General features: G+C 46.2%; 5 protein-coding genes and 1 long non-coding RNA gene across 8 annotated transcripts; 3 read left to right on the top strand and 3 right to left on the bottom strand.

The window, feature by feature from the left end:
- Window positions 1-24705: 24705 nt before the first annotated feature.
- On the top strand, window positions 24706-27055 carry Comtd1 (catechol-O-methyltransferase domain containing 1). The gene is made up of 7 exons (XM_052733585.1): window positions 24706-24928; window positions 25026-25153; window positions 25376-25481; window positions 25572-25690; window positions 25765-25819; window positions 25955-26088; window positions 26235-27055. The coding sequence occupies exons 1-7, from the start codon at window positions 24835-24837 to the stop codon at window positions 26385-26387; spliced, it is 789 nt and encodes a 262-aa protein (XP_052589545.1). The 5' UTR covers window positions 24706-24834; the 3' UTR covers window positions 26388-27055.
- Window positions 27056-28412: 1357 nt separating this feature from the next.
- Vdac2 (voltage dependent anion channel 2) lies at window positions 28413-42633 on the bottom strand. Of its 2 annotated transcripts, XM_052733584.1 has the most exons (11): window positions 42466-42633; window positions 42235-42328; window positions 41992-42050; window positions 40929-40997; window positions 40098-40147; window positions 35805-35957; window positions 35652-35704; window positions 35079-35306; window positions 32733-32883; window positions 30171-30228; window positions 28413-29140 (listed from the first exon to the last, which is right to left on the bottom strand). In XM_052733584.1, exons 3-11 carry the CDS (start codon window positions 42023-42025, stop codon window positions 29049-29051), a joined length of 888 nt encoding a protein of 295 aa, XP_052589544.1. In that variant the 5' UTR covers window positions 42026-42050; window positions 42235-42328; window positions 42466-42633; the 3' UTR covers window positions 28413-29048. The 2 variants fall into 2 exon arrangements, with proteins under 2 accessions (XP_052589544.1, XP_052589543.1); XM_052733583.1 differs by lacking the exon at window positions 42466-42633 and having other exon boundaries at window positions 42235-42404.
- A 26763-nt stretch (window positions 42634-69396) lies between these two features.
- On the bottom strand, window positions 69397-121643 carry Samd8 (sterile alpha motif domain containing 8). Of its 2 annotated transcripts, none has more exons than XM_052733581.1 (6): window positions 121413-121643; window positions 91934-92526; window positions 87261-87356; window positions 84289-84406; window positions 74241-74391; window positions 69397-73916 (listed from the first exon to the last, which is right to left on the bottom strand). In XM_052733581.1, the coding sequence occupies exons 1-6, from the start codon at window positions 121584-121586 to the stop codon at window positions 73612-73614; spliced, it is 1437 nt and encodes a 478-aa protein (XP_052589541.1). In that variant the 5' UTR covers window positions 121587-121643; the 3' UTR covers window positions 69397-73611. The 2 variants fall into 2 exon arrangements, with proteins under 2 accessions (XP_052589541.1, XP_052589542.1); XM_052733582.1 differs by having other exon boundaries at window positions 121357-121568.
- LOC128107562 (uncharacterized) lies at window positions 79662-84279 on the bottom strand. Its single transcript, XR_008217115.1, has 2 exons — window positions 81914-84279; window positions 79662-81733 (listed from the first exon to the last, which is right to left on the bottom strand). It is a non-coding gene; the product is annotated as an uncharacterized LOC128107562 (long non-coding RNA).
- Window positions 121644-124057: 2414 nt separating the features above from the next.
- On the top strand, window positions 124058-128590 carry LOC128108022 (dual specificity protein phosphatase 13). Its single transcript, XM_052734346.1, has 3 exons — window positions 124058-125038; window positions 125825-126042; window positions 127964-128590. Exons 1-3 carry the CDS (start codon window positions 124890-124892, stop codon window positions 128161-128163), a joined length of 567 nt encoding a protein of 188 aa, XP_052590306.1. The 5' UTR covers window positions 124058-124889; the 3' UTR covers window positions 128164-128590.
- Window positions 128591-132635: 4045 nt separating this feature from the next.
- On the top strand, window positions 132636-139312 carry LOC128108021 (dual specificity protein phosphatase 13). The gene is made up of 4 exons (XM_052734345.1): window positions 132636-133454; window positions 134199-134372; window positions 137969-138189; window positions 139012-139312. The coding sequence occupies exons 1-4, from the start codon at window positions 133099-133101 to the stop codon at window positions 139212-139214; spliced, it is 954 nt and encodes a 317-aa protein (XP_052590305.1). The 5' UTR covers window positions 132636-133098; the 3' UTR covers window positions 139215-139312.
- Window positions 139313-142479: the final 3167 nt, after the last annotated feature.

The raw sequence follows: 142479 nt of genomic DNA, 5'->3' as shown, positions 1-142479 counted from the left end.
TGGGTGTGTGGGTGTGTGGGTGTGGTTGGTTGGTTGTAGATAGGGTTTTGCTATGTAGCACTGACTAGCCTCAAACTCATGATCCTCCTGCCTCAGCTTCTGAAGTGCTGGGATTACAGGAATGTGCCACCATACCCAAGGTACCACCGTGTCTTTATCTGATACAAACACACACTCCGCTGTCTTCACAAGTCTTACACTAAAGGAGCTGGATTTTGGTTCTTTCTCTCCTGGGAGACTCTGCATCTTTGATGCCTTCTTTAAGGAGACAAAACTCATGGACCATTTCCTCATGGATCCCTGCACAGTGGAATAATGGATGACAGTCTTCCAGAACAGCAAAGGCCCCAGGAAATGAAGCTGTGGGTGTGGGATCCGAGGGAAAACTTCCTCACTCAGGAGTGGCTGCAGAGGCAATGGCGATGAAAACTTCCAGCTGGGCCCAGAGTCCAGGCTCCCCACCCCCCACCAGCAGACCTGTGTCCATCCTATGTCTCTTGACCTTCCTGCAGGCCCAGCTCAGCCCAGAGCCTACAGAGCAGTTATCGCCTATGCATATCCATTCCCACTGTTGGCCCCTCGGGACCCCTTTTCCCTGTCTCTCTGCCCAGAGAAGCCAGTTTTTAAAAACTTATCCTCCTGGGAACAGCATGGATGCAAGCCAACAGTAAATGTGTCTGGGTGCAGAGTCCACCTGGAGCTTGTCCTGTCAGAACCCCAATCTACACTGCCTACGATCAGAGCTCTAAGGTCTGCATTTGACTGCAAAGCCAATCTGCTCTGTGGATGGCTTGCGCAGACTCTTGGCTACCCTGTCCTGCCCTCAGCCCACCTGGGAGATTCGTTCTTGCTCTGCTGCAGTTACCCAATGTAATATCTGGAGAAGCGGTGTGATAGAGGAAGGATATTCCAGGGCTGGAATGAGGGGTGATATACTGTGGTGGTTTGAATAAGTTTGGTCCCTATAGGCTGGTAGATTTGAATGCTTGGTCATGAGGGAGTGGCACTATTTGAGAGGGATTAGGAGGTGTGGCCTTGTTGGAGGAAGTGTGTCACTGGGAGAAGGATTTGGGGTTTCAAAAGCCCAAGCCAGGCCCAGTGTCTCTTCTCTCTTCCTGCTGCCTGTGGATGTAGATGTAGAACTCTCATCTACCATGTCTGCCGGAGTGCTGCCATGCTCCCTGCCATGAAGGTAATGGACCAAACCTCTGAAACGGTAAGCCAGCTCCAATTAAATTCTTTCTTTTATAAGAGTCGTCGTGGTCACAGTATCTCCTCACAGCAATAGAATGCTGACTAAGACAACGATCTTCCAAACCAGGCCCAGCATGAGCAAAGGCCCTAGACATGAAGCTGTAAGTGTGAGACCCATAGGAACCCTTGGCCAAGTGACTGGACCTCTCTGAGCCTCAATGTCCAAATCAGTAAAACCAGAGTTCATAAAAGGAAGTGAATTAGAGGAGAAAATGGCCTTCAAAATTATCCTCCTCCTTGTTTATTGGGCTCTGGTCAATCTTGCTTATTCTAGCTTTGTTCCTACCTCGAAGTCTTTGCACTTACTGCCCCATGTGTCTGAAAACTTCCCCCAAACATCTATAGCTCAGATGGTACCTTCACAGAGAGGTTTCCCTTCACCCTCCATCCCTCCCTGACTTTTACCCCACTTTTATTTTTTTCCAAAACCCCAAAACTACCTACCACAGCAGAGGACAATGAGTTTGTTGACTTCCTGTCATTGAACTGATAGAAATGACATTTGGGGGGGCGCTGGAGAGATGGCTGAGCATTTAAGAGCACTGGCTGTTCTTCCAGAGGGCCTGTGTTCAGTTCCCAACAACCACATGGTGGCTCACAGCTGTCTGTAACTCCAGTTCCAGGGGATCCAACACCCTCACACAGACATACCTGCAGGAAAACACCAACGCACATTAAATAAACAAATAATAAATAAATGTTTTAAGAAAGAAAAGAAAAGAAATAGCATTTTGGTGGGGCAGAGACCACACCTGTTGCTGGTCCTATTACAGCACCTGGCATGTAGCATTCCACAAGGGTTTGATCGGAGAAGCAGCAGCTGATGGTGTGACCTAGTCACTTTGCCTTTCCTGGAGCTCAGCAAGAGCAGGTGCTGATATTTCTGCATTGGAGAAGCCAAGGGGCCCAGGAAGGGATGGGGCTAGTGTCCTAGAAAATGTAGGGCTGCAATGGATGGGACTCGGAGGTGCCCATGGCCTCTTCTAAAGCCAAACATCCAGGCTGTGACAGAGATCAAGAGCACACATTGGCCCTTGGAGGACTCCCTGCCTGAAGGCACCCTGAGCCCTGCCCCAACAGCCCTGCTCCCCAAGGTCCTGTAGACCTGGATCAGGATAGGTAGAGGCAGCAACCACACCAGCAGGCATCTCCCTGCCAGGGCTTTGAGAAGAGATTGACTGTCCCCAAGGGATGAGACCCCAGAACAGGGTTTCCTCACCTGCAGACCAAGTAGACAATGAAACAAGACCCTAGCCAGAGAGTACAGGGGACATAGTCACAGGTGTTCACCCCTAAGCCACTGCACCAGGGGCCTGGCACATCACAACTTAGGAAGCCAGAGTCATAGATAAAAGCTAACTCCGATCAACCCTAGGTATATGGCCTCAGAAAGTCACTTAACAGTTCTGTGTCTCAATTTCCCCATCTGTCAGGGGGAAGTACTAAAGTCCACTTCCTGAGCTGGAAGGTTGTTTGTTACCACTTCCCAGCTCTCTGCTGGGTTCATGTTGGGGGTGAGGGTGAGGATGTTACCTTACTTCATTTGATCCCCAAAACCTTTCTAACATGAGAGGAGGAGAACAAGGGGCAGAGAGGGGAGTGGCCAGCCCAAACCCCAGCTAAGAATGAATGACCGAGATAAAAATAGACCCAAGCCTGCCCATTGTAAAACCCAGTTTTTACCCCCGACATAGAGAATACAAACCACAGAGGAGGCAAAAAAAATCTTCAGGGAACCATGACCACACCTAACAGCAACTTTGAAATCTTAAAAAGGATGATGGGACCCCACAAAGATGATTCTCCATGGACTATGATAAAGCCATTAAGCTGATTAACACCATGGAAAAATCGACTTTGGACTACAAACTGGTCAGGACATTTTCGAGATGACTAGCTGAGATGATCCACCCTGACAGACTACTCGAGCAAGGACTTATGACAAGCCCTGAACTTTCCTTTTATGCAGAGACTGGACAAATGATACAGGACTTGACAATTAACCCAAAATTTTCTTTTCAAGATTCCCTAAAGATATCTTCACCCCTAGAAAGCAAAAAGAAAAAGAGAATAAGATATGAGATAGATCATTGAATCTACTCTGAGAAAAAAGATAAAGAAATAATAGAATAAATAGGTAGATCACTGAATCTACACTGAAGAAAAAGGGGAAGATATAAAAATGACAAAAGGTAGACTACTGCATGTATTATGAAAAGAAAAAAGAGAGAATATGGATATGATAAGATAAAAAGGGAGATTATGGAATCAACTTTTAAAAAGGAAATACTTGTTTTAAATAAGATAAGTAATGAAAATTTTTTTGTCTGAATTTGTCAAATGTTACTGGACTGGACATTGTTATATATTAATGGAGTTTTTTATCTGAATCTGTCAAATGTTAATGGACTAGACATCATTAATGTAATCTTGACTGTACATATTATATATACTTATTGGATAGTTTTTCTTGTATTAATTATAAGCCTTTTTTAATTTTAGGCAAAAAGAGAGGAGATGTGGTAGTATTGTGTTCCCCAAAATATTGTGTACCTTAATAAACTTAGAATTAATAAACTTAAAATTAAAGACAGCATGTCTCTGTGTAGCTTTGGTGCCTGTCCTGGAACTCGCTCTGCAGAGCGGGCTGGCCTCGAACTCACAGACATCCGCCTGCTTCTGCCTCCTGAGTGCTGGGATTAAAGGCGTGCGCCACCACCACCCGGCTAAACTTCAGACCTTAGGGCATATGATGACTAGAGTAGATGGAAGGGCCCAAGGCTCCAGATGGAGACTGTAGCAACGGACCCCCAAGCTCCCAGCCAAGCACACCAACAGTGTGGGCTGGCCCTCCTGGCCACACAACTCCTCTCCGACCCAGGCAGACTGGGGTCACCGCACAGCAAAAGTTCAGTCAGGTCAGGCCCAGTTCACACAGCCTCAGTGTGACCCTCTGACACCTCTCCACTCATGTTTGGGTAGAGAGACCCCTGAAGCCCCTGCCCACCCAGGGTCTGCCAGGCGAAGCGGCCACTGGCATGGAACTCTCAAAATAAGACAGCCCTCACTCACATGTGACCCACACCTATAAATCAGGGAGGGTGAGGGGTGGAGACATTCATAAATCCATATCAAACGGCCCCCAAATTATGACAGATGACACAGCAGTCATAAAATTGCCCAAGCAAAACTCACCAAGCCATTAATTTCATAGCCATAGAAAATAAACAGACACATTTTTCCTCGGCCCTAATAAATTTTTTAAAACTCAAAAGAATGGTCCATCTGCTTCGAATAATTTTTAATTTCCTATTCTGTCTCATTCCCATTAGCTATTCCACAGAGATATTTGCTAAATTCTTTCATTTACCTCCGCCCATCTGTATTCAATTACCTGACTCCCAAATAGACCGAGGTTTTGTTTCTCCTATGCACGGGACAAAATGCCCTCACCTGTCCCCTAAAGCAAATGTTATGTGTGTTTTATTATCTGCTAGACTGTATGAGTCATTCTAAACTCGATTGCCCGCTACAGAAAGGCTTGGAGAGCATGTGAGTTTGATGTGTTCTGGCTTGGGTGGTGAACACCTGCCCGGTTCTCAGAGCGAATCTATTACCGTGGTAAAATGCTGTAACAGATGTTTGTGAGTGAGCAAGGGGCCTCGCGGGCCCGTGACCAGGCCCGGTGTCAGGCGTGCTGTGGAAATGCTCAGAGATCAGAGGCCAGCAGCACCGCAAGGGGCCAGACTGTCAGAAATGGTGGTTTCTGGCCCCTTCTTGCTGCCTGGAGGCTCCCACTGCCTCCCTGGGCTCTCGGCAGCCACTAGAGTTCTAAGGACCTTTCAAGGTCACTTTGGATTAACAGAAAAGAAACTAATGACCAGAGAGGACATGAATCTTGGTCAAAGTCACAGCACACTGGAGAAGAAGAGCATCCCGAAAGGCTGCAGGAGGGGACCAGGAACCAGAGCTGACCTGTGGGCACAGCTCAGCACCTCCTATCAAGGAAAACTACATCATTCCCTGTATTTCCAGTCTCCGGCCATTCTTCCCTCTCCTGCAGGTGCTGGACCAGGGCCGTGACACAGTAAGGAACTCAGAGCAGAGCTGAGGGCCAGAGCCTTGCCTTGCGGTGGCCCGCCCTCAGTGCAGCCACCCTGGCCCTTGCAGGGATCCTTTTACAAGGCCCCAGGAACATGGGCTTCCAGAGTGGTAGGGTCCACTCACCTGCGGGGTAGATGCCCCCTCCCCTCAACATATCCAACTCCACCGAGCTACTAACTGCTGGGTGCCTGCCGTACTGCTCAGGCCCTTCCTCCTGACGAAGACCAGGTTTAACGGACTCGAGGGATCGGCCAGGAGTGGAGCACCTTGAACATCTCAAAAGCGACCCTACGACAATGATGGAGAGCACCTCGCCTCTTAGATGGGATGATTCTGAGACATGTCCTGCCATGTCTTGGCCAGGGATGCTTTTGCTCCCATCTGGTAACATCTGGAGACATTTTGGTTAGAAGGTTATGACAGGCATCCTTCAGAGTCCAGGACCACACCCCCCAAAAACAAGAGATGAATTGTCAGCAGTGGGAAGGTTCTGTCATTTCCTCTCCCAGGAGTCTCCAAAGGGTAGGGCGCTAGCTGCTCATCACACACTTCCCACTGTTTCCCCTCCCCGATTCAAGACCCTTTACCTCTACCAGCTACACTCCTGCACTGCCCCCGCACAGCTGCTTTCACTAAAATCCTGGTCTCACATCTGCTTCTTGGGTCACCCAACCTAAGATCACCTATTAGTAAGGTCACATAAGAACCTCAGAAGGGTCTTGCTGGTGTGTCCACCCTTTCAATGTACCAACACAATGGCCTCTACAGAGTCCATGTTTGAGAATCGTGTAACTTAGTTTAAAACAACAAAAACACTCCCATAATGGTTTCTGTTTGTTTGTTTTTGTTTTTTGTTTTTTGTTTTTTGTTTTTCGAGACAGGGTCTCTCTGTGTAGCTTGGAGCCTGTCCTGGAACTCGCTCTGTAGACCAGGCTGCCCTCGAACTCACAGAGATCCTCCTGCCTCTGCCTCCCGAGTGCTAGGATTAAAGGCGTGTGCCACCACCACCCGGCTTTCCCATAATGTTTTATCTAAGCTTACAACTTTGTGTTGAACCTCACATGTAGCTATCCTGGGCTTTATGCATTCTCATACAGCCCATGGAAGACCCAGTAAGCATGCCCAGAACTCTTGGGGTTCATTTCAGCAATTAGACTCTTTTGTTTGTTTGTTTGTTTCTCTGTGTAGTTTTGGTGCCTGTCCTGGATCTCGCTATGTAGACCAGGCTGGCCTTGAACTCAGAGATCCGCCTGCCTCTGCCTCCCGAGTGCTGGGATTAAAGGCGTGCGCCGCCGCCGCCGCCGCCGCCGCCGCCACCACCACCTGGCTAGCAATTAGACTCTTAACATACATTCAGGCTTAGTGACAACCACACCGATGAACTCAAACAGCCACACTGGATCAGCATGAGCAGCCATGGTGGACCACACTGATGAACTGACACAGCCACACTGGATCAGCATGAGCAACCATGGTGGACCACACTGATGAACTCACAGCCACACTGGATCAGCATGAGCCATGGTGGACCACACTGATGAACTCACAGCCACACTGGATCAGCATGAGCAGCCGTGGTGGACCAGCTGGCTGAATGTGTACTCACTCCTCAAAGACTAGAGTGCAAAACCAGAATATGGATTCTTGGCAAAAAGTTGGCTGGTTGTAAACTTGAGGTGCATGTGCCGAGGGCCTGGCTCAGCCAAAATTATATTTAAAAAAATCCAAATGCAAGGACTAACAAGGATTCCCCAACTTGCCCAAAAGTAACAGTAATCCAGAGAGGTAAGTCAGCATTTGACAGAAAGCAATGGATGATGGATGGTAAAGGTTAACTCAAAAAGGATCAAAGAGGCCGGGCGGTGGTGGCGCACGCCTTTAATCCCAGCACTCGGGAGGCAAAGCCAGGCGGATCTCTGTGAGTTCGAGGCCAGCCTGGGCTACCAAGTGAGTCCCAGGAAAGGCGCAAAGCTGCACAGAGAAACCCTGTCTTGAAAAACCAAAAAAAAAAAAAAAAAAAAAAAAAAAAAAAAAAAAAAGGATCAAAGGCTTCCACAAAAAAAACTCAGAGAAAAAAAAATGTAGTCCATGCCTGTAATGCTAACACTTGCAGAGAGGATTTCAAGTTTGAGGCTAGCCTAGGCTATATAGCAAGACTTTGTTCCAAAGGGGACTGAGTGTGTGACTCAGTAGAGTGCTTCTCTAGCAAACACGAGGCCCTGTGTGGTGCATACCTGTAATCTCATCTCTCAGGAGGTAGACACAGGAAGATTGGAAGTTCAAGGTCATCCTCAACTGCATAGTGAGTTTGAGGCCAGCCTGGGTTATATGAGATCCAAGGAAGAAAGAAAGAGACAGACAGAGACAGAAAAGAAGGAAGAAGGAAAGAGAAAGGAAGGAGGCAGGCAGGCAGGAAGGAAGAAAGGTTAATTTTCATAATCTTGGAGTTAGTAGAGGTTCTTAGATATGGCTCCCAAAAGTGAGCAACAAAGAAAATTTAAATTGAATTTTAAGTTCTAAGGACAGTATCAATAAAGTGACCATAGAGAGGCTGGAGAGATGACTCAGCAATTACTAGCGAGTACTGCTCTTGCAGACGACCGGAGCTTAATTCCAGAACTCGTGTAGGGTAGCTCACAACTGCCTGCAACCCCAGCGCCAGGGGATCAGATGCCTCTGACCTCTACAGGCACCTGCATTAACATGCATATACCCACACAGACACATAATTAAAGTAGCAAATAATCAAAATAACAAAATAAAAAAGATTAAGGTGAACATGATAAAATAAAACCTACAGAATAGAAGAAAACATTTGCAAACCATGTATCTGATAAGACGGCCAACCTCGATCACTACCTTCATCAGCCTGGGAAATAAGCAGGTTAATATGGCAAGCCTCTGGGTTCGGCTACAAAGGTTTCCAGACAGGATTAACCCATATAGTGGAGGAGACCTGTAGTTAAAGTTTTCCTGGTTCTGTTCAGCTCCTGCAGCCCTGCGGTCAACTGCTTGGACCCAAGTAAACACACAGAGACTTATATTACTTATAAACTGTATGGCTGTGGCAGGCTTCTTGCTATCTGTTCTTTTATCTTAAATTAACCCATTTCTATTAATCTATAAGTTGCCACGTGGCTTGTGGCTTACCAGTACTTTACATCTCGCTTCCTCTGTATCTGGCTGGCGACCCCTGACTCAGCCTTCCTCTTCCCAGAGCTCTCCTCTCTCCTTATCCCACCTATAGTTCCTGCCTGGCTACTGGCCAATCAGCACTTTATTTATCAATCAATCATCCACAGCAGAGACCCTCTCTGAAGGTCTGTGGTACTCCTCAAAGGTTGGAGGCACAGAGAGAATAAATGGGAAAGGAGAAAGCCATCTAGATCAGCATTCATCCTGTCTACTCCACCATACAATGGCCTAATTAATCTGACGGAGGAAATCTCAACACAGTCCAACGTTCAAGCTGTTGCATGGTTATTTCTGGCTCCTTTTGGCCAGATTTATAATGAGACTCCAGAACAAAAGTCAGAACAGAGATACTTTTAAAACTTAATATTTTCCCCTCAGGTATTTTGCCACAATGTAGGTCCATGTACTTGAATGTTTAGTCATTAGGGAAATGGCAATGTTTGAGAAGGATTAGGAGGTGTGGCCTTGTTGGAGAAAGTATGTCACTGGGGGGTGGGCTTTCAGGTTTCAAAGGCTCATACCAGGCCTAGCCAGTGAACCAAGATATACCTCTCAGCTACTGCTCCAGTTCTGTGTGTGCCCACATGTTCCCGGCCACAGTGATAATGGACTAAACCTCTGAAATTGCAAGCAAGCCCCCAATGAAATGCTTTCTCTGATAAGAGTTGCCATGGTCATGGTGTCTCTTCACAGCAATAGAAGAGTGACTAGGACACACAGTGAACAGAAAACCTACCACACTGATAAGGAAGGTTACCTATTTTGAGACTATAGCATGAGGTGTCCATGAGTGAATAATTTTTCCTGCAGCTAGCAAAACCCTAGAGCTGGAGCTGCCCCCGCCTGGGGAAGTTCATGTCACCCCACTATGTGCTCTGGCTGCCAAGCTTGGCAGACAACCTTGTTAATGTTTGCTCTGCTGAGTCTTGGTCTCTCTGTACTCTCATTCCCCTTCTGTGCCCCAATCTGTCCCTTTCAGAATGGGAATGTCTAGTCTACCATCACACACTGGAAGTCTCCAGTGATTGTGATTGTTGTTTGTTTGTTTGTTTTTCAGGGCTCCTAGCTGGGAGCATGCTGTGAGTCTCCCAGGAGACTTTGAACTTGGACTTTCGAACAGTATCAAAAACATTATGATTGCAGCGACTCTTGGAGACAGGCTGAATGCATTTCTGCATTGTGAGATGAACATGGGCCTTGTGGAGACGTTAAGGAGATGTGTCTGGGTGTCAAGATGATGAGGGATGGACCTGTTAGTCTTGTCAGCTTATATTGAGAAATACCTAAAAGATGAACCCACTTTTGGGTGTATCCATGAGGATGTTTCCAGAGAGGAGCAAGATTGGAATACCCACCCTGAATGCTGACGGTTCCATCTCATTGAAAAAGAGGGGAAAAGACAAAGCTATGTATGCAGGCATTCTCTCAGGTATTTGTCACAACAATAATAATAATAATAAAAATAATAATAATAAATAATTCAGGGCTAGAGAGATGTCTCAGTAATGAAGAGCACTGGATGCTCTGCCAGTCAGTTCCCAGCACCCACATCAGGCAGCTCACAACCATCTGGAACTCCAGCTAAGGGAATCCAATGCCTCTGGCCTCCAAGGCACCGGCACACACATGCACATACCCACATGCAGATGCCGCTGCCTACATGTAATTAAAATAATAATAAATCTAAAAAACAATAAAGGAGTCTATATATTTTGAAGCTGTGTTATTGGTATATATGACTTCACCTCTAATTTTCTCTTGTCAACTTTTAATTTCATTATTTATATTCACACTCTGTCTCCAATGATGCATCTTTGTCTTCAAATCTTTTTTGCCTAACATTAACATATGAAGAGTAGTTTTCTTTCAGTTAGTACATCCCTGATTTTTTTTTTTTTTTTTACTGTTGGACCTCCTTCTCTTCTGTCTTCCACTTGAGATGAGTCTCCTGAGTTGTAGGATAATCTTTAAGATTATTTTGTGGGTATTTATAGATATGGGTGCAGGTACACACAGAGGCCAGAAGAGGGAGACAGATCTCCTGGAGCTGGAGGTACAGGTGGTTGTGAGATACCCAGCGTGGGTGCTGGAAACCGAACTTGGGTCCTCTGTAACAGCAATACTCACTCTTAACTGGCGACCTCCGTAATCTTTTTAAATCCAGTCTGACAGTTTGTTTTTGTTTTTTTTTTTCACTTACTAATTTTTTAGTGAACAAACTGATGGGTTTCCTTGTGTCATTTGCAAACACACATATCACTGTTCTTAAGACTGTCATCGCACCTCCTGACCCCTCCCCCACCCTCTCCTGTCTGCACTGGTTCCCCTTCCTCCCCATAAATAGCCCCATTCTGCTTTCACAGGTGTATATTTAAATCTAGGTAGTCTATGCTTTTATCTGGAGAAGCCAGTCTGGTTTTATTTCTAGAGATCACAAATCTATTTGGCTTTATTTCTGTGATTTGATCTTAGGTGTTTGAGGAGTTGCTGTGTTTGGGGGGGGGGGGCGTTCTATTTTCTAAGGAGTTTTCTTCTTGCATCCTTCTGAATTGATTGAAATCAGGGACTTTTTGGCTTGTTTCTTGCCTTTCATTCTGCTTTTTCCTCACCTCCTAGTTTGGAAGAGGGACTTTGGTTTTCATTGTTGATGGTCAAACCCAGGGTCCCACACAACTGAAGGCCATCTGAGTCCTTTTCAGTCCTTGGCCATTATAAATAAAGTTAACATTCGTGTATGTCTTCATGTGGAGATGTTTTCAATCCTCTTGGACTCTATGCTCATTCTTAAAAGATAGTTTTACTGTGGTTAAAGCCACATTATTACCTATGGGATGCAGTGTGGCAATTCAATACATGTACACAGTACATAATAATCAAACCCGGGTACTAACATTTCCAGGCTCCTTAATTATCATTTCTGTGTGCTGAGAACTCCCTAGCTTTCGGTAGTTTTAAGGTGTGTAACTGTTGTAAAGTACAGAAGCCTCGTTGTGCTATGGTAGCATTAGAAAGCCTCCCTCCATGTTTGGTACCCATCTCCCTTTCCTGGCCTCTGTTCTGCTCTTCTCCTAGTGGGATCAATATTTTTAGCCTCCATAAACTAGGAAGGACAAACACTATTTAAATTTCTGTGCCTGGCTTATTTCACTTAACATAGTGTCTTGTTCTATTTATGTTGCACAAATGACAAAATTTCACTAGCTTTTATGGAGGAAAAAGAAATTCCCAATGTATACACACACCTCATTTTTAATCCACTCCTCCACTGGCATCTTGGTTGACTCTGTTGTCTTAACTGTTGTAAATAGCACTGAAAAAATGCATGTGGATATCTCTTTAATATGATGATTCATTTCCTGTGTATATACACCCAGAAGTGTGGTTGGTAGAGCAAATGGGAATTCTATTTTGAATTTTTGTTTGAGACAGTCTTGCTAGCCTCAAACACCCAAATCCTCCTGCCTCAACTTCTTGAGTACTGGAATTACAGACCTGCACCACCTCGCCCAGCTAGTTTGATGTTTGTTAAGAACCTCCATACTGTTCCCAGAATGGCTTGACTAATTTACACCCACCAACAGTGTGGGAGCGTCTCCCCTCTCAGTGTCCTGCCCGCATCTCTCATTTTTCATCTTTTTTGAGTCACTATGACCGGGGCGAGGTGATCTCTCGTGGATTTAATCCTCATTCCCTTTGTGATTGGCGATGGGGAACATTTTCATGTATTTCTTCACGGTGTGTGAACCACCTGAGGAATGTCTACTCAGATCATCTGTCCCATTCCCCTCCCTTTATTTCCATTCATTTGTTTAGTGGTGCAGGGGTTAACCAATGGCCTCTAGCATGCTAAGCAAGCACTGTGCCATGGGGTCAGATCCCCAGCCCTCACTTACCCAATTTTGAAATCAGATTTTTTTTGTCATAATCAACATTTTTAGCTTCCATAAAGGAGTGGGAATGTTTATCTTTCTGCTCCTGGTTTATTTCATGTAACATAGTGTCTTGTTCCATTCATGGTGCCACACACGACAGAATTTCACATTTTTATGGATGTGTAATATGCCACTGTGCATAGACAACATATTTTCAAAACATTTTTTGTCAGTTGAATTAATTTTACTTTTATGCTGTGGTTTTTGTTTTGAGACAAGGTCTCACTGTGAAGTCCTGGCTGGCCAGGAACTTGATATGTAGACTAGGCTGATCTCAAATCACAGAGAAATTCTCCTGCCTCTGCCTCCCAAGAGTTGGGATTAAAGGCGTGCCACTATGCCTGATTTAACTTCACTTTTTTTTTTAAAGCTTGTTTCAAAGTAAATATTCTGAGGTTGGAGAGATGGCTGGATGGTTAAGAACACTTGCTGGGTGTTTTGTTTTGTTTTCTGAGACAAGGTTTCTCTGTGTAGCAGCCCTGGCAGCCCTGGAAGTCACTCTGTAGACCAGGCTAGCCTCAAACTCACAGAGATCCACCTGCCTCTGCCTCCTAAGTGCTGGGATTAAAGACATGTGCCACCACCACCTTGCTGTTCTTACAGAGGACCTGAGTTCGAGTCCCAGAGCCCACATGGCAGCTTACAACTGTTTTTAACTCCAGTTCCAGAGAATCCAACACCCTCTTCTGGTCTCTGCAGGCACTGTACACATATGGTACATATCCATGCAGACAAACACACTCATACACATAGAATAAATATAAATTTGTCTGTTTCAAAGTTAATATTTCCTTTCATTGCTACAGTAGATACTGTTATTAATCAGCCATTAGTCTAACCTCTTCTAATCATAAAAGTGGTAAACGATTTTCTCATTCTTTCAAGAGCTTCTATTTTCTGGTATTGGTCTATGTGACTATGATGTGTCTATATATGAATTTATTTTCATCCGGCTTGCTTGAAATCACTGCAATTCCTGTAGATGAAAACCTTTTTTTGAGTCAGGGTCTTACGTAGTTTAGATTGACTTTGGGCAAAACACATCACTGAAACTGGCTTGAACTCCCGATCCCGCCACTGCCTCCCAAGTGTTGGGGCTACAGGCATGTACCACCACACAAAGTTAAGACTTTGGGGGTTCTCTTGTTTTGTGTTTTACTGTGTGTCTGTGTGTACATGCATGTTCATATGTGTGAGTGCAGGGGCACACATGCCATGGTGTGTGTGTAGAAATCAGAGAACAAATTCAACAAGTGTCAGCCTTCACGTCTGACCTTGTTTGAAACTGGGTATTTCCTCAGGCAGCTCTGCATCCTGAAGCTTCCAGTGGATTCTCCTGTATCCAGTTCCCATCGTCCCCTGGGGCTGCTGGAGTTACATACATGTGTGCTACCACATCTGGCTTTTACATAGCTTCTAGGGACCCAAACTTGGGATCAGGCTAGTGTGGCAAACATTAACCCAATGAGCCATTTTCCCCAGACCAGACTTACATTTTTTTCAATAATCTTGGAAAACCATGAGCTACTGTCATTTTAAATATTGCCTCTTTCCCATTATTCCTATAATTCCTTTCAAATAATTTGATTAGATACACATTCAAGATTTTAATTCCAACTCTAGTATCTCCTAACTCCTTGTACATTTTCATCTTTCTGTGTTTGCTATACTTTTTCCCAACCTTTCATTTTACAGATTCCATCTCCAGCTGTGTCTGTTTACTGTTCTGAGTTTTTCATACTAATTACGTAATTAATTTAAATCTGTTTCTTTAATTATTTATTTTATTGGTGTTTTGCCTGCATGTCTGTCTGTATGAGGGTGTCAGATCCCCTGGAACTGGAGTTACAGATAGTTATGAGCTGTCATGTGGCTGCTGGGAATTGAACCTGGATCCTCTGGAAGAGCAGTCAGTGCTCTTAACTGCTGAGCCATCTCTCCAGCCCTAATTTCAATCTGTTTATCAGATCTTCCTGGTGATTTTTATAACCTTTGCCTCTTTCTTATGCACAGAGATTTGAGCTGTGGAAGTTCGAGGCCTCGCTGAGAGTCATTTATTCCCTGGTAACAATGATTTTAATTTGTTCATGTCCTCTGGTAATTCTGTCTCTTACAGACTCTCCCATCAACTCAAGGGGATTTCAACATTTTTCCCTCACATTGTTTCATGCTCTGAAGCTAATTGATCTTTAAATCCTTAGTTATTATGTAGTATTTAAAATTCCTTTGTTCTTTTTCCAGTGTTCATCCCTTGAGCTAAGAGCTGTAATGTACCTACTGTGTGCCAAGAACTGTGCTAAGGATTTGATAGGAAATAAGACAGAGTGTGTTCCTGCCCCCAAGACTGTGCCAAGTCTCCAAGGAAGCCAGACACTCAAGGGGGCCACAGCACTTCAAAGTGTGTCTTGTTCCGATGGAGTAAGCGATGCCATCCAGAGACACAAAAAGCCGGAACAATCTAATACTCTAATTTTCTTTAAGTTGTCAACATTTATTTGAAGGAAAGGAATGTCCCCCAAAGGAAAACCCGAGTTGATTTCCTACCTCAGGAAGCATTACAGAAGCAGCCTGTTATTCAAGTTCATTTTGTTACTGGAATATTCATACTCTGGGAGAGGTTCTAGACCCCATCCCAACCCCAAGCTACTTAGTAAATCAGTAATTCCCACGGCATGCAGTAACCCTCCTGGAGGGATGTTCTGGAAAGTATTTTCCATCTCATTACATTTCCACTGGTGTTTTAGTTGCAATCCCAGCCATCCCATAATTGCAGTGCTCTAAACAACCATTGCTACATAGCAAATGCCTCCAAATGATGGATTATGGGTTGAATGTGTTCCACAATGAAATAGCTTGAAGTCCTAACACCCAGTCCTTCAAAATGTGACCAGTATGTCAAAATAGGGTTATTGAACATGTCATTAGTTAAAAGGAGACAGGCTGGCAGAGGACACCCCCTCACCCCCACAATCCAAGATAGTTGGTGTTCAGATGAGAGGAGGGAAATCTGGACACAGTGGAAACCAGTGGAAATGCATGCAACGACACTCGCCCACAAGCTGGGGGGTGCCAAGCATTGCCCACAACATCCAAGCCGAGGGAGAGGCCAGGAGCAGACAACCCCCTCAGGACACCCTGCTGAGACTAGGATTTTGGCCCTGGTCCCAGCAATTCTGAGCCACCAGGTCTCTGTCTCACTCAGCATGAGTTACCTAGGAAACCCATGGACCCAAACACACCATGCTTTGCTCAACCTGGAAGCTGCTGGACTCATCCGGCCCTTCTCCATCTCCTCCATCACGCAGTGCAGGCATTTGATGGACAGTTAACGACACTGCAGAGATGCCCAAGATACGTGTCTAACATCTGGCTCAAGAGACTCAAGCAGCTGGGGCTGTCTGAGCATCTCTTAGTCCGTGTGTCTGTGCCCACAGAGGCTCTGGGGGGAGGGGGGATGGACCTCTTAGAGAGCAAGTTTCCAGAAGAATCCAGGAGAAGCTCTGGCCTTTTCTAGCACAGCCTAGAGCCTCACAGCATCACTGCCCTGTGTTCTAGTCACAATGGCCGTCCTAGATGGTTGACCATAGACAAGTCTGGGGACACAGAATGTTCCATGTTTTAAGACCATTACAATAGCTGAACTGGGACCTCTGGCTTGGGAACCGGAAGATCTAAGACAGCAAAGCCTACCTGCCTGGAACCTGGGACACAGAAGGGTGGGAACCAAGTGAGCAGGACGAGCAGGCTCCGGGAAGTAACGTGGTACCCCTTGCCCAGCCTGAGCCTCCTGGCTACTACAGGGAAACTACTCTGTCCTTCAGCTACCAGCTGAAGTCCTGACGAGTTCCAGCTCCAAGCGGAAGCTGAAGGCATTGGCACCACCCTGGACCTGGGCACAGAAAACTCCCAAGCTGAAGTGAGCCCCGGCCTACCTCTGCCTCTGCCCGAAGGTGGTAACGAACGGGTCAACGCCAGGGTTCTGGACTGGACAAAGCCATCCCTTTCATCCTCAGTCAAAGGCTCTCATGCCCTTGCCTTACCCGGAGCCCCAGTCTCTCAGAGAAGAGTCCCCACACAAGTGCAGCAATATCCTCCAGGTGGCTGGGAGCTCAGGCTCACATGTCACACAGCTACTGTCTCCTTCAAACCCCAGCTGTGGCTCCAGCTGTGGCTCTTGCAGTTCCCTGCCTTGTGGACTCTTCTCCCTCCCTGGTCTACCACTCAGCTGACAAGGAGGGATCAGTGGAACCCCTCTCTGGGGCTCCCAGATGACCAGGGAAACACTTACCTAGGAAGAGTCCTGTGAGCATGTGGGGCAGGGCAGGGCAGGATCGGAGAGAGCCTCCTGCTCTTGGGGACACACCCCAGGGCTTTGGAGCCCCGAAACGACCCTGAGAAGCTCCTCCCCACCACCACACAGATGGGAAACTGAGGCCCATACCGGCAGGACGTCCTGACACACAGCAGAGCCAGGACTGAGGATCGTAGTCTGATGGAGTCCTCGGCTGGCAGGGTTCAGGCCAGGAAGAGTGTCTTTGTGCAATCAGATCCATTCCCATAGACAGCGCCCCAGGCAGGAGGCAGAGAAGAAGGAAGGAGGTTGAAGCTGAGGGGAGGGTGGGCCAGAGGAAGGGCTCACAGCGGCAGAGCTTCACAGTACTCATCCCTCCTCCAAGCTGGGGAGCCTTCCATTCAGCCATTCCAACCCCTCCTCAGTCACTTTCCACCCAGATTGAGAGGAGAGGCTCCCGCCTTCCTGCCCGCCAGGTGGAAGCGATCGTCTCCAGAGAGGGGCACGTGCAAACCGTGGCAGCAGCCTTCCACAGCTGGGGACAGGTGAGCAACAAGTTAGCAGGAAAGGAAGCAGAGCTCTCTCCTCCCCAAGGGTTCAGAGTCACCCCGACATTCCCGGCACAAAACAGTGACTGGGCTACAAAGCCTCAACCTTGGTTGCCTCATAAAGAAGCAGGGCTCACAGCAGGGGGTTGGGTATTCCCACCCATCTCTGCTGTTTTATCTGGCTCTAGTCCCCTGGTAAAGGTCCCACCAGGCCTCCCCTGCCCCCAGCCACTTCCCCCAGAACTAGGAGAACCAGTGAGACCCAAGCGGGCTTTCTACTCCATCAGGCTGAGTTCCCCAGGAAAGGCTGGGGTACCAGCTTCTTGATGTTAGGACAAGCCTGCCTGCCCGCCTGCCTGCCTGCCTGCCTGCCTGCCTAGTGGGCCTGGGGAGTCAGTATTTCTAGACTGTAAGTACTGAGACCACACTGGCTTGTCAGTAAATTCATTATCCCATTACATAGGCTTGAATTATTCAGTGCTCAGGAGGCCGCCTCAGGAATGCAGTGAGCACAGCCGATGTGGGCATCAGTGGGATGGATGGAGTCAGTGCTGGGCATGGCTGGTGCCACCAGGACGGGTCTGGGCCAGAGAGGTGGCTAAGATTGCCAGGGCACTGGAGATCTGAGCCATGGCCCTGGGTGCTCCTAGAGGCTGGGGAGTCTACAGAGAGGGCCTCCCCTCTGAGGACTCCACTGGGCGTGTCTCAGGGGCCCTACCTGTTCCACCCTTTCCCAGCTGTGTGACTGACCTCCAGACGATTGTTGACCTCTCTGGGTCTTCAGTTTTTCATATATAAAGTATGGCAACATGCTAAATGTTCCCAGTAACCACCATCCTTTCTTCCAGCTCTAGAGTTAACAACTGCTTTTTCATAATTACCAAAATAAAAGTTATCTGTTGGCGCAAGTGTGACCATGTGGCTGTTGTCCAAAGAATAAAAGTCGAAGTCAGTGAGGCCCCTCAGGACACTGTTTCGTTTCTTGAAAAGAGGGAAGTGGGTTGTTCCGTCACTTCCTCTCTCCCCATTATCTGAGTCCACAATGGGGAAGGTATTTCCTGCAGGATAGTGTGGTCCTGAAACCAGAGCACACGGGTTCAAATCGTTACCACTTATAAGCAGTGCAATGTGGGGTGAGTTGCTTTCCCCTCCCCCCATACTTCAGCTTTCACATCGCTGAGATGGGGATACAATGGCACCCGCACTCTATGGATGTGAGGATGAAAAGGGCCACAGGAAATCCTAAGGAGTGGTTGGGACACAGCAAGACTGATCGAAGTATTAACTGCTTTTATTCCGTGTACACACACCTGGCAGGATTCCCTGTACGGCTCTGGAATTCCACTCCAGGTGACTGCTCTCAGCAGCAAAGCCAGGGATGTTGCAAGCTCCAGCTAGGGCAGAAGCCGCTTTCTCTGCAAGGGAAAAAGAAAAACAAGGGAGTCTAGCCGGGCGTGGCGACGACTCTTGCAAGCACGGCAGCATGCTTCAGCCAATCAGAAGCACTGTACCAGCAAATGTGGGCAGACCAGCCAGGTGCAGATCCAGGAGAAAGGCCATCTACCTTGGTGGTGCTTATGGTGGAGTCTCACCAAGACATGAGGGCTGTGGTAGACGCTGGGTTTTTATTAGCACAGACTTAAGATGCCACAGGTGACAAGACTTCCCAGCTGAGTCTCTGGGCCTCTCCAGGCGCTGTTTGGAGAGAATTGTTTGTTGTAAAGTCGAACCTGCTGTTAGCCACAAGGTGGCGCCGTGGCTTGTCATCAAGAGACCCTGCCGGGCACACTGGCCTGGCTGAATCTGCTTATTCGAGGGTGGAGGCAGGACAGGGTCTGCCTCCTTATAATCACTCGGGGAAGTCTGGAGATTGTGGCAGGCAGAGTTTTGGCCCCAAGGCTTCTACCATCAATGTTACTCTTTTGGTAACGACCTTGCCTCTTGCTTGGCAAAGAAGGCTTTGTAGATGAAGCTCATCTCCTAGCCAGCTCACCTGAAAACAGGGAGGTCACGAAGTCTCAAAGGAGCCGCTGGAAGCCAAGATGAAAGGCAGATCAAAAGCACCAGGAGATTCCAGGCACCATGACTGGCCTTTGAGATGAGGGACTCTAAAGAAGGAAGCGGGCTGGCGCTGTGCCGACAGCTCCTGAACTCGGAAGAGGCCTCCTCGCCCTGACAACTGCCCGCCTCGGGAGAAGGCAAACATCCAGTCCTGACCTCACAGGGCTTTTTAAGCTAATAGGTCTGTGTACATTCAAGATACAGCAATAGAAAACTAAGACAGAAGCACCATCCCCATGGCAGTCAGTGACACTCCATGAAAAAAAATCAACTTAAAAATAGAAGCCAGCGCTGGGCAGTGGTGGCGCACGCCTTTAATCCCAGCACTCGGGAGGCAGAGGCAGGCAGATCTCTGTGAGTTCGAGGCCAGCCTGGTCTACAGAATGAGTTCCAGGAAAGGTGCCAAAGCTACACAGAGAAACCCTGTCTAGAAAAAAAGAGAGAGAGAGAGAAACCAGCAGCTGGGCAGTGGTGGCACACACCTTTGATCCCAGCACTCAGGAGGCAGAGGCAGGTGGATCTCTGTGAGTTCGAGGCCAGCTTGGACTACAGAGTGAGTTCCAGAACAGCCAGGGCTGTTACACAGAGAAATCCTGTCTTGGAAAACCAAAAAAGAGAGAATCAGCATGGTGTTGGTCCCTGTATTCTGGCACTTGGGAGGCTAAGGTGGGAAGAACAGAAGATCAAGGCTATCCTGGACTGTATAGAGAGAGGCCATCTTGAAAGGGGGTTAGAAAGGGATTATTTGGCTCACAATTTCAGTTTTTGGTTCCTAGTCATCCAGCCAGTTTTTTCTGTGTGTGTGGTGCCCGTACCTCACACTGGCAGAGAGAGTTGCCATAAGTCTCTTTATTTCATGAAGAATGGGAAGCAGTTACAGAGGAAAGGTCCCAATATTCCCTTCACAGTCACACCCACCTCCACACACCCCCACCCCACCCACCCCCCCAATGACCCTGCTTCCTCTAACTAGGCTGCTCCACTCCCAATATCCCCACACACTGGTCCCCAAACCTCTAAGGTCCAAAAAACATGACGATCCCATGTTACCCAACTGAGAGGTCCTGAGCTCGCCCAGGGTGAGGGCAGTGACGGTCCCCCCCACATCCGAATCCCAGTCCCTCTAACCCTAGAGCCCATGTTTTTGCTTCCTTATTTGGCCTCTCAAATGAGGGAACTGAGGCATTTGGGCTGGTGCCAGTGCCAGCTGCCCAGCATCCAAGCACAGAAGCTGCCCAGTCTGTGAGTTCTGCCGCAGCCAGTTTGGGGGACCCAGAACCCCCTGCTTTGTGGTCTCTCGCCTCAGTTCACTCACTTGAATTGTCCTTAGGGTCCTCAGAGTCTCAGTGTAGCCTCCCAAAATCTCAACTTAAGGGGTGCTGCAAGTTTCTCTCTGTGAGAGACCAAGACAGGAGAACCCTGCCACTCCATCCAAAGATGTCTTGACAGCCCAGGAGAAGCTGACCAAATACGGAAAGGGCCCCACAGGGCCCAAAGAGAAGAAGAGGGTTCCTGGGGGCCACTCAGGGATGGGCAGATGGTTGCTGAGGCCCTCTCCGCTCTGAGGGATCCTACTTCATGTCCTGACTTCTCTCTCCTATGCCAGGAATGAGTAGGAGTCCCTGTGAGCCCGGTCAGACACAGTTCAAAGCTGTGCGTGCATTTGCTGACTGGTTTTTGTTTTTGTTTTTGTTTTGTTTTGAGACAGGGTTTCTCTGTGTAGCCCTGGCTGTCCTGGAACTCTCTCTGTAGACCAGGCTGGCCTCAAACTCACAAAGACCCGCCTGTCTCTGCCTCCCGAGTGCTGGGACTAAAGGCATGTGTCACCACCACCCAGCTGACTGTTTACAACACCAAACCCAGGTTTGTAAACTAGCCACACTGGGTTATCTTTCCATCTCACAGTAAATGCTGAGTGGCTACAGTGTCCTCTGATGGAACTTGAGCACTGTACTGACACAGCCCCCATGGAATTCTATCACCTCCCTTGATTTACCTCACCTGCCTGGCTCCTGGAGACACCCAAGTTCCCAGCCCTTAGACTCTTCTTTTGGCTTTTTTGTTTTGTTTTGTTTTGCTTTTGCTTTTGTTTTTTGGGTTGGTTTTTTTTGTTTTGTTTTGTTTTTTTTTGTTTGTTTTGGTTTTGTTTTTTTCAAGACAGGGTTTCTCTGTGTAGCCCTGTCTGTCCTGGAACTCACACTGTAGACCAGGCTGGCCTCAAACTCACAAAGATCCGCCTGGCTCTGCCTTCCGAGTGCTGGGATTCAAGGCGTGTGCCATCGCTGCCCGGCCCTTCGGCTCAATTTAATCTTGTCTTCTGCACTGTGCTCTGATCTGCCTAGTCCCAGGGGTGGGGGTGGGGCTCTGAAGAGAGGACAAGCCAACGTGATGTTAGCAGGGCCCGAAGACCGAGAGGTCGGGCATCAGGCAGAAACTCAAGGGTCTGTCCCATCCCCGTGTCTGCGAACAGCTGTGACCCAATATGGCCAAGAATGTCCCTTTATCTACATGCACCCAGCTCCATACCCAGTGCCAAGTTCACTGCCAAAGAGAAGGACCGAAAACCTTGCCTTGACTTCAGCCCGGGACCTCCTAAAGACAAGGCCCTGCAACAGATCGGGACTCTGCTCCCTCCGTGGTGAGGGGAGGCGCTGGCGCTGCGGTGGGAGAGACAGGAGACAGGAGCAGAAAGGGGAGGGAGGCGGAAAAATTAAATTTTGCGTGATCAGCAAGGTCTCAAACAATCGGCCGCCAACTGAAGTGGGGGCCACGTGGATAAGTCATTCTGTTTTATAGACCATTAGGGTCTCCAGAGAGAATCTGCATAGAGACTGGTGCTTTCTGTTGAAATTAAAATGTCAGAGAAAAAGAAATAGAACAAAACAGGGGATCTGCAATTAATTACCAGGCCATAAAAATTCAATAATCAGGAGGCAGAGCGGCCGCAGGCCCAGAGGTAGCAGAGCCAACGTAACAGGAATGGAAGGCATTAATCTTTTCAAATTAGTTTTTTAATCTGACGGGGATATATGGTGACATGGCTCCCTCCTCGCCCGCTTCCCCCCCCCCCCCACACACACACACACATACACACACACTTCCAACCGCTCCCGCCTGAAGCCAGGTTGGGAGAGGAAGGCTATGGTGTGAACTGGGGACCCCAGAGGCACCCGGATCCCCAGATCTGGGAGAGAGGGCTCCAGCTAAGGCCAGGCACCTTGTGCTGCATGCTGCCGGCTGAGGTCCTGTGGGGACAGGACCACCCGTTCCCACTATGTGCGTCCCGAAGAAGCACTGATAAAGACGGTAGAATTTAGGAGAGAAAGCAGCTGGACCGTGAGCTTGGAGAGGTGACCGGTTCAGGGCTTCCCTTTCCTTCTCCGGAAAATGGGAAACAATAATACCCTGCCGCAAGGGACGCTGGGTGTGCTCAGTAAGGGCTTCCCCCGCCCCTGTTTTTACCGCTGGCCGCTGAGTGGGACCACCAGGACATCACTCAGAAGGCATGCAATTCGTGCCCGTTGTGTGCTCAGCCCTAAGGAACTGCCTCTTCCTCGATCCTCACCTGGAGAGCATGGCTCAAACTTAGAAACATTTTTCCAGGGCCAAACCGGATGTCGAGAGTCAGTGGAGACAAAGAGCTTGTCCTGGAGGCGGGTTCCAGGAGCAGCTGGGAGAGCTCACCACACACCTAGAGAAAGCAGGTTTCTCCTCTGTCCAGCTGCGCCCGCCCGGGGCAGACGCCCATAGGTCAAGAAGCCAATCTACCCTGATTGTGAATGGAGGCGGCGCTCTCTAGCCCCGGAGCCCTGCCTGCCCTTACCTCCTGCGGCCAGTACTCCAGCCTCTCACTCAGCTCTAGTCCTGGCTGGGGACTCCTCCTGCCCAGCTTGCCTGCCTTCTGAGGGTCTCAGGACCTGGCCAGTGTTGTTAAGAACCAGGCTTCCGGCCGGGCGGTGGTGGCGCACGCCTTTAATCCCAGCACTTGGGAGGCAGAGCCAGGCGGATCTCTGTGAGTTCGATGGAGGCCAGCCTGGGCTACGGAGCGAGATCCAGGAAAGGTGCAAAACTACACAGCGAAACCCTGTCTCGAAAAACAGAAAGAAAGAGAGAGAGAGAGAGAGAGAGAGAGAGAGACAGAGAGAGAGAGAGAGAGAGAGAGAGACAGAGAGAGAGACAGAGAGAGAGACAGAGAGAGAGAGAGAGAGAGAGAGAGAGAGAGAGAGAGAGAGAGAGAGAGAGAGAGAGAGAGAGAGAGAGAGAGAGGGAGAGAGAAAAGAAAAAGAAAGAGGCTTCCAAGGCAACCACCTCGGGCCCTGCGGATTGCAACTCTTAAAAATAGATAGCTCAGATAAACCGGGCGGTGGTGGCGCACGCCTTTAATCCCAGCACTCTGGAGGCAGAGCCAGGCGGATCTCTGAGTTCGAGGCCAGCCTGGGCTACAGAGTGAGATCCAGGACAGGCTCCAAAGCTACACAGAGAAACCCTGTCTCAGGAAAAAACAGAAATTAGCTCGGATAGCCCGTAAGGCCTGTGCCTGTCTTTTCGTTCGGAACTCTGTCAGGTGCTGTGCGCAGTGAGGACTAGTAAGGACTTCACCCTATAGAAAGGGGGATAGGAAGAGTGGGGTTGCCTACCAGTTGTGCCTGATCGGTTGTCTCCGAGCCACAAACCATGGCCGCCTTTCCCTTCCACCAGAGTTCAGCATACAGTAGGTATTCAATTACCGCCTAGGGAATACCAGCCTAGTAGAATAGCCCTGCAAGGGGAACTCAGCTGCCGCCTGCTAAGATGCCCTCTCTAGCCAATGACCATAACAGCAGCTGCCACTATTGAACACCTACTGTGTGCGAGAAATCTGGTGCCTTTCGTGGTAAGACTGTGACCCTTCTTTACAAAAAGGAAACTCGGAAAGACGGACAGGCACAAAATGCTACACCCAGCATCCCAGCTGCTAAGGATACTGTCTCGGAACCCACTAACTAGGTGCCCCAGGGCTCCTGAAGCCCTGTCTGTCTCCTGTCTTCGGTTCCTTCAACTTGGGCACCTCTCCAGGAAGCGCCCCTTGTGTCTCTCTGAACACTTCCATTGGCCACACACTCATTTTACCTCCCCACCCCCAACCCCCCGACCCCGCTCCCCATGCTCACAGATGCCTTGGGGGCCTCAACGAGAGCAGCCAGGAGGAGCAGGTCACACTGCAGACACAGCAAGAGCCCCGGTTACAAGGGCTTGCTCCCCGGCCCGAAGCAGTTCCACATGCGGCCACCGGGTGGCGCGCGGTTCTCTCGGCCTGACATTTGCAATACGGCGATGTGTCACCAGATGGTGCCCGAGGCCGCGGCTATGCCGGCCAGGGCCTGGACAAGGTGGAGCCCAGTCGCTAGTCCCAGTCCCATCCCCTCTACTCCAGCACACGTGACCATCGCCACCGCCTGCTACCAGCACCATGGCTCAGCCACTGCCTCGGCTGTCTGTCCCCGCCGCGCTGGCCCTGGGCTCGGCCGCGCTGGGCGCCGCCTTCGCCACTGGTCTCTTGCTGGGTGAGCTGCGACGGCCCCGGGAAAGGGAGGGCGCGGAGCAGAGCCCGAGAACCCTGTTAGAACCCCAGGCCCTGATCCGGCACCCTCTCCCCGGCAGGGAGACGGTGGCCTCCGTGGGGGTCCAGGCGACAACAGAGCCTGCTGCCCCCTGCGGACAGTCCCCTGTGGCAGTATCTGCTGAGCCGCTCCATGCGGGAGCACCCGGCGCTGCGAAGCCTGCGACTGGTCAGTAGGACTGGGGGCGAGAACAGGTTCCTCACTTCCCAGCGTGGTGGATCTCACGTGGCTCTGCGACCTTGGGCTGGGCCGAGGCCCTCTGGGTTTCCGGGTTCCCTGCAACCTGTCCCCCTCTAGGCCACGCCTGCCACCGCGCCCCTGCAGGATTCAAAACCTGTGCTGGGGGGCCGGTGATTGGCAGGAACCGTACCACCCTCTCCCCATACACAGCTGACCCTGGAGCAGCCGCAGGGGGATTCCATGATGACATGTGAGCAGGCCCAGCTTCTGGCCAACCTGGCCCGGCTCATCAAGGCCAAGAAAGCGCTGGACCTGGGTAGGGGCGCACAGCCACAGTCGCTGGGGTCCCCGAGTGTCGGGGCCACCCCGCACCCGGGACTGAGCCAGTGGGTGTCCCGTTCCACAGGTACTTTCACTGGCTACTCCGCCCTGGCGCTAGCCCTGGCGCTTCCCGAGGCTGGCCGCGTGGTGACCTGCGAGGTGGACACGGAACCCCCGGAGCTGGGGCGGCCCCTGTGGAAGCAGGTGAGAGTCCCGCGCCTGCGGCTGCGCGCGCTCGGCCTCGGGGGCGTGCCGGTCTGACCGGCCTCCTTCCGCAGGCCGAAGTGGAGCAGAAGATCGACCTTCGGCTGCAGCCGGCCCTGCAGACTTTGGGTGAGCACCGGCGTGGGAGGGGCCCTGCCTGCACTGTCCAACCTGGGGGACCAAGCTGGCGACCCTGAACCTTGGGCAGGGCCTTCCTGCCCCCGGGACCGCCGCTCAGCGGCACCTGCCCTCTGTCCCCGCAAGATGAGCTCCTAGCGGCGGGCGAGGCCGGAACCTTCGACGTAGCGGTGGTGGACGCTGACAAGGAGAACTGTGCCGCCTACTACGAGCGCTGTCTGCAGCTGCTTCGCCCCGGAGGCGTGCTCGCCGTGCTCAGAGTAAGGACTAGCGAAGGCTAGACGGCTCCCTCGCCCGGTTCTGTCCCGCGGTGGTCTCGGCTCCTCCCACCCCCAAACCCCGCCCAGAGCACCGTAGGCCCCGCCCCTCCTGCCCCCCTCCCGATGGCCCGCCCCTCCCTCCACAGGTCCTATGGCGCGGAGAGGTGCTGCAGCCCAAGCCCAGGGACAAGGCTGTGGAGTGCGTTAGGAACCTGAACGAGCGCATCCTCCGGGACGCCAGGGTCTACATCAGCCTCCTGCCCCTGGGGGACGGGCTCTCCTTGGCCTTCAAGATCTAAGGAGAACCCCGGCCAGTGACCCTTGTTTTAAACCTGACAATAAAAGGACTGGGACACACGACCTTCTGAGCATCCATATTTGGTTCATTAGGTGGTTCCCTACAGGAACACAGACAGCTTTTCCAGTAAAGTATCTCCCTGGCACCAAGGCTTGTGGCCCTATCTGACAGGGTAGTTTTAATAAGCTGTTGCAGCTGTATGCATTGAGTAGACTCCCAACCGGCTATGGGGGCTAGATGGAAGGGAGGGCCTTATCTATCTCCTGGGGTCTGACAAGACAGAGGTCCTGCAAGAGAGCAACCTAGTCATAGGCTGCTGGTGGTCTACCCACATTTCCCCAGGGCTGTTGCCTCCCCACCATTACCTGGGCAATGAAAGCCCTCTGTAGTGGGTAGCTGGTCCAGCTTTGACCTGGAAGTACTACCCCTAGTGAGGCTTCCGGGACTGTCATGCCTACCTATGACCTGCCCCTGAGGTGTGGCTGAGACAGGAGCCCTTAAGACCCAGAGGGCTCTCTTGGTTCCTGGTGATCCTGGATGCTGCTGGATGGTAGACCAAGCAGAGTTCTCCAGAGATCACCGCTGGACTGCACTTCACCTCTCCTGCATCCTGTAACATATCCCTTTACTTGTTGTAAGTTACCCCAAAATAAACCTCCCTTTTAACTACGTGGAATTGCCTTAATAACTCCATTAGCACTCACCAGGGACCATCAACTGAGAACCAACCATCTTGGCCTAGACCTGAAGACCTAAGGGTGGGTCGAATTTCTGTCTGCTGTCTCCACCCAAGTCCTGTGGGAGGGAACTGATGTCCAAGGTGTAAAGCAGACTTGACAGTAGGCAGCATTCAAGGCACCTCAAGATCTTGAGTCTTTTCTAGCATTGTCCTTTGGGGGGCAGTGGAAGAAGCCAGCCTCTGACTGGGTCTCTGCTCCTCACAATCCTCCAGCTGCTCTAGAATGAGGGCACTTTCTGGGACGGCACAGGTTTGCCGCCTGTGGGTTAAGGCCCCCGGGTGACACACATCTAGAGCCCACTCCAAGTGCAGCTTCATGAGCTGAGTCTCCAAGCCCCACAGCCCTGCACCTCGTGTTCTCCACAACCCTCAAGAACTAGCTGCGCCCCCCCCCCCCCAAGTCACAAGTGCATACTCCAGTGCCCACGGGAGACCTGGTCCAGTCTGCTCTAAGAAGTACCCACATGTGTACACACACTCATCCACAGCACTGTCAGATGAACTCCAAACTGCAGCATGGAATGTAGCTGAGGGGCACCGGCCACCGAGGGGGCTGAGGACAGCTTAGGTCGGCAAGCACTACTTTCACATTAGTCTGGATACCTTTCATAGTTCCTTCTCACCAATCAACGGATCCAGACTCAAATTTCAACCTGTTACCTTCCACGGTGATAGTGCCTAGAGACAGAACCTTTCAGGGAATCGGTCTTCTGATTCATATGGTGCCCCCCTTGCCAATCCCTTAGGGCAAACAGTGGGGCCAGAAGACACCTTTGTGTCCCTCAGCTCCTCCACACGTCAAGGTGAAGTTCTATCATCTAACTCTTAACCTAGAGGTTCTTTCTTCTTCACGTGCCGCATTTCTGTGTATGAGGAAGTCCCACGCACTCCATTCTCTTAGCTCTCCTCCAAAGCTTCCGACTCAACTTGGGTCCCTTAATCCAGAAGTGTGCCCCTTGTCTCCCTTCTCTCATCCATGACTTCCCCTCCCACCTTCGATATCCTCTCCCGGGGAAGCTTGTGCTGTTCTACTCTTCCACCTGGAATCACTGGGTATGCAGATAATCCCCAGGTGCTGGCTAAGGGGTACCCACTCACTCCTCTCTGCACCCCATCACCGCCGCTCCTCTGCCCAGCCATACCTATCTAGGACCTCCTCCACTTCCTGTAGCTGTGGCTCCGAAGGGTACGGCATGCCTGTTTAACCATTCAGCACCGCCGCTGCATCATCCGTGGGGTTAACAGTGACTCACTGTAAATTTACACAAACTTAGAAAATGAAGAGTATTAAAGTATGTATCCTCTGATTTTATTGTAGTCTCAAAGGTCTCGAGGAATTATGCTAAGGACACAGGAATTTAGCTGCACAGATTAAGGTAAAGAGCAAACTGCTCACCAGAAAGTATTAACCAAGGTTTAGCCCCTGGCTGGCCAATCTGTAACTGCACATACGTGGAGTCATTAGTTATGTACACTTGTTTTATTCATAATTTGTCATGTTTGGGATTACCAAAGTAATTCTAATGATGGTTGACTATAACACAAAAAAATCTCTTCCCTCATCTTAAAACATCCACTGATCCATTCAGTACAATGGTCAATGTTAAAGGAACAGAAAACAAACATGCAGACCATAGCCCGGTTTTCATAAACGTCTATTTCATCATTGGTGGGCAGCACATTAACATTAAATACATTTAAATAATGTGGAGGCGCCGCACAACGGCAGCCCTGACAACTAGGGAACCATCCAACTAGAACCCAGCCAACAGGAAACTGTCTAAATATTCAAAATACAGCTCTTGTTTAATCATCCTTTGATTTCATCACCTTCTGGGGGAAGGGGGAGCCTGCTGGTCACATGGAAATATATTAAGGCCAAATCTTCTGATAATCCGTTCCCAGAGGTTTCTTTCAACTGGATTAAGCCTCCAGTTCCAAGGCAAGCCCGAGTTTGTGGCCTCCAGCATTAAAGCTCTTCCCGTCTACCAGAGCAGACAGCGTAAGCTTCACACCTGTGAACAGAGCAAACCCCATGAGGGCCTGACAACCATGATGGGCCCACTGGTACTTCTCAGTCTGCAATAACCATACTAATCCCGGCCAGCAGAGGGCACTGGATGAACCGTGACACTAGGAACTAGGGAAATGTACATCTTAGACAGAAAAAGGTTAGTAGTAAGTTCAAAGCGTTCGAAGCCATAATCATGGTCACTATACTACCCAGACTAGACACCCCTGGAAAGACCAGATTGTAAGTGAACCCTAAAGGGAAGCCTCTGAGGACAAGTAGGAAGCACACATCAGGCAGGTAAATGATGCTAACGTAAGAAGGGTGCTGAGTATGTGAGCAGTAACTGGCCCTTTCGTGTTGTTCACTTTCACTTTTCTTTAAGTTTTAGGTGTGGGAAGTGGGGTCCCCGCTAGGAAAGTTGGGCTGCCAGTACTTCAGGACCTTGTTGGTCAACTGCTCTAAGTGCTCCAGAGCTCATTAGAAATACAGAGCTCTCCACCTCAGATCTACTGACTGGCAGTGTGCATATGACTCAGAGGGGCTCTGGAATCCCCAACCTGAAGGGACCGCAGAGACAGACCAGCCAACGCACCAGGTGAACTCTGGTCCAAGACACCATTTAGACAGCAGTGGGGAGTGAGGGCTGTGCGTACTCAGGACAGCCCTCCTCACTCGACAGAGCAAGGGTCGTGAGCTGCAACTTCCCAGAAAAGGACTGTCAACCCCACGACAGGCTTGAAAGGGTCACAAAATAATACACTAAAAAAGTTTTTTAAATACTGTAAAAATGGGGCTGGAAAGATGACTCTGCAGTCAAGAACACCGAGTGCTCTTCTCAGGTCCTGGGTTCAATTCCCAGCTCCCATGTGGTGGCTCCAAGCCGTCTGTATCTACAGCCCCATGGGATCCACTGCCCTCCCTCTCTAGTGTGCAGACACAGAAGTAGACAAAACACCCACACACTTAAATGACCCTTTTTTAAAAGGGGAAGAGGGCTGTAAAAACAATCCTACTTTATCAACAATACTCACCAGGCCTCAGAGTCTGAGTATAGCCCACTCCAATTAAACTAGAGTTGTTGACCTTTGCCTAGAAAGAGAGAAACATTTCTGAAGGGAGATAAAGCTCTTGGGTATTCCCCATCATGGAACTATAGAGCCCAGGAATTTAACTCAATGGGATACTACAATTTAATAAATATCATGTATTGAGCAAACACCAAGTGCCACTTAAAAATAATCAGACATTAGCTCAAAATCAAATTGTCATAGGGCCCAATAACACTCTTTTACACCCCTTTGGACATGTACAAAGACCCCATAATTATCCACACAGCATAAAAACCACTCAAAAGTTACTTTTGTTGAGTCTAAGCTAAGCCCAAAAGCGAATTAATATGTGGCTGATGCTGCCTCCCAGACCCTCTAGAGGGAGAGCCATCTTTGTGATGTGAGTGAGGAGGGATTTATAAACTCAAGGCTTAGACCACACATCACTACCTCCGGGGTTCCTCCTCAAATCTCCACAGCTTCACTCCTTCCTCCCACTCTTACTTACCTCTAAGCTGCTGGGTTTGGGCTGTAACCAGTCGGGGCCTAACAAGGCTCCACTGGGGCATGGTTTATCATCCTCATATGCCCTGACAATTTGGGATTTAGGTCACGGACCTTCAAGGGCTGACAGGAAGGCTGGAAAGCAGCAGCTTCTTCTTCTAGCACCAGTCTCCACTACCCCAGCTAACATCCTCACTAAGCCACCTAGATGCTAGCAGCTGTCCAAACTTCTTACACTGCATTCTAATGTTGTTACCCACAAATGTGTTGGTGGGCCACATTTATAGCAATACAGGACACACGCACGCAGCCTGCAGGCCACAGGACAAATATGCCTGCAATTTACCCTCTACTCCAGAGCCTAGACAGACAACTGGGCTCTTCAGTGTCCTGGGGGCCACAGCATAAAGCTAACATCTGGCTGTGAGCACACCGATTTGTAATGATTCAGTGACTCTATTCTTACAATACATAGACATCAATACACAATCTATCTTGACTATGCTTCTGGCAGCTGCTCCACGGTGCAGCTCTACTTGGATGGGAACTGCTGTCTGTTTCCTCAATGACACCTAGGTCCCAGGTCACCTTTTCCCATGGAGACTAGCAGCTGAAAGGTCTGCCTACCACTGGCATACAATCTGTTCGAGTGCCACAAGCACATCTCAAGAGAACAACAGTGTACTCAACTGAGTGCTTCACTAGCACATCAGAGAAGCAGCGAGCCATAAATCTATCACTGACTTCGAAAAGGGAGAAGCATTCGGGTATTTTTCTTCACTTTACACTATTTTTGACATTGTGTTATCATAAAGCAAAGACGGGCTGAACACACCTGCTTATGGTATCGAAACAGTCCTTGAGGATCAGGGGTACTTTATGTAACAAAAGTAACTCTCCTGGACTGTTTGAACTTCCTGTCATCCCCAGTACATACAGTACAGACAGTCCCTGACACACAGTAACAGCTGCTGCTCTGCCAGGAATGGAAGCCAATCCCCTGCCCCTCACAGCACACATTCTTCTACCCCTAGAGACATAAACTCCAAGACCAAAGACATACACAGGAGAACGAGCCGAAAATCAGACAAGAGTGTCCAACCATCTCGCTCTGCCCTTAAAAGAGGGGTGAGCAGGTCCCTGAGGTGCAGGCTTCAGGAACAGTCCCAGTAAGATGTTCTGCTCACTTAGACAGGATTCAAATGAAGACACTGGGTCCAGTCCTGGCTTCACTCCCCATACCACTCCCCCAACAGTAATATGAAATCCTTCTCTTGCCAACCCCGTCTCTTCACCTGTAAAAATGCTTAGACCAGTGACCTCCCAGACCAAATCTGAAGATACTTCATAAACCATAAAAAGATGACATCAAAGAGAGTACTATTATTATTCCCCAACCCAAGTACAAACCACCCAAGACTCCAGACACGGGTCACTTGGAGCTTCGGCAGGCTTGGGGGCTCAGGGGTCTTAGCGATACTAATTCAGCAGCTCTCAAGTGAAGTGAACCTCTATGATTGTCATAGTTACTTTTCTACTGATGTGATGAGACACCAAGACCAAGGTGACTTCTAAAAGAGAGCCTTTAATTCAGGACTCCTGGTCTCAGAGGGCGAGGCCATGGCCGTCCCCGTGGGAAGCAGGGCAGCAGGCAGGAAGGCATGATGCTGAGCTCACACCTGCCCCACAAGCACGAGGCAAAGAGCTCCCTGGGAATGAATGACTGGGCTCCGAAGCCTCAAAACCTGCCCCAAGTGACACACCTTCTCCCACAAGGCCACACCTCCTCATCTGTCCCACCAACTGGGGACCAAGCACTCAAACAGATTAGCACATGGGGGCCATTCTCATCCAATCACCAGTGATCTAGCTTGAATGGCAACCCTCTAGCAGCACAACTTCCACAGGAAAAGCAGCATTCATTCTAATGTCAGTCCATGTGTGAATGTGGACTGTGAGTCTCAGGCAAGCTTCCACACTACCCAGTAGTCCGAGAGTCACTCCCACCAGAACCCCCCTCTAGGCTGCACAAGTACTCACAGAAATGGAGGCAGTGGAGTCCAACTGGTATTTAGCTGCAATCCCAAATCGAGTGCAGTTGGTGCCTGATGTCCACGCAAGGTTTACTGAAGTGTCAAAATCCTCACATACTTTCTGATAAATTGATCCTCCAAATTCTGTCCCATTATTGCTATAAGATATTTTGAATTAGAATCTAGAATAGACAATGTAACCACTTCTAAGCCACAGGGTAGTACTGTAGCATTACTGTTAGTATAAGCCACTACTAGAACTGAGCGGGCAGCAGAGTGGTAGAATCCTTGCCTAGTACGCAAGAGCTGGTCCTTAAAGTTCTAACCAAAACTTCAAAGTCCTTTCTGGTTTGGTTGAGACAATGCGAGTCTACTCTGTAACACAGGCTACACTCAAATTCATGGCAATCCTTCTGCCTCAGCCTCGTGTTTTTAATGATTTATTTCTATTTTATATACATTGATGTTCTGCCTGCATATATGTCTGTGTAAGGGTGTCAGATACCCTGGAACTGGAGTTACAGGCAGTTGTGAGCTGTCATGTAGGTTCTTAGAATCGAACCTGGAAGAGCAGCCAGTGCTCTTAACTGCTGAGTCATCTCTCCAGGACAGCCTCAGTTTTTAAATACAGAGTCTCTCTATGTATTCCTAGCTGTCCTGAAACTTACAATGTAGACCAGGCTGGCTTCAAACTTAGAGATCCTTCTGCCTCCGTCTCCTGAGCACTGGGATTAAGGTGTGTAAAACACACACTCGCACACACAATGAGCAGAGGGGTTAGGATCAATGACAGAATGTTGCCTATCCTAGACGCATCCCTGGATTCCACTTCCAGCAGCACCACATACAAACACATGCACACACACAAGAGGACACCACAACATAAACAAAGATTATAAAATAGGTAGTGAGTTTCAGGTCAGGCAGGCTGTTGCAAGGTATGTCACTGTGATTGGTTTAATAAAAAGCTAAACAGCTAAGCAGGAGGCATATCAGAACTTCTGGACAGACAGAGCTCTGGGAAGAAGAAAGGGGGAATCACCAGACACAGAGGAAGCAGGACATGCAGGAGAAGAGGTAAGAGCCATGAGTGATGTGGCAGCCTAGTCTGCATGAATAGAAATGGGTTAATTTAAGTTATAAGAGCTAGTCAGAAACAAGCCTAAACTAAGGCCAAGCTTTCATATTAGTAAGAAGTCTTTGTGTCATTATTGGAAAGCTGGCTAGCGAGACAGAGAAAGATTCTTTACAGGGGGCTGCAAAAGAGAGAGTTTTTAAAAAAAATTGTACTTAGGACCAAAGAGAGAGATTGCTTATTGGGTCTTAAGGTCCTTGCTACCAAGCCTGAGTACCTGAGTTTGATCCCTGAGACAATCAGTTTTCCAGTTAACATTCACATGTGCCATAACATAACAAATAAAAAAAAAAAAAAACCTAAAAAACTTTAAGATTATGTGTCTCGTTGGTAGGATTATGAGAAATGTTTTTCTTTTGTGCTTCTGTTATTTCCCAATATACTGATTTGTCATGGAAAAAGTTAAATCCCTTTCTATGTAATCTAACTTGAGCTGGGTATGAAACACCTTTTTTTTTTTTTTGGTTTTTCCGAGACAGAGTTTCTCTAGGTAGTTTTGGTGCCTGTCCTGGACTTGCTCTGTAGACCAGGTTGGCCTTGAACTCAGAGATCCACCTGGCTCTGCCTCCCGGGTGCTGGGATTAAAGGCATGCGCCATCACTGCCATTTTTTTTTTAATTTTTGAGAAAGGAGCTCACTATGTAGTTCTGGCCAGCCTAGAACTCACCATTGCCCCAATCTCAGAAAGATACAGCTGCCTCTGCCTCCCAATGCTAGGATTAAAGGTGTGAGGCATTGGCTGGAGTGATGGCTCAGAGGTTAAGAGCACCAACTTCTCTTCCAGAGGTCCTGAGTTCAATTCCCAGCACCCACATGGTGGCTCACAACCATCTGTAATGAGATCTGGCACCCTCCTCTGTATACATAATAAATAAATCTTTTTAAAAAAAAAAGTGTGAGGCACCACACAACCTGCCAAGCACCATGATCTAACATGCTAAGATAATCCTATCAAACCAGGACCCCACAACCCCTAGGTCATCATGTCAGAGAAAGCACTGGTAGCAGTCTGACAAATTCTAACACCCCACCCATCACCAAAGACACAGAGCAGCATCTCAAGTCTCAAAGATGATGTGAGCATGCACTCTCAGTGTCTATACTATATGCTTCTGAGGAGCATCCAGAACTACCTCATGTCAGATATTCTTTAAATGAAGAACAGATCCAAAGAAACGACATTACACAGCACCCTGAGAGCTCTAAAGAAATACTTACACATTAGTATGTAGCTGGAAGTCCCCAGTCCTGTAGCCCACTGCAAAGTTACTCCTTGTCAGCTTTGACTTGGCACTGTCAAAGGTCATCTGGTACCCAGCAAGCCAGCCCTCGTAACCAAAGACAGCTGAGCCATGGATGGCAGGTCCAGCAAAATCAAAGTCAACATCACAGCCAAGGTTTATACACTCCCTCTTGTAAGCAGACTTGATTTTACCACTTTTCTTTCTGAAAGGAAGGAGAGACTGATTTGAAACTAAGGCCAGTGACAAAGATTTATACATGGTGGACATCAAAGATTTAAACAAACTTCAGTGTGACAATTTTAGGGCTTAAAAACACCCAAATAAACTAAACAAAGCCACATGGGGTGACGGACTGCCCCATCATAGACAAGTGCTTTGTCAAACTGACAGTCACAAAACTAAGAAATGAGTAGCACCACCACAGTGAAGAGGAGGTGTTTCTGAAGCAAGCCAACAGTGGCAAGCAGTGGTCAACAGCAGGCCGTCACCGCTGCAGTGAGCAGCCAAGAATGCTTCGAGTTCAGTGCATGCGGAAATCAGCACTTACCCTGTGTTCGGTGAAAAGGTAGTATCAAATGTCAGCTTCAAACCTTGACAGATCTGTATTTTAGGAGAAAAAGAATTTATGAGGATTTAGGTCCAGCTTTCTTTCCTTTGTGAAATTCAAAAATGACAGAAAAGCAAGTTTGTGAAACACTACCTGGTCTTCAATTGCAATCTCTGTCCCCAGAGTGTTATCGGTGTTCCATTTCTCTGTGAAAGTCAGACCATACTCACACCACTTGTATTTGGTCTCCAAGGTCCCACTGACTTTACCAGTGTCCGTATTAGATGAACCAGATGTTGAAAATTCCTAACAAGACAACAAACAACTCATGAGCCTTCTCCTAAGCCTGGAATAATGCACTGCCTAACTTACTCAACACACTTAACTTTATACCGTACTACTTCCTAAGCAAACACAACAGTGACAATTAGCCTGGCCAACTGATGCCACTAGAATGTCACCTTACATTTCTAACTAATCAATAAAGATGGCTCACTGGGTATAAAGGCTTACTGCCAAACCTGATGACCTAACTTCCATGTCTAAAGCTCACGCAGTAGGAAAAGTCAGTCCCATAAATTGTCCCCTAACCTCCACACTCACCCCGTGACACGTGTGCCTGCACGCACACATAATCCACACACAAAACGTGAAAATTTCTAAACATGGAAATTTCAAACTCAATAATCCCAATACTCAAGTTTTCTTTTTCCCTTTTTAAAGAATTGTTTTTAATTTGCATATATGTATGTGAACATTAAGTGCAGATGCCATGAAGGTCAGGAGTCTGATTTCCCTGAAACTGAAGTTACAGGTGGTTGGGAGCCATCACGTGGGTACTTGGATAGGAACTAGGGCCCTCTTCAAGAGCAGCACTCACTCTTAAATGCTGAGCCATCTCTCCAGTCCCTGTTTTCTGAAATGAGCCTTTGCTAGGTTTCAGGCCTTTCCAAACAACTTACATATCTTCTTTTTGCTGTTTCTTGTTGTTGTTGATCTGGCTGTCCTGGAACTGGCTTTGTAGACCAGGCTATCCTAATCTGCCAGCCTCTGTCTCCCTAGTGCTGGGATTAAAGGTGTACACCACCACACCCAACTCACCCTATTTTCATGGGGCTGGGAAGATGGCTAAGTAGTAAAGAACACGTGTTGTTCTAGCAGAGGACCCAAGTTTGATTCCTAGCACCCAAGGCAGCTAACAGTCTGTAAACTCCAGACCAGCATATCCACCACCCTCTTCTGGCCTCTGTGGGTACTGCACACACATGGTGCAGATACACATGCAGGCAAAAACACACACACACACACACACACAAAATAAAAATAAGCCTTTTAAAAGTGGATTGGGGAGCTTCTTGATTTTTATCATACATCATATAAACTGTGTATGTTGGCAGCAAAAAATACAGGGATTATTAATTTGAAGTACTATAAAAAGCTTGGCCTTAGAACTAGAAAAATAGCCAGTGAGTAAACACACTCTGTGAGAACCCAAATTCGGTTCCCAGCATCCACACGGCAACTCACAACCAGGCACCAGGACACAAAGACATACAGGCAAACACTCATACATGTAAAATAAAAACATTTTTAATTAAAAATAAATCTTTTAAAAAGTTTTAATCATGGGTTTGTATAGAACACAATCCCTTGTGGCATACCAAGTGAAAGAAAGGGGAACTCTGAGGAAGGAAGCTGTATCTTAGAATTTTCTAGATGCCCCAGGTGTCTGTTTTTTACCAAGGACGGCATGTGAAATATGCCAAGATAAAATGTAAGCTTTAAGCAGCCTGTCAGAGTTCTGACTCACAGTTTCTGTATCAGTGTCTACACTACAGTCACTGGAAAGCTATGCCTAAAGTTGAATGATCTCAAGTTTATCAGAAATTGCGATACCTGTGGAGTTAAGAAACAGACACTGCCAGGAGGTGGTGGCGCATGTCTTTAATTCCAGTACTCAGGAGGAAGACACAGGCAGATCTCTGAGCTCCAGGCCAGCCTGGGCTACACACGCGCACATACACACACAAACTCGAAAAACAAACATTAATAAAATAAAAAGATCAAAATCACCAGGCGGTGGTGGCACACGCCTTTAATCCCAGCACTCGGGAAGCAGAGGCAGGTGGATCTCTATGAGTTCCAGGCCAGCCTGGTCTACAAAGAGAGTTCCAGGAAAGGCGCAAAGCTACACAGAGAAATCCTGTCTCCAAAAACAAAACAAAAAAAAAAGATCAAAATCCTTAGGTCTCTATGCATGTCCTAAAACTAGACACTTTCATTAACAGAAATTATCTCAATGCTTAACATTCAGTCTCCTAAAATGCACTAGGTTAGGTTATATTAAGAAATAACATTTGATATGAAGTCATGAGTCCTGGTTATCTGGGTTGAGGTGTCATTTGCTCACTAAGTAACCCTGAGGAACACAGTTAACTTGTGGAGACCTGTATTCTCAACTGTAACAGCACAGCTTCCTGTGAGGTAATTCAGAGCTGCCGGAGAAAGCTCTGTAGCTCTGCATGCACAAACAATAGGATGACATTAAATACACAGGAAGCATTTTCTTCCAACAAATAGTTTAAATGGGAACTGTATATGGGCAGCAGTTTTTAATCCTGCAAGACAATGATTAACGACCCAAGCTCCACCACCATGCATCAGTCCCTGAGATCAAGGGCCAGCCTAATGTATGCCAACGAATGCTCAGGAAACAAGGTCAGCATCAGCCTGTGGGCCGAATCGGGCAGATTCAACCAACACTAAAGCAATTCATTCCCCTACCATGAACTTATCTTCCACATTTTGGGTAGCCTGAGCATCTCTGAAGTTCAAGAAAGAAAGGAGCCTTAGTAGAATTTAACTCAGTAGGTTTGTATACTACAGCACCAATACTATTCAATTTTACTCAGAAAGTATAAACAAAACATACCCTCTTTGATCCAATGCCTATAGATTCTTCAAAATCTTTTTTTTTTTAAAGATTTATTTATTTATTATGTACACAGTGTTCTGCCTGCATGTATCCCTGCAGGTCAGAAGAAGGCGCCAGATCTCATTACAGATGGTTGTGAGCCTCCATGTGGTTGCTGAGAGTTGAACTCAGGACCTTTGGAAGAGCAAGCAGTGCTCTTAACCTCTGAGCCATCTCTCCAGCCCCGATTCTTCAAAATCTTAAACTTACTTCCATATAACTTTCCCTAACCCTGTTACAATAAACTTTTCCTTTCCAACAAGAATTTTAGCTTATAAATCTAGTGCTTGATACAATTCTCCAATTATCCTCAGCTTGTCTTTACAACTAGAAAGGAGTTTTGTTTGTTTTGAGGCACTGGCCCTCATACACAGCCAGTAATCCCCCTACACACACACCCCATCCTCATTTTGAACGTAAGCTTTCTAAGGACAAGGACGGTGTGTTTATTTTAGGGTAACATGCATGCACAAACATACGTAAAACCCGGTAGGCTGAAAACACAGATGAGTAGTAGAGATGCAAGGTTCAATATCCAGCAGCAGTGGGAAATAGTAACAATCAGCTAACTAACTATAACCTCTCAGCCCAGCCAAGTCAGTCACTCAACCGTTACCAAATAGTTAAACTTCTCTGTAAACCAAGGAAACCACAGGACAGGACAAATATAAGACCTCCTAAGTGCAACAGGTCTAAGCATTAAGAAATCCCACCAGGAACAACTTTAATAAATTCCAGTTATATGCAGAACAGCATGCATTTATCACAGTGCCCAATAATGATAGTTTAGAACGTACACAATACACCCACCTCCAAATCGCAAAACAAAAACTTTTAGAGAAAGAAAAAAAGCATACAATATTTTACTTTATCCCTTTTTTAACAGCTGGGAAGGATCAACACACAAGTGATACTCAAGACAAGATAGACATATGTAGACATCTCTATGGATGACTGTTAGAATATAGCCATTATATTAAATGATCAGTGTGGTCAACCAAACAAGTTCCTATTAAGGCCAGAACTCTGACAGGTATTAAGATTCTGGGTTATCATGTCTTCAGTCTCAGCACTCAGGAGGCAGAAACAGGCGGATCTCTGTGAGTTCAAGGCCAGCCTGGTCTACAGAGCAAGTTCCAGGACAGGCTCCAAAGCTACACAGAGAAACCCTGTCTTGAAAAAAACCAAAGAGTCTGGGTTACAAGCCTCTGGCCTTCAAGCTTGTAATCTACCCGAACAGTCCCAAATAACCAAAGTTTTTCCCAACTTCTTTGTGCAATCATAGTAACACATATATACACAGGAAAATAATAAAACTACATGAAAATCAAAAATCATACCCAAAGCCAATAAATCAGATTACACATAAACCACTCAAAACAAATTAACCTCTGCCTTTTAAAGGCAAAACAGCTGTAGACATTTACAGGGTAAGAAATGAAAAGATTGATGAGAATTTATTAGTCACTTACCACACCACTGCATGACTTCGTTTTCACATCCAGCTTTACCAACCCAAAACCTTCAGAAAAACAGAGCGCAAACATGAGTGTTCTGCCATGTATACCCATTATTCACGTTACATTTAAAATAATTCCATCTCCAAAATTTATCCTGCTGCACTTATGAGGTCTTATATGTGTCCTCATTTGAACTCGGGGCCTTGCATCTCTACTACTAATCTTTATTTTCAACCTACTGGGTTTTACATGTTTGTGCAGGGGAACAAAAATGTACTGTCCTACAGTACCTGAAGAACACTTCAAAAGCAGTCAGTTCTACTGAGGCTAATGACTGCAGATGCCCAGAGTGCTGGCAGGGAACTGGCTCCACCTTGTGACACACCCTTTTCAAGCCATTTTTAAATGTTAGATTAGAAAATCACTCCCCACCCGGTGGCGGCGGTGGTGGTGGTGGTGGTGGCGCAAGCCTTTAGTCCCGGCACTCAGGAGGCAGAGTCTGCAGATCTCTGTGACTTCGAGGCCAGCCTGGTCTACAGAGTGAGTTCCAGGACAGCCAGGGCTACACGAGAACTCTGTCTAAAAAAAAAACAAACCAACAAACAAACAATAACAAAAGAACAAAAAAAGTACAAGCTTTTCCCTTAAAAGGTTAGAATTCATAAATTGCGACCTGAAGAAAAGCTGAGAAACTGGGGTGCAGTATAGCAGTCTAACATAAAATGCATCTGGCAGAAGAATTAATCCAGCAGGATATTCAGTCTGGAAAAGCAAGTCAATTTCCTGAAAGGATCCAAGCACACATTTTCTCTTTTAAGCTAAAATGAAAAGAAAAGTCCTTACCAAATCCTTTGTTGAAAATATCTCTGGCAGCTTTGCCAAGGTCAGCATAGCATGGAGGGATACACATTGCTAGTGAAAAGAAACATTCTACAGTTAATATGACTGGACTCTGACCTACTACTAATATTTACATTCAAGACCAATGGCTTTTGATGGCACTACAACTACTCTAAATAGCCATCCGTAACAGTTTACTTCTAAGTGGCTATGTGGTAATATAAACTTGGGACGGTTCTACCAGTTTGTTTTTATAGAGTTGGGGGGAAGCCTATCTTTCCTAAACTTATTATCTACAGCCTCACAACACTACTACAAGTGTACCCACACTAGCCAGAATTCATGGGAACTGACTGATTTAACTGAGATTAAAAATCAAAATTTAAGATTAGGCATTTTCCCCTAGCAAATCCTTTGGTATGTCTTCCAAGAACAAAATCAACACACGGGCAAGGAAACAGAAACTTAACTCTGGGAACTGACATCTAGAGACAGGGGGGGTAAAATACAACCATTTATGTTTCAGTCAAGTGTCTACAGCAACTAAATATCAAATGGCACTTTAAACACATTAATAGGCTCCCAAGTACTCCGCCAATGCAGTGAGGCGTAAGGGCAAGGAATCTGAGCTCCCACTACACCTCATTCATTCTAAAGAGCACCTCCACACCCTTAGGAACACGTGTAATGACCTTGTAGTGCACTCCCATCTCTGCAGACTGAGGGAGACCTACTTCCTCTTTGCAAAGTGACGGATCGAATTCTCCAGGGCGGAATTCAACAACTAGTACTTTTTGTTTTGCTTCCGGATGTGTCAATGACACATTCAAAAGCAGAGGGTGGGTCCGGCCAAGGACCAACGCCCCGGGCGCGAGCCCCCTATCTGCAACCCAACAGCCCAGCACCGCGTTGGTCAGCAGCGTGGGCAGTAAGCTTTAGTGGCCCACGCCAAGGGGCAAGACTTTCCAAGTCCTTGCAGGCATGTAGATCGCGATGGGACGAGCTATGGTTTTCCAAAGAGGGACACAGCAGCCCCACCAGCAGACATGTCTATGGGTCTACTTACGCCTTGGGCATGTCGGTACACAACAGTCCGCCATAGCGAAGCCGCGGGGAAAAGGTGATCTGCAGGAGGGACAAGAAGTGCGGTCAGGGGGACGGTCAAAGGGCCCACCGGGGATCTCGGACAGAAGAGCAGAGAGCCGGGGGCCCGTGCGGCCATCTTAGGGGAGCAGGGCTGCCCCGAGTCCGCTCAGGCTGCCGGCCCGGCCTAGACCCCGGGTTCAGCAAGGGGCGGAGAACGTAGTACCTGCGGGTGTCCCGAGGGGCGTTGCCGCCGCCGCCGCCGCTCCGCTACGCCGAGGCCGCTCCGCTATCTGGAGATTGCGCTGCAGCCACCGCGGCTGGAGGGCGAAGTGAAGGAGACACCGTTGCGCCCCGCCGCAAGCCTGGCCTCCCCCAGCCAGGACCCCGCCGCTGGCCGCCCGGGCTGTCCGGCTGCGCCTGTCCTTGGCCGCGCCGCCCCCCCGCCCACTCCCACCTGCTCCGGAGGGGCCACGCGGGTCCGAGGGCACGGTGATCGCCCCGGGCTGAGCTGTCTCGGACCGTCCGACGGGGAAGGGGCGCGGAAGAGCTGGCGGGCCACGGGTCAGGCAATGGACCGGGCAGCCCGAGAGGCGAGGGCCGGGGAACGGCGGAGGCGGCGCAACGGCACCCTCGCGGCCGGGGTGGGAGAGGCCTCGCGCGTCACGGCGGGGCGGGGCGGGGCGACATCGCCCCGCAGGGTCACGTGCACCCCCCTCCGCCTCCGGGTGTCCCAGGCAGGAAGAGTGCACGGCAGTCGCTTCCCTTACAGGGACTTAAGGCCCCGGGAGGAGGAAGTGGGGCGCGCTGCGCCATCCATCCGCAGCCTGCGTGCCCATCTTCACATCCGTTCACCGCCCACTGCAGTGTCATCCTCTGGGGAGGCTGGGCTCCAGCGGGACAAACTTGAGCCGGTCTCAGTGGGCTCTGCAACTGAAGAGCCTCAGGGTTGCGCTCCTGCGGCCTCCTTCCCACGCATGCATGGGATGGCTTCCCGAAGCACGTGCAGAGAAGCCCTGCTCTAGCAGGGAGATAAGCTTCCCCTGGTTGCCAGGCCCGCAGAGATGATAGGGGAGGAACTGTAGGGTCCGTGTCGACCAGTCATTAGAATGCTGCTCTCAACTTCTCTACATGTGCAAGAAGTGTGAGGGAGCAGCCCGTCCTGGTTCTTGGGGAGCAGGGAGATTGCCGTCACTTTGAGGCTAAGCTGCAATATGAGGCAAATGGGGAAAAAAAGAAATGTACAAGCTAAGAAAGATAGAAACAGGGCCTTGGGAGCGGGCTCAGTGGGTAAGAACTCTTGCTGTGCAAGCAAGAGGACCTGCACTCGGATCCCTAGCCCCCACATTAAAAGCCAGTAGTAGCCCCAGAAGAAGCAACAAGAGCGTCACTGGGGCTCTCTGCCAACCTGGCCAGCAAACAGCATGCTTTTTAAGTTCAGTGACAGATTCTGGCTCCAGGGAGTAAAGGGAAGGGCAAGAGACTACCCGAAGTCCTCTCGTCTCCTCAGGCATAACTGTGCATACCTGTACGTATACACACCACCCATACAGATTAGAAATGAAGACAGTTTACTTCAACTCAATAAAACTCAAGTAATTCAGCCTGTGAATTACGGTTTCCTCATCCCTAAGGTGATGTTAAATAATCTGCCATACAGTTGGATTGAGAGCAGAGACTTCAAACATAACACGTGCACAAACTGATTATCTCTGAACTCTTTTTCTACTCAAGTATTGTGAAGTTTTCACTCTCCTCCTAAACTGGGAAAAGATGGCTAGACGGGATTCCCCAATCTAAATCCAAGTTTAAAGTTACACACTGGTTATGTTTCTCTCCCGAGAGCAAGCCTAGCCAGCAATCTTGCCTGATTATGGCTGAGATTGTGTTGTAATCAGGGGTCCAGCCCCTGGTTCATTCCTTCGTTGGAGCTTAGGCAGGTTGGTCTGCAATGGACCTGGCCCATGGGAGATAATCTGCGCTAGCTGTGATACCTTTGCAAGGCTCATGGTAGAGTTTGACCTCTCCATCCCAAACGTCTCACAACAGCACCTGCCAAAAAACTCGGTCTGCTAAATTAGTTACCACAATTACCTAAAGCAGGACTCATTCATAATATGAATCAACCTGTAGCCATTTTTGATCTCCAAAGATATAATTTCTTTTAATTAATTAATTTATTTATTTATTTGTTTATTATGTATACACTTGCCAGAAGAGGGCACCAGATCTCGTTATAGATGTTGTGAGCCACCATGTGGTTGCTGGGAATTGAACTCAGATCCTCAGGAAGGGCAGCCAGTGCTCTTAACCTCAGAGCCATCTCTCCAGCCCCCCAGAGACATAATTTTTTACCGACACAAGTCAGGGGCTTTACTCTGTAAACGTGGTGAAGTATGTGGGCAGTGCTTAATGGTCACTGGAGACAGACACATGCCTAAGCAAAAAATTGAAAGGGTGGAAAGATGGTAATTCCTTCCCAATATTAAAGAGCACAGCTGACACTCCTATATAAAAGACAGGTTAGCAAGAGGAATATATAACTCATTTAACTGATCGTGATACACAATCCAAACTTAAGAGCCCAAACACCCAAGATGAATTATTGATTTTTTTTAAAATTATTTTCATGCTTAGGTTGAATGAAGCGAGGACAGGCACACAGGAATATACATGAGGCGAGCAGTGGTATCTCAAGAGTGTTCATTAGGCACAGCGTAGGGGCCGGGGCTAGCCAGTCTTGGTAGGAGGTGTCTGTAGGCAGAGGTCTCAAGCTATAGACATCTGGGCAGAGGAAGGTGCAGCTGCTAGTTTTTACACTGATCAACCTTCCACAAACCTTCCTACCTCCAAGGGAAGCTTTGCTGTTCATTCCTCTTGAGCTGGATCCACACGCGTAACAGCTTTGCCAATTGCCCCACGGGTTGGAGGCCTTGGCATTCCGTGACATGGCCATACCCATGTTAAAATACACATTCACTCGGGGCTTTGTCTGCTCCCTACATATACCACAAATGCATAGACTCAAAAAATAAGTAAATGGATAAATAAAATAGGGGTCTTATGATGATCTACTATTAGTCAAGGTAGGTCAGAGACTGTCTTTATGGCAGGGGAAGATGAGTATTTTTAAGCTTTGAGGCTTTAGGGGTAGCAGGAGGGCATTCTACATTTCTATGACTTGCTCCAGATAAAAAATTCTAATTTCTTGGCTTGTCTTAGGTGGAGGACAGAGATAGGACAGGATAAGTTTAAAGAGAAACTGTTTCAAGGCCTTCATTTTGAGCAGGACTCAGTAAATAATCCTGTATTATTGGAGTATTCACATCCAAACTCCTTTAGAAGACCGAGCCTGGTGTGGCTGCACATGCCTGGAATCCCAGCACCTGGGACGCGGAGGCAGGAGGATCAGGAGTTCGGGGTCACTCTCCACTAACACAGTTAGCTTGATGCCAGCTTGGGCTACATAAGAAACTTTTTTCAACAAGTAAAACAAACAAAAAAAATCCATGATATTGAAAATGAAAACAAAACAAAATCCAGCAAGACAGAACGAAGCTGCATTGTCTTAGAGATTCAATCTTAGAAACGATGCTGTGGTTTCTGCCTTACTGTTTGCTAGACATGGACTGCTAAACTGGGCAAGGCAGCACACACCCAGAACCCCAGCATCTGGGAGGCCAGGGTAGAAGGACCAAAGTGTTTAGAATGACCTCGGTTACTTAGACTGTCTTTAAAAAGCAAATTAGTTACTCACACCAATTTTATACCAAGGGGAGAAAGATTAGGCTGCATCCTTTGAAAAGTTGTGAGTGAATATGTGGATGTATTTTACACTCCATAGACCATGCTTTGCTCATATAGTCATTTCCAGTCTTATATGCAAGTCCATTTACTTCCTTCCCTGCCCCAACACCTCCAACCTTCATATCGGAATGGGGGGGGGGGGCTCCTTAGACTGAGTTAGTCCCTGACTCCAGTTCCTATGAATCAGAGACTAGCTGCCTGCCCTTCAGCACACAATGGTGAAATAAACACGCCATTACTTTGGAGACCCTCTTGCTCAAAAAGGTGAGAAACGAAAGTCATTGCTCCACAGCAGTTCTGAAATTCTGAAATCCAGTCAGGCAAACTCAGTCTTACTCCTGTGTGGGCTCAAAGAGGTCCTGTCAGAAGAACTGGCCCTACACACACATTCTTTCTTTTCCTGCCACTGGCTCTGACACACACTGGGAGAGGGCCACCCTAGGCCACACAGCCAAGTTCCACCCTCTTACATTTACACACTCCTTGACCATGGCAGGGCCTTAGATGTATGCCACTGGCAAATCAGTCCATCCTTAGGACAAACCAGCTCTAGAATCAGGCTCAGGAAGGCTCAACAAGATTACTGAAAGCTCTTCTGTGTAGAACTAGGCCTACATATGAAGAGTGTGGACATGTTCCCTTGGCCTGAAAACACCATCCCTCCTAGGAATGGGCACAATCCTAGAGGGATTGGAGTGGGATCTATACTATGAAAAGTGGGATGGGATGGGGGTGGGGAGGGGGGTGGGGGGGCTGGAGAGATGGCTCAGAGGTTAAGAACACTGGCTGTTCTTCCAGAGGTCCTGAGTTCAATTCTCAGCAACCATATGGTGGCTCATAGCCATCTGTAATGAGATACGGTGCCCTCTTCTGGTCTGCAGGGGTACATGCAGACAGAACACATATACATAATAAATAAATAAAATCTTAAAAAGAGAAAAGTGGGATGGGAACCCCTTTTGCTTAGGCCTGGGGAAAATATAGGAGTTGAGGACTTAGAGGAAGGAAGAAAGGGAAAGGAGAGGGACAGGGAGAAGCAGAGGGCCATGAGGTTCACTGTGAGTTCACCATGACGTCCACTGGTCGAGTGAGGCTAGGACATTGGTGTGGGCGCGCTACCACATCCCACAGGATAGTGGGGCTGGCACATGTTGATGGCCCAGATGCTGGACTCACCTGGGTGTTAGAGGATAGATGATGGAGAGGGCAACTCTGAGCCAGGTGCCAAAGTCCTCCGTGACTAAAAAGGAGTGGTCGGCAAATGGGCCATAAAGGATAACAGGACTTGGGGTATGGCACAGTGGAAAGGTATTGCCCGGTGTGTGCAAGACCTGGGGTTCAGCCCCCAGCACCACAGACAAAAACAAAAACAAACTGACTAGCTGAAGATGGTCTAGCCAATGGCATAAACCACAACTTGTATAACTGTGTGTGAGGGAAGTAACGGCCCTCTATCCACAGGCCAGGCCCGGTGTGGGTGTGGGTGGGATGAGAGACTGGGCAGCCTTTCCGGGAAAGGGGAGAGGAAAGTATTCAGTGGAGCCACAGAAGACTCGGTAGTTTCTTTACAGCCACCCTGAGGTTTTAGAGACAGAGCATAGAGGGGATGGTGTTGCAGGGAGGCCAAAATAGTTCAAACGAGGAAGGAGGGAGCACAGACAGGGTGGGAAGCTGGGAGGTCGAAATGCACACAGGAATTTGTATTTGGGTATACTTGGGGAGGTTAGCGCTCACAGCCAGCTGTGAAGGATAGACTGGAACTAACGGTCTCCAAAGTTAAGCCAGCCCATGTGATAACCTCTCCTGTTGTACATGAAGAGCAGTGTGTATGGGCTTGGGGTCCACAACTTGGGGGTGTCATTTTTAGGCACACTATAGCATGAAAAACACTGATCTAGACAGTCATGTCCCAGCAGCAAATTAGGGAAAGACAAGCGTTCTTCAGCTTTCCAGATCACAACAGAGTTGGGCCCTCTCCAGCTTAATCTACTTTGTGATAATTAGGGCAGACAGTGGACTTACAGATTAACAGGACACACAGTGCGAGCTCCACACAGCTGCTCCCAGCCCATACCCAGGGTTGGTATGGAGACTGATGTGAAAAGACTTTGTTATTCACATCTAGGCAGCAACCTGGAACACTGGCAAAACATTATTATTGTTTTAATTTGATATTTGTTGTTTTGTTTTTTTGAGACAGAGTTTCTCTATGTAGCCCTGACTATCCTGGAACTCACTCTGTAGACCAGACTGGCCTGGAACTCAGAGGTCCTCCTGCCTCTGCAGAGTGCTGAGATTAAAGGGGTGTGCCACAATTGCCCAGCTTAATTTGCTATTTTTAACAAAAAAATTTTTTTTTGTATTTTTGGTATGTATGAGTGTTTTTGCGGGAATGTGTACCATGTGACTGTCTGATGCCCACAGAGGCCAGAAGAGGTCATCAGATGCCCTGGAACTGGAGTTACACATGTAAGTCACCATGTGGTGTTGGGAACTGAACCCCAGACTTCTTCAAAAACAGCAAGTGTTCTTACTGAGCAAGCTCAGCTGGGTACTGGTGGCACATACCTTTAACCCCAGGACATGGGAGGCAGAAGCAGCTGGATCTCTGTGAGTTCGAGGCCAGCCTGGTCTACAGAGTGAGTTCCAGGACAGGTACATAGTGGTACCCTGTCTCTGAAACAAAAAGAAACCACTGAGGAATCTCTCTGGCACCCTAAGCTGCTCAACCTTTAGTGCATTACACCCCCAGTGAACATTTTAACACTTTAAAATCTTCAACTCACAAAACAGTATCAAACTTTTAATAACATGTAAGGTTTTTCAATTAAAATTTACCTATCTCTCTCCCTCTCTCTCTCTCTCTCTCTCTCTCTCTCTCTCTCTCTCTCTCTCTCTCTCTCTCTCTCTCTCGACGGGGTTTCTCTGTGTAGCCCTGGCTGTCCTGGATCTCGCTCTGTAGAACAGGATGGCCTTGAACTCACAGAGATCCGCCTGCCTCTGCCTCCCCAGGACTAGGATTAAAGGCGTGCGCCACCACCACCTGGCTGCCTTTCTCACTTTTAGAGGATTCTGCTCTTTAACTGTGAGAACTGTTTCTCACTCACACATACCCACCCGCCCACCCGACATGTAATTGTGCTCACATAGACGTGGTCATGAACATGATCAAAATAATCATAACACACACCAGGCACCTCCTATGCTCTGGAAGCTTCATATGCTTCCTTTAATTCTTAAGCAACCCTAAGAGAACAGAAGGAACTCCCTGGCTCTGAGTGCACACAGCTGGTTCTTTAAGGGGTGGGGGTGGGGCAGAGTTTGAGCCCAGCTCTGTTAGAGTCAGAGGCAGACGCTCTTAACCACCGGGCACACTGCTACGCCCTCCAAGCCTTCCCCACTGAGGGAGACTGACACAAAACAAACGCGAAGTCAACTGCTTTAGGCCTGCCGTGGCTTCTGTCCAGTGATAGCTGCAGTCCCAACTTAGAAGTTTTGAGTCTCCACAGACACTGAACAGGGGAGCAGCGGAGCTGAGGCTGTCTTATGACTTGTACTCCACGCCTTTCTCTATCTACTGTGTGGCTGCCCTGTGTCTCTGGAGTTCGTGTGGGAGGCAGTGGAAGGAAGACGAGGGAGAATTCTGGGCCCTGGGAAGTCACAAGGGCAGTTTGGCAGGCTGCCTGGACACTCCATAGAGAGTAAAACAGAGGAGGAAGCCGAGGGACAATGGGCCATTATCTCTAGCTGTGGGAGGCTGGTCAGTTTGGTACAGGGTGACCTGCCATCCCTCCCACTAGCCTGCACTGAGCTTTGGTTGAGAGCAACTAGATTTCCAGTGGTTCACCCCTGTGTCTGGAGCAGAGGGTGGAGGGCTGGAAGGATGCACAGGAGAGCAACTCAGAGGACCTCCCTCCTCTCCAGTCTGCAAGACACACTGCTGTTGGACACACACTCTGGGCACAGGACGCTGCCTCAGCACTCCACCGGGAAGCAATCCACACACCAGCTGAGTACATACAGGCTATGGACCTCCACGACATGGCCCACACCTGACACCCTAAACCAGCACAGCCTTGTTGAATACTAATCCCACGAGGACTTAATAGAATTTACACACAGAAAAGGACCGAGATCAGACGGATTTGGAAATCGATGAGCTAAACCAACATTAATCCACTTCTTTAAGTGGAACTTCTCAGAGCCCTGCTACTCTCTCTGTAATGATAAGTCAAAGAGAATGCAACACAACCCCAGATTTCTCAAGAAGGAGCTGGAGAGCCAGAGTGCCACAGAAAGTATGCCAATCTGAAAGAGCACCCCCAACATAGCTACCCTCAAATTGAACCAGCTCTGGGTCTATTGCGGTAACCACGAAGATACGCTGGTTAGATCTATTGTGGTGAGGTGCAGGACCAGAGCTCTAGCTACTGCCCATCAGGACCCATGAAAGTCACACAACTGCTCCGAGCTGAGGACGGGCTCTTACAATGGTCCATCCTTGCAAGGTCTGAGACTGGTCAAACAAGGCACCTTGGCTTGAAGATGCTTTCTCCTAGCCGGCTCCTGTTAGGACTGTATCATCCTGGACCACAACCTGGAGCCCTCCCCTTTCCCCTTCCTCCTCAAGCACATTCCTTCAACAGATCTCTTTTTAATTTTATCTCATTATAACCTGGTGGAGGCACGTGCCGTGGAGCATGTGTGGAGGTCAGAGGGGGCCACTCTGTGGAGTCTGTTCTCCTCCTCTCCCTTCATGCGGGTTCCAGGGATCAAACTCAGGTCGCTGGGCTTACATAGCAAGCCCCTTTACCCGCCGAGCCATCTCATCCCACTGACCTTCACCTTATCTCTCACACATCTGTCTCCTCCCACGGTTGGCACCTGCTGCTCAAAGGACCTGCCCTAGTCTACCTGTCTCAGAGGTACTCATAAAGTCTCACCAGCTCCAGCTCCTCCTGGAGGCTCCAGTCACTTTCAAGGCCCCTTGTTCCTTCTGATCTGCACTCTGAGGCCTCCAGTGCAGAGAAGCCCACAGACCCTGGGAGACAGTCGGGCAGGTTTGAATCCTGACACTTAACAAAGCTCCTTGGTTAGTTGTATAGTGAAGGGTTATTATGATACTCTTGTGAGGCCCGCAAGGATTAAATGAAATGTAAGAGTGCTGGGTATACTGCAGATTCTCGAAGAACAGAATCGCCAGGCTTATTTACAGTTTCAGGTGGGTTTTTTCCACTTTCCTTATCAGACTATAAACTCCTCAGAGTGGTGAGTGTAAGCTTCATCTTTAACTCCCATGAAGGGCCTGAGATAAAGGCTGAACTCATAGTGGGTCAACGAATAGATGAATTATGAGGGTGGGACTGTCTCAGAGAAGAGAGACAGAGGATCCAATCAGAACCATGCTGAGTCTTCCAGTAGTTCAGGGAAATCTAAGCATGATTGGCCCTTCGTGGCCATCGGTTCCACATCCATGGGTTCAAACCATATATTGAAAATTAAAATATTTAAAAGATTGTTAAAAACTAGAGACCAACAGGTGAAGATGCCCGGCAGGTGAAGACACTTGTTGTCAAGGCCGACAATCGAAGTTCGATCCCTGGGCCCCACATGGTGTGAGGAGAGAATCAACTCCTACAAGACAGTCTCTGGCCTCCACATGTAAGCCACAGTATGAACACACATATCAATAAATGGAGTTTAAATCAGTGTTTAAAAGGAAAACCACAGATATGCTCTGTGCTCCTTCACTGACGTGGGTTTCTTTAAACCCTATACAGCCTGCAAGGACTATTTTAGCAGTGAAAGCCTTAGCTCAGAGCAACTAGGCAAGAAAAAAAAAAGTCACATGTAAGACATTGAAAATATGGGCTTTCTTGCCCAGGTCAGAGCCTGCCTTCGGGATGCCAGGCCACCTTGGTTTAGGGGTTTTCTTCTGTCTTGGTAGCCCAAACCATGATGGCTTCCAAAGTGACCCGTAGTGGGTCTTGGTAGGAGGACGGTACCAGGGTTCCTGTGTTACCAGCTGTGCCTCAGCCTCTAGAGAGGCTCAACGTATTCTCCAAGTGATTCCTGAAGCCGCATCTCCAAGGAAATGCTATCAAAGTGCAGGAAAGGGAGGCTGGGGTAGGTGCAGCTCAGAGGCCTGGGTTCAATTCCTGGCTTTCTCCAACCACCCCCACCCCCCATTGCATGAATCCTAATTGGTCTTATAATAAAAACCCAGAGCCAGATATCAGGGTAAATGCTGAAAGACCAGAGGAAACAAACCACAGCCACTTCTCACCTCACCAATTCCTCAGCCAAAAGGGGAAGATCCTGTCTCCACAAATCCTCAAACTGAACGCCCGAGTCCTCAGGCGAAAGGGGGGTCAAACTCCTGTCTCCTCCTGCCTTATATTCCTTTCTTCACCCAATCATATCACTTCCTGTCTCAACCTTCCTAGTGCTGGGATTAAGGGTGTGTGCCAGGGGTTGGGGATTTAGCTCAGTGGTAGAGTGCTTGCCTAGCAAGTGCAAGGCCCTGGGTTTGGTCCTCAGCTCTGGGGGGGAAAAAAAAAAAAGGTGTGTGCCACCACTGCCTGGCTCTGTTTCTCTTTTAGACTGGATTAATTAGTCCAGGGTGGCTTTGAACTCACAGAGATCCATAGGGATCTCTGCCTTCCAGGGCTGGGATTAAAGGTGTGTGCCACCACTGTCCGGCCTCTATGCTTCATCTAGTAGCTGGCTCTGTCCTCTGATCCTCAGGGAAATTTATTTGTTAGAGTAGAAACAAAGTATCATCACCACACCTTCCCCCCACCCCCCAAAAAAGCAGAGAGGAAAAAAAACCCTCCTGACTGGGAACCCAGCCCTCTTTGCTTAGTAGACAAGTATGTTGTTTGTAGCGAGGTCTCTTACCCCAGAGCCTCCTTCCATCCTGTCAGATGACCCTCTGTGGCCTCCATTTCAGGAGTCTATGTGCTTGTACGGTCGGGGGCTTTTGTTTTGGTGGCAGGGTTTTTTGTTTGTTGTACAGAAGGCTGGGAAGAGTACCTGTGGAGTCAGGGGAGGCACTCGTGAGGTCCCAGTTCATCAAAGTGTACTGGAGACGCCCTCCCCGACACCCTCCCCTGCCAAGTGGCATCCACTTTCTCTGAGACAAGCAGCAGAGACATACTTTCAAAAGGAACCAGTGCTGCTCTTTGGTGAGCAGAACTGCAAGTTCAGTTAATTCAGAATAACGAGGGCCAGCTAACGAGGCTCATTTGTCTGAATCATAGGACACATTAAAAAGACATTCACGCCAGGCAGTCGTGGCGCACGCCCTTTAATCCCAGCATTCGGGAGGCAGAGCTAAGGTGGATCTCCGTGAGTTCGAGGCCAGCCTGGTCTACAGCGTGAGATCCAGGACAGCCAAGGCTACACAGAGAAACCCTGTCTTGAAAAACAAAAACAAAAAAGACATTCACTTTATTACCTTCCAGAATGTCGTGGAGCTATGCTAATAAGCTGCTCCTTTGTGTAGGTCTTGAGAATCTGTTTTAATAGATGAGAATGTTACTCGTTAAGATTGAGATGGCCGTGCTTGTCTATATTACAGTATTTTAGCCAACCTTGTGTTTGTAAATGGTATAAAGTATCCAACTGTAATTATCTGTAAATTAGTGAACTCTCCCTCCCCAACAATACTTCAGTGGTCTCTTAGCAGGACATCATGGATCATGTGGGTCTGGGGGCACGGTACAATGGTAGAGTGCTTTCCCCAGCACTCACTCCTCCACACACCAAAAGTAGTTCTAGTCTCTCTAGAAGGCTCTACACAGGCTCTTTTGATCATAAGGGCATCACTCGTCTTTCATATTCTGTGGTACATATTCTCTCCACCAGCACTTGTCAAGCAACCAGTATGTATCAGACACCAAGACTAATTGTTAACAACCTTGAAAGGGACAGAAATAGGAGTAAGTATTGTCAAAACCCTTAAGAAAGAAGAGTGGGGCCGGGGGTGGTGCACACCTTTAATCCCAGCACTCAGGAGGCAGAGGCAGGTGGAGCTCTGTGAGTTCGAAGCCAGCCTGGTCTATGGAGCTAGTCCCAGGACAGCTAGGGCTACACAGAGAAACCTTTTCTTAGAAGAAGGGCGAGGAGGAAGAATTATTTAACAAGAGAATGGGACTACAAGGGAGTCAGCTCATCCTGGGAGCATGATGAAAGCCTCAGGGTTAAATGGACTCTTAAAATGGAGGCGATATTTGTCTGGCAGAGGGGCCGGAGCAGGGTAGCACATGCAGGACAGTGGTGCTGGGCCCCTCCCTCTGCTCTGTGCTGATGAACACATCTATCCCATTGCTTCTGCTACTGCTGGCCCTTGCTGACACCAAACTCCAGCTTCTTTGGGTCCCAGCAGGGACTGAAGACCAGCAGCTCTCCAGGAATCTTCTGGAAGCAGGTCAGGACTGCTGAGACATGCAGCTTCCACGTCCTCAGCCTCTCCAGCATGGATACTGCTGATGCTGGACTACACAGCCACTATGATGTAATAAGCCAATCCAAAGACTCCCCTTGCCTTTTTGTTGAGAAAGGGTCTTACTGTGTAGACCTGGCTGGCCTTAAACTCAGATCTATCTGCCTCTGCCTCCGAAGTAGTGAAGTTAAAGGCATATGACATCACAAACCAGGCTAGCCCCCCACCTTTGCGTGTGTTATGTTCATGTGTGTGCATGTGTGTGTGAGTGTGTGTGTGTGTGTGTGTGTGTGTGTGTGTGTTCATGAGTGTCTGTGCATATGGAGGCCAGAAGTTGAAGTTAAGTGGCTTCACTATCACTCTCCACCACTTTTAAAATTACATTTATTTATTTGAGGGTGTGAGAATGAGAATCAGTCCAGGGGATTGAACTCAGCTTGTCGGGTTGGCAGCAAGTACGTTACTGAGCGATGTCATTGGCCCTTACTGAATCTCTCTCACTGAACCTCCAGCTCATTGTTTCAGCTAGGCTGGGGGCCAGCAAGCCCCTGGGATCTTGTCTCCCCACTCTTAGCACTAGGCGAGAACAAAAACATACCACCTCACCTGGCTTCGCTATGGGCTTTGGGAAGCCAGACTCAGATCTTCATACCTGCAGAGCAAGCTCCTCTACCTACTGAACCATCTCTAGAGGTGGTGTGTGTGTGTGTGTGTGTGTGTGTGTGTGTGTGTGTGTGTGTGTGTGTGTGTGTGTGTGTTTTCCAGACAGGGTTTCTCTGTGTAGCCCTAGATGTCCTGGAATTCACTTTGTAGACCAGGCTGTCCTCGAACTCACAGAAATCCACCTGCCTCTGCCTCCCCAGTGCTGAGATTAAAGGCTGGGCCACCACCGCCTGGTGCCTGCTGATCTTTTAATGGAGCTGAGGCTGGCACTTGAAGGTGCAAGAAGCCAAAAGTGAAAAGGTAGATCCATTGCCACTAACCGACCACTCCAAACAGAGAGCTGTAAACAACACTGAACACTGCCTACCTGTGATGTTCAACATGAATGGGATGGCTGCTGGGCCCTACTGCGTTCATTCCTGTGGCTGTAAGGCCCAGGTTCCCCTAGCCCTTCTCTCCTGATCAGTGGGTTCATCTGGGCTCCCTGAAAGTGAAAGCCTGCAGGGCCTCTTGATGCTAGAAGCTACGTGGGTTCATTTTAAACAAATGTCTCCAGAGCAAACCTTGAGGACAGGACCATCATGGATAGGAGAGATGGTCTTTATCTGCTCAAAGTCACATCGGAGACCATGAGACCACCAAATACAATGTGGCGCCCTCTGCAAAAACACCTGTGTGATGTAAGGTGCACACAGAAGCCTGAAAAGAAAAATGTCTTTCCCAGGCTCCTGACCATGTTCAGTACAGAACACTGGGCCGAGTGAAGGGCGGGTAACCATGGACACGTCTGTGGGCCCAACCTAAGTCCTTCTCAGAAGGCATTCTGCTGAGGCTGGGGATGTGGCTTGGTTGGTAGAGTGCTTGTCATTTGTGAGCTCTGGCTTCAATGCTCAGCAATGCAAACTGGGTGTGGAAGCACAAGCCTGTAATTCCAGCAGTCAGGATGTGGAGGCAGAAGGATAGAAACTCAAGGTTGGCTGGGCATGGTGGCTCACACCTTTAATCCCAGCACTTGGGAGGCAGAAGGCAGGCAGATCTCTGTGAGTTCTGTTTCAAAAAACAAACAAACAAACAAACAAAAATCAAGGTCGTCCTCAACTATGTAATGAGTTTGAGGTCAGCCTAGGCTAGAAACCCTGTTTTAAGAAATTTTACTTGGCTGGGCGGTGGTGGCGCACACCTTTAATCCCAGCACTCAGGAGGCAGAGCCAGGCCAATCTCTGTGAGTTCGAGGCCAGCCTGGGCTACAGAGTGAGTTCCAGGAAAGGCTCAAAGCTACACAGAGAAACCCTGTCTCGAAAAGCCAAGAAAAAAAAAAAAAGAAATAGAAATTTTACTTGTTTCTTTGTTTTTTCAAGACAAGGTTTCTCTGTGTAGCCCTAGCTGCCCTGGAACTCTAGACCAGGCTGCCCTTGAACTCAGAGATCTACATGCCTCTGCCTCCCGAGTGCTGCGTACACCACCACCGCCCAGCTTTTAAATTTTTTTTTTTTTTTTTTTTTGCCGGGCGGTAGTGGCGCATGCCTTTAATCCCAGCACTCGGGAGGCAGAGGCAGGTGGATCTTTGTGAGTTCAAGGCCAGCCTGGGCTACAGAGTGAGTTCCAAGAAAGGCTCCAAAGCTACACAGAGAAACCCTGTCTCGAAAAACCAAAAAAAAAAAAAATTTTTTTTTTTTTAAGGTAATCTACTAGGGAAAGCTAGCTAGGCAAAGAGAAGGGCCAGTAAGAGAGCCCTACATCAGAAGAGGAAGAAATTCTCCTGTAGAAGCCACTCTGAGGAATTCAGACACAGTAACTCACCAAGTGCTGGCAAAGCCCCACACCCCACTGACACTTTCTGCTATCTGGGCTCTGAACAGGACAAGGACTGGTGCTCTTTCTTTAGAGATAAGGAAATAGGAGCCTGCAGAACCTTTCCCCATTTGCTTGGAAGTCTGACGCAAGAGCCGGGCTTTTCAAAATGCCCTCCTAGGTCTCTCTCTGTCCCATGCCAGGAACTGTCCTCATCTCTGCCTATTGAGACTTTCTTCTCAGTCCTTTTGGCAGAGAGGTGGGCGGCCACATCACTTTCTGACAAGGTGGTATCTGCAACTTTAGTCAGCAGCCTCGCCAGCTCTGGGTAAACATGCGTGTGAGGAGCACTTTGGAGACAAAGGCATGGCCCAGGCAAGGGTTTGGGAAGGTGACATCAAACAACAACAGAAATGCACCCTCACCTGTGGCTAAGTGTAACAAGCTACATCTTTAAACACCCTGGGGAGTGAGGAGCCAGATGTTCGGTTCAAACCTGCAGCTCACCCCTGCGTGATCTGGAAAGCACCATTCCTGTCTCTCTCTCCAACCCCCATTCACTCAGAGAGTCTGCAAACAAACAACTCACAGAGATCAGCCTGCCTCTGCTGGGATTAAAGGTGTGTGCCACCACTACCACCCAATTCCAGTCCCTCCTCCACCACCACCACCACCCAATTCCAGTCCCTCCTCCACCACCACCCAGCTCCAGTTCCTTATTCTTTTTTTTTTTTTTTTTTTTGAGACCAGTTTTCTCTGTGTTGTGTTGTTTTGGTGCCTGGATCTCGCTGGCCTCGAACTCACAGAGATCCATCTGGCTCTGCCTCCCAAGGGCTGGGATTAAAGGTGTGCGCCACCACCGCCTGGCCCCATGTTCAGTTTTAACATCCCTAGAGTGAACACTTCAGTTCTTGACTGAGAGCTTGGGATTTTGGAGTATCTGCGATGTAGGACTCTGCTGGCAAAGTCGAAGCAAATACTCTTAAATATGAAAATCTCTGAAATCTGAAACCTCTCTTTCTGTCCCCAAGCACTTTAGAAAAGAGTTGCTATTAATCCATTATATATTTTAGCTTATTAATACTCATAATAGTTATGAGAGATGGCTCAGCAGTTAAGAGCACATACTGCTCTTGCAGAGGACCTGAGTTCAAGTCCCAGCATGTCAGATGTACACAAGGCGGTGTGTGGTCAAGAAACTGCGGACGTGACTGCTCCCTGGTATGGTTAAGGGAAAGTTCTTATTTGTAGATATGAGAGAGAAAAGAGCCAGAGGCATCTCAAAGACTCCAGAGCAGAGAGAGAAAAAGTAAACTCAATATGGCCAGCAAACTGGACATGGCCAGGGATATCTGTGAGAGAAGGGAGAATAACTACATAGAAAACAGAGAGAGCATCCTGAGACTAGCAGGGGGGGTGGGTGGGGGGTGGGGGTGGGGGAGACACACCTTGCATTATAAAGAGAACAAATGGGGATCTAGAGAAGAGAGGCCTGGGGAGAAGCCAGCATGCTAGGGTGGTGGCTTTGAGAAAAATAACAGCACCTGTAGTACTGAGGGAGCCTGGAGGCCAGCATGCACTTTGATAATGCTGAGAGGTGCCACAGGCAGCCATATACCCTGTCTGCCAGAGGTAAAGGAAATGACTCCTTTAGCAGATGGGAACCGGTTTCACAAGTTCCTGAGGAATGCTGGTTTTTATCTAATCACTAGAAATCCTCCTATAGTCCAGGTTGAGCCCATTTCTGGATATATGGACTGTCTTTTGGGGTTTGGGGAGTTGGAGTTTCCTTTGGACCTGACACTCATAACTGCCGGTCACATCAGTTCCAAGGAGAACGAAAGTCTCTGGTCTTAGCAAGAACATGCACAAACCCACATACATGCATATATACACATATTACAATTTAAAATAGTAAGTAAATCCTTTTAGAAGCTTGGCTATGTTTTTGTGTTTAAAAAGGAAGGTAAGCCAGGTGATGGTGGTGCACACAGAGGCAGGTGGATCTCTGTGAGTTGAGTTCAAGGCAAGCCTGGACTATAGAGCAAATTTCAGGACAGCCAGGGCTACACAGAGAAACCCTGTCTCAAAAAAAAAAAAAAAAAAAAAACCAACAACAACAAAAAACCCAAACAAACAAACTCTCACCAGCATCCCCAAATGAAGTGAATTTATATACTAAGATCATACAGGAAAAAGCTAAATACGGGACTGGAACTTTGAAGTGAGAAATCTGCAGCAATTGTCTGTGCGGAGCTTTGCAATTTACAAAGTGTCTTCACCATCAGGTACCAGGAAGCAGGAAATGAGAGGCCTTGGCAACACCCAAGCCTTGCTGAAATACCCTTAGGTGCCTCAAGATAGGAGTACATAGAGAGGCCAGTGAGATGCTTAGCTGATAAACGCGCGAGACATCAAGCCTGATGACATTAGTTCAATCTCCAGGACACTTGTGGTGGAGAGAACCAACCCCCACAAGTGTCCTCTGACCTCCACATGGACACCATGGCACACACACAAAATAAAATGAAAAAAAAATTTTTTTTTTTTAAAGCTATGCCTGTGCTAGGGTGTGTGTCTACTGACTAATGCCTCCCAACAGAGAGACGACTTCCTGGAGGCTTCGCATCACCCAGGAACCTGGTAGAAATGGAAACTCCTCCCACCTGCTGAGTCAAGGGGCAGGTGACACTGGTGTGCAAACCATACCACTGCAAAAGTCGGCCTCGGCTGAGGGACACACAATGGCCGGAAGTCTGGGGCACCCTCTGCTGGCTGTCATCTGCAAAAGCTTAGTCTGTCAAGTTGACAGAAAACTGTCATAATTGACCCCTTGTCAACTTGGCACACAAGCACTGTTCAGCCACAACCTTTCCTTTCTTGTTCATCCTCAAGATGGCACACTAATGTCAGTATCAGAATCACAGATTTTTTTGTTTTTTGGTTGTTTTTTTTGTTTGTTTTGTTTTGTTTTTCGAGACAGGGTTTCTCTCTGGTTGTCCTGGAACTTGCTTTGTAGACTAGGCTGACCTCAAACTCACAAGAGATCTGCCTTGCCTCTGCCTCCCAAGCGCTGGGATTAAAGGCGTGCACTCCTATCAATATAAAACATTTTACAAACTTAAAAAGTTCCAGCCTTGGATGGAGAGATGGCTCAGCAGGTAAGAGCAGTAAGCTGTTCTTCCAGAGGTCCTGAGTTCAATTCCCAGAACCCACATGGCAGCTCACAGCTGTCTCCAGGTGATCTGATACCTTCATATCAACGCACATAAAATAAAGCTAAATAAATTATTTTAAAAACAAAAATGGGGGTTGGGGATTTAGCTCAGTGGTAGAGCGCTTGTCTAGCAAGCACAAGGTCCTCAGCTGGGGGGGCGGGGGACGCGGGGGCGGGGGACGCGGACGCGGGTTCCAGTCTTTGCAAACTCAAAACACTTTAAAATTCAGTCTTTTTTTTTAAATTCAGTCTCTTTTAAAACCTAAAATCTCTTTAAGAATTCAGTCTCTCGACTGTGGGACCTTACAAGATAAAAAATGGAAATTAAATACTTCCTTACTTCAAGAAGGAAAAACTAGGGCACACTCACAATCTAAACGAAGCAAAACCACACTCCAACAATGTAAATAATTCAATGTCCAGTATCTGGGACTCACTCACGATCTTCTGGGCTCCTCCAAGGGGCTCGGGTCACTTCTCCATCTCTGTTCTCTGCAGCACACATAGCCTGTCTTCTAAGCTCAGGCCAGTTCCCCTCCACGGCTGCTGTTCTTAGTGGTCTTCCCAAGGCACTGGCATCTCTAAAATGCCAGGTCTGCTGCTGCAGCTGGGCTGCACTTTAACCAGTAGCCTCTCCTGGGCCCTCTTCATGGTGCCAAACCTCACCTTCTCTGCATGACCCCTTCTAGTCCTGGGCTTTCAACTGCCACTGAGGCTGTACCTTCACCAATGGCCTCTCCTGGCCTCTCCCAGTGCCAAGCCTCAGCTGCTCTCCATGACCCCTTCATACCTTCAAAACCAGTAGCACCTGGGTGACTCTTACACTACCAAGTTCAGCTGCCAGAATGAGGTACAACCTTGGCTGCCTCTGGAACATAGCTTCTGTACACTGACTCTCAGGAAACACTTCCCAGAAGATTTTACCTCAGTGATGCCGTCTCTTCTAAATCACTGCTGATTTCTTAGCTCCTACCCATCAGCATCAATTGTGGCAGTAACACAAGGTTTCACTTCAGTGGTGCTGGTCTCTTGCTAATCACGTCCTGACTCTTCAGCCCCAGCTGACCAGAACGACAGATTCTTCACAGAAAAATCCCGGTGAGTCTTCACTTCCTTTGAAACTTCACAAGCCAGGCCTCCATCCTCTGCACTGCTCTCAACATTATCTCCCAAGCTTCCACAGAACACCCCACTGAGCTCTCAACACTCAATGGCTTTTCTAGCCTAAAGGTCCCAAGTCCTTCCACAATCCTCCTAAAAACATGGTCAGGTCCATCACAGCAAGACCCCACTACACTGGTACTAACTTGTCTTAGTCAGGGTTACCAATGCTGTGATGAAACACCATGACCAAAAAAGAGTTTATTCAGCTTATGCTTCCAAGTCTGTCACAGTTCAACGTCAAAGGAAGTCAGGATAGGAAGTCAAGCAGGGCAGGAACCAAGAGCCACCATGATGCTGAGGCCATGGAGGAGTGCCGCTTACCGGCTTGCTCAGCCTGCTTTCTTACAGAACCCAGGCCCATCAGCCCAGGGATGGCACCACCCACAGTGGGCTGTGCCCTCCTCCATCAATCACCAATTAAGAAAATGCCCTACAGGCTTGCCTACAGCCTGATCTTATGGAGGCATTTTCTCCATTGAGATTCCCTTCTTCCAAATGACTAGTTTGGGTCACACTGACAGGAAACCGTTACCCAGCATAGCTGGTTCACAGCGGAGAGCAGGGCACCTGCGGCCATTTCAAGCCCTTTAAATGTCACTTCCTTTTCTGCGACATCAAGTAACAGGAGCTTCTTCCAACTTTCTACCCATTTTGCCTGTTTTCTACTTAAAATTGTGTGTGATGTGAACATATTCATGTGGATGAGCTTGTATCCATGCTGGTACAAGTGTGTGTGGAAGCCAGAGGCTACTGGGTGTCTTCTTCAACTGTTCTTTGTTTTTGTTTTGTTGTTGTTTTTGGGTTTTTTCTTTAACAGCCCTAGCTGTTCTGGAACTCACTCTGTAGACCAGGCTGACCTCAAACTCACAGAGATCCACCTGCCTCTGCTTCCCGAGTGCTGGGATTAAAGGCCTGTGCCGTGTGGGATGTCTTTCTGTATGCTGTGAACACGTGTGGCTCCCATCGGATGATAAATAAGGCTGCACTGGTCTATGGCAGGCAAGGATAGGGTTAGGTGGTACATTCAAACTGAAGAGGAGACAAGAAGGGTGGAGTCGGGAGAGATGAGATCCCACCGCCGAAGGAGCAACAAGATGTCAGCAGACTGGTAACACCACGGCCACGTGGCAACATACAGATTTATAGAAATGAGTTAATTTAAGATGAAAGAGCTAGCGAGCAAGAAGCCTGAGCCATAGGCCATAGTTTGTAGTTAACATTAAGCCTCTACGTGATTATTTTCTAAGTGGCTGCGGACCGCAGGTGGGAGAGATTCCTCCGGACTGCTGGGCAAGGCAGGACAGGAAAAATTCCTGTCTACAGGCCTGTGCCACCACACTGGGCTGTGCCTTTTTTTAAGATGGGGTCTCTCCCTGAATGTGGAGATCATTTAAATCAACTAGGCGGGCAGGTCAATAAGCTGCAGGGATCTGCCTGTCTGTCTGTCCAGGGCTGGGAATACAGAAGTGCACTGCGGAGCCAACTCTGCAGTCTCTATTGGACGCTGCTTTCCCGAATTTTTTTTTTCTTTTTTTTGTTTTTTTCGAGACAGGGTTTCCCTGTGTAGCTTTGCGCCTTTCCTGGAACTCACTTGGTAGCCCAGGCTGGCCTCGAACTCACAGAGATCCGCCTGGCTCTGCCTCCCAAGTGCTGGGATTAAAGGCGTGCGCCACCACCGCCCAGCTCCCGAATTTTTGAAACAGGGTTTATTATGTAGCCCAGGCTGACCTCAAACTTGTGACCTCTCTGCCTCTGCCTCCCAGGTGTTGGGATGACAGGTGTGTACCACCACGCCTGGCTTCTACTTACTTGTTTTTAGTTTCTAGCACTCTGGCCACCTAAAATGTCAATACTTGCTAAGCCAAGATCACCAGGGCACACCTTGGCCAAACAGGTTAGGTTTTTATAAACTTCCTGCAGTGAGAGACTAAATACTGAGGAGCAGAGGGCAAAAACAGAGAGGGCCCATTGGACAGGACTTAGGTGTGTGATGTGATCTTCAGGAGAAGTCTGGAAAGCAAGGAAGCAGTATACTATTCTAGATTGGACGCTTCCAGAAAGGTGACTGATTTTATGTAATGGCAAAGTGAAGGATGTACGGCCATGTTTGCCATTACTTAATGCCTTTGCTGGCTCTGAGGCAAGTAAAGATGAGGCTGCTGTTGCTATTCTATTAACTCACTTGTGTCTAGGAGAGACCCACGGGACCGAGGGCAGTTACTGGTTGGCAGCTTCAGTGATGCTTTTGTCTTTCCCACAGTTATCTCTAGAAGGAAGCTTCCTGAGGACCAGGATGTAGTTTTTCTGACTGATGCACCAGCTTCAAGGGACCTGACATTGAAATGTCTTCCATCTCTGATCCTACAGAGCTACAATGGAGTCAGTCAGTCCTCCATCCAGGACAGATAAACTTGAGTCCTTGGAATATCTAACAGAAGATGGTAAGGCCAGTAAACAAAGCTGTCACATAGATGGATACCAATATTAGCCTCACAGAACTTGAAAACAGACCAAACAAGTGTATCTTTTCAACTCTCCCTGGGACTACATAAGGCTTATCCTTTCCCAGGTGGTCAGGGAAAACAATTGGAAAAAATATTTCAAGGCAATGGATGGCTATGTTAAAGATTATACTATAAATTACTAGTCAATGGTGGTGCATGCCTTTAATCTCAGCACTCGGGAGGCAAAGGCAGGTCAATCTCTGTGAGTTGAGGCCAACCTGGTCTACAAAGTGAGTTCCTGGATAGCCTTACACAGAGAAATTCTGTCTCAGGGGAAAAAAATACATACATACATACATATATATATATATATATATACACACACACACACACACATATATATATATATATACACTCTCTAAGTACAATGGGAGAAACATTCTATGTCTATGTTCGATTAAATAGTCCTTGATTAAACAGTCTTTCTTTCTCATTTATAACATCTTAATGCTATTCTACCTAGGGTGAAATCTGAGGTGGTCCTCCAGAGAAATTATAGGCCTTTCCAGAAAGAGGAATAGCTCTGGGTTGTCATAAAATAGAGCCAGCCAACGCAGAAAGAGGCTTTTCTTTCCTTTTCTTCTATTGTTTATGGGCATTTTCTCTACACGCTTATCTGTGCATTATGTACATGCCTGGTGCCCATGGGAACCGGAAGAAGGCATCACATTGATCCCCTAGAACTGGAGTTACAGGCAGACAGGTGTGAACTGCCACGTGGGTGCTGAGAATTGAAGTCAGTTATTCCTGGGCTGGTAGTATGATTTATTGGTTAAGTACATCCCAGGACTTCAAAACAAAGAAAAACTTCAAATCAAACAAACATCCTGTGGCCCATCAGATGGACAAAATGGAGAAAGTTTGCTGACATTACTTTGGTAATAGTGTGGATTAATAGGCAAGCTCATAAATTGCTAGTGAACGGACAGGTTGTGGGTTTTTTTTGTTTGTTTGTTTTCTAGAGACAGGGTTTCTCTGTGTAACAGCTCTGGCTGTCCTAGAACTCAGAGATCCATCTGCCTCTGCATCCTGAGTGCTGGGATTAAAGGCATCACCACCCCTGCCTATTAAAAGAACAGACTGTTGGCCGGGCGGTGGTGGCGTACGCCTTAATTCCAGCACTCAGGAGGCAGAGCCAGGCAGATCTCTGTGAGTTTGAGACCAGCCTGGGCTACCAAGTGAGTTCCAGGAAAGGCGCAAAGCTACACAGAGAAACCTTGTCTTGAAACCCGCCCCCCCCCCAAAAAAAAGAAAAAAAGAACAGATTGTTACAACCTGTTTTATTTTATTCTAAGTTATACTTTTTTTGAGACAGGATTTCATGTAGTCCAGGCTGTCATGGAACTCCTTATGTAGCCAAGGATAACCCTGCACAGCACACTGATCTTGTCTCCACCTCCCAAATACTGGGATTTTAGGTTTGAGCCAGCATGCTAGATAGTAAACCACTTTTAAAGATGGCTTGAAATTTAAAATTCACAAAGCCAAGCTGGGCATCGCTATAGAATATTATTTTAAGATGTGCTACATTTGTTTATGCTGTGAACATTTCCTTAATGATGCAAAGATCTGTTGTATTTTTTTTATGTTGCATTTGTTTAACTCTGTGAAGCTGTGTCACTGTGCCTGTCTAAAACACCTGATAGTCTAATAAAGAGCTGAATGGCCAATATTGTAGCAGGAGGAAGGATAGGCAGGGCTGGCAGGTAGAGAGAATAAAAGAAGGAGAAATCTGGGAGAAGGAGCAAGAGAACAAGGAGAGGAGGATGCCAGGGGCCAGCCACAGAGTAAAGTGAAAATAAGATATACAGAAGTAAAAGAAAGGTAAAGGCTCAGAGGCAAAAGGTACACGGGATAATTTGAAGTTAAGGAAAGCTGGCTAGCAATAAGCCAAGCTAAGGCCAGGCATTTATAAGGAAGAATATGCCTCCATGTGTGACTTATTTGGGAGGTGGGTGGTGGGCCCCCTAAAGAGCAAAAACAACCAACAACAGGGTATGCTAGCCACACCTCTTAATCCCAGCATTTAGTAGAGAAAAACAAGCAAATCTCTGAGTCCAAGGCAAGTCTACATAGTTCCAGGACAGCCAACATTACACAGTGAGACCCTGTCTCAAAAACAAAACAAAACACAGAAAGCCACTGGCCCAACAACTTCCCTTTAGCAGCTTAGGCTATAGATAAAGCTTACATATGCAGAGGAACACACCACTCTATACTAGCTGAGTTCCTGGTAGTTTTTAAATGTTTTTAATACTAACGCTAACTGAATATTAATTACAGCTTTGTTTTCAACTCATTCCTCTAAGAATTATAAAGACAGAACCAGGCCATTCAGGAGGCAGAAGCAGGAGGATCTCTGAGTTCAAGGCCAGCCTGGTCTACAGAGTGAATTCTAGGACAGCCATGGCAACACAGAGAAACCTTATCTTAAAAAACCAAAACAAGGGGGCTGGAGAGATGGCTCAGAGGTTAAGAGCACTGACTGCTCTTCCAGAGGTCCTGAATTCGATTCCCAGCAACCACATGGTGGCTCACAACCATCCGTAATGAGATCTGGTGCCCTCTTCTGGCCTACAGGGATTCATGCTGTATACATAATAAATAAATAAATCTTTAAAAAAAAAAAAAAAACAAAATAAAGAATTATAAAGATAATCAGAAAAGCCTGCATATCCTGAAGGCATCTAAATTCATGTATCCTTAAAACTCTTGCTAAAAGCATCTGTATTAATTGCTGGTCTTGTTGCTACAAGTTGCTCACCCAGGTACCTGCAGGGAGGGCTTATTCATGGTTTCAGTCCCAGTGGATACTGTCCATGACAGGGATGGTCAGGCAGTAGTATAAGGCTGTGGGCCATACTGTGCCCAGTCAAGCAGCAGCAATAAGCACTGGGCTCAGCTGGTGTTCACAATCATGATTTATTTACTTAAAATGAACAACTTCCAAAAAACGATAGTAAGAATCACTGGTATCATTGTGGAATCAACAGTAAATAACTCTTGCCTAGACAGCTGCACTTACCAAATTTCTACATCAGACATTTGTGCTGAAATGCTCCAAACTGCATTACTGCTACCAAAATACTCTCTAGCTGGGTCTCTGCCAGTCAAGCTCCATGAAGAACAGGTTCAAAGTTCATGCACTTTGTCCGCTTCTTAACGAAACCTGCTCAATCTGCATCTCACGACCATTAAGTTTAGATATTGTTTACAAAGTGTGATCCAGGACTCTTAAGGCTAGAATATGAACAGATTAAAGTGGTTCCTTATTCTGGTTCACATAGGGAGCCCCTGAGCTGGAAACATGGCATTTAAATATCATGCTATTGTACGAGGGGTCTTAAAGCTGCGTTTGGTCCTGTCCAAAAAGCTGAAAGACCCAACTAGGTGTCCTCCAAGTCACTTCCTTGTCTCTGAGGGCCAGCTACCATTCCACTTCATGCCTGGGAGCCTAGCACTCCTGGGAGTGACTGGGAGCCAGGATATCCTAGATTCATGTTACATGAGCCAGTAGCAGCTGGCAGCTAATTTCTGGTGCCTTGCTCCTCCTTACTGGGTCAAAGGCTTCCTATGAGCTGTGCACAGTCCCAGTTCCTTGAACTACCAAATAGCAGGGCTTCTAGAGCCTTCCTCTCCTCTCATGTAAGCTCCTGTATATTTTTACCATCTTATGCTGTGGGATGTTCTGTATGGCAAATGTGTTGCTAATTAGTCAATAAATAAAACACTGATTGGCCATTGGCTAGGCAGGAAGTGTAGGCGGGACAAGGAGGAGAATAAAGCCGGGAAGTGGAAGGCTGAGTCAGAGAGACACTGCCAGCCACCACGATGACAAACAGCATGTGCAGATGCCGGTAAGCCACGAGCCATGTGGCAAGGTATACATTAATGGAAATAGATTAATTTAAGCTGTAAGAACAGTTAGCAAGAAGCCTGCCACAGCCATACAGTTTGTAAGCAATATAAGTCTCTGTGTTTACTTGGTCGGGTCTGAGCGGCTGTGGGACTGGCAGGTGAGAGAGATTTGTCCTGACTGTGGGCCAGGCAGGAAAATTTGAGCTACAATCTTATTCCTCTTTTGGTGGTTCCAGGGGTTAAACTAAGGGCTTTGCAGACACCAGGCAAGCACTCTTACCACTGAGGTCCATCCCCGGCCTTACCTAAGGCTGTTTATGGAACCACTTAGAGCTGGACCTACAGTTTTGAATTAGCAGTGGGTCCTCCCGGTGCTTCCACTGGCAAAAACAAACTCTGCTAACAGCTCGCTGCTCTATACAAGTAAATCTGACTTTGAGAACCTTTTTAAAGATCACAGTTGTGTCAGGGGAGGAGCATACACACCAAGGTATCCGTGTGGAGGGCAGAGGACAACTTGCAGTCTTGGTTCTCTCCTTTCACCTGTGGATCCTCCGGGTGGAACTCGGGTCATCGGGCCTTGTGGCAAGCGCCTTTACCCATCCAGCCACCTCGTTAGCCTTGATTCTTTCTTCGTTCACCCTGTGGAACAGCAGTTCTCACCCTTCCTAATGCTGCGACCCTTTAATACAGTTCCTCATGTTGTGGTGACCCCCCTAACCATAAAGTTATTTTCGTTGCTACTTAACTGTAATTTTGCTAGTTATGAATCATAATACAAATGTCTAATATGCAGGATATCTGGTATGTGGCCTTATAAAAGGGTCCTTCGACCCCCGAAGGGGTCTCGACCCACAGGTTTAGAGCCCTTGCTCTAAATCTCTGAAGTCTTTGACTTGTCTTTCAAGTTCTGCATACTTATTGAGCTTCTCCTGAACCTCCCTCAGTGAGTGCACACTCTCCCGAACCACCAATAGACAGGGACAGTGTCTGTCTGTCTGTCGACTCAGTGATTCCCAAACACTGTGTTCCCCTCTATCAAGCTTTTTCAATGAGAAGTCTTGTTAGGAAAGACAGCCCCAGCCAGGATATCTAAGGCAGGACTAAAGCTGGTGACGTAGTCCTCTGAAGAATGTGATCCGGGAACCTACACAATGGCCTCAGTGGGTAGAAGCACTAGTCACAAAGCCTGAGGACCCGAATTTCATCCCTGAACCCATGGAAAAGGAGGAGAGGACTGACTCCACCAGTCATCCTGCAGCCTCCACACATCACAGGGCAGTGGGGGATGAACACTTTCACACTAATAATAATAGAGAGCTGTTTTTCCCTGGGGCCCCTTTCTTCTCTGGAGAGTTCCTTCTCGCTTCCCCTGTCTACTCCAAACAAGACACTTGCTGCTCTTCGGTCATCTTTCAGCTGGATTACTAATCATCTGGAACACAGGCCTATTCTGCCCACCTAAGTTCTGCCAGTGGGCTATGTCTCTAGCCCTCAGCTCCCTATCTTGTAATGGGCAGAGTGTTCCCTGAGAGTTAGGAAATGCTGCACACGACACCTACAGCTGTGAAGCTGCTATGTGGCCAGTGAGAAGACTCAGCAGGTAAATGCACAGGCCACCAAACCTGACAGCCCGAGGTCAATGAGTTCAGTCCCTGAGACACCGCAGTGACCAACCCCTCCATGTCTTCTGACCTCCACGTGTTCTGTGAAATGTAACTTAAATTCTCTTCTTTGTAAGCTGCAGTGCTTAAAAGTGGGGGTGGGAGAGGATGACGACTAAAATTCCCCTGAACCCTCCAGGGCTAGCCCTTAGGAGGCTGATGCAGGAGGACCCAGAAGTGGAGACCTGACCACACTACCTAGCAAGATTCTGTCTGAAACGGTAAAGACACACTAGATTAATAGTGCAAGGATATTTAAATAAGAAGCCACGAGTCAACTTTCAAATGTTTTATTTTTAGTGTTTTAAAACATTTTAATACAACAAAGATATAAAATAATATATATTAGTTAAATCTGGATTTAATTTAGAATCAGGTATTTACTTATATACAATACTGTGCTTCAAGGTATGGCTACCACAGGAACTTTCACATCTTCAAGTACCACCAGTTTCTCTGTGGACAGGGAGACCTGCAGGTAGAATTCCCTAAACTAAACACGCCTGCCTTAGTCCACACAAACTGCTTCTCCAATGAGTACAGTTTCGCCTCTTTGCTCCACAGCAGAAACAGTTCATTATCCTAACAATCCCGAATCCTTCAAATGAAAAATCATTCAAATTAAACATCTGAAACATGTTAATAACAGGCTGTTTAGTTCTTCAGAAAATCCAGTAGCTCAGATTAAAAGATGTGAAATAACAATGAAAAACAAAAACAACTTCCTAACATTCCTTCCCTCATCAAAGCACAAAGCTTCCTTATGCCAAGACAAGAAATACACAGAATGAAGAGTCCTTGTTTAACATACAGTAGAATGTATCCTCAAAAACAACTTAGTGTAGCTGGAGAAATAGCTTAGTTCATAGACATTTGTACTGAACTCGATACAATAATTTTTCACATTAGTAATGTGGAATTAGTGCCACTGAATTGACAGGCAAATCCACAGCTCCCTCTACAATAATTTCAGTCGTTGGAAGCTATGCACAAAGAGAAGAAACGAACACCCCCCTTTCTCTTCCCACCAGTGGGGCAGCTGAAGCTCTCTGAGCTTTCCTGGGATCTAGCAGTCCCCAGCTGCAGAGGTATGGGGCAACTGGACCAAGCTCACTCCCGAATAGACAGCGGGGCGGCCGTCTAAACCGTCGTGCCGGGTTGTCGTTATAACTCAAGTGCTCTGGTGGCTTTCACACTGTGAAGGAAAGCAAGCAAACTATCTGAGGAACGTTCTTGTCTCCAGGGTCTGAGAACCCAAGGGCTGACAGACAGGTGCGTATACTGTCACTGCTTTCACTATGGGATCTCTGTCTACAAAGGACTATCAAATAATTAAGTGTATTAAGTCAGGGAGTTCAAGTCAAGAATACCGTAAACATTCTTAAGCACTTTGCATCTAGAATCTTTAAATAATAAAATCACTTTTTGCTAAATATAATCAAAACAGGTTTTTGTCATGAATTTGAATTTAATCCCAGCATGGGAGGCAAAGACAGGTGGATCCCTGAGTTTGAGGCTACCCTGATCTACAGACTGAGTTCCAGGACAGCCCAGGCTACACAGAGAAACCCTGCCTTTAAAACAAAAGAAAAGAAAGGAAAGGAAGAAAGGAGAAGTTTTGCACAAATGTTCCTAAAACAGACTGCTTCTTCTCTGCTGGAAAAGGATGCTGCTCCTCCGCTCTGCTCACAAAGGACAGATTGGTGTGACTTCCCAGTCACAACACAGGCAGGTAGAGCAGGGCTCTCACCACTCACAGTGCCAATGCTATGCTCCTGGCAGTGTGTTTTCCTGGTCGCAGCCCACCTTTATTAAACTGACTGATTCTAAGACCATCAACATGTAGAACCAGCATAGAAAGTAGTACTTTTGCTACAGCAATTCTGGTCAGAGAGAACTGGAGGAGAGCCTCACTGGGAACTGCAACACACACACAAAAGGTTTCTGCCAAAGTATGTGGAGATGAGAGCAAGCTTATCTTCCTTAAAACCTCGATCCTTTCCTCTGCCTTCAACCACCTTTCAAGATACTCTGCCTTGCCCCATAAAAGACACAGAGCTAAGGATGTAGTTCAGTAGTAGAGGATGTGCCTGGCACACACAGCCATAGGTTAGCACCACAGGGAGGGCAATAATACTGTTTCTAGACCAGAGGCAATCCATCAAGGACCTCCCACGGAACCTCTACTTTGCATCCCCAAACTCAAAGCCTTTCCTTCCTTCTGTATAAAGCTGTCAAGGATGAAAGCCTTCTACAACTGCAGAATCAAATACAAGATCCAAAAGCATGGAGATTCTCCACCCAGCCACACCATGCCCAAAATGTAAACAGAAATTCTATCTTCACTACAGTTAAGGTTTCAGCAAGAGAAAAGATGTGAAGACAAAAACTGAAAAACAATTTTGTCTCAGTTGTGAGACCTGAAGATGATTAACTCATGTAAACACTGTCTTAGAATAGCTAATAGGTCATAGTCTAGCTTACCTTTTCTTCAAAACCAATGGGAGTAACTGTAGGACCACTCACAATTCGCACTGCAGGCTGCTGCCAGGCACTCTCACCACCCATAGCGCTGCAAAGCCAGCTGCATTCCCTTCCTATTTTGTTCTACAGTAGAATCCATACGGAGGAGAGAAGCCTGATGTTAAAACAGTCACCGTTAATACAGTGAACATCTTAAATGAATGTGGACACAGATGGCTTTGGAAGAGTCTCCCAAAGCCAACACTGGCTTCCTCCTAGCTAAGTTGGGTCCTGCTACGTTAGGGGTGGGCATGTGAAAGGGGGGGGCAGTAGTAGCCTTTGACCTCAAGTCAAACCACTCAAACAAGCATGGAAAACCTTCACTCCATGATTATGCAATTTCTTTACAAGAGATATTGGTGTTTTTGATCCTGGCTTGTAACAGAATCAACAATTTAAAATACTGTAAGAATTTGAAGTATAAGATTTAAAAACATAATCAAACTTGAGTTGCTTCACATCATTTCTCAAGTGATAAATGAGTGATGTTTCTAGCAGACTCAAAGTGTGTTGTTCAGCATGGGCTGAAACCTGCTTGCCTAATATCATCCCCTCCCTGCCTAATTCACCCAGGTAGCTTCGGGGAGGGTGGGACTATGACTCCAACTGCAATACTGGAGATTTCACTCAAACAGAGAAGGAACACAAGCATCTGCTGTGGTCTACTGTGACCTCAGGATGCCTGCAGCACTCTTCTCAAAGTCCTTGTATTAAAATGGAATGTACAAACTACACAATTAGTATTCCACTTGTTTAAACTGAAGGTCAATTTCCAACTCTACAAGCAGGCTAAAGTCAAAAATAAAGTGACAAATGGTAGAGAGGGGAAATTAATTACTGAAGGTAATTTTCTAATGTAAACAGCAGCTCATTTATTTTAGTTCTTGACAGCCAAATTAAGACTATAGAAAGAATGTATGTACACAATTATTTTTTAAAATAAAAAGCAACAAGCTTTTTGTGTCCAAGTATGCCTCAGACTATTTACTTTCAATGGTCAAGAATGAGAAATTTCAGGAAAACAAAACAAGAAACCCCAAAGAGTTAACACTATGCCTACAACCTGTAGATTTTTTTTTCACTAGAAGAAAAGAGTTCTTTGCATGCACATTTACTTATTTACTGACATAAGAACTTTAACTCTTACTTGTCTCACTAAATCACATCTTTAAAAAAGCATTAGACTGGGCTGTCACTGCCTAACTAACTGGTACAACATAAACGTCTTCCAGATACTCACAGCACTAAACCGACACCACTTTACTAGTATGAACCTGCGCAGCTGTCCCCTACGAGTCCTTACTCTTGTTCACACTGAAGCTTCCCGACAAAACAGGAACTGCACGTGTGGTGAAAATGCGTGCCCCATCTTTGCACTCGTGGGAAGGCCAGTGACACCTGCCACTTGGCCCTTCCATTCTCTTCTTGTTCCATGCAAGCTGCTGTGTTCAATATGCTTTTCTTAACAATGGTTCAAAGGGTAATACACATTTACTAGTAAGACAATCACTTTCCAGACAGACACAGATTAGTTCAGTGAACAAGTGAGAGACTGCTCACTTGGTAGGGGAAACAGCTTCAGAAAACCTTTCTTGACTTGAGTCCTGCTGGAAATCAGTACAAATCCACCAACTAGTCCAAGCTGAAGCGCTTGAGTTCGGGAGGCTGTTAAACACTCAATATGCACAGGTTATGGCCTGACAGCACCCACAGACCGGGTCTTCCCACAGTGAAGGAGAGGCAGCAAGTCTGTCCTCGAACTCTCCGCTCAAACAGCTAGCTAAGGAGTCTTGGTTGCTCTTTCTCGAGTTTTATAGTCACAGTCTCGCTCAGAACAGGAAACCTGTCAACATAGAAGCCAAAATGCAACACATCCAGGGACAACCTGGGGACAAAGTAAAGTTATTCGTTTTCATTCCGTAACTACTGTATATTTAACAACAAACTCATTACAGAGATACAGTCTTCATCCAATTAGTCTTTTCATTATTGCTGGTTTAGAAAATGGCCAACAATATTCATTAGGTACTGTGCCATTAACATTGCATTCAAAGAAAGAAAACATAGGAAACCAAATTCTTGCTCTCCTACTCTGATGATACGCTCTGGTATTGGCTAGAGTATGGTAGTACAAAAAGAGTCTTGTTGTGATATAAAAGGCAATAAACACATCAATAGAATAATGTTCATGGGCAGCCAAGATGAAGAAGATTCCAAAGAGGTTGAGAACCCAGGATAGAGTATGCAAGAAATTCCAGCTTCTTGGCGTATCTAGGAAAAGGACAGAAGGGTCATTTAAAAACACAGTTCTTCCGATGCTTCTTAGTCACATGCTTCTCAGGGCAGGCTGTACGCTATTGCTCCCCAACCTACCTCCCCACCTTTTTGTGCAACTCTATCTCACGTAGTCAGGCTGCCTTGAACTGGATATGTAGCTGAGGATGAACCTGGGGCTGCATGCATGGCAGGCAAGCACTCCAAGTGAGTTGCAACCCTAGCCCAGTTGCCTATTCTTCCTAGGACTTAACACCCTCCCCACTTCCTCCTCTGCGACCTGCTGTCTGATATGCACAGAAGCATTAAAGACATACTTACACTCTGTGACAAAGAAATTCAGCATGGTTAGAACAACTGTGTGGCCACTGAACATGTAATCTCCACAAGTGTGGACGCCAGTCAGGGTCATACCAAAGCCGCTCCAAATGGCAAACGCCCGGCGTAGTTTCTCCCACACACTTCCATATATCTATAAAGAAAGCTGTGAATTAGTTCTTCAAATGCTTAGAGAGGTGCAGAGCTTCCCCAAATCCATTTTGGGGAACTCTTGAGGAATAATGATTCGGAAATAAGAGCATCCAGGCAAAGGTAAACAAAGTCTAACCCAATTAATTCCAAGTGGGACCAGAGAGTGACCAAAGCTTGACTGTACTCAGAAAATGCTGCTAATTAAATGAAATCATAGTAATTCAAACTCCTTTATAGTAGAGTTACTTTAAGTGAAAACGTCAAGCTGGGCCGGGCAGTGGTGGCCCACATCTTTAATCCCAGCACTCGGGAGGCACTCTGTGAGTTTGAGGCCAGCCTGGTCTACAGATCGAGTTCCAGGATGTGCTCCAAAGCTATACAGAGAAACCCTGTCTCCAAAAACAAAATCAAAAACAAAAACAAAGAAAAATTGTCAAGCTAGGCATATAACATATGCTGAAGAGGCAGAGGCAGATATATCTCTGTGAGTTTGAGGTTAGTCTGGTCTACAGATTGAGTTCCAAGGCAGCCAGGGATACACAGAGAAACCTCATGTCAAGACAACAACAAAAGCAAAACGTAAAAAGGTCAAGCCAAGAATGATGTAACATGCCCACTATCCCAACATGCCATAGTCAGAGGCAGGAGGCTCAAGAGTCCAAGGCTATATTCTCAGTGACATAGGCCAGCCAAGGTTACATGAGATTTTGTCTTAAAACAAACAGCCACTGTAAAACAAGAACATCCCTAAGTTTTATTTTTATTTATTTACTAATTTTTATCCCATAATGCCCATGTTTAAATCTGTATTAAGATCTTTTTTTCTTCTTCTTCAAGACAGGGTTTCTCTATATAACAGCTTTGGCTGTTCTAGAACTCGATTTGTAGACCAGTCTGGCCTCTAACACACAGAGATCCACCTGCCTCTGCCTCCCATGTGCTGGGTGGGTGCGACACCACTGCCCAGCCTCATATTAAAATCTTTTAATAAGCTCCAACTTTCAGGCTGGGCCGTGGGGGCACATGCCTTTAGTCCCAGTCCTTGGGAGGAGGAAGGAGGATCACTGTGAGTTGGAGGCCAGCCTGGTCTACAAAGTGAGTTCCAGGATAGCCAGGGCCATTACACAGAGAAACCTTGTCTCTAAAATCCAAAAACAAACAAACAAACAAACAAACCCCAACTTTCTTCAAAAAGAAAAACTTGTCGGGTGGTGGTGGCACACGCCTTTAATCCCAGCACTTGGGAGGCAGAGGCAGGTGTATCTCTGTGAATTCAAGGCCAGCCTGGTCTACAGAGCGAGATCCAGGAAAGGCGCAAAGCTACACAGAGAAACCCTGTCTCGAAAAACCAAAAAAAAAAAAAAAAAACAAACAAAAAAAAAAAAAAAAAAAAAAAGAAAGAAAAACTTAGTAAGGAAATAAGCTATGCCGTGACCTCCAGACTACCATTTGACATCTACTCTCCTGTCTTCTACATCATCTACATCATCCCTGTCTTCACTGGTTACAGGAACACATACATTGATGAGGCCACGAACTCAGCCAAATCTCATCCCTCCTGGCCTTCCCCGAAGCTAGGCAGAGCCATGTTCTATACACAAAGTGTGAAAAGCAAAAGTGTGAAAGATTTCTAGGAAGCTACAGAGACACAAGGGGAGGTCTCTTCTACCATTCCACTTGCCTTCTACCTACAGTTCAGACATGGGAACTGAACCTTCAGCAGCCACAACGTGGCCCTGAGAAGCAAGCCTCAGGTAGAAGAAGAGAAAAGACAGATCATAGTGTTTGATGAGTCAATCATACTAGATTTTTTTTTCCCCTTTTCTTTTGTTTTTTTGAGACAGGGTTTCTGTGTGTAGCCCTGGCTGTTCTGGAACTCACTCTGTAGACCAGGCTGGCCTCGAACTCCGAGATCCTCCTGAGTGCTGGGATCAAAGGCGTGTGTTACCATTGCCCAGCTGGGTATTATCTTAATTCAGGGCAGGGAACAAGTAATGCCAGTCTCAAATAACCAAGTAACCACAGTCTTTTCATCTTTTCCCATTCTACGTCTCTCACACATCCTTCTAGAAACAAACTGAAACAGGTAAGAACGAACAGGAAGCTGTCTAGACAAGACATGCAAATTAGCTTTGTGTTGCTAAATTTCAAAAGTAGGCCTGTTCTCAGTTCTGTCTTGGTTCCACGATTTTAAGCCATTAATTTATCACAACGAAATGCCTATGGATCTCACTGTAAGGGATTTGGCGGCTGGTTGTTATCCCCACGACGCTCTACTTTTAAGATTGCTATAAATAATGTAGGTCAATAGGCAGGCTACATTATACTTCAAAGCAATTAGCAGCATTTAGGGCAGATTTGGATGGAAATATCCATACATAACTAATTAATAAAGAAAAGTCATCTGAGACATAAAGAGGTCTGTCCACACTGGAGAGTGACATCTAATTTGTTCTTTAGTGCAAGATGCAGCCTTCTCTTCAGTGGCTGTCCCCTGATAAACCCCTTCAAGGGCAGGACATTCTCTTATCTACATAACAAACTTCACAGGAAAGCAAATTGTTCCATGTCCACTACATTCCTTTGATATCTTTGGATCTGGAACTGCACTCAGTAGTTGCTTTAAAAAAAATCCCTCCTTGTATAAAAGAAGTATCTATCTACATTAGTCAATCAAGCAAAAGACACAAATGCCAAGTCTTCTTTGAGATCTCCATATCTCCATAGGAAAGCCCTTGGCAGGAAGCAGAGACTAGGGGTCTGACACCTCCAGCCCAGACAGAGATGACACAGGTATGTACCCCCGTGCTGCCACCTAGGAACCTCTTCTGGATAAAATGACTGCCCCAATGACCAAATAGCTCCTTCTCTCCTGAACATGCCATGTCTGTATCACCACCCCCACACCTCCAGAAGCCCCACGTACAACGAAAGACATAACATCAACACTCTGGCAGAGTCAGAGTTTGTACACGGCTCTGGAGGTATTATTGAATTTGTATACCTTTTCTTCTGTCAATCTACTGAGACTAAACTTGTCAAACTTTCAGAGGGAAAACACACGACTTCATGACAGTTTGTTCCTAGTCAATTAGCATACTTTTTGGGGAAAATGTTTTTGCCCTCACGTCAAACCACGTACGGAAATAATTTCAGGAGATTAGATTCATATATAAAGAAGACCATAAAACATTAGTTATTGTCTCTCATTAACGAGATGGCAATAACTCATGATTGATAACAAGCAGTGTGGGCGAAAAGTGAACGAAGTGGCATGTTGGCAGGAATGAAAGGCTAGCCCCTCCATCTTCATAGTCATTTCAACCTTCAGTCAAATGCAGTACTGTCATTACTGCCAAGGAATGCTCCCAACTGCTGTGACAGTTAGATCACACAACACTGGACTAGAGCAGGGTAAAGCTGGCACCTCTGTCTTCACTGAGCATCCATCTCACTTCCTGTGGATGAGTCACGTGCTGAACTCTGCTCACAGACATGCTAACATGGCTTCTATTCAACTTCATCTCCCCTTAAGGCTAAAATGCAGGTACAAAGAAAGCTAAGGATGAAAGCTGAGATGCCTTATTGTCAGCTGTCCCTGTATCCCTTCCAGACCTATGTCCTAAATCTGCGGTCACACTGGAGCCTCACTGACAGGTCACCCCATCATGAGAGCACCCTCAAGCAAGAGCAGTCACCTCATGGAACTGGCTTATTTCTTCAAGCAATAACAAGAACTGAGACCAACCAGACCACACTTTAGACCAAGGAAGTCTTATTATGTGTACTTCTTACTCTTACCCCAGTTTTTCCCTTATTTAAACCTAAAGTTCATATCAGAACCCTAAGACTGATTTAGGGGATCACTGGACTCCTCTACCTGTTCCTCTTCCCAGAGTGGCCACAATGACTGAACCTCTGTCTTCCACCACCACTAATCCCTTTAACTGGTACACTGGGATGGGTGACTCAGTTTACTCTGCTGAGACTTGGGGAGTGGGCTCCGCAGTTGAGAACATGGACTGTTCTTTCGCCGGGTGGAGGCGGCGCATGCCTTTAATCGCAGCATTTAATCACAGCACTCGGGGAGGCAGAGGCAGGTGGATCTCTGAGTTTGAGGCCAGCCTGGTCTACAAAGCGAGATCCAGGACAGGCACCAAAACTACACAGAGAAACCCTGTCTCGAAAAACCAAAAAAAACCAAACAAAACAAAAGAATATGTACTATTCTTTCAAAGGACCCTAATCAGTTCCCAGCACCTGTAAAGGAAGGCTCCCAACAGCAGCTCCAAGCAATCCAACACCTGGTCTTCGTGGGCACCCACACACATGTATATACCCAGACACATACACATACACATAATTAAAAAAATAAATCTTAAAGATTAACTTCAACCAGGCATAGCAGTGCAAGCGCATCCCTCTAATCCCACCACTCAAGAGGTTGAGGCAGGCAGCTTTCTCAAGGCCAGTCTGGTCTACAAAGCAAGTTTCAGAACATCCAGGTGTACACAGAGAAGCCTCGTCTTGAAAAAGCAAAAGACAAATCAACCAACCTCTCGTAACAATTTAAGCTACAAATCAATGAAATAATTGTTTGAAGACAAAGACATAGCTATGCACAAAGCCAAAGATGGGGTCAATATTATGGTGACATTGACTTCATGGTGGTACCCTACAGTCGACTTTAAAGGAATGTATACTTGTTTTACACAAGTTATTAAGCCAACTAAATTAGATTCTAGTCATTTCTTTTTTTGCTAATCTAATTTCTAAAGCAAAGTCAATTTTACCAATTGCTTAAAAGGAAATTACAGAGAGCAGCAACCAGGAACGTTTGAGAGAAGCTTATAGATCTGTCGCTCTAGGAAACAAAGTAAAATGGGGAAGGAACACCACTCCGGTCACCTTGTCTTCAGACAGGGTCTTGTATCTCAGGCTGCCTTGGGACTCACTATGGCAGTGGTTCTCAGCCTTCCTAATGAGGCTATCCTTTAACACAGTTCCTCAGGTTGTGCTGACCCCTACCATAAAGTTCTTTTCTTTTCTTTTCTTTTCTTTTAAAGAGATCTGGGGGCTGGAGAGATGGCTCAGCGGTTAAGAGCACTGACTGCTCTTCCAGAGGACACAGGTTCAGTTCCCAGCACCCACATGGCAGCTCACAATTGTCTGTAACTCCAAGATCTGACACCTTCACATAGACATACACGCAGGCAAAAGCACCAATTCAAATAAAATTAAAAATAAATTAAAAAAAAGAGAGATCTGACACTTTTTTTTTTTTTTAAAGATTGATTTATTTATTATGTATACAGTGTTCTGCCTGCATGTATGCCTGCAGGTGGTCAGAAGAGGGCACCGGATCTCATTACAAATGGTTGTGAGCCACCATGTGGTTGCTGGGATTTGAACTCTGGAACAGCCAGTGCTCTTAACTGCTGAGCCATCTCTCCAGCCCCCATAAAGTTATTTTCATTGCTACTTCATAACTGTAGTTTTGCTACTGTTACGAATTGTAATGTAAATAACTGATATGCAGGATATCTGATATATGACCCCAAAGGAGTTATGACCTATAGGTTGAAAATTGCTGCACAATGTGGTCCAGCTGTCCTCAAATTTGCCAATCTGTTGCCAAAGCCTCCTGAGTGCTGGGATTATAGGCATGAATTGCCATGCCCGGCTCCTGCTGATTTTTTCTTTTTTTTTTTTTTTTTGCTTTGTTAACTAAAGGCCTGAGTGAGTCTGGCAAGATGGTTCAGTGGGTAGAGGCACTCCTGGGCAGGCTCAATAACTGAAGTTCAATTCCTAGGTCTCACAAAGTGGCAAGAGAGAACTGGTTCTCTGTCCTCTGAACCATACATTCATGCTGTGGTATATGTATACCTGCACTTGCATGTGCATACGCATACATACACATACACATACACATACATACACACACACACACACACACACACACACACACACTAAATTTAAAATGTTTTTGATAGATATTTTTTGAGTGATGTCTGGAGACCAAAAGCAAACGTGGATAACGTTCATTGCTACTCTTCAGAAAGAAAGGTTACTTAAAAAGAACAAAGTTACAAAGTGTACCTCTGTCTAAAATACCATCCTGGATTTTTTTCAAGCCAGCATTTTAGGAATATGTATCACAATTTAATGCACCTGTCCTTAATACTATAATTCTATTTCCAAAAATTCAGAGGTTAAGTACAACTGAAGACAGCTCAGAGGTAAACAGTGCTTGCCTATCATGTGCAAGGCCTTGGGTTTAAGGTTCCTCCACAAAACAAGAAGAAAAGCTCTAATGTTTAGGAATATTTACTATGAGCCAGGTGGTGGTGGAACATACCTTTAATCCTTGCACTCAGGAGGCAAAGGCAGGTCAATCTCTGAGTTCTGAGTTCAAGGCTAGGCTGGTCTACAGATCGAGCTCCAGAATGGCCAGTGCCATACAGAGATACCCTGTCTCAAAAAAACCAAAATAAATAAATAAATAAACTATTTACTGTTTAAAATATCTTGGAAACAAGTAAAATTTACATCATTTAGGCCGGGCGGTGGTGGCACACGCCTTTAATCCCAGCACTCGGGAGGCAGAGGCAGGCGGATCTCTGTGAGTTCGAGGCCAGCCTGGGCTACCAAGTGAGTTCCAGGAAAAGGCGCAAAGCTACACAGAGAAACCCTGTTTCGAAAAACCAAAAGAAAAAAAAAAAATTTACATCATTTATAATCTGGGGGATAGGGAATCTTATAATGGAATATCACGCAGCAATTAAAAGGATGAACTTTTTAAACAGGTGACTATAACTATGATTTGTTTGTTTGTTTTGTTTTTGTTTTTTTGTTTTCCGAGACAGGGTTTCTCTGGGTAACAGCTCTGGCTGTCCTGGAACTCACTCTGTAGACCAGGCTGGCCTACAACTCAGAGATCCACCTGCCTCTGCCTCCCAAGTGCTGGGATTAAAGGTGTGAGCCACCACTACCTGGCTATGTACTCTTTACAAAAAAATTCATTAATGAGACTGGGGAGATGGATAAAGTGCTTCTATGCAAACGTGCCTTAAGTTCAGATCCCTAGAACCCATGCCAAGAAAAAAATGCCAAAGGCTAGTTGGATATAACAGCCCACTTGTAATCCCAGCATGAAAACTGGAGAGAGGAAATCCCCAGAGCAGCTGGCATGCTAGCTGAACTGGTGGCTCCAGGTTCATCCGAGACCCTGCCTCAATAAATAAGGTGGAGACTGATCAAGAAGAGAACCTGACACCAATCTCAGGCCTCACACAGATATACAAGAGAAAGAAGTAAATAATGTACCAATCAATACCTTAAACCTGCCAGGTGGTGGTGGCGCACGCCTTTAATCCCAGCACTCGGGAGGCAGAGGCAGGCGGATCTCTGTGAGTTCGAGGCCAGCCTGGGCTACCAAGTGAGTCCCAGGAAAGGCGCAAAGCTACTCAGAGAAACCCTGTCTCGAAGAACCAAAAAAAAAAAAAAAAAAAAAAACCTTAAACCTAGTTACAGACCCGCCTCCGCAATATGTCCTTCAGTTGAAGGATGTCCATCAATGTCTTATCAGAGTAAATCAAAACTCTACTTAAAAATGATTTCTGCTGCTGGAGGTACCTAACAACTTTAATCCTAGCAGCTCTGAGGCAGGGACAGGAGGATGTCTGTGAGTTCCAGGCCAGTCTGATTTACATAGTGAGTTCTTGGCCATCCAGAGCTGCATCGTGAGACTCTGCCACCGAGGGAGGGAGGACTGGAGGAGAGAAAGAAGAAACTCCAAACCAGATCTGTTCAAGGAGACACAACTGTTAACAGTTTTACTTGCAGGCTGGGATAAAAAGGGTTCTTTCTATGTGAGCTTCTGCTCTTTATATACATTTACATATAATTTCAGTTCTTACAAGAAACATGTACAATTTTGTAATAAAAAGATGTTTTTCTGCCAGGTGATGGTGGCACACGCTTTTAATCCCAGCACTCGGGAAGCAGAGGCAGGCAGATCTCTCTGAGTTTGAGGCTAGCCTGGTCTACAGAGTGAGTTCCAGGACAGCCAGGGTTACACAGAGAAACCCTGTCTCAAAAAAAGGAAAAAGAAAAAGAAATGCTTTTCTATATTGAAAACACAAAACTCCCCAACAGTTTTTAACCTTAAAAAATGTTTGCTTTTGAGAAGTCTGAAATTGCACTGGGTCCTTCTCAGTGCTCAGTCTCCCACGCCTCATGCCTGGAGACTTTTGGGGCCCTTCCCCTCAAGGGCAGCAGTTTCAGCTCTTCATCTGCTTAATCTTCCTTCCACAACTAGTGTGTCAGCTGTTTCCACCACTGCCAGAGAAGCAACGGCACCTACTTTTGTTTTACAAACAACATTAAAGTAACAACAAAGGGCCGGGTGGTGGTGGCACACGCCTTTAATCCTAGCACTCAGGAGGCAGAGGCAGGCAGAGCTCTGTGAGTTCGAGGCCAGCCTGGTCTACAGAGCGAGATCCAGGACAGGCTCCAAAACTAAACAGAGAAACCTTGTCTCGAAAAACCAAAAATCAAACAAACAAACAATAAAAAAAAAAAAAAAAAAAAAAAAAAAAACAAAGGTGTTAATGTAGCCACCAAGTCTCCTGTCTGAAAAGTAGGTTAATAATTTTTTTGCCCAAATTTAACCATTCACAATTTTGTGTATCAAGGGCACATGACACCTTCAACTTTTGTTTTTGTTTCTTTCTTTTTTTTTTTTTTTAGATTTATTTATTATGTATACAGTGTTCTACCTACATGCCAGAAGAGGGCACGAGATCTCATTACAGATGGTTGTGAGCCACCATGTGGTTGCTGGGAATTGAACTCAGGACCTCTGGAAGAGCAGCCAGTGCTCTTAACCTCTGAACCATCTCTCCAGCCCTTGTTTTTGTTTCTTTTAGAGGAGATCTTTCTACATAGCCTTGGCTGTCCTGGAACTCAGTTTGTAGATCAGGCTGGCTTCAAACTCACAGAGATTTACCTGCCTCTGCCTCCCAAGTGCTGGGATTAAAGGCCTGTGTAACTACACCCAGTTGAGATCCTCAACTTTTAAAATTATTTTATTGATTTTTTAAAAAATTAATTAGTGTGTGTGTGGTGGGGGGGTGAGTATTGGGGACTAAACCCCAGGACCCTGTATACATTAGGGAGTCATTCTATCACTGAGCTCAAATTTAAAAAAGAGATCTTACCCTAGATCTTAGAATAAAAATGACAACAATTTATAACCCACTTTTTTGTTCCTTATCAGCATAATTTGTCCTCTCTATTTAACCAGAAAAGGATATATCAACAATACAACAAAACAGGAAGTTATAAGGCACACACCAAAACCGAAGGAAAAAAAATCCATCAATATTTCATATATCCTAGAAAGTTTACAGAGTGCTGGGTTAGTTTTAATTGGAAAATGCTTCAACTGTATAAAGAAAAGGACTGATGAAAGCAATAAGGGACCAGAGCATACCACATGAAGACCTAAGTGAATCAAGGGTGATGTGATCCAAATGCATTGTGAACATGCATGAGGGTGGAATAATGAAACCCTTTACGGCACACAATTAATATACACTAATAAAAACACTATAAAAAAGATGCAGAGTGCAGTGAAAAAGGGAAACGGAGCAGAAAAAGATAGTCAAAATAATCTTTCCCATAGTCTCCTAACACAGAACTAATACCCATGATGGAATCACAGGGAGATAGGTCTAGCTTAAGGTTACTTAACCCGGTTATTTCTGTTAGGTTGACTGCTGATACTGCACATACGAGAAATCACATTTAACCCGGAAGCCCGATCTCTGCCTTCCTGCGCATACTGTGTATTTTGCAGAGGCCCAATCAAGAACACAGGGACGGTGGCGGCTACCTTTCCAGTACACTGCAGGTGCTGTCCCGGCACCGAGAGGGAGGTCACAAACATGGTGAAGCAGCGAAGCAAGAAGACGGTGCCCATCAGACTACAGAGCCTGCGCAGAAGGATCGACCTGTGAACAGTGATCAAAGCAGAAATCAGACACTGCCCAAACTCTCCTGGAGAGAAAGCAGGGGAAAACCACTAGTCTTTACGGAACAGAAACCTTCCTCCCACTTAGAAGTTCTGTATTAAAAGGAAAACCATAGAGACAAATGGGTCAGTGTTTGCCTGGGGCCGGGGCTGGGACTGGAATTAATAATGAAAAGACAAGAGGGAATGTTCAGATGGTGTTCTAAAATATAGACTGTGGCAGTGTTTGCTCATGAGTTGTTTACTAAATGTAGACCTGTAAACTTAAAGGTAGAAAAACTTATTATATTTAAATTACACTTCTATAAAGCACTTGGGATGTGTATATGTATATGTGGTTTTATTATACCTGCACACAAAACAATGGGTTTCATTATGTATGTGTATTTACATTTTAATTTGGAGGAGAAGAATCTTAGGAGACCATCTAACATGACTAACATAACCCACTAGAGTTCTGCAGTGATGGGGATGTTCTATATGCCACATAGCCAGCTAAATACAATTGGCTCTTGAGCACCTAAAATGAGGCTCAGGTAAGTAAGATCTGAATCTAATATTAATTAATTGAAATTACAATAGCCGTATGCAACTAGTGTGGATCTGAAAGAGCATTCTTTTGATGGTAAAATGTGACCCTACAAAAGTGGAGGGGTTTCTTTTTGTTTGTTTTTCAAGTCAGGGTTTCTCTGTGTAGCCTTGGCTGTCCTGGAACTTGCTTTGTAGACCAGGCTGGCCTGAGATCCGCCTGCCTCTGCCTCCTAAGTGCTGGGATTAAAGGCTTGTGCCACCACCACCCATTTAAAAGTGGAGTTTTCAAGACAGAAGTAATACTGGGAAGCTTAATATTAGTACTATTATTTATAATTTATTCAAAAAACTTTAAGGTTTATTTTGACTGTTTTTAATTACGTGTAGGTATGCATGTTTGCCTGTGGGTGTGTGCATGGGAGTGCAGGTATCTTTGGAGGCCAAGGGTGTAGGATGGCCTGGACTGGAGTTACAGGCAGTGGAGAGCCCGCCATTCAGCATGGGCACTGAGAACTGAACTCCAGAGCCATGGAGAGAGGGCAGCAAGTGCTTCTGTTACGAGTCACCTTGCCAGCCCTGAAGATGTTTATAGGAGTGACTCCATCACTTGCGATGCCACTGTTGCTCATTAACAGCACGAAAACAGCTCACAAGAGTGGCTATCTGAAGTTATTCTAAGTTGTCCCTAACTTAAACTTAAGCTATGAAAATAACACTAAGTTTTATATTCAAGGATATCTAAAACAGAAACTCTGAATAAGCATAACTTGAGTAATTATAAACTGTCGTATCACTTGTTCCTTTATTATTTTAAATGCCCCAAATCTAAACAGACTAAGAGTTTGGGGACTTTCTCTCAAGAGCAGTACCGAACACAAGGCAAGGTATGTTTTCATCTTTAGTGTGCACATCTGGATGGAGCTTAGGAACCTGCACTTCAACAACCTTTCAGAGGATTGCAATCAGTGATACAAAGATGACATTTGAGAAATAGCTTCTTGGACTAAGTAAACATCGCCTCCTGAGTTTTTCTACTTTAAACCCCATTACTTGGATTTACCTGGTCACTACTACACTTCACGGAGTCTACCAAGGTTTCTTCTAAGGTTAAATTTGTTCTTATTTTCAAGAGTGGATAGATTCAAGTTCACAGGGTCTTGTGAGCCAAAGTTAACCAGAGAGCAGTGATACACACACTTTTAAACCATTTCCTCTTCAAATAGGAGTACACACAGGACACAATGAGAAATGTGGCAAAAATAGCAGTCATCAACCTTTCTTTTCACCTTCAAAGTACTAAAATAACTGCAGCTCAGGATGCATGTGGCGACCACAGACTTCCTTGTGAGGAAAGAGGTTCCCAATTGCAAGACACTCAGTCATTCCTCTTCAGGGTTCTAAAAACAATGGGCAGCAGCTAACCACAGACAGTTTTTAATGTTTTCTTCATCACTAAGCCTTATTCTCTTTCCCTTTTTTTTGGACACCTAGCAAGACTCACTCATGTAGAAAAGGGGTCTTCCCATACTTATGCCTTCTTTGCTCTAATTATTTATTCTATTTATTTATCTATTTTGGTTTTTCAAGACAGGATTTCTCTGTGTAACAGTCCCGGCTGTCCCGGAACCCGCTCTGTAGGCCAGACTGACCTCACAGAGATCCACCTCCTCTCCCTCCCGAGAGCTGGGACTAAAGGTGTGTGCCACCACCACTGAGCTGCTCTTTCCAGTTATCATTTTTCAAAAGTTTTCCCTTGGTATTTCTCGGTGCAAGGGTCAAGGAGCACTCTCCCATTTAGCAGCTTCACTATCTCAGATGTGCAGAGCATGCAGGACAACCTTGTTTAATGGGCTTTTTCCCTCTACTCAAATGCTTAACCAACACTATCTTTGGAAGCATTTCAATGTTTCTATAGAAATGGCATTTCTAGCTTGTTTCTGCAGAAGAAGAAAGGAGAAATATGAGAGGGAGAGGAAGAAAAGAAAGAGAAGGAAGAGGAGGTAAAAAGAGGGAGAGGGAGGAGGGGAAGGAGGAGGGAGGAGGAGGAGGGGGAGGGGGAGGAGAGGGCTAAACTAGCAAGGACTGGCCCAAGGCTGACTACCCTTTTCCCTATAAAATACATTCACAATATTACTAAATATATTGGTCTTACGACCTTCCTTAACTAAGCCCCCAATTTTCTTTTGTAGAAAGCTATGTCACACTGAGCAGAGGAAATCTTCCAGGGCAACACAGAGGAAGGACCAGGCTTGACAACCCGACATGAGAGTCAGATATTTTCAGTCTTTAGGAATCGGGACTACCTGTGCTTGTGAAGAAGAAGAACGAGGATCCAAATGTAGCACAGGATCACGCCACACACTTCAGTCATGGAGAAGGCCCACGGGATCCTGGGAACACTGCAACAGAAAAACAGTTCTTTTTGGAACTGGAGACGAGCAGATACATCCCTTTTCAATACAATGCTTGACTCAGAACTGCTCTGTAGAACTTTATCTCCCTCAGGAGATGATATCTGGAAAGCCTGGGGGGTTAAAAATCAGCTTCATAAACTATCCCTCTCATCAGAATCTATTAGCTGTCCTGAATTCCAGTAATGATTCTCTGTAAAGAAATAACAACCTGGTGCCTGTCCTGGATCTTGCTCTGTAGACCAGGCTGGCCTCGAACTCACAGAGATCCTCCTGCCGTAGCCTCCCGAGTGCTGGGATTAAAGGTGTGCCCACCACCGCCCAGCTCTCAATATCTTTTTCTTAAATTAGATTTTATTTGTGTGTGTGCCCTTGGAGTTTACAGCAACTGTGCGGTGCCTGGTGTGGGCATAGGTCTTCTGCAAGAGTAGTACACACTCTGAAACCTCTGAGCCACCTCTCCAGCCCAGCATCCAATCTCTTAAACTGTGAGTTATAGGACTTGAATAAAGAAGAGAGTCTGCACAAAATTAAGTAAATAACTGAGAAAAAAAAATGACTACAGTAGTAAAAAGTTTGTGAACTTGGAAGAAACAAAACCCAGTTCATCATGCAACATGTAATGAGTCCGAAGTGTTTCTGCAGTCCCACCTCACCCGCACCGCACCGCACAGCTTTACTGCAGTCTCGGTTCTCGTGGTTCTGAACACAACACACACTTCACACTGCATGCCATCACTCCTTACAACGCCAGTGAATGCTGCCTGGAACACCTCAGCTCAGATTCAAAGACTGCTCTATGTTAGGAAGCGCAGTGTCTTTACTATACAAAGTCTGCTCTGAGGGGAAAAAAATGCTTTAATTATAAAAAAACAGATGTAATCATCAATTTTCCTATTTGCTACTCTCCTCAGCATGTAAGCAACAAATTATCATACCCTTGGGTTGTCTTCTGTGACGATGGCTGACTTAAAAAATTGCTGTGGCTGGGCCGGTGGTGGCACAGGCCTTTAATCACAGCACTCAGGAAGCAGAGGCAGGTAGATCTCTGAATTCAAGGCCAGCCTGGTCTACAGAGGGAGTTCCAGGAAAGCTAGAGCTACACAGAGAAGTCCTGTCTCAAAAAAAACAAAAAAATTGTTACATGAATTTTGGCTCAGGATTAGAATAACATTTCCAACAATTTCTAAATGGCCCTGAACAGCTGCCATTTTGTATTATGAATTTATGTGAAGTGGTATTCTCAGAATTGAGGACTATAAAAAAAATAAAAAATATTGATTAACTCTGAAAAATACAGAAGATGCTGTATTCTCAAGTATCAAATATTTTGGCAAGATTTAATTTTTTATGTAAAAATAAACAAGAACGTTTTATTATTATGTACATTTGCCTTCTCAACTTTAGTAATAGTAAAATTATACGCATGTCAAAAGAATTATCTAAAAATAAATTTATGATATATTATCAGCAAATGTATGATTTGCTAGGACCAAAGGCATGTGCCACGACACTCTTAAAAAACCTTTAGAAATAACATACATATAAGCAGGAGATCCACCTGCCTTTGCCTCCTGAGTACTGGGAACAAAGGTGTTTGCTACCATGCCTGGCTTATATGTAGTTCAAGGACAACCAGGGATATATAGTGAGGCCCTACCCCCAATAAGAAATACATACGTACACACAAAAGTTTAAATAATTTTACAATACTTAGGATAAAAGTAAATCTTCTACTTCTTCTCCAAACTAAACCGAACTACTGCTCCCCAGTTTTACTCTATTTTATCCCACATTAAATCATTTAGTAACACACCCACACACATCTAACACACACACACACACACACACACACACACACACACACACACACACACACACACACACATACACACACACACATGCCCTTCTACCTTTGTAAGAGTCTCTCACCCACTATTTAATAATTTTGCTTAAGAACAGTTGTTTTAGCTTTTACCCAATATAAGCTTATATTCATACAAAAATTATGATGAAACTCCTTTCTGTAAAACTTCTTATAATTTCTAGATCTAATAAAAACCTCTTTTTAAAAGTTTTCCAGGTACTTACTGATGGTCTCTCCCTACTCCCTCCCTCTCTCCCTGTTACTCCTTGTTATAATGGTATATAATGGCATTCTTGCTCCCTTATTTTTATTTCTCTTCCTGTGATCTTGCCCTTTGCCCTACCACAGCAACCAACACTCACTGTTATAACCTGAACCTTGTCATTATTAATATTTCTCCTCAGACCTTCAATTTCAAGAATCCTATGCTTTAGGCATAATATATAAAATATACACATAAAACCCCAAACCAAAACAAACTCCAGGTCACCCTACAATCAGTAGGGCATCCTACAGTACAGCCTCATCCAAACAAAGTAAAGCCCAGTGATCAAGTTCTACGTCCACTTCTTTGTAATCCTTAACTAACCTTACAGATCCGACTGTCTCCAATTCCCATTTCCTCCCATCACCACCAATTTCTTTGAAAAAACCCTGATCCTTCTGAAAAAAGTACAAACACAAGTACTTACTACTCTCCACTTAAATCGTCCAATTATTTATATTTAATGTTTTGCCATCTTTGCTTCATTTCACACATTTGAGAGTCCTCCAAAGTTACTCCATGTATCTCGGGGACTAAGGACAGACCTCAGACGGCTGCGCCCTGACAACTGCAGCACCGGTTCTTGGCATCATGTTTAATATGCAGCCCACATTCACACTTTAAGGATTCTCAACACGTCCTTAACAACTCAATTTGCTTGATTAGGATCCAATGACCAGGTATTGAGCTGGGTGTGTCCCTTCCATTTCCCTCACAACCCCCGGGTTTTACTATGACACCGACATCTCTGGAGACTCTAGATGAGCTATCACGTAGAATGCTCGTTTTTTGTGTCTATTTCCTCGTCATCAGATTTAGGTTAAAATTTTCTGAGGGGCAAGATTATCAGATTATCTCAAGGCGATGCTTTGAATATTACATCTAGTGCATGCTGTCAGCTTGTTCCACTGTGATGGCGGATCTGACCATGTGGTTAGGATGATCTTTGTCAGGTCCCAGCACTGTGAAAGTACCTGTTTCCTCTGCAATTAAATAATATGAAAGATGAAACTTCAATCATGCAAAAATGCTGTTGCTCAGCGGCTTTCCATCAAATGGATTTCAGCATCCACTGATAACTTGCCTGAATCAATTGTACATTGAAGGATACAGGCAGCTTCACTTTGCATCCACTATTTCTTGTCTGTTTACTAGTCACAGATAATTGTCCTTAATGCTTTAAATCCATGACTATCATTCCTTTTTATAAACAGGAAGAACAGTTTATTGAGTATACTGTAGGAGGTGAGCAGGCTGAGTAGTAACCAGAATACTATTCCCTATAACAGCTGGTGTCCCCACAAGCTTGCTTACAGATAGAGCTTGGTGGCAGAGCACTTACCCTACATGCACTTGGCCCTGGGCTCAATCACCAGCAACGGAAAACAAGGTTGCACTGCTCATTTTTAAAAACCACTGAAGTAAAAACAGTTGTTACTTACTGTTCTTTTCTTGTTTTTCATAACCAGACTATTTATTTTTAGTTTTTCAAGATAGGGCTTCGCTTTGTAGCCCTGGCTGTCCTGGAACTTGCTTGGTAGACCAGGCTAGCCTAAACTCACAGAGATCTGCCTGCCTCTGGCTCCCGAATGCTGGGATTAAACACACAACACTGCCTGGCTCTTTTTCTTTCTTTCTTTCTTTTTTTTTTTTATTAATGTTTATTTTTCAAACTTTAAAAAAATTTAAATTGATGTTTTACCTGCATGTATGTCTGTGTGAAGGTGTTGGGTCCCCTAGAACTGGGCTTATAGACAGCTATGAGATGCCATGTGGGTGCTGGGAATCAAACCCAGGTCCTCTGAAAGAACAGCCCCCCCCCCCCCCCACGCCAAGACAGGGTTTCTCTGTGTAGTTTTGCACCTTTCCTGGATCTCGCTCTGTAGACCAGGCTGGACTTGAACTCACAAAGATCCCCCTCTGCCTCCTGAGTGCTGGGATTAAAGGCGTGCACCACCACCACCGCCCAGCCAGCCAGTACTCTTAACTGCTGAGCCATCTCTCCAGCTCCCGACCATTTCTTTTTTATTTAATATATAATAGTTTTATTCAGTACATAATAAAAACAAAATCAATCCCTGAATTAATTTGTACTACTGGAAATAAATTTGATTCATCTGGTGGTATTTTTAGGAAAGTAGAACCCTTTTCACCATTTAAAATAAATTTTTAAAAAAAGAAAGGCAGCTAAGTCTACTACAAACATTCTCCTAACACTTATAAACGTCCCAGAGTCGGAACCTGCGGTCCACCCACCTCAGTTTCCAGAGTAAGGCATGTGCCACCAGGCTCGGCAAAGCCCGTCATCTGATGGCACCAGACAAGGCAAATGGAGTATACATGTCAGCTATAACCACAACGCTATTATCCACATTACCACTGCCGAGGCTCTAGAAACCTTCTACAAACTTGGCATCTAGAAACAAAACCTACCTGTCTAAGAATATATCCGGGAGTGGTGGGTAGGTCTGCATGTCAGGCACTCGCTCGTGAACAATAACCATAATGAAAGATGTAAACCCAAATACTATAAAAACATATACACAACTCAGTATGGTCTTCCAGTACTCTGGGTCCAATCTTCGAACAGAATGTTTGCTCTTGCCATTCATGTACTGGTACTGCTCAGAACTCAAGTCAGTGATGGGTCCATCGCAGTTGTGTGTGGGCTCTCCGTTACAGAGCCAGTCTGCACTCTGAAGAGCACTGATGAATGGAGTCATGGGACTCATGGGGCTGTCACTGTTGTAGCCCATCTCCTCCAAAACATCAATATGGATTTTCTGCAATTTCCTGACCGAGAGCATTAACCTTTTAATGTCTCCTAGGACTTTGATTTCCAGAGGAGGAGATCGAAGATCATATTCAGTCAGTGTGAGTAATGTGACTCCATCCAGTCGGTGCTTGTTGCATAAAATGTCCACATATTCCAAGAAACCTTCATCCTTCAGCCACACTGCTACATGCTTAGTAGTCCAGCGGCGAATGCAGAGTTGACTAGGGCCTGCCATCTCTTCCTCCACTGACTGTCAAAGGAAAACAAAACAAAACTAGAATGTAGTCCAACATCTTCATTAAAGACCAAATGCAAGTGCGAATACCAGAAACAATAAAGTACCACCACTATTGCCCCCACTGGCTTCCGTAGTCAAAGAAACAACAGTTATTCAGTAATGAGTATTTTCAATAGATTAACATTCTAATAATTTTAAGAGGCTGATAGCAGGTGTTTCAGTTTTATGGAGGACAGTTGTTGAACCCAGGACTCACACAGGATAAGTGATCTACCCAGCTTTAACACTTTAGAAAAAGGAGTTTTACAAATGGTGTTTCCACAGCATGTCAACAATGATTACTTCCAAAGATTACTATTGAGAACACTGGAGGGGTAAAAATCCCATTTTAATGCTTTTTATAAAATGAAATCTATAAAAGACATATGGGAAAAGCTAAATTTCTGAAATTGTCATGTTCATGGTTAAAAAAATTTTCCCACTTGAGGTAGAAAAGAACAAAATTACAGATAGTAAAATTCCAGGAAACTTCAGATTTGTACATCTCTATCTACTATATATGAAATGATTTAGCCAACAGATAAAAAGATTTTAAAATAGCTATGAACTTCAGCTAAGTTCCGACTAGCCTTTGAAAGTCCCACTGCAGAAGTGAAAAGGCACTTCTGGGAGTTAGTGGTCAGAGTTTTAAAAGAAAACTGCCATTTCACTATACTCATAAATAAGAAGCAAAATTCAGATTACAGTTATAAAAGGCTATTTAAGTGCACTAGTTTTAAAAGTACTGATAATTTTTGCTACTTTGATCCTACTCAGGCTATATATGTTTTTTTCTCTTGTAAAACTTGGGTCTATTTCAAGTTTTTAAAGTGTATCAGATACATAGAAAACAAAGGCTGATACAGAAAAAAGGGATAACAAAAACTACTTCTCATGTGTCTACTTCTTGGACTATTAAAACCTGAGGGTTTTCTGGATTTCTAATAATTCACTATATTTCCTTCTGAATAATGTTTAAAAACTGGACAAGTATTTTTTAATCCACAATGATACAATAAATACCCAGTTTTTAAAGAAAAAAAAAACAGCTGCAGTAAAATGTTCTGGGTAGATTGAGTTATATGTTTCTTTTGGGAAAATTCTAAGCTATACTATACAGTCTGAAAAAGAACTTGCTTTAAAAAGTAAAACAAAAGTTGGTGGTGGTGGCCCACACCTTTAATCCCAGTACACCTTTAATCTAGAGGCAGAGCCAGGCGGATATCTGTGAGTTCAAGGCCAGCCTGGTTTACAGAGTGAGAACCAGGACAGGCACCAAAACTACAAAGAGAAACCCTGTGTCAAGAAAAAAATAAATAAATAAAACAATCCAGGCGGTGGTGGCGCACGCCTTTAGTCCCAGCACTCACAAGGCAGAGGCAGGTGGATTTCTGTGTGTTGGGGCCAGCCTGGTCTACAGAGTGAGTTCCAAGACAGCCAGGGCTGTTACACAGAGAAACCCTGTCTTTAAATTCCCTCCCCCGCTGCCCCCCCCCCCCAAAAACAGAAAAGAAAAGTTAATATAACTGAATACCCTCCAGGACAAAGGTTTTCCACAATGTCTGAGACAGCATCGTCTCTCTCCTCCCACCCAGATGATGCTCTGATCTCCTGACTTAAGCATTTCTCATGGCTTTAGAGCACACATTCTGGAGTCAGGAAAAACATCTCAGCTTCCTTAGGCTGAGGAAAGGAAAAGGCAGGTAATGTTACAGTCTCCCCTTCCCACACAAAACACTTGTCACAAAGACTTAGTATCACTGAACAAAAGCAGATCTATGAACTAATAAGCTCACTCATATCAGCAAAAGTATTCAGGAAATAAGAGACAGACTTGATGAGATTCACCCAAAGATGAAAATGTCCATCGTTAAGTATTTTGTCTTGATACTAAAAAAGCAATCCTCGTTTTTTGGAAAGATTAAAGTATATTTCATTATCAACCCACATTTTTTCCCAATCTTAGAAAATTAACATCTTATCCATCAACAAGGAGTTTGTATTTTAAGTCTGCTGCAAAGTTACAATATAGCATATGTAAAACTCCAGTAAACTATGGTTTTGCAACGTTTAAGTTTACACTCCTTGCCAAATGGTTTCACCCTTTCTGCTACATCTGCATATTCCTTTCCCAGTCCGCTCCGACTAAATCACCAAACTTGGATACACAACAACACACTATAAACGCAGCAGCAGTTACCAAGTAGCAAACCTCATCTACAACAAGTAAAATTCCCCTTTATCTCCACTCTCCTACTTTCCCTTCTCCAGTGACTTACCACCAGCGGGTTCCAAGTCACTCCCATCCTTGGAGCATTATTCTTTAGTACAGTTTTATCTCACACTCTGAGCAAAATGATTCTTCTCTTCTTTCACATTTCTCCCCATATTAACTCACCAGTTCTTTCAACTTCAATCAAGCTTTGATGCCCATGCTTTAACCACTAGATAATATGAGTACCAACATAGAAGCCTCCTAGGAGCCTTTGAGCTTGCTGTGGGAATGCCTTAAAAGCATGACACATTTCACCACTCTGCCTCATCCAGGTTAGTGCATGTCCTTTAATTGTGTGCTACTACATAATAGTTACAGGGCCACAGTAACCAGTACTTACTCCAACTGTGAGAACTTGTACTAAAAAGAATATTAAGAATGACAGTAAGCTTCAGGGTCCATTTAATAGTCATGTTGTACCACAGGAATTCCAGGGAACAGAAAATTTTGAACAAAGAATACGACAGACACTGGTTTTATACAAATCAATAAAATGAATTTTGGTCAGTAAATGTTTAAGGATGCTTTCTGTTTTAACTAATAATTGATTCACATCAATTATCTGTAGGACTGCTGCTTCTGGCCAAGATATAAAAACAGAACAAATTTTACTCTCTCATTTGAAGTAATCAAATGATGAATAAAATACATGAAAAAGATTCAAAATGATGGACATCTCAGCCAAATCCCTGAGAGATAGTAAACAAATGAGGTGGACTCACAGTATTCAGGAGAGGCCTAAGACAAGAAACGCGGGTGAGCTGAGCTCACCAAGGTGGCTGTATTTGTGGGGCACTCCGATGGAGAACTGAGAGATCCACAGGGGTTCTCCCTTGAATACTCACCAGAACATGCACTTGTTAAGATGGAGAAGAGACCATTCAGGATCCCCAACCTCACACATGGACAAAAAGCCAATCCCAATCAGACTGACCAACAGTTCACAATTCACGGGATTTTAGAACACACAATAGCAATGGGGCAAAATCAAATCTAAACCCACAGTTCTCAGCCAAGGCTAATTCCCCCACTTTCCAGGACAGTCAACAGTATGTGGATGTATTCTTCATTGTCTCCACTTGGTGAGGGGTTACCAGCATGTAGGAAGTAGACACAAGGGTGCTGGTAAAAATCCTAGAATGCAGGGGTTGGGGATTTAGCTCAGTGGTAGAGCGCTTGCCTAGCAAGCGCAAGGCTGTGGGTTCAGTCCTCAGCTCCGGGAAAAAAAAAAAACAACAAAACAAAAATCCTAGAATGCTGCATACCTACAACTCAGCACCCTGGAGGCCAAGCCAAGGTGATGGTGAGTTCAAGGCCAGAGTGGACTACACAGAGAAAATTTATCAGAGACTATATAGTGAGACCCTCTGTGCTGTCTATTTTTATCTAACTTGACACAGGCTAGAGTCATCTGAGAGGAAAGAATCCCAACTGAGAAAATGCCTTTACAAGATTGAGCTGCAGGCATGACTGTACAGCATTTTCTTAATTAGTGATTAATGAGGGAGGGCCCATCCCATTGTGGGTGGGGTCATCCCTGGGCTGATGGTCCTGGGTTTATAAAAAAGCAGACTGAGCTAGACATGAGGAGCAAGACAGAAAGCAGCACCCCTCTATGGCCTCTGCATCAGCTCCTGCCTCCAGGTTCCTGCCCTGTTTGAATCCTGTCCTGACTTCCTTCAGTGATGTGGAAATGTAAGCCAGTCCCCCCCTCCCAGCCCCCACCACCAAGTTGCTTTGGTTATGATGTTTCATCACATCAGTGATAACTGTAAGACACCCTCCCTCAAAAAAAAAAAAAAAAAATCTGCCAGGAATGGTGGTGGCAGATGCTTTAATCCTAGCACTCAGAAGATAAAGGCAAGTGGATCTCTGTGAGTTCAAGGCCAACTCGGTCTATTATAGCAAGTTCCTGTTGCAGGAATTTAGCAGTCCTGTATCTGGGGTAGATATTAGAATGAACAGTTCTCACTGTATCCAGGGTAAACATTAGAGTAAATAGTTGTTTTCTAGAAGTTACTCTGACCTTGAAGAATCTTTGTGGAAAACAGTGATTGATTTCCATGATTTGTGGAATTGTTTTTCTGAAGGGGCGTTGCAGTCTTCGAATGACTTTGGTCACAAGATGCCTCTGGCACACCATTATGTATTGCAAATGACACACAGTAAAGACTAAAGTCATGAGAGCATGTGATGCTTTCCTTTAGAGAGACGTATAGATTAGATAGCACCTTGGTATGAGGAAGTACTTTACCCAAAAAACAACTTTGTGTAACAATCAATAAATAGGCCTTTGTATGGCTGTTTGGTGTACAGTTCATCAGAGGCTGGACCTTCCTGTTTCCACACAGGCCTTAAAATTTCATGTTGGAGTGACTTCTTTCTTCAACTGACCCATGCAACATAGACTATCCCAACAAATTCCAGACCAGTCAAAGTTACACAGAGAGACCTTGTCTCAAAACAAAAATCAGCAGAAAACTATGGTGTACTGGAATCCTAGCTCTACAAACAAAAGAACTGTTTGTCTCCCAAATGTCATTTTGCTGTTAATGAGAAAAATTACCCTAGGCTACATATACCTTTCTCTGGTCTAGCCTCACAAATCTTAAATGTACCTTGCAAGTTCAGGAATCTTTATAGGATATATAAGAATATAAAGGTATCTAGAATCCAAAAGCAAGATATTATAATCCATGGGGAAAAAAAATCAATAGAAATTGACCAGCACTGACAGAGATAACAGAATTAGAAGGTAAGAAGGAAATTTACATAATTATGACAGCCTGTATACATCTCAACATGTTAAACAGAAACCGGAGTGCTGGAACATGCCTATCACTCGGCACTGAGGAGGATGAGTCAGGAATATTTAGAATTTGGAGCCAGTCCGGGATTCATGGTGAGTTCAGGGAGAACCCCCGCTGTATCATGAGGCTGTGTCTCAGGAACTAGAAAAAGAGAAAATTAGGCAACTCCCTGAGAGAAGCTGGAACCCAGGTCTCAGGTGTGTCCTACTTTCTTCCCAAGCCCATCCTCCCCCTTTCTCTTAACCACCTTGTTTAAAATCTATGTGGAAAATCTTTTAATAAACCCCCAGCTCTGAGGCTGGAGAGATAGCCGCACAGTTAAGAACACTTGCACCTCCTCCAAAGGACACAAGGCGAGTATCAGCACTCAGAGAGCAGCTCATGAGCATCTGTAAATTCAGTCCCAGGAGACTCTAACATCCTTTTCTGGCTTCCAAGGGCACCAGGCACACACATGGTACACAGACATGCTTGCAGCTACAACACCCATACACATAAAATACAAGTTTTAAAAATTTAATTCCCAAATGTGGAGGCCAGAGAGAGGGCTGAGGCTAAGGGTACATAATGCTCTTATAAAGGACCTGAGATTCCATGTCAGGTGGCTTACAACTGCCTGTAGCTCCAGCTCCAGGGGATCTGATGCTCTCCACCAGCACCTGAACTCATGTGTGCACACCCCAGACAGATGCATTCGTGTGCACACATAAAATGTAGCAAAACAAACCTTACAAGTCCCAGCTCTGCTTTGAAGGGGCTCACCCTGAGGGCCTTTTCTGCATAGACACCACTAATCCCAGTTTGGCCTGAGTTGAAGGCCCTCAAAGATTTGGGGAACTCCTTGGCCTGCTGTAAGTGACAGACTGAAACCAAGCCTCCTTTTTCTCTGACCTTTTTTTTTTGGAGTGGGGGTGTTTCAAGACAGGCTCTCTCTGTGTTAATAGTCTTGGCTGTCCTGGAACTCAATCTGTAGACCAGACTGGCCTCGAACTCACAGAGAGGATTGAAGGTGTGTGCCACCACCGCCCAGTCTTCTCTGCCCCCCTTGACATTACTTTCTCATTCATAATCTCCCTCAAGCACTGATGATTCCCTTCAAATGACAACTGCTTTCAATCTATAAGCATGGAAGAAATTACAGAAAACAAAACGTCAAAAGGATCAGCAGGGCATGGCTTTAATCCCAATGCCCAGGAGACAGGTGCAGGTGGATCTCTGTGACATCAGGCCAGCCAGACATAGTGAGTTCCAAGCCAGCTATAGCTACACAGTGAGAGCCTGTCTAAAAAAAGGGGAGGGGGAAGATGAGGCAGACTAGAAAGACAGGGAAAATTATATGGGGAAGAAAAAAGTCCCTCACTTTGAAGTCTGATTGAAGCCTCCTGTTCACTGAGAAGCAAGAATCTAGTACAATTACCATTGGCTGTAAAACTACCAACACAGAGATAATATTCCTTTCCCATACAGATAGTTCATCTTAAAGTCACAAATGACCAGGTATAAAACCTGAATGTGTCTGACCCCTGGGAGAGCCTCATTCCTTTCCCTAGACATTTGTGACAATCTCTAACAAGACTGTTAACTGTTTACAGTAAAGGCATCCATCCTATGATCTAGACTTTCCCCTCATCAATCAGCATCCTGTCTGCTGTCCTTCAGGAACCACCCTGTGACCTCCTTTAGTTTTCTGCAACCCTCTTCGCTAACTGCTTCACCTTCCCTAAAATCCATCCATGAGTGTTGTAAGGACAATGCAGTGGCTCTCAGAAGCTACGCCTACATCCTTCTTTCTTCCTGAGCACCTCCTGCTTAATTAACACCTTCCAGCCCTCCTGCTTAATTAACATCTAGAAACCTCATTCAAATATCTAACAAAAACCCTAGGTTGGGGATTAGCTCAGTGGTAGAACGCTTGTGCTAGCAAGCGCGAGGCCCTGGGCTCCATTCTCAGCTCAAAAACAACAACAACAACAAAAAACCTCTCCTTTAAGGAGGGAGGAGGGGGACAAGAGGGAGGGAAGGAATAGAAAGCCCAAAGTCAAAGGAAATAATAGAGATGAGAACAGTCATCATTAACCAAAAGGCAGCAAGATGGCTCTGGGGGACACCTGCTGCCAAGCCAGACAACACACATGTGGAATGAGAACAGACTGCTGTCTGCTGACCTCCATCCACCTGAGTGCCATGACGATCCCTACTCCCTGCCATAAGTAAATGCCAAAAACAAACCAAAACCTTTAAAGAAATTGAGTATGTAATACATTCTTACGGAGACTTCAGGCCCAGAGGCTTCACTGGTCAATTGTAGCATTAAGAAATAGTATCAGCCAGGCAGTAGTGGACTCAAGAGGCAGAGGCAGGCAAATCAAGGCTGGCCTTGATTTACAGAGCAAGCTCCAGGATGGCCAGGGCTATACAGAGAAACCTTGCTTTAAAAACAACAAACAACAACAAAAACAAAAACAAAAACCAAATACCAATTCTCTACACACCCTTCAAGGAAAGGATATTTCTGAATTCATTCCTGACAACAAAATCAAGGAGGTAACAAGAAAAGAAAACCATGAACTGCTATATGTGATGTGCAAAGATACAAAGATTCTAAGAATTTAAAGACATAAAATAACCAAGAGGAGCCAGGCCTGGTGGCACACGCCTTCAGTCCCAGCACTCGGGAGACAGAGGCAGGTGGATCTCTGTGAATTCAAGGCCAACTTGATCTACAAAGTGAGTTCCAGGACAGCCAGGACTGTTACATAGAGAAACCCTGTCTGGGGAGGCAGAGGCAGGCGGATCTCTGTGAGTTCGAGGCCAGCCTGGGCTACCAAGTGAGTTCCAGGAGAGGCGCAAAGCTACACAGAGAAACCCTGTCTCGAAAAACCAAAAAAAAAAAAAAAAAAAAAGAAAACCAAAAACCAAAACCAAAAAAAGCAAAGCAAACAAAAACCCCTCATCATTCATTCCTGATTATAAAAACTCACCAAACTAAAATAGAAAGAAACCTCACAACTTGATAAAAGGCATCTTTGAAGAACCTACTAGTATCTGATTCCATGAGTAAAGCCTTCCTCTAATTGTGCATGCTTAGTATACAGGAGGCCCTGAAAACTCACCCCCAGCACATACACATGTACGTACACACATACATACATACATATAAAAAAATTAAAAACAATGTAAACCATCAATCAGAGAGTTTCTAGAATTGGCTAGGCATGGTGGTGTATGCCTCGTAATCCCAGCACCGGGATTGAGTTCCAGGCTAGCCTGACCTACATAGCAAATTCTGGGCTAGCCAAGACTACACAGTGAGACCTTGTCTCAAAAAACAAAACAAAAACAAAAAAAACAAAACAAAAAACCCAAAACAAATAAACAACGCCCTCGCCCCCAGTTTCTAGTATTAATGTCAGGTTAGCAAGACTGTTACATATGAGGACAACATACACAATCACCTACAGAGCTGGCTCAGCTGGTAAAGTGCTTGCTAGGCAACCATGAGCTCTTGAACTGGATCGCCAGCATCCATGTAAGAACCACTTGAAAAGGCTAGGGTAGGAGGGTGGGAAAAGGAGTATAGTAATTTGTCTGGAATCCCAGTGGATCCCTAGAGCTCACTGGCCAGCCAGTCTACCCAAATTGGTAAGCTCCAAGTTCCCATGTGCAGTGAGAGATCTCATCTCAAAAACGGGTATGTATATATGCATGCATATATGTATGTATATATTTGTATATACCTAAGTGATACATACTCAAAGAGCATTTTAAAACTATAAAAATTATAACCTATGAAACTATTGGTTATATTTTTCACATATAAATTTTCTTTAAGGCCAGGTGGTGGTGGTGCATGCCTTTAATCCCAGCACTCAGGAGGCAGAGCCAGGTGGATCTCTTGTGAGTTCAAGACCAGCCCAGTCTAGTCTACAGAGCGAGATCCAGGACAGGCACCAAAACTACACAGAGAAACCCTGTCTTGAAAAACAAAACAATTTTTTTTCTTTAAAGAAAATCTTTGTATAACATGAGAGTGCTGTTCAGTGTTGAGACATGGTGATGCCACACTGCATTACTCAGTAGACACTGTTATGTCCAATTCCTCATTGTTAACAGCTGTTCACAATGCTATTACTATTACTACATCACCATAGGTCAGATTTCTATTAATAAAATAATCATAACAAAGAATTCAAGATGTTAGCTAAACACTTAACTCAGTTACCTCATTAAATCTTGATTCACTTTTTTGTTTTTCCGCTACTGGGCCTCACTATGTGACCCCGGCTGACCTGGCTTTTGCTAGGCAAACTCACTGTGATCCCACAGTGCTGGGATCACAGACAAAACCACCATGCCCACCTTGATGCACACTTAAAAGCACTGCACGTAAAGCTTGGTGCTTGTTCCTTTCCCAAAAGTGTGTGTTAGCTAAGGACTACACCCAAGATCCGTTCCCACCTGGAATGTTAATTGGTCCATGTACATGAAGCACTTCATTTTGAGATGAAAACTCAAAGTACATGCTGAAGTCACAAGCAATTAAGAAAGCCCTGGAACATCAAAGGTTAACACTGTCTTATCAAGACAGTCACACAGTCCACTTCTGCACTCGGCCTTTGACTATCAGTGGGTCTGAGTCCAACTTCATTCCCAGTTATAGATAACAAATGAAAGCAGCTGACTCTTCTGCATAGCATGAAACAAACAACTTTATCTTTCCTATGGACACTGCTTATGCAATTGAAAACATTCTGAGCACAGCAGCTCTTTTAAGTTTTTTTTTTTTTTTTGACCAGATTAGTTTAGTTTCTGCTAATAGAGATTTCAGTGGTCTAACAACAGTTCAATCCCTACCACCCTGAGTTGTTAGACAAAGCCACCTCACTAGGTAGCCCAGGATGATCTCTAACTTGAGGACCACGAGTGAGGACCACCATGAACTTCAGCTTGAGTTCAATATATTTATTTATTGTGTGTGTGGTACGTGCGCCTGTGGGTGCAGAGGCCAGAAATGGCACTGGGTGTCGTCCTGCTCTATAATTTCCCATCTTACTCCTGAGACAGGGTTTCTCACTGAGCCTGCTGCTAAGCTGGTGGCCGGCAAGCCCCAGTAAGCCATCCCATCCCCACTGCCAACAGTGTGATGCTGGGGCTACAGGTGCCCTCTGCCACGCGCGGCTTTTTACACAGGTGATGAGGATCTGAACTCAGGTCCTCCACACTTGTGTGGTGAGCACCCTTACCTGCAGAGCCATTTCCCCACCTTCTAGGATATCATCTTTATTTATGAAAAGAAAAAAAGGGAGGGGTTAGAATAAACCTAACTTGAAGTCTGTTTATTTTTTTTTAAACGTAATTTATTTAATTCTAAACTGAGGGTAGGGTTTTATGAACATCTGTAAACATCACTGTTATCTCCACAGAACTCAAAACAGATATAATCTGTTTTTGAGATAGGATCTCTTTTAACCCAATATGTAGCCAAGGATGATGGCCTTGAACACCTGATCTTCCTGCCACTCAAATGCTAGAATCATAGGTATTCACTATTTTATACAACTAAACAGATACACTTTTTTTGTTTTGGTTTTTGTTTGTTTGTTTGTTTAGAGACAAGGTTTCTCTGTATAACAACCCTGGTTGTCTTAGAACTCACTCTGTAGACCAGGCTGGCCTCAAACTCACAGAGATCAATTAGCCTGCTTTTGATCAATCAGGAAATTTAAGAGTGTGGTATGTGCTGGGAAGTGGTAGCTCACACCTTCAATCCCAGCACAGTAGGGAGAGGCAGGCAGATCTCTCTCTGAGTCTGAGGCCAGCCTGGTCCCCATCTTGGAAAAAGAGAGAGAAAAGCAAACAAATAAAAAACACACCCCCCCCCAAAAAAAACCCTTTGATTGAATGAGAATGGCCCCCACAGGCTCATATGTTCAAATACTTGGCTCCCCGGTTGGGAAGGATTAGGAGGTGCGGCTTTGTTGGAGGAGGCATGTCACCTGGGGTGGGCTTTGAGGTTGCTTTGAGGTTCTAAAAGTCCCCACCACTCCCAGTCAACTCTCTCTCTCTCTCTCTCTCTCTCTCTCTCTCTCTCTCTCTCTCTCTCTCTCTCCTTCCTACTTGAGGATAGGATGTAACTCCCAGCACCATGCCTGCCCGCCTGCTGCCATGCTTCTAGCAATGATGATTGTGGACTCCCCCTCTTAAACTGTAAACCCCAATAAACTCTTTCTTCTACAAGTTGCCTTGGTCATGGGTCTTATCACAGCAATAGAAAAGTAACTAAGCCTTTTCCTGTTCTCTAATTGAACGGTTTTTCCACTGTTAGGATGGTGTTTGTTTGTTTGTTTGTGGTGTTGTTGTTTTTCAACAAAACAATTCCATGCTGTTCTAATACCAACTTTCTGTGACAAAGGTAGCACTCCTTCAGGCCAGCCCAAATCACGTTCTAGAAGTCATTCCTAGCAGCCTAGCTCAAAATTTAAAGTCATTTCCATCCCGTGCAACAGTACTGTGACTGAATATAAATGGCCTTTGCCGTTTGTATTAATGTAGTCATGTATATGAGAGAGAAAGCAGGAGAGAGAGAGAGAAGACAGCAGGCACCCCTCCCTACCCCTGCACACAAGTGCCACAGTATTCATGGAGAGGCCAGAGGACAAGCTGCAGAACCCTGGGGATGGAACACAGATCATCAGGCTCAGAGGCAAGCACCTTTACCCACACTTGCCATCTCATCAATTCCACACAAGCCCTTTGGACTCTGAATTCTTAGACCAGGTCCATGTATGATGCTGGTTAAAAACTAAGTAAAAGCAAGGTTTATGTTGTTTCCCTTCAGTACCTGGGAGAAACTAAGGGATGTCTGCTTCCCTCATCAAATGTATGCACTTCTGCATTCTTTGAATGCATGGCATGTTTTGTTTCAACAACCTGCTTAAGCAACTTTTCCAACCCAGCACTTAGCATCAGTGTAAAGCAGTGGCTCTCAACCTTCCTAATGCTGCAACCCTCTAATACAGTTTTTATTTTGCGGTGACCCCAACCATAAAATTATCCCATTGCTACTTCATAACTGCAGTTTTGCTACTGCTATGAATTGTAATATAAATATGCAACCCAATGGGGTCATGACCCACAGGTTGAGAATCACTGATATAATAGCTCTCTGAAAAATCTGTAAATTCTTGCTAATATTGAGTAGCTTTCTTTTCAGTCTGTCCTTTACAGCAGGGAAAATAGCCTGATGTAGGACAAGGAGCACCGGAGTCATTGCATTGGTTCTTGGGAGTTTAACTTCAGTGTACCAGTGACAAACCACCTCTCTGGGGACCTCAACACCCTCACGCGTTAAATGGGGAGGGAAGGGAAGGAACAGGAGTAACCTTGCACAAACGACAGGGTGCACCCGGGCCTCATTTCACAGGAACACTGATCCACTTCATCTTTGCCCACTTGCTCAGAGGACTCTCTGCAGGGACCTCTGTTTTACAATGGTACTCTGTCATCTCCCAAGTAACAGGCTACAAAATAAATATAAAAACAGTGATAATAGCAGCAGCAGCTACATTTATTAATTTGCAGACAGTATTCTGAGGCTATATGAGTTTTTCTAACACTCAACAGTTTTACGAGGCAGATTAACTTCAATTTATAGATGAGGCAACAACATCAGAAAAATATATTTCAAGTAACTGAGGTCCCTACTTGAAATTGGCAGGGCAAGAATTCAAATTCAAGAATCAAACATTTTTTTCCACATGAGTTTTACGCAGTGAGTAAGGTGGGATGGGGCAAACCATTTAATATGAAGATATTATGACATTAAATATAAATATTTCAGCATGCTTATTACAATAATGACAACTTCCTCTGGGCATGGTGGCTGGCATATGGCTGTAAGCCAGTACTTGGGAGGTAGAAGCTGGAGACTGAGTTTGAGACAAGCCCGTACTACATAGCAAGACTCCAAATGGGGCTAAGAGAAGACAACCTCTTACAGCTGTATAATAGCCATCATTGCACCTAAGAAAACTATTTTATGTCCAATTGTCTTTCCTATCTATTCTCCTCTCAGGGTAGAGGTTAAAGCTATGAATTACATTGGGTTATCACGTATCTTTAATACAGAATAACTCACCTATTTTTTTGGAGGGGCAGGGGACAGACAGCATTCAGTTTGGCACAATTCTATAGAATGACCTACATTCTGGATCTACCTAGTTTTCAACTGTGCTGTGGTGGTCAGTGGTAGGTCACTCACACACACACACACACACACACACACACACACACACACACACACACACACCTTGGACAATAAGGTAAAGATTCATGTAACTACTCAGATGGAGTGTTGATAACATTTGGTTTTGGGATTGCAGAGACAGCTCAGTAGTTAAGAGCACTTTCTGTTCTTCCAAAGGACCCAAGTTCAGTTCCCAGTACCCATACTGGGCAGCTGACAAGTTCCTGTAACTCCAGCTCTAGGTGATCTAAGGCCTTTGGCTCCAGAGTCACTGCACACATGTGTATTGCATGCATGTACACCCATACAATTAAAAATAATAAAATACTTCTTTAAAAACATGTCTTTTTCTTTCTTTCTTTTTGAGGCAGGGTCTCACATAGCTCAGGATAACACTGAACTCCTGATCCTCCTGCATCTATCACCTGAGAGGTAAGGTTACAGACATTAACTGCTCTCTTTTAACATTTACTTACTTACAGCAAGTGTATAAATGAACCATTTTCAACTATCTGTAAGACCATAAAACATTCTCTACATAGAGGGATAACAAATTCAAACCAGAAGATTCAAATCAGACCAATCATTTTAACTTTAAAGAAGTCCAAAAGGTAAAATTAGTATCTTCAGAACTGTAAGAGAAGTGTACTCAAAATAAGATGCAGGTAGATTTTTAGGTAATTTGTAATACAGAAAGGAAATGTTGTGGACACGTGCTTGGGTAGTAAATTGATAAAGAAAAGGAAACATTACAAAGATGAGTCTGTGGTTGTTACAGGGGAAAAACAGTAACGGGAAGAACAGCAAAGCTGATTAGGAGTGGTGCACAGGGATCCTGGCCTACTGACCTGGTGGGGATTACAAAGTGGGGATTACAAATGAAATAGTTGCATGCCCCAAGCGCTGTTTGTACTACATTATCAATGCATGCATAACCTGGTTTCGGAAACCTAATAGCAAAGATTTCAGAGAGAGGTGGAGGAGAATACTATTGCTTATTTGCAAAAGTCACAATGAAAGCTGAAACTTTCATAATACAGAAGCCGAACTTTCCTCCATGTCTCCTAGAGTAACCACAAACCCATCCTTTGTCAAACCCTTTCTTTTACCGCTTTACAAGCACATAAATACATGCCAATAAACAATACAGCTTAGCTTGCTCATTTTATACGAATGGAACTGAAGAGTTCAGGAGGTGCTGTCCCAAAACACACCCAATTGGTGTGTTAGTTACTATTCCAGTAGAAATCCCTTGAATTTCAACAGCAGAAAGGGCCGTTTAACCAGCCCTGACCTTTTCACTTTCCTTGCCGACTTGTCTTTTTCTACATGCAACCAGCCACAAAGAGTCTTGTGAGAGGACTAGTCTTCATGTACTAAAGCTGAAAGATAGCCTTGATGACCAAAAATGGTAAAGACTGTAAAGAATTCAAACACACAAAGTCATCCTTATCCCCCACTAGCCTGGATACCACACTCACTCTCTCTAGTGAAACCAAAATTACTACTACCCAGTACAGGTATCCACTATCCTGTCATTCCTATCACTATTTACCTAAAATGTATAAAACATGCTGTTTTCAGGCTTCCCCTTCTTTGTCAAGAACTCATGTTTACTATTATTAATCACTCCTTGTAACAGTTGGAATCTAGATCCAGCCAAGGAGTCAACACAACAGCGAACGGAGGAAGAGGAAATGGCATTCTTTTCATGTTGATGAAAGTGACAAAAGTCCATATGGAGCCTTGGTGCTACCACATAACCTTTTCTGAGTTAAAAAGTTTTAAGAGTCTTATTTATTCAATCTTTTAAAAACTCAATGATAGGATGAGAACTGTGACCTTTCTCATCAAAGCCATTAGAAGAGGGCAGGGAACCAAGCGTGGATTACAGAGCATCTGAACATGCATGGCACGTTGTGTCAGAGATGGTTCTAAGTTACTCTCATGTTCAGATAATCCTCACAGCAGTCATATAAAGCAGATGTTACTAATGTCTCATTTGATAGATGAGAGAACTGATAGAAATGGGTCAGCAACTTACCCAAGACCATTTTAAACCAGTAAACAATACAAATAAAGGTTTCAGGCCCAACAATATCAGTTCAAAATGCATGTTCTTACCACTACACTGCTCAGCTTTGTGAACTGAGGGCTTCAGTCCTACTGTCAAAGACAGCTCCAAACAGTTTCCAGTTATCAGTAGAATAAAGACTGTAGGGTCACAGGGCTTGTACAATTCTGCACTTACCAAGGGCTTGCTTCACACACGTGCTAGAAACTAAGGAACCAGAGATGTAAATACCCTCACATGCCAAATGTATTCATCTATAAAATATTACTCTGCATACAGTATGTACAAAGTATTGTACTTGTGAGTCTTATGAATCAAAACGACCCTGCCCTCTATTTTACAGTCCAGAAAGGGTTGAAGAGCAATAAATAAATAAATGTGAAAGGAATTCTTACAAAATTACCTCAATTTTCAAAGCAATACCAAGAAAGTGGTGACTTAGGTAACTTGTTAAAAACTGGAAACATTAGGGAGTTGGGGAAACCCTAGGTTCTTTCCAGCTGGTGAGCTAAAAGAGGTCACTAGTGTCTTCTGAGCAGAGCCTGTGGAGAAGGAGCAGTAAAGAACACCGAGGAGACTTGGTGAGCAGCACAGAGAGGAAGGCAGGAGCCAGTGCGAGCCAGTGACAACCAACAAGCAGGAACGAGTACTGGGATCAAACAGAGAAACACACAAGGCCTGGTGGCGCACTCAGGGAGCAGAGGCAGGGGGATTTCTGGGAGTTTGAGGTCAGCCAAGTCTACACAGTGAGTTCCAGGCTATCCAAGGCTACATATAGTGTCTCAAAACATTAGGCATACAAACTACAAACCGGGACTGATCATAGAAAATGCTATCAAATTAAGAACCATGAGAATCACAGGACATTCTGAGTAAAAAGATGACATAATAAGTGTGCTTTAGAAACAATAATTTTTGCCAAGCATAGTGCTGCATACCTTTAATCCTTCAATTTAGAAAGCAGAGGCTTGAGGATCTCTGAATTCAGTGCCAGCCTGGTCTACAGAGTGATTTCCAGAATATCCAGGGCAACACAGAGAAACGCTGTCTTGAAAAAAAAAAAAAAAACACCAGCCAGAGAACTTAGGTTTAATTCCCAGATCTATATGGCACCTCAGAAACCATCTGTAACTTGTTCCAGGAGATTCAACTCCCCTCTTCTGGCCTCTCTGGGTACTGCACATGTGGTACAGATACACACGCAGGCAAAGCATATGCTTCAAATGAAAATCACTATTTCTTAAAAAGAAAATAACTGTTAGAAGAGTGTAGAACACATTAGAAAGTTTGAGCCACAGTAAAGCATAGCTACACCTATACCTACCATATAACCCAACAAGAGACTCCTGAGATCTCCTCCAAAGAAATGAAAACTTGTGCTACACTAACACCTACAGACAATAGCACTATTTGTAATAGTTGACATGTCCAAGAAACCAAAAGACCCTACAATATGTCAACAGTTAAAACTGTGGTACCCTGATAGCATGAACTACAACCCAGCAATAACAATAATACATTTCTGTATTTTCAATACCTTGAGGGAATCTCAAGGGCATTAGACTTGAGGGAAAGTCAGTCTCAAAAGGTCATACACTGTGGTTCGACCTGTACAACAGCTTCAACCTGACAAGGTTACATAAATGGATCCATCAGTGGGTGCCAAGGGTTAGAGATAAGAGCACAGAGAAGGATCTTTGTAATGAAGGAACAGCTCTTTATTTGGATTAGACCAACAGTTATAAGAATCTATTCAAGATGACATGACAGTTCCCTGTTTTGACACTGTCTTATAGTTATGTAAGATCTAACTACAGCAGGAAAGTGGATAAAAGTGCATGGGTTCTCTGGCCCCTTCGGTGCTACTTCCTGTAAATCTACATTTCAAAACAAAATGTTTAAAAGTTCTTTTTTAAAAAGGAAACCATCCTAAATAATGAAAATGGCATGCCTTTTTAGTTTAAAAAAAGAAAGAGAGCCAGGCGGTGGTGGCGCACGCCTTTAATCCCAGCACTCGGGAGGCAGAGCCAGGCGGATCTCTGTGAGTTTGAGGCCAGCCTGGGCTACCAAGTGAGTTCCAGGAGAGGCGCAAAGCTACACAGAGAAACCTTGTCTCGAAAAACCAAAAAAAAAAAAAAAAAAAAGAAAAGAAAGAGGAATGCCGGGCATAGTGGCGCACGCCTTTGATCTGTATACACTGCCTCTGTGTGTGTGTCAAATTTTGGAGTTGTCAAATCTTGGAGTTACAGATAGTTGTGAACTGCCATGTGGGTGCTGGGAATTGAACCCAGGTCCTCTGGAAGAGCAGTTAGTGCTCTTAACTGCTGAGCCATCTCTCCAGCCTGTTTTTTTTGTTTGTTTGTTTGCTTTTTGTTTTGTTTTGTGGGGTTGTTTTTTCTTTTTCTCTTTTTTGTTTTTTCAAGACGGAATTTCTCTGTGTAGCCCTGACAGTCCTGAAACTTACTCTGTGGACCAGGCTGTCCTTGAACTCACTTACCTCTGCTGGAATTAAAGGCCTGCGCCACCACCACCCATCTCAGAGGCAGCACGCTTAACCATTCTTCTTTTGAGTTTTATATCAGACTCTATTGGCGACAAACTCTCTCAAATTTAACTCCCTACCCTTAGTTTATTCAGGTGTATATTGGACAATTATATGGATCACTGACAGTGTTAACACTGTAAGGATTTTGTCCTACTGATTAACAAAGTGATGGACTCAAAGCCTCAGATAACTATCTGTTTAAAAATCTCTTAGTTCCTCTTGGTATAAAGGTGAAACCATTCTTAAGTTATAGTTACAGTTAGTGGGGGATGAAGTTGGATCTGTAGTCATGTCTTGTTTTTGGATATTGTGATTTTTTTTTTTTTTTTTTGGTTTTTTGAGACAGGGTTTCTCTGTGTAGCTTTGCGCCTTTTCCTGGAACTTACTTGGTAGCCCAGGCTGGCCTCGAACTCACAGAGATCCGCCTGGCTCTGCCTCCCGAGTGCTGGGATTAAAGGTGTGTGCCACCACCGCCCGGCTGGATATTGTGATTTTGCTGGTTAACTCAGTATTGCTTATCTTTTATTAGTATGTAAATACACACAAATTATTAGTTCAATTCATTTTTTGCTTATATCTATTTGAGTGTATTGTACTTCACTGAAAAATGTTTTAAATTTTTTTTTTTTTTTTTTTTTTTTTTTTGGTTTTTCGAGACAGGGTTTCTCTGTGTAGCTTTGCGCCTCTCCTGGAACTCACTTGGTAGCCCAGGCTGGCCTCGAACTCACAGAGATCCGCCTGGCTCTTTAAAATTCCTTTTCTTACATGTTCAATGTATAAAACAAACTGGAAATCTAGAGTGAAGAACCTATCCTAGGATAGCAATTAATAGTTTTTGGTGTCGTGTAGTAGTGGTGTGTCCCGTCACGTGTGTCCATTCCCACCCCCCCGCCCCCCCAGGGTTTCTCTGTGCAACAGCCCTGGCTGTCCTGGAACTGGATTTGCCCTGGCTGTCCTGGAACTGGATTTGTCCTCAAACTCACAGAGATCTACCTACTTTTGCCTCCTGAGTGCTGAGATTAAAGGCGTGCACCACCATCACCCCTGGCTGTTTTGTTTTTTAAAAATAACCATTCTACTAGTTCAGTTTGTGCTACCCATGTACTCCTGGGTGTGGGGCCGTCCTCTAGAGCTTTGGCCTATGGTATCACACACTTAAAAGAGATCTATCTCTCCCTCCCCTAGAAGCAACCATCAGTAACTCCTCAGTTAGGGAGGGGGGCTCAAGCCTCTCCCCGCTTCCTGCTGGAGTGTCGACTGGCTTGATGTTGTGCAGGTTTGTGAAGAGAACCAAGCTTTGTGAGTCCTTAAGTATAGCAGGTCTGTCATATCCAGAAGGCAGTTTTGCTCTGGTCCTCCTAGACCTCTGGTCCTCCTGGACCTCTGGCTCTTGATCTTTCCACCTCCTCTTTCAAGATGGTCCCTGAGCCTTGTGGAGTCGCTATGGTAGCTAAGTGCTCCAGAGATAGTTAGTTGCTGTCACTGCACAAAGAAACTTCTCTGAGGAAGTCTGAGAGCTAGGGGCTTTTGTTGTTGTTTTGTTTTTGTGTTTTGGGGTTTTTGTTCGTTTGTTTGTTTTGGTTTTTTGTTTTTAGAGACGAGGTTTCTCTGTGAAACAGTCCAGGCTGGCCTCGAACTAACAGAGATCCATCCGCCTCTGCCTCCTGAGAGCTGGGATTAAAGGTTTGCACCACCACCTCCAGAAAGCTAGGTATTTTATCAGTAAATCCCTCTTATGTTTTCTGGACTGCCAGAGATTCCTGAGCTCAAGCAGTCTTCTAACCTCTGCTTCATAACATTCTTTTTGTTTGGTTTTTGTCTGAATTATATTCCTTTGTGATTCTCTTCACCTATTCATCTGTTTGATGGTCATCTAGGTTGATTTTGTGTCTTAGCTATTGTAATGAACAGGAGTGTGAAGTCTGTCTTTGATGTGCTAACACCATGCCCACTGGCTGGAGTGTTAGTCAGGTTTCTGATACTTTAACGGAGTATCGTAGGCGGCACCTACAGAGATGGTTTATTTGACTTGCGGTTCAGAAGTTCTGGTCCACGGACAGTGGGCCCTGTTGCTTTTTAATGTGTACAGAAGAAGCCTACCGTGACAATAACATGGCAAAGCAAAGCTTGTTTACCTTCCGACTAGAAAGAGTGAGCAGGGCAAGGAAGAGACGGCTCCACAGTCCCTTCAAAGGACATTCTCTCACGGGCTTAAAGTCTCCCTGGGGGCTTTTAGGGGGTTACAGATAAAAACTGTAGCAGCTAGCTACTTCAAAGTGGGGTTTCTGAGGTTTTTTGTTTGTTTGTTTGTTTGTTTGGTACCTTTATTTTTTTTGTTTTGTTTTTTGAGACAAGGTTTCAGATAACCTGAGCTGGCTTGAACTCATTCTGTAGATGATGAGGAACTCCTGGTCCTTCTGCCTCCCCCTCTAGAGTGCTGGGATAATATCACCACACGTGGCTTACTTTTAGAATTTTGAGGTACCTTCATATAGTTCTTTGGGTTTTAATTATTTATTTACTTTTATTTTATGTGCATTGGTGTTTTGCCTGCACAGAGAAACCCTATCTCGAAAAACCAAAAAAAAAAAAAAAAGAAAAAAGGAAAAAGTCAACCATTTTCACTAAAATGGGTGGACTAGAGGATATTATGTTAAGCACAGCAAGTCAGGCATAAAGTCGATATGCGCTCGCTCGCGCTCTCTCTCTCTCTCTCTTTCTCTCTCTCTCCTCTCTCTCAATCAAAAAGAAGCCAAACTGACCCAGCAGAGTGATTGCTGGAGGGGAGGGAGGAGGATAAAGGGAGGCTGGGGAGGCTGGGGAGGCTGGGGAGGCTGGGGAGGCTGGCTAATATGTTCAACAAAACAGATAATAGAAGCAGTGATCGGGGCTGGGAATGTAGCTCAGAGGGAGAGTGCTTGTTTGAGAACCTGAATTCAATCTCTAGCTAGCACAGCAATAAAAGGGAGGAGCAGGTTATATTTAGAAATATGTACAGACACACACACACACACACACACATGCACACAATATCAATTAATGAAAAAATATGCTATGAATTTCAGAGAGCAAGGAGGTATCTATGGGAAGGTTTGGAGGGAGGAAAGAGAAGGTAGAAATGTAATTATAATCTCAAAAAAGAGAGATGGCTCTGAGGTTAAAAGCACTGGCTGCTCTTCCAGAGGTCCTGCATTAAAGTCCCAGCGATCACGTGGTGGCTCACAACCTCTATAATGGGATTCGATGCCCTCTTCTGTCATGCAGGCATACATGCAAGCAGAGCATTCATATACATACATTAAAATAAATAAATAAAAAGTAAGAAGAATAAGGAAGGGAATATTTGGTAGCAGAATGGGATTATACAGTGCTACGATATATTTTATTAACAATTGGAAGAAAGGAATTCCAAGCTTCCAAAAATACCTGTGCGGAGAAGGAGACGGAACTGTTAATCACCCTGATCTGATTAAGACACATTGTATAAGGATATTTTTAAAACAAATCACACTGGGAGCTGGGGAAATGGCTCAGTGGGTAAAAGTATTTGCTGTGCAAGCATCAGGACCTGAATTCCAACACTCACATAAAATGCCCAGCACTGTAGAGTGTCACAAAACTCATCCTCTGGCTTCATGATTGTGCACGTACCATGTACACACACACACACACACACACACACACACACACACACACACACACCCCACAAAAAGTTTAAAAAAAAAGATTTTTCTTTTAAAAGTACACTGTATCTCCTAATCATGAACAATTTTGATATAATTTGATACATTTTTAATGTTTAAGGACATGAGGAACTGGAAAGATAACTCAGCTGGTAAAATGCCTACCTACCACGTGAGCATGAGGGAAGTTCAGATCCAGATCACCCACATAAAAAAGCCAGGCATAGCAGTGTTTGCCTGTAATCCCAGTGTGGGCTGGGAGGCAAAGACAGTGGAATTCTTCAGGCTCACTGGCCAGCCTGCCTACACGTTCAGTGAGTTATCCAGTCTCAAAATATGACTTGAAGAAGTGACTAAGGAAAATCACCTCTGGCCCTCACACACATGCACCCTCTCTCCACACAAGTGCTAACCACCCACCCATCTGAGCATTATAAACTGTAACCATATCGGATTACCGCTCTGCACCTCACACACATGCACCCTCTCTCCACACAAGTGCTAACCACCCGCCAGTCTGAGCATTATAAACTGTAACCATGTCGGATTACTGCTCTGCACCTCACAAGCACACACTACTCAAGTATTTTTTAAAGAAAACTAAAATACAAATTTATACAATTGGTTATTATTGATATCTAAAAGTACAGCTTGGGAAGCAACTGAGAAACTTCTGAAAAATGACCGTCACCCCTAACCAAAAGCACACAAACTACTCTACCAGGCTTAATTATCTCCACACACAAGACCACACTGGGTTCTAATTTATCACTATACAAGCTTTAAAACACAGAAGACATATCAACAAAATCAACGCGATCTGTTCAATTTTACAAAATCAGTTTTTATGTTCAGATGGTAACTACAGTGACCTAAATATGCTTGATCTCTTATTGTTTTGTAGTACTGAAGGTTGAGCCCAGGGCTCCAAGCACCCTAGACAAGAGCTGTGCCTTTGCTGTATATCCCAGCCCTAATGAATTTTTCTTGTAGTATTCTCAAGTGTGTCTGTGTAAATATACACACATTATTTTGTGTACAAAATACTCCACAATACTGAACTACGGCTGCATGAAGCATTCGTCTAGACTCAGTGACAACCATACAGTCAAACACCCCTAAATCAGTGTTCTCAACCCTTTGGGAGGTATCAGATGGCTCTCAACCCTTTGGGAGGTATCAGATGGCCCTTTCACAGGAGTAAACCTAAGACCATCAGAAACAGATATTTAATTATGATTCATAACAGTAGCAATATTTTAGTTATGTAGCAACAACAAAAATAATTTTATGGTTGGGGTCACATGAGGAACTATATTAAAGGGCCGCAGTATTAGGAAGGTTGAGAACCACTGAAGAAACATAAACACAGAATGATGTTTTAGAAAATTACTAATTTGATAATCAATACAAGTTTTTAAATTTTTTTGTTTCTAAGTGGTGTTGCAAAAACTAAAAAAAAAACAAAAAACAAAAAACAAAAAACGAGAGAGAGAGAGAGAGAGAGAGAGAGAGAGAGAGAGAGAGAGAGATCTCGAGATCTCCATACCTCAAGGCAGAACAATAAAGGGTGAAGAGTCTTAAATATTATGAATGGACCAGGCAGTGGTGGCACACACCTTTCATCCCAGAGTTCAAGGCCAGCCTGGTCTACAGAGGGAGGTCCAGGACAGTTAGGGCTACAAAGAGAAACCCTGTCTTGAATAAAAAAGAAATTATGAGCAAGACTAGGCTATGTGTGGCAGAGCATTCCTTTAATCCCAGTACCTGAGAGTAAGACCTTGTTTCAAAAGGGAGAGACGAAGAGGGTTGGAGTGTGTGTGTGTGTGTGTGGGGGGGGGGGGGGGGTAGATTGAGAAAATAAATTATAAACAAGGTTAATACATTTCCAGGGCTGGGAAAATTCCACTTTCCTGGTAGGATGTTTGCCTGGCTTGCAGAAGGCCCAAACCGGATCCCTAGCATTTAACACAATGCTCCTTAGGGAAATTACATCTTACAACTGCAACTTGAGGAACCTGTGAGTGAGGGAAGACAGGGTGATGGTAAATTGACAGAATGTGCTATACTCATGTGTGAAACTGTCAAAAAAACAAATTTAATAATAATAATAATAATAATAATAATAATAAAAACATTTTAAAAGGAGAATAGCCATATAGCTTTTCTTTTCTTTTTGGTTTTTTTGGGACAGGGTTTCTCTGTGTATCCTTGGCTATCCTGGAACTCTCTCTGTAGCCCAGGCTGGCCTCAAACTCACAGATTCACCTGCCTCTGCCTCCCGGGTGCTGGGATTAAAGGTGTGCACCACCCTCGCCCAGTGCCATATAGCTTTTCAATTCATGTAGTACTACTAGGCTACTGTTTGGTTCTACATACATTCCTTGGGAAAGTGTGCACAATTACCCGTCTTCTAGCTGTCCTCTTACCCTGCATACTTTCCTGGTACCCCATGGCTTATTTTTTAAGTCTTTCTTGGCTGTGTACATACACGGTAGAGCTAGAGCTAAAAGACTGAAGGCTAGAGGTGACATGGCTGGTCTTCTTTGGAACAACAAAGGAAGAGTAGTGTTCTCTTATGTGCTTGGGTACTCTTAGAGACACTGTGTTATTCTTATAGGGACAGTGATGTCATTTGTAAGGTGACAATTTTCCAAATATTACAAACAAGATCTGAGTGCTGAATCTGACACAGGAACTGCTTGCTAGAAATGCTATTTCTGTTCTTTCAGCTGTCGCAAATTATTCAGGAAAAATTAATTCATAGTATTTATTAACCAAAACACACAAACAAAACCACTGTGGACCGGTGAGGTGGTTGTGGGCAAAGGTACCAGCTGCCAGATCTGATGACCCTTGGGACCCACATGGTGGAAGAAGAGAACGGACTCATTCAAGTTACCTCTTGACCTCCACATAGGTGCCATGGCTTAGGTGACACTCCCATAAATAAATAATAATGTTTCTTAAAAACTACACTCAAGCTAAAATAAGCCCAACTCCAATTTAATCGAATACAGTCTATGTAATATGCACTCAACAGACACAAATTATATCAATTTGCATATCCATAAACAAAAACCTAACACAAACTTATAAAAGCAAAAAAGCATAAACTATACCTTACTTTGGGCATTTCTATCTAAATTTCATGATTAACAGCTCTGTAACAGTAATTTGACTTTCCAGCTTTTTTCCTATTCTAGCAACACTTTCAGTGAGCATATAAAAATTTTTCTCTCTAAATTTATCCAAAGATATTTTGCTTTTTCTTAACAAGCACAGGACGTTTTTTTCTAAAACATTTCACAGGAACCTGCAATGCAAAGCAGTTGCAGAGACGCAGAAGCAGTTCCTACTCTGCAGACTCCAGTCTCTTGGTAGTGCCTTTTCTAGGGTGCCTGCGTACCACCTCTGACCAGCAGGACACGGGGAAGTGCGTCTGGCCCCTGGTTTCATCAGCATCCTCTTGGCTGCATCCCAGTTCTGAGACATGTTTATATTGCTGTCCTGAGCATGCACTTCATACTCAAGAGTTCTCGTGTGTCAAAGGAACACAAATCTTATCTGGCTTCATCATAACTTTAAATCAAAGCTCCCACTATTGAGTTGCATCTAATTCTATCCACATACAGAACTGAGCTTAATGAGTAAAGATGTAACAGACAACAATGGCTAGTTTATAGCCTAGGCTATACCAAAAGTGTTTGCATATCCATCAGAATTTAGTGGGCAACTTAGTGAAAGGCCCCTGACCTGGCACCATGCCACAGCACACTAGTAAAGTTGTGAAACCCTAATTCTTAGTCTAAGAAGTATAGCTGGGCTGCCAGCTGGACATACTGACAGGTCAAGCCTTTTATTTTTATTTTTTTATACTGGCAACTGAACTCAGGCTTCCAGCACACTAGGCAAAAACTCTATCAACTGAACTACCAATTGCCTCACACACACTTTTAAGAGAGGGATGAGGCTGGCCTTGACTCCTGAGCCTCTTACTTTGTCCTGAGTGCCGGCCTGGGATCACAAGTATAAACCACTACGCCCAGATTAAAATCTTTATTTTTGTATGTCCTATCCCAAATCTAGTCAACGTAACAGAAAATAATAATCTGGACCAAGACTTCATAATCTACTACATACTATGAAAATGTACTAGTTAACCTTAAAAAAATGAATTAGAAGACAGAAAAAACTTTTTTCTTTTTTTTTTCTTTTTTTTTTTTTTTTTGGTTTTTCAAGACAGGGTTTCTCTGTGTAGCTTTGGAGGCAGTCCTGGAACTCACTCTGTAGCCCAGGCTGGCCTCGAACTCACAGAGATCCGCATGCCTCTGCCTCCTGAGTGCTGGGATTAAAGGCATGCACCACCATCGCCCGGCCAGAAAAGACATCTTTTAAGCTAATGGCCATGCTAGTTACAACCACTAATAAATATCACATATCACATCGGGCTGGGAAGCAAAAATCTTAAAAGATTTTTAACAAGCTAGTGAATAGGGCCCTCTTCCTCCAACTGCTTGGGATTGGGGATTGAACCCAGAGCCTCTGGAATGCTAGGCAAATGCTCTGCCACTAAGTTACAGCTTAATGTGGCCTTTTTCTAAGACAAAATAATAACTGCATCCATCAGAACAACTGGATTTAACAGTTTCTCAAAAACTGTTCAATTCTAGCTATGAGAAAAGTCATGACAATGTCTTTTTAAATGATGAAGCCAGACAAGATTTGTGCTCCTTTGACACACGAGAACTCTTGAGTATGAAGTGCATGCTCAGGACAGCAATATAAACATGTCTCAGAACTGGGATGCAGCCAAGAGGATACTGATGAAACCAGGGGCCAGACGCACTTCCCCATGTCCTGCTGGTCAGAGGTGGTACACAGGCACCCTAGAAAAGGCACTACCAAGAGACTGGAGTCTGCAGAGTAGGAACTGCTTCTGCGTCTCTGCAACTGCTTTGCATTGCAGGTTCCTATGATTTTTTTTTTTAATCCTATGCTTGTTAAGAAAAAGCAAAGTTTTAAAGTACTGAAGACTTGACAATGAAATAAACATATTTACAGGCAACTGTGTAGCACGAACAGTAACTTGGCAGAATGAGAATGCTGTTGAAATCATTGTCCTGATTGCACCTGCCAACTCTGTCCCGCAGTAGTGAAGGCTCCTTCAGCCTTAGAGTATCTACTTTACCATCAAACTGATTTTCTTTACTGTGACTGTGAGAATTGATAAACGGAAATGAAAACACAGTCATCATTAGGTATCCTAACCTATTAATTTTGTAACTCCATCTAACAGTTTCTCTCTTTCATGCCATAATAACATTACGATGTTACCTTAGCAGAGAATTCTTTTATTTCAGTTGAGTTCAGCAAATTTTCATACATCAAAAATTTTACTCAGCTAAATTTGGCTGGGTGAGGTAGTGCATGTCTGTAATCCACAACGCTCAGGAGGCTGACACGGGAGAATCATGAGTTAAAGGCTAGCCTGTGTCACACTAAGAATGCTTCCAAAAAAAGACCAGAGCTAATATGATGAAAGTTCCCTGTCTGTCAGGAAAAGCAGAAACATAAAACAGTAACACTACATAAAATCCTTCATCTAAAGATCGTCTTGACTAAAGAAGTCTACCTTCTGACAGCCTCAAAAGAGCAAAACTAAGAATTCACCTATTCTTTGAGGAAATTATGATTCCACTGAGCCTTCAATGGTATGATATACAGTCCATTTATGTAGACCCATTTAGAAGCTTGCTGCTGTCAGCAGTAGATGCTTGTTTGGAGTGGAAAATAACTAAAAACTGGGTTGGAAATGTCCAACAACCTATCTGAGGAGCCACGAAAGTAAAACACAAGCCTCAGTTAGAGTCAAAGGTTCCACGGAGTCACATTACCATTTCCCATTTCTATTAAAGTGAACACAAATTTTGGGATCAATACTTCTCTGGCAGAATTATGGCTTTGGTACTATGTCTTCTAGAAAAAGCACCTGTGTGCTCACTGTCCCTTTCATCAGCTGCCAGAAATAACCTTCCCTTACTACCCTTATTTTTCTAGAGCACTACAGAAGAAATACCATTCATGCAAAAAATCTGCAAAATAACAGTAGAATACCGGTCCTGAAAAAGCTGTCAAAATTACCTCTCAATTTTTTTTTTTAACAAGGGAACCCCAATCCTGGAGTTACCAATGGGAAGATCTTGTAGGTTCCTGGACTTTTGGTGTATGCCCTCTTAACCCTGGAATTTTCACGGACCATATTTCCACCCTGTGGCCAATATGCAGATCAATTCAAACCGTACACAGGTGTTAATAATTCTCACTGAATTATCTGTAAAATCCAAGCGTCCAAAAACCTCTTGCAGGTTTAATTTTTAAAACTGAAAGGTAATGTATTAAACCCTTTCTTAAGATTTAAACTTGCCCGACGTCTAGACCTTAAGAACGAAGCACAAAGAAAAAGAATAAACCACTCGCGTCAGAAGAAATCTGAGTGACATCTTTATTTTCAGAAATCACTACCCTCTTCAAACATCACTTCCTCTCCATTCGCCTCCCCCAGTCCCTGGACGCGAATCAGTGATGCATCCCCCGCTCCCCACACTCCAGATTCTTAAAAGGATCACAAACAAGAAAGCTCTATAGCCCACATCCACTACCCAGAGATCTTTGACGCTTTGAAAGACACTTACCTGTAAAAAAGCCAAGGCCCTAAATTAGATCCCCCAAGGGCTCCTTTTTCTTCCTGGACTTTTTCTCTCTAACCTTTAGGCCAAGAGACTTTCCATCCGACCCCTCCCTCTTTCCAGTCAACCTTAACTCCGGCCCTTCAAAGCCACCATTCCCATCGGGTCAGGTGGCTGTCAGTCCCCACCCGACTGCCTTGCCCTCGCGCCGGTTTCAGGCGGCCCGGGGCCAGCTCTTCCCATCTCTCCTCTCCACGGCCACAGCCCAGGGCACCTCCTCCCCCGGGTCCGGATTCCGGGGACCCCTCACATGTCCCTCCTTCACCAGCTGGGCTGCAAGGGCCCAGCCCCTGCGCCTCGCCCCTCGTTTGCCCGCAGGTCAGCTCAAGCCCGATTTCCTCCGGATTCCATTCCAGAGCGGCCTCCCCCGGCTCCCCCAACCGTCTCCCCGCGGCCCTTAGAGCCCCCGGCTCTCCACTCACCCTCGGCTGCAGGTGCCCCCCAATCTCCCCTCTCCTCAGCCTCGGAGTCCGCTCACCTCCGCGGTGGGAGCCGAGCTGCCCGGACCCAGCTCGGAGCCGGTGTCCGGGGCGCCGTCGGAGTCCGGGGTCCTCGGTGCGTCGGCGGAGCGCAGCGCCTCGAGCGGCAGACGCAGAGCCCGGGGAGGGGAGCCGGAGCGCAGGCGGGAGCCAGCTCGACTACGCGCGGGCATCGCTCCGGCCCCGTCGGCGCCGCGCCGCCAGCCGCGGCCAGCCGAACCGGAACTGCTTCGGGGGGCGGGGCGCTATCGGAGAAGGGGCGGGGCCAAAACCGGAAGGAAACGGAGGGGGAAAAAAACCCAGGAGGGAGGGAGAGCGCATGCGTCAGGTCCAAGTATAGGCAGCCAAGGATGCAAGAGTTCCTAATGTATTACTAACTGAGGTAGGGGCCTAGGAAGAGGCTATTCTGAGACCTTTGAAGGGGCAGGCTCCTCTTCAGCCAATCCCCAAGTAACGCCATTTATTGCCACTTTATTCTGACTGTCTCTGTGCTAGAGACTATAATGCCAATCGGTGTTTCAACTCTGAATCCCCAAGTAACCCCATTTATTGCTACTTTATTCTGACTGTGTCTGTGCTAGAGACTACAATGCCAATCGGTGTTTCAACTCTGAAAAGTAGATCTCACACACACAGAAGGGCCAAGAAACATTGTAGCCTGACATAGCACAGTTAATATGTATCCAAGCTGGTATTCCAACACCAGACTGTCGTCAGAACGTGTGTTCTTCACTGCACTACTATACCCTGCCCTAACAGAACACCCGCTTCTCACCCAAGACTAGGACTGGCAGAAACCACGACCAAAGCCATCTGCAGCTTGAATTCTAGGTCCAGTTCCACCCCCGCCCCCCGGAGCTGAGGACTGAACCCAGGGCTTTGCGATTGCTAGGCAAGTGCTCTACCACTGAGCTAAATCCCCAACCCCAAGCTAGACTCTTAATAGCAGGGGTAGCCAAGAATCTGCTCAGTGCCCTCATACCCTTCACGGTCTTCATGAAGCCACACGAGACAGGGCAAGACATCTCATCTCCCCGCAGCCCTTGTAGGCAAAGGACTCTTCCATCCTCAAAATGTTTCTGATGGGGGTAGAGATGTAGTTCAGCCGGCGGTGGTGGCGCACGCCTGTAATCCCAGCACTCGGGAGGCAGAGGCAAGTGGATCTCTGAGTTTGAGGCCAGCCTGGTCTGCAGAGCTAGTCCAGGACAGGCTCCAAAGCTACAGAGAAACCCTGTCTCGAACAGAGAGAGAGAGAGAGAGAGAGAGAGAGAGAGAGAGAGAGAGAGAGAGAGAGAGAGAGAGAGAGAGAGAGAGAGAGGTAGTTCAGTGATTAGAGCACTTCTTGCTGCTCTTGCAGGAGACCCAGGTTCTGCTGCAGGCCGCAGGAATATATCATAAGAACTCAACTGGTTATGGCAAAGTCACTACCTGGAGGGATCAGGGAATTCCTCCAGAGGAAGCCAAATCCCAAGGAGTTTTTGGTGTTACTTGGCTTGTTATATATCAGCTGTATTCTGTTATGAAAATCATGTGTGCCTTCATAGTTTTCCCAATTGACTTTTCCCTAAGAAGGGCTAACAGTGTGGACTGATCACTCTCTGGACATACACATTCCAGGTATTTGAAGAACAGCCTCGGGGAAAGGCTTTCTCTGGAATCAGATATCTCCCTTGGCCACTTTCAAGGACTACAGGAAACACCACCCAGGTGGGAGCCCAACTTCCGAGGATAACAGTGATAACAGCCCACCTGCAAGTCTCCTGACTTAAATTCCACAAGGAGACACCACCCAGGTGGGCCCCAACTTCCGAGGACTAACAATGATAACAGCCCACATACAAGTCTCCTGACTTACGGTAAATTCGACAAGGAAACACCGCCTAGGAGAGGTGGACGTTAAGTAATAGCTTTATACAATTTAGCTCGGACCCTCCCTTTATATACCGGGACTTCCAGGGCACAGGAGGGAGAAGAGAAAAGAGAATGGAAGAACTAGATGGGTAAGAACTTGAGAAGAACAAACTGAGATGGGGAAGAACTAGATTGAAGGGCTAGAAGAGAGTACTAGAGGAACGAGATGGAAGATGAGGAAGAGCCAGATGGGGAAGAACAAGATGATGAAGAACGAGATGAGGAGAGAGAAGGAGATGGCAAAGGAGATGATATGGGAAGGTGGATGAGAACCTAGAAGGGGCAGAACTAGTTGAGGGGATTAAGATAGAACCTAGAGGGGACCGCAGACAAGTGTAGAGAGAAATCAGGCTAGAAATGAGCTAAATATGAGAGCAGAATAAAAACTTGTAACTGACACAGAATAATAAAGTATATGGACTAAGGAGTTTCGTGTACATAGATTCATTTCTTCTCATCAAAGATTAATTATCAGGTGGTTGTAGATTCTTCCCAGACCCTGGGAGGGGACTATCGAGGGGCTGGACCCCCATAGTCCCCGATAAGGTTCAATCCCCTGCACCCACATTACACCTCACAACCACCTCGAGCTCTAATTCCAGGGGACTCCACACTCTCTTCTGGCCACAGGAAGCACTGAATGCACGTGACTCACACACACATATGCAGGCACTCAAACAAAATAATTTCGAAACTTCTTTTATTTTTTTATATGCATAAGTGTTTGCCTGCATGTATGTCTGTGTTCTTAACCACTGGGCCATCTCTCCAGTACCAATAAAATATTTTAAGTTGTAAAAATAATAAATCTTTTGCCGGATGTGATGGTACAGTATTCGGGAGGCAGAGGCAGGTGGAGCTCTGTGAGTTCGAGGCCAGCCTGATCTACAGAACAAGTTCCAGGACAGCCAGGGCTATTGCATAGAGAAAGCCTGTCTCAAAAAACAAAGCAAAACAACAACAACAACAAATCAGCTATCTTCATTATAGGACCATCCATCATTCAGATCCTCCATGAACTTTCTGGGCACACTTCAGACACTTTTCCTCCACGTCTCTCTAAGTTCCTCTGACCCCACAACTCAGACAATTTTGCGAGTGTTCCACACAATCTAAAGGCTCCAATCAACAGACATCAGGCTCCCATGCAGTTTGTAGCCCACTTAGACTAAGAGTCATCACTCAGCGCTTTAGCTCTGTCTTCAGAACCTAATAGTCTATGCAAGGGCTCTAAACCTATGTCGAAGCACCAAGGGTATGGTAGACACAGTGGACCTTTTGTTTTGTTTATCCCTTGAAACAATTCTCCAGGGCAGGTGTCTACTTAACTTTACAGAAGAAACTGATGGAGGCCGAGAGTGACTTACAGGGTCTAATTCCGTGTTCTCGGAGACTTTAGGGATGGGAGTTGGCACCAGAGACATCGGATGCCTTGCCCTCGTTGGGAGGCCCCTGGGACTTGCTGAGTCACTTTGTCCCACCTGTCGCTGCCAATCTTTGGGAAGGAGAAACACAGGAGGGCAGAGAAGAGTGAGCCGATGGCAGAGGGGTAGGCAGGCTGGCCCATGGCTGAGGCCGCCACCCCAAAACTGGGGGAAAAAGCAGAAGCCACACCTTGCCCCAGTGTCCTGCAGCTGGAAGAGCTCCTGAGGGCCGGGAGAGCCTCTTGTAGCCGCGTAGACGAAGTCTGGCCCAACCTTTTCATAGGAGATGCGTGAGTGGCTGCTGACAGGGTTGTAGGAGTAAGTCAAGGAGAAACAATCCTTGAACTCTTTACCAGAGGAGGTGGCAGAGAGGGAAACAGGAGAACTGGTTGCTGCTAGCCAGCCCCAAGGCCAGGAATTTTCGCCCGACTCCTAAGCGCCAGGAGCGAGTCAATGACCAGATTCTAACAGCAGGGGGAGCTTGAGTGTTTTTGTTTTGTTTCTTGGGAAGGTCTGAGGGAGTCCCTGGGGTCTTCAGGCACCTCTTAGACAACTGGCCAGTCTGGGAAGCAACACCGTTTGAAACATGGAATGGTGTAGACACGGAGCATAGGTTCTGGGCCCAGCTTGCCTCCTGTGGACACTGAGTGGGTGGAGAAGCCTGGCCTAGGATGAATCAAGAAAGGTGTCACTTCTAAATATTTGTAGATTAGTAGCAGGTGTGACGTGGTGACCAAGTGACTCTAGATGATGTATATGAATGAGTAAGAAGACATGTGGCAATAAGGGAGGGGCAGCTAGTTATCAAGGCTGAAGCAATCTCTTCCTGCCTGTGGTGGGGGCAGGCCTGCCTGAGACAGCAAAAGGGATTTAAACATACCCCCTCACCCCACCAACCCTACCAAGAGAAAGCTCTGGGGCTGAGACGGAAAGCTGCAGACCCAGTTCACTATAGATGAATTCTAGCTCCCTTTCTACCCATACAGCTTTACCCTCCCCAAATCAGGCATCAAACAAAGCTTCCTTCCTGACCCAGAGGCTCAGCCTGCCTCTAGCCCCCTTTCTGCCCTTCCCAGGGCCACGGCAAATAACCGCTTTGAGCTGTGGAAGTTGGGAATTACCCACGTGCTGAACGCCGCCCACGGGGGACTCTACTGTCAGGGAGGCCCTGACTACTACGGCAGCAGTGTGAGCTACCTGGGGGTACCAGCCCACGACCTCCCTGATTTCAACATCAGCACCTACTTCTCCTCCGCAGCGGACTTCATCCACCGTGCCCTCAACACGCCTGGGGGTAGGACTTGGGGCCCAGTCCATATTCCATTCTGCTCACTTGTGGGGAGGATATCCAATTTCCCCTCGATCCTCAGCATCCTCCCATCCCTAGTTTTTTGTCTTTTTTGTTTGTTTGTTTCTCTTTTTTGTTGTTTTAACAATACTCTGCTCTAGGCCTGAGCATCTTATCTAATGGCATTGCTTCACAGATGGAGAAAGTTAGCCAGGCAGTGGTGGAGCACGCCTTTAAGCCCAAGCACTTAGGAGGCAGGCGGATCTCTGAGAGTTCGAGGCCAGCCCGGTCTACAGATTGAGTTCCAGGGCAGCCAGGGCAACACAGAGAAGCCCAATCTCAAAACAAAACAAACAACAAAGATGGAGAAACTGAGGCCAAATAGCAAGGCCATAATGAATTAGGAGCAGCCACACTTCTGTTTTGTTTTGTTTTTTTGTTTTTGTTTTTGGGTTTTTTTGGTTTTTGGGGGGTTTTTTGTTCGTTTTTTTAGGAGCAGAGTTCTGGAGACTTTTTATTTTGTATCAGGGAAGAATGTCCTTTTATGGATCGGGTTCTAGATGTGGGTCTGACAGCACCCTCATAGGACCATCCCTTTCCTTGGGTTTGCACACAAAACACAACCAGGCCATGTGAGAACAGCCAAGGACTGTAGCAGCAGTCAGGGTGACAGATGTGGCAGCCAGAAATGAAGTGGCCCGGCACAGCTGGAGACAACCTGCCGCCGCAGGCCCAACTCGGCATTCCTGGCAGCCCAGCCGCTCTCTTCACAGTTCCTACTCCACAACAGGCAGCCCTGGGAGAGTGCTACATGGTACCCAGAATTCTGCCCCAAAGTACCTCCAGATGAACAAAACAAAACACCCAGGTATAACAGGCCTTGAGAGGCTGGAGCCCTTACTATATGTTCACCTTGGGAAACAGCCATGCCCCTTTGCTCGGTGACCGTGGGCAAGCCAGGCTCTGGGTTTCCATTTCCTCATTTTTTGTGTGTGATGAGGGATTTGGTAAGGTTCGTGGTGCTTTGTAATAGCCAGAGCACTTTGACGACCATTTTTTCCTCATCTGCTCATCCACCACCACCTAGTCATTATTCAGCCCGTGTCAGGGAAAGAACTAAACTCGAGGAAGCCAGACTTACGTCAGCCAAGGCTCCTGCTCTTGGAGAACCTGCTAATCAAACAGGGATGTCCTCTGAGCGTTGCTGATATGAGAGGGCAAATGTGAAGAGTGATGCAAACATCCAATCCAGAGGCCTATGGTGTCGGGGATTTCCTGACTACGGTAGTTTCTCTAGGCCACACGCAGAAAGGACAAAGTACTTGGTGATTCAAGTGATACCTTGAGTGGTGAGGAAAGCTGATGGAGGAAGCCACATCTGAGATGTGACTTGGTGGATGAGTAAAGGCTAGTCAGACCAAGATCAGAGGAAAGATCAGAGGCCATGACAGCTCCAAGGAACACCAAGTCTGCCTGTGTTCGTAGAGCTGAGTTTTGAAATGGGTTCTGATTCAGGTGAGGTGCATGGGCAGGATGGTTAGTTCTCAGGAGCTTTTGTTTTGTTTTGTTTTTCTTTCCCCGAGACAGCTCTGGCTGTCCTGGAACTAGCTCTATAGAGCAGGCTGGCTTCGAACTCAGAGATCGGCCTGCCTCTGCCTTCTAAGCGCAGGGATTAAAGGCCTGTGCCACCACCACCTGGCCTCAAAGGCTTTGTAAGTCCTGTTGAGGGTTTGGACTGTAGTTCTAGAGAGATGTCAGTCTACTCATTTGTAAGATCTGGAAACCGAGGCCCATAAAGGCTGAGGGACTTACACAGGGTCCCATAACACACCCAACACAGGTTGGGGAATGGGATTTGGGTTTGGGCCCTCCCCCTTGGGTGGGCTGGCTGTCGGGAAGGCGTCCATCCCCTGCATGTCTTCTTCAGCTAAGGTGCTAGTGCACTGTGTGGTCGGTGTGAGCCGCTCTGCCACACTGGTCCTGGCTTACCTCATGCTGCACCAGCGGCTGCCCCTGCAGCAGGCGGTCCTTGTGGTGAGGGAGCGCCGATGGATCTTCCCCAATCGCGGCTTCCTCCGCCAGCTCTGCCAGCTGGACCAGCAACTGCGAGGAGCAGGCCAGAGCTAAGGAGCCAGGTAAGGAAGGGCAAGGAGGCCACGCTGTGTGTGGCTGGCAGTGAGAAATCACCTGGGAGCCCGGAGAGGGAGCCTGAGATGAAGCTGGTTGGCCAGGCTGCCTGTGGCTGGCAGTGAGGACTCACTCACTCTCTTTCTCGCGCTGCTGGGCTCCCCTTGCCTATCCAGGGCCTGGCAGGCCATCCTCCCATCTGGATCCTTTAGCTCTCCAGAGAACACAGAAAGATGGGAGATGGCTCAGGAGGCAAAAGCACTTGCCACACATGCGCGAGGACCCGAGTTTGAATCTCCAGAACCTACCTAAGGCTGAGCCTAGTCGTGCCTGGTGAGATAGGAGACCGAGACAAGAATCCCCGGGTGTTACTGGAGCTGGCACATGAAGTGGAAAAAACAAAAAACAAACAAGCAAAAAACCCAAAGACACCCTGTTTCAAATAAGGCAAGGAATCAATGACTGAATGTGTCTTCTGACTTCCACACACACTGTGATACTCAAATATTCAAACACAAGTGGAGAGAGAGAGAGAGAGAGAGAGAGAGAGAGGATAAAAGAAAGAAGAAGAAGGAAGGTCTAGGCTTAGAGGCCTTATGTGCAGAAGGTAAGGCCTTCCTACCTGCTTCTGGGTGCTGCCCAGCCTCTCCTGAGAGCCTGTAGGACTTAGCAAATTCCCAGCAGAGCCAGCCTGGGCCATGACACACTTCCTCTGAAATGCACTGGTGTTAGTAACCAAGACATGTGTTCCCTGTGTAGACGGCGAGTTCACTGCCCCCTCTTTCCCCTCTAGCCGGAAGGAGAAACATGGCAGAGCAGCAGATTTTTGCCTCATGCCCAGTCGCTTCACTTCCTCAGCCTGGAGTCTCAGACCCTCCTGGCCGCTGACCTCAACATCTTGCCCATCAGACAGCTGGTCTGGGGGAAGTTGGTTGAGCAGGGCTGCACCATTGCCCAGTGTGTGGAAGTGACATCTCCAAAAGTGTCTGTGTCGTGAGAGCCTCCAGAGATCTGCAGTACACCGGCTGTGCAGCTGTACCCAGCAAGTCCAGGGCTGAGGCCCTGAGGGGAGAGGGCCGTGCAGAGAGGCCATCTCTCTCCATTAGCCGTGGGTGTCAAAGCTACCCTCATCCTCTCTCCTGGTACCTACCATCCAATTGGTCTTGCACACAGAACTCAGGGGTGAAGACACGTCCCAGGCAGCCTGGGCCTTTGTTTACCTGTAACGTGAAGGTTCTCTCTTCTCCAGGGCCAGTCCTTACTCTCGGCCACCAGGCTCTTCCAGCTTGCTACTCTGGCCCTGGCCCTGATGGCGACCTTAGCCCAAGTGGAGGCCCAGAAGAGGGAAAGGCCCCGGTGTGGGGCTCACTCACGAACTCACTGCTTCATCAGCCCCCTCCAGTGTTCCACACACCCTCCCAGCCGCCGCCGCCGCCACAGTCTCCAGTCTCCACAGGTGCGAGTGGGCTGTCTGTCAGCCAAGCGCTGGGGTTCCACGACAGGGTTCCCCCAGTTCCCTGATGGGGCCAGGGAGGATGATCCTCAATGTTCTCCCCAGCTCTCCTTGCGACTCAAGGACCCCAGCAGTGGTTGAGTCTTAGCTCCTGGGAGTTCAGTGGATGTAAGGCTGAGGGAGGGAAAGAGAGAAGGAGGGAGGGAAAGACAGAGGGAGGGAGGGAGGGAGAGACAGAGAGAGAGGAGAGAGAGAAAGAGAGAGAGAGAGAATATCTGGTAGGGCTTATGGTATGGGTGTATGGCTAGAGCATGTGGATTAGAAGGAGAGAATTTTAATCTCAAATCCAGTGGGCCCTCACTAGGCATACCCCTGGGCATCCCTGTCTTTGAGGGAGGGAGAAGGCAGTGGAGGGGAGAGCTGCTCCTAGTTAAAGCCTCTGACCGCACAAACTTGCTCTCTAGTCCCCTTACACCTTTGTCTGTCTGCGCTACCTCGACTGTATCTGCCAGATCTTAATCCTGAGCTAGTCACCCCTAAATAGAGGCTCCTAGGCCTGTGCGCTGATGGGTGCCATGCCACCAGTGTGCATGTGCCTCGGGTCACTGTCATCTCTGTCCTCCAGCATAGATCCTTTCAGCTCTTACCTTCTGCCCTTGTTCTGGGTAACCTTTGAAAGCCAAGGGAGTTTGGGGACGCTGTCTGTCTGTCTGTCTGTTTGGACAATGCTGGGATGAAACTCAGGGCTTCAAGCCTACTAGACAAGTACTTTCCCACTGAGCGACACCTCCCAGCCCCAAAGGGAGGTGGGTTTTTTATTTTGTTTTGTGTGCATTTTGCTTTGTTTTGTTTTGTTTTAGACAGGGTCTCACTCTGTAGCCCTGGATGGCCTAGAACTCACTATGTAGCCCAGGCTGTCCTTGAACTCACAGAGATCTGCCTGCCACTGCCTCTCCCTCCTGAGTGCTGGGATTAAAAGCATGCGCCACCACCGCCTGGCTCTAAAGGGAATGTTTAAGATGGTTTGCTCGATTTTTCCTTCTCCCTGCCCAGCTACCCAAATACACTCACACCACACACCACAGGCAAATCCCCGTGAGCTTCCTGTATGCCTAACATTAAGACTGAGGCCTGGGCCTAGGAGAAAGTCCCTGGCTGAGCCTGGTGCTGGCCATGCATGCCCTGGGACCAACGGACAAGTGGGGAGTGGTAAGGGGAGCCAGAGGGAGAGGACAGCATGCTTTATAATTAAACTCAAATCAAAAAATAGAAACAGCATCAAGTGTGCCGAGACAGGCGGCTGGAAGCCGGCAGTACACACTGTCTGTCAGAGAAGACTACGGCCTGGGCAGGATCTCCCTACAGGTGGGTGAATGGCCCTAATTCAGGGGCCCCTGGGAACGCTGGGTAGTGGTGCCCAGAGCACCTCTGCCTGTTATATGTTTTGGGCAACTGTAAGGATTGGGTTGGGGGAGTCCAAACAGGTCAGAGGGAGAGGCACAGAACTCTGCCTCTCACCACTATATGACCCTGAGCCTCCTGCTTTATCACTCCGGGCCTCAGTTTTGTCATCAGAAAAGTGGGGATGTTGATCCTGCCTGCCTCATGAGAGCACTATGTGGACTCAGTGGGAAGAGGTGAGTACTGGGCTCTGTCTGGTCTGTCATGGGTTTCCTTGAGCTGTGAATATCATCAAGAAACAGAGATCCAGGTGAAACCTCCGCAGGGCACTGCTGAATCCTGAAAGGATGAGAGTGATTACGGCGATATAAATAACGGGATGCCCCATTTACGGGGCATCTCCCGTGATGCAGGGACTCGAGGAGGCGCATATCATTTATGATGTCATGGGAGTCTCCCAGCCGCTCCTAGTGAAGATTCAGACTCAGAGACTCTCACTCAGGCTCATCTCCCTCCAGGGGTGCAAGGATGGGCACTGGGCAGAGACCACCACAGGCTCACCCTTGGCATCTGCCTGCCATGGTCCCCAAGGTCCCTTTCCCAGTCTCCTCGATGCTCTACTCTGAGAACACCGTCCCTACCTGGCCTATGCTTCCCTAGGGAAGAGGGGAGGCAAAGAGGGGGCGGCTGGGGAGAGCAGGAAGAACGTGTCCGGGGTCACAGCTAAAGAGGTAGGCAGCAAACAGCTGTCCTGTCCCCTGGTGCCTGGGCAAGGCCTGAGGCTGCGGGCCTGTGGGGTAGTATTCTAGAAGGCTGTGGTTCCTGGGAGAAAGTGGGAGACAGGCAACAGAGAGCAAGTGTGTACCCCTGTAAACAGCTGCCACAGAGGCAGCTGCTTGCCTCAAACCACAGGGAAGTAGAGGCCAGGTATCCCAGGGAGCACCCTGAGGGGTATCATGAGTGTGAAGGGAACAGGCTTGTTCCTACAGGACGTTCAGCCATGTCTCATTCTGACATGGCTGAGGAAATGTCCAAGTCAGTGTCAAGCAGGGCCCTCCATAGACCAAGGGGCAGCAGGAATCAAAGGAACTATGTCCCTGGGCTGCCTTTGGTCAGGGGAGGGGGGAGTGCCTAAGGCTTAAAGAATGGATGACTGAGTGAGTGGCCTGGCTTTGACCGATAGGTGGGAGGAACCCTCAGTGGACCTGAGCAGATAACTGCACTACATATATCCTGAGCACCAGAAGCAAGGCCCTAAGTAGGACCTGATCATGAGAACCTAAGTCCAAGAAAACCTTTCCTACAGATCTAGGTGAGACCTGGAAGGCTTAAAAACTGCCCCTAAATCCCTGACATAGTTCTGGGGCACAGTTGTGCTGCCTGGCAGCCACTGGCCACCAGAGGGCAGCCTTACCCCACACCAAATTTAGCAGGCCTGTGAGGGGCCTAGGGTTTCCCCAAATCCCTGTCTGGTTCCACTCGGAGCTGGAGCATTCCACCGGGTGGCTCCAGGCCAGAGTGACTGTTGGACTCCTCTGGACTCAGGGGTCCCCTCCAACTCAATGTCCCTTGGTCCGGCGATACTTCCTACAGTGACTCCTGTCGCTTGCAGCCCGCAGAATACCAGAGAATCTACAGAAGTCAGGCAACCCAGCCATCTTTACTATGAGGAACTCAGGTCGAGACAGGAATGAAAACTCGCTTAGGCCACAGAGTGTACCCTGGCCAAGTTTTAAGGGAAGTCTGTTCTCTAGGTACCTCTTCAGCTGGTCCCCCATCTTCAGGAGGGTCAGAAGGACAAGTGTGTTCAATACCAGAGACACTAGGGGGAAGGGCCACTGCTTCAGTCCAAGCAGCCTCGGCCTGCTCTCATCCCCACCCCCACCCCCATTGGCTCAAATGCGTGGACCTGGAATTCTAGGCGCTTCACAACGTTTGTGTTCTGGACGGAATCTGCCTTGGCCCTGTTCCACTCACACGCAGAGTCCTGCCCCTGCACCCAGTCCCCCATTCCTGACCCCAGACCATGCCCTAGGTAGGTGGCAGGCCACTCAACCTGCCCTGAGAGGTCACAGTGGGGGATGAAGGATAAAGCCCGGTCCTCAGTTCCTCCCAGCTCATCATCCACCCGCTGGGTGAGCTTGGCCAAGCCAGTGGCCTCCTGGGTGCCTGTTTCTTTTTCTAGTCTTGGTACTGCCTGGCAGAGGGAAAAGATGCTCTACCCAGTCTGTACCTTCTCTAGTTACTCCTTGAAGGGACCAGGGGCAGTTGGCCAAGATAGGTCCCCCTTCCCACTACGGCACCAGGCCAGGGTTCTGGTGCCTCTGACACCCCAGCTCTGCAGGGTCCCGGAGGATGGCCTGAGCCAGCTGACTCCAGACACAGCCCACCCCATCCGGGTGAGGCCTGCACAGCTGCACTGGCCTCAGTCACGGGGGTAAGGAGGAAAAGCCTGGGGCCTATAAGCAGATGTGTGGCTCAGCCCTGACAGGCTGGTGACTACCCCCTGGCAACTGGAAGGTGTGGGGAAGGAACTGAAGTCACTCAGAAATAGACATCAACCCCAGCTGTTTGTCTTTAGATGTCGCTGAATTGACACCCCGAGCTTCAATGTCCCTCCGTGGAAAACAAGGGACATACCACAAGGGATGCATCCTACATATGAGAGGCCCCAGTTCACCTGGTGTGAAAAGGCCGATCAGTGCCAGTTTGTAGCTGGGCTCTGACCCTGGACAGTGCTCTGACCTCAAGCACCTCAAAGTGAGGGTTTGAGGGACCAGATCTAGAAACAACGCGGGTGGGGGCTGGAGATGAGCTGCCTGGGTTTGAACGGACATCCTGGGTACTTTTTGAGAGCTTCAGCCAGCTGGGGTTTCCAGTGACTTAAGGGGTAGGGTCTGTACTGGTTTGTCCTCCAGAGATACCCCAAGGTCCCCAAGGCCAAAGCTTCTAACATCCACAGCCTCAGGAAAGGTCTACTTAGCGCCATGGCATTGACAAGGGGATTCTAGTTCTCCTTGTTCCCAGGGAAAAGGTTCTAGGTTCTAGCCTCATTCAGCATAGCTGAGGCTGGCCCCACAGCATCCCAGGGGTTCCTGGTACTGCATCGCAGGCCTCCCTGTCCACTGGACCCGTCCTCGGGGAGCCTGCTCCAGCTGCTGTTGTATCCACTCTGTTCCAGGATGGACTCAATGCAGAAGCAGGACCTTCGGAGGCCAAAGATACATGGGGCGGTCCAGGTGCCCCCCTTCCAGCCACCCACGCTAGCCTCACTGCAGCGATTGCTGTGGGTCCGCCGGACCGCCACAATGACCCACATCAATGAAGTCTGGCCCAACCTCTTCTTGGGAGATGCGTAAGTAGGGCCCACGGAGGAGCTGGGGGTGGCACAAGGGTGTGAGTGGCAGGACGAGCTTCCTCCAGCTGGCATCCGCTGCCTCTCACCATTGCCTATACTTGCCTGTCTTCTTACGTTTGTTATGGAAACAGGACACAGGTAAGAAAAATATACAAAACACACACAAACCGTTTCATCGTCCAGAAATAGAGAATTACCTCTGCGAGTTCCCCTTCTCGGTGGATAACCACACTTAAAGCGACAATTTTTTATTTTTATTTTTAAAGACAAGGAAGGTGTCAAGTACCCCAGGTTGGCTTGAACTCCTATATACCTGAGGATACCTTGAGATTTTGACCCTCCAGCCTCCATCTCCAAAGCACTGGGATTACAAGAGTACGTCACCACACCTGTTTTATGCTGAAGATCGAACCCTAGGCAAGCACTGTACAAATTGAGCTATGTGCCTAGCCTGCCTAAAATAAGTATCATCATCATCATCATCACTGACCCGGAATCTCACTGTGTAGCCCTGGCTCTTCTGGAACTCACTAGATAGACTAGGCTGGCCTCAAACTCACAAAGATCCTCCTGCCTCTTCCTTTTGAGTGCTGGGATTAAGGCACATGCTACCAGGCCTGTCTCATTAGTTTTTTGCTTTGTTTTGTTTTTTGTTTGTTTGTTTGTTTTCAGTTTTTCATGACAGGGTTTCTCTGTGAAACAGTCCTGGCTGTCCTGGAACTTACCCTATAGACCAGGCTGGCCTCGAACTCACAGAGATCCGCCTGCCTCTGTCTCCCGAGTGCTGGGATTCAAGGCGTGCATCACCACTGCCTGGCTGTCATTATTTTTTTAATAGATGTATATTCATTGTCCATACTGATGGGTTTGGCAGAGATTTTTCAAGTTCTCCTGTATTTGATCTTACTCACATCCCTATGCTCCCCCACCATTTTTGTTTTTGAGACAGGATCTCACTATAGCCCTGGCTAACCTGGAATTGTCTAGGTAGACCAGGCTAGCCTGGAACTTAAAGAGATCCGCCTGCCTCTGCCTCCCAAGGGCTGGGATTCAAGGCGTGCGCCATCACACCTGGCTTACATCTGACTTTTATGTAGGTGCTAGGGATTTGAACTCAGGTCCTCACACTTGTATGGCAAACAGCCCATGTTGTGTGTATTTTATGGACAGCATCATTTGGTTAAAATTGTGTGACACAATGTTATTCTGTATAGCTGCAGTTATTATTATATAATATTCCACTGTGTGACTATACCATAAATTCTTCATTTGTACTGATCCACTTTTAACTGCTGCAGTGATCCTAGGAGCATTTAGTACAGGTGTCCTGGAAAACACATGAGTTTCCCAAGGTTTCTATGAGAGAAAAGGAGAGAGAGAGAGAGAGAGAGAGAGAAACTGTTATTTTCTCTTAAAAGTTTTCTTAAATTTTAGAACATACAGACTTAAATATATAGAAAGAATTTAGAATTTCCCTTTGTATTTAGAATTAACGGGGCTGGAGAGGTGGCTCAACAGTTGAGAGCACTGGCTGCTCTCCCAGAGGTCCTGTGTTCGATTCCCAACACCCACACGGCGGCTCTCAACTGCTGTCCCATGGGATCCGATGCCCCTCTTCTGATCTGCAGATGTACATGCAGACAAAACACTCATATACATATATAAATCAATCTTTAGAATTAAAGCATGGATTAATATTTAACAATATTCCTCTTTCCACAGAGAGAAAGATCCTTGCAGACTTTTAAAAACACATATGTGCTTTTTCACAGATCTATTTTGGGTAAAAACGCCATCACTTTGTAATACCGTTTTGAGATAGGCTTTACATAGAAAGCTTTTTAAATGAATCCTGCTACATATTTAAAAATTCCTATAACATTCTGTTTTATATCCTGTATTTTCACAGGTTCTTGAAAAAACATAAATGTCTTCCCTTGTTTACCTGCATTTACCACATTATAGTGACTCATGGTATTTCATAATTTAGACACACAGGAATTTGCTTCACCCGAGGGGTGTGTTCACCATCCCCCTGTGGATATCTAAGACTAAAGACAGCGTCAAATGCTCATAATATATGCTGTCTTTTTTCCTACTAGTACATACCTTTGTAAAGTTCAATTTGTAAATTAGATTAAGAAAGTGACACTAATAATAACAAAACAGTAATTATTATATTAAGTAAGGGCTAATTAAACACAGGCCTGTGATACCATGACACTCAGTCTTATAACTGAGACAGCTACTAGACAATTAATGGTTAAAATAGCATATGCAGTGTGGATACACTGGCCCAAAGGGTAACGCTAGTCCTTGTTCTAGCTTCTTACTTCCTGTTATTATAATGAAACATTGACCAAAACCAGCTTGGAGAAGAAAGAGCTTATTTGGATCACAGTTACAGTAGACGCCAGGGCAGGAGCTGGAAGCAGAAACCACGGAGGAACACTACCTACTGACCTGCCCCCTCTGGCCTGCTTAACTACCTTTCTTATACAGCCCAGGCCCACCTGCTAGGGATGGCACCGCCCACAGTGGGCTGCATCCTCCTACATCAATTAGCAACTAAAAAACGCCCCAGAGACATGTCCGCAGGCCAGTCATGGTGGCAGTTCCTCACTTGTATGAGGTTTCCTCTACACAGATCTGTAAAGGTGACAACTATTACTAACTGACAGCCTTGGGCACAGCACAGCAGGACAGTGCAAAACTTAACATCTATTAATTATTCACTGATAGAATTTTTAAAAATGGTTTAAGCCATAGTTGACTGTGGGCAAATGAAACTGTGAAAAGTAAAACTACAGATAAAAGAGGATTACTGTACCATACTTCATAACCTATTAAGTCAAATAAGTTCTCAGCCAGGAATCCCAGTACTAAGGAGGCAGAGGCAAGAGGATCTCTGTTGGTTCGAGGCCAGCCTGGTGTACAAAAAGAGTTCCAGGACAGCCAGAGCTACAAACAGAGAAATCCTGTCTCAAAAAACCAAAAAGAAGAAGAAGAAGAAGAAGAAGAAGAAGAAGAAGAAGAAGAAGAAGAAGAAGAAGAAGAAGAAAAAGTCCTCTTCCCTAATATTTCAGTGTTAAATATCACTAAATTTAGCTTATCTTATATAGTGTCTGTTGGCACATTTTGAATTCTTCCTTTTAATCTTCCTAGAAGAAAGTGTTTGCACAAAGTATACACATATCTCTAAAGCTTTCAACGCGTGTAGCTAAATGTCCATCCAGGAAGTTTCCTGGGATGAAAAGGTCCAGAGCAATGGTTCTCAACTTGTGGGGCCACGACCCCTTTAGGAGTTGACCGGCCCTGTCACAGGGGTTGCAGATAAGATAATCTGCATTATCAGATATTTACATTACGATTCATAACAGTAGCAAAATTACAGTTCCGAAGTAGCAATGAAATGATGTTATGGTTGGGGGTCAGCAGGACATGAGGAGCTGTGTTAAAGGGTTGCAGGGTTAGGAAGGTTGAGAACCACTGATCTAGAGGCTTGCCCTCATCAGGGAAGTTCACTGTTCAGTCTCTACCCTAGGAGGAGAACAGTGGGATGTTCTAACTTCCCACGTACGTTTTCAACTCAGATATGCTGCCCGAGACAAGAGCCGGCTGATCCAACTGGGCATCACCCATGTTGTGAATGTCGCTGCAGGCAAGTTTCAAGTGGACACAGGTGCCAAGTTTTACCGTGGAACACCTCTGGAGTACTACGGCATCGAGGCTGACGACAATCCCTTCTTTGACCTCAGTGTCTACTTTTTGCCTGTTGCTCGCTACATCAGAGAAGCTCTCAATACTCCCCGAAGTGAGCTGCTGGGGAAGGAACTGGGCAGGCTGGGGTCAGGGTGGGATGCGGCGCTATGCATTTCTCCAGTAGCCCCGATGGGTAGGGAGTCCACGGCACCAACCCCATCAGGGGCCCTCCCACTCTAGGGAGCAGATGGCTATTATCATTTGATGAGTATATCACGGAAACCAACAATTGCAGATATAACTGAGATTCAGCGTGGGGGCTGGAGAGATGGCTCAGTGGGTAGTTTGCTGTGCAAGTGGAAGATCTATGTTCGGTCCCCGGAACCTACGTGGAAAAAGCAGGCACGGTAACGTGTGCTTGCTATGGCAGTGTTAGGGAGACACACACACACACACACACACACACACACACACACACACACACACTCCATTATCGTCACTAGTATAACCATACCCTTTAGAAAGAGGCCAGCCCACTAGGCAGAAACCACAAGACCTAGCAAAGACTCAGAGAGGAAACACAGGCAGCTAAAAGGCTCCATGAGCAGAAGAGAGAACAGGGCCGAGAGAGAAGAAGAGGGCATTCCCTGTGGTGTAAATCCAAGGGACTCCAGAAGTTTGGGGACCCTCCCCTAGAGCTGCAATGGCTATCAGAGGAAGCCCCTCTGGACCCGAAGGGGCCCAGCTGCCCACCTTAGCCCTACGCTAAATTGCTGTGTGACCTCGAGCCTCTGTGGCCCCATGTGACAATGAGGACAGTGTCGGTTTTCCAGGGTGTTGAGGCAGGTGGACAGAAGGGATGGCCACAGCTGTCCCTTCTTCCCGAAGGTGAGGTGGGTGCAGGCGGCCAATGCTAGGTTTGGTCTTCCTACAGGCCGCGTGCTGGTCCACTGCGCCATGGGGGTAAGCCGATCTGCCACAGTTGTCCTGGCCTTCCTCATGATCTGCGAGAACATGACCCTGGTAGACGCTATCCAGACGGTGCAGGCCCACCGAGATATCTGCCCCAACTCAGGCTTTCTCCGACAGCTCCAGGTTCTGGACAACAGGCTGAGGCGGGAATCAGGGCAACTCTGACTTAGGGAGCGCCCGAAGCCCTGACCCCTCCATCCAGTGTAGCCCAGCCTGACCTGCCTGGCCTTGGGGATGGCAGTCTCAGCCATTTCCAGAGACCCTGAGATGTCACCAGCAAGTCAGGGCTCCGCTGAGGCAGAGGCAGGGCAGGCTGGGTGTCATCCTTCAGCAGGTGGAGTCCCTTGACCCAATATAAAAATTCTTTATGCACAAGAAAATTCAGTCTGTCTCTATAATAAAAAGTTCATCATAATGAAGATGCTTGTGAGATGATGGCTTTATTGTCCCGACGGCCACAAGCCTGGGGATGGCTTGCGAGCTCTGACTCAGCAGCCTGGAGGGCAAAGGAGCCTGAGGATCTGACAAGGCCCGAAGAGGAGAGAGCTCAGGGTGGGATCAGTCGGTGATAATGTTCTGGGTTCAAGAGGAGGTTTGGTGCAGCGCTGAGGACCGGCACCTTCTTCCTCGTCCTGTCCCTTCTATACCCTTGCCCAAAGCTAAGGTTGTTCCAAGTGTCACACCCTCTCCGGGCCACAGTCAAAATTCACTTCTGGGGGCCAGCGAGTAGGCCCACCAAGTAAAAGATTTCGTGGTACCAGCCCCGACGACCTGAGTTCACTCTTCCACCTTATAAGGGTGGAGAGCGAGAACGGACTCCACAAAGGTGTCCTCTGACCTTAGACCACATTCATGCTCTGGCACATATGCACACCCTAACACATCATACCTACACACAGTAACAGTAAATAAAATAAAGTTTATTTTCAAATAAAGCGAATGAAGTTCTAATGAGACAGCAGGACAGGGAAAGGTACTTGCTGCCAAGCCGGATTGATGACTTGAGTTCAGTCCCTGGGACCCACATGGCAGACAGAAAGAACCGTCTCCCACAAACTGTCCTCGCTCCTCCACAAGCTTAGGGTGACATGAATACACCACCCCCGAAACACAAGTATAATAGCACAAAAGAACGGTCTTAAAAATTAAAGACTGGAGCCGGGTGGCGATGGCACATGCCTTTAATCCCAGCACTCGGGAGACAGAACCAGCCTGGTCTACAGAGCAAGAGCCAGCCTGGTCTATAGAGCAAGATCCAGGACAGGCACTAAAGCTACACGGAGAAACCCTGTCTCTGGGGGAAAAAAACAATTAAAGCCTCACTGTTGGCGCTGGGGTGTAGTGCAGTGATGAAGCACATGCCCAGCATGTGTACACCTCTCGGTTTGATCCACGGCACCATAAACAACGAAGCAGCAAGGCTAACCTGGACTACATAGTAAGTTCCAGGCCAGGGGCTGGGGAATGTAGCTCTGTTGGTAGAGTGCTTGCTTAGTGTGGGTGAGTCTTTAGGTTTGCTCCCCAGGGTCTTAGTCAGGGTTTCTGTTGCTATGAAGAGGCAACTCTCATAAAACATTTCATTGGCGCTGGCTTACAGCTTCAGAGGTTTAGTCCATTATTGTCATGGTGGGAAGCATGGTGGCACTCAGGCGGACATGGTGCTGGAGAGGTGGCTTAGATCTCGACATCTGGATCAGCAGGCAGCAGGAAAAGAAAGTGACCGTGGGCCGGGCTTGAAATCTCAGAGCCTGCCCCCAGTGACACATTTCCTCCAACAAGGCCACACCTCCTAATAGTGATACTTATTCAAACCATCATACCCAGCATGACATAAACCGTGTGGGCAGTGTCTCAGCCCTGTAATCCCAGCACTTAGAAGGCAGCGGCAGAAGGACCAGAAGTTCAAGGTCATCCCCAGTACATAGTGAGTTTGAGGCCAGGCTGGGCTACACGAGAAAAGGAAGGAGACAGGACAGAAAATTCCCCTCGGGCTCCTCCCTGGTGAACAGCAGAGCCCAGGCCTGGTTTTGAGGGTGAGTTGATTGGTTTTCCCCCTCCTCTCTGGATGCTCCCATTTATCCTACTTCCTCTGACAGACGCTAGAACGTGAAGGCTTCTCCAGGTTCTGTCCTCTTGCCTCCCTGATGCTCCTACTCTTCTGGGTGAGCCTCAGCCCCCACAGCCTCAGAGAACGTCTCCAGGGTAAAGACCCAGACAGAGATGGCCCTAGTTCTCCCTCCCGTGCTCACAACCTTTCCATCCCACTAGCCACCTCCATTTGTATATTATACTTGAACTTCAGACTCAGCGGAACTTTTCATCCATCATCCCATACTGCCTCCCCACCCTCTCTTCTTGCTGGTTCCCTAAACTTTTAGCAGAGTTTCCCAACCATTGTTGCCATGCCTATGACAGGTAGTTTTATTAATTTTCTCACCACTGTGCAAAATACCTGAGAGAAGTCACTTAAAGGAAGACATCATTATTATGGTGCACGGTTTCTGAGGGAAGTCATGGTAGCTCCATCTGGGGCAGCAGTAGTGTGAGGCTGCTCACACTGTATGACAAGGAGTCAGAGAACTCAGTGTGGTGGTTTGAATGAGAATGGCCCACATAGGCTCATATGTTTGAATGCTTGGTCCCCATTTAGTGGAACTGTTTGGGAAGGATTAGGAGGTGTGGCCTTGTTGGAGGAGGTGTGTCACTGGGGATGGGTTTTGAGGTTTCAAAAGCCCACATCAGGCCCAGGTCCAGGCTCAGTCTCTTTCTCTCTGCCTCCTGCCTGAAGATCAGGTTGTAAAGCTCTCAGCTACTGCTCCAACAGATGCCTGTCTGCTTCCTGCCCTGATGACCATGGACTAACCCTCTAAAACCATAAGCAAGCAAGCCTCAAGTTAAATGCTTTCTTTTATAAGAACTGCCTTGGGACTCCAATTTGCAGTAAGGCTCGTTAAGAAAGGGAATGGCTCAATTGCCTTTAGCTTACTGGCTATGGGTGGGATAGGACCTCTGTTGGTCTTTTCTGTGTAGAACACACAGATTGCAAGCCCAGTGCCACTTTGAGATCTTTGGCAGCAGTTAACTCTGCAGCTCACACACGATTGAGCCTGCATGATAATGAGTATTCAGAGACAGGTAATACCTGGGGGGCACTCACCAACCTAAGACAGAGCACCTGTGTGGCCTGGGCAGATGTCTCCATGACGGGTAAGGTGACCTGCTGAAGTCCCACACAACCTAAGTCAGAAGCTCATTTTTTAGTAAAAGGGGGACCTGTAGGGTTCTGGCCCCTGTTTTGGGTAACTGTTGCCTTGCTTGCTGACCTTGACCTTGATATCCTCCCTATGCTAATTCCCTGCTGGGTTCCACCCTCCTAAATGCTTAAGGGAAGTTCCTTGTCTGTGTATCCTGCATAATGGGCATTAACACC

The sequence above is a fragment of the Peromyscus californicus genome, unplaced genomic scaffold (genome assembly GCF_007827085.1).
Source record: "Peromyscus californicus insignis strain IS unplaced genomic scaffold, ASM782708v3 Scaffold_12__1_contigs__length_115047231, whole genome shotgun sequence".
Taxonomy (NCBI): domain Eukaryota; kingdom Metazoa; phylum Chordata; class Mammalia; order Rodentia; family Cricetidae; genus Peromyscus; species Peromyscus californicus.
This window is presented reverse-complemented; position numbering and strand designations above follow the sequence as displayed.

Bases quoted from the DNA above. Each gene is read 5' to 3' on its own strand.
- Comtd1 (XM_052733585.1), top strand. From the start codon at position 24,835: ATGGCTCAGCCACTGCCTCGGCTGTCTGTCCCCGCCGCGCTGGCCCTG. The intron at 25,691-25,764 runs GTGAGAGTCCCG...CTCCTTCCGCAG, and splicing joins GGCGGCCCCTGTGGAAGCAG to GCCGAAGTGGAGCAGAAGAT. The intron at 25,820-25,954 runs GTGAGCACCGGC...TGTCCCCGCAAG, and splicing joins GCCGGCCCTGCAGACTTTGG to ATGAGCTCCTAGCGGCGGGC.
- Vdac2 (XM_052733584.1), bottom strand. From the start codon at position 42,025: ATGGCGGACTGTTGTGTACCGACATGCCCAAGGC. The intron at 40,998-41,991 runs GTAAGTAGACCC...TCTTTTCACTAG, and splicing joins TGTACCGACATGCCCAAGGC to CAATGTGTATCCCTCCATGC. The intron at 35,705-35,804 runs GTAGTGTTTCAC...CCTAAAATACAG, and splicing joins AGATTGCAATTGAAGACCAG to ATCTGTCAAGGTTTGAAGCT.
- Samd8 (XM_052733581.1), bottom strand. From the start codon at position 121,586: ATGCCCGCGCGTAGTCGAGCTGGCTCCCGCCTGCGCTCCGGCTCCCCT. The intron at 92,527-121,412 runs GTGAGCGGACTC...TTCCTTTGACAG, and splicing joins GCTCGGCTCCCACCGCGGAG to TCAGTGGAGGAAGAGATGGC. The intron at 74,392-84,288 runs GTAGCCGCCACC...CTTTCTTTATAG, and splicing joins ACCTGCAGTGTACTGGAAAG to ATATATGGAAGTGTGTGGGA.
- LOC128108022 (XM_052734346.1), top strand. From the start codon at position 124,890: ATGGCTGAGGCCGCCACCCCAAAACTGGGGGAAAAAGCAGAAGCCACA. The intron at 125,039-125,824 runs GTGAGTGGCTGC...TGCCCTTCCCAG, and splicing joins AACCTTTTCATAGGAGATGC to GGCCACGGCAAATAACCGCT. The intron at 126,043-127,963 runs GTAGGACTTGGG...TGTCTTCTTCAG, and splicing joins TGCCCTCAACACGCCTGGGG to CTAAGGTGCTAGTGCACTGT.
- LOC128108021 (XM_052734345.1), top strand. From the start codon at position 133,099: ATGAAGGATAAAGCCCGGTCCTCAGTTCCTCCCAGCTCATCATCCACC. The intron at 133,455-134,198 runs GTAAGGAGGAAA...ACTCTGTTCCAG, and splicing joins CACTGGCCTCAGTCACGGGG to GATGGACTCAATGCAGAAGC. The intron at 138,190-139,011 runs GTGAGCTGCTGG...GTCTTCCTACAG, and splicing joins AGCTCTCAATACTCCCCGAA to GCCGCGTGCTGGTCCACTGC.